Raw genomic sequence first — 114,565 nt, 5'->3', positions numbered from 1 at the left:
GTGACTTTTCAGTCATGCTTCAAAATATACACAGACTGAATTTGTTAGACTGTAGACACAAAGTCACATCTTTTCAGAGTGGCCAGGCTAAGTGACTCTGTGCTTCAAGTGAATGAAAGGAACATTAACCTAAATCACTGACCCATCTACCTATCTCCAAGGTGATTGTGCACAACGCTTTCAGAAGAGACAGGTTAAATGTGCTGTCATCTCCAAAAGTAGTTGTGTCTGTCAAACTTGTGCTGACCGCTTGCCGTTGCCCTGTTTGCATCAGTTTGCAGGCTGGGTCAACATGTTGCTGGGCTCTGTTTTGAATTCTCATTGACCTTTTGCAAAGAAGGCAAGGTGGAAAACAGTGCAGAAGCTGACAAGATCACTCATAACACAAGAAGGTTCCCGAACAGAAGTCCCTTCCTTCTAATTCCCACCTGTTATGGGCAAGAGGGGTCTTTTGGCTCCTGTTCCCATTCCATACAAGTGAATGAATACTGATGTGTGTGCTGCCAACCTTCTTCTGAGGGAAATAGATATCAGACATCCATCTGCATTGATAAATCCGTGGTAAAAAACATAGTGGATACAGAAGGGGAGCAGGGTAAAAGATATTGGGACACAGCATATTTTATCTAGGCTCCAGGACAAGTGTGTCTAATTTTAGTGCATAGCTATGCTAATAAATTGTCCAGATAAATGAAATTAATTCTGTGTTAAGAACTGAAGTCCCCAGTATATTTATCTTACGGTTGTTTAAAGGAAAAACTGGCACACAAAGGAAGGAGTTAACATGGTTTGGGGAATTATGAATAGTTCAATCGTTATTACAGCCAACAGGCCACCCATAAATGTGTATCAAATGTTGAGCTCAGCAGGAGTTAGTTACAAAACTAGAACACTTAATGAGTCATAAAGTGCCAGGAATAATGAGAGACGGCATTAAACAAACCATTTCTGCCTCTCCTGGGCTTGTCCAGAGACAGTGACAAGAAGCCCTCTGCTGTTTCAGCTTTTCCTGCTGAAATAGAATTTTTGACTCACACTAAATTATAGCTGTGGCCAAGCTGCCCGAGCAGCTTGGTGCCGCCTGGGAGGCTCCATTGGGAGAAGGAGAAGCTGGCACTGAGCATCTCTTCTCCACTCCTTTGCAGGGCATTGATTGTAGCATTTCGTAATATAATCTTAGCTCTCCCTCTGCTTCCAGCTCCTTGTGGGAGAGGCTATTAATAGTCACGTAACATCAAAGAGTGGGAGAGGAAGAGTTCTTAGAATAAAGTATGGTGGCAATTTAAAAGCTGAATATCTGAGGATAAGTACTGTTATTGTCTAAGGGTTAGAAGTGCTTAACCAGCCAAGGGGTAACATTATTCCTAGGCTTCCCCTTGTGATGGCTGTCACCAGCAAGCTGTCACTGCCCTGACCAGCCTCCTCTGGACCTTTCATCACCCGCAGGCCCAGGAGCAGCACTGAAGCTTGGTACCTTGACCTTAGCTCTTGCCTGAGCTATCTCAAGTGTGTGTTGCATCCAGCCTTGGACTGCAGTGACTCAAGTTCCCAGCTTGACCTCAGACCTTCCTTGTCACTTTGGCCTTGCCTGGACATCCCTGGACTGTGGCTGATCGTAGTTATTGCCACTGGACCTGCCCTGATCATGTTGTTTGGCTCACAGCTCACCTTCCCCCATGGAGCAGCCCAGTCTTGCAGTCCCTGGACTGCACTGTGACTCATGGAGCAGTGTTCAACCTCATGACTGTAGGGAGCATATGTAACACCAAGGGTGGACTCATAGTGATGCCAGTGAAAATTCAAAAAGTGGCTGCAGTAAGAGTCAGTGAGAGGAAACTCCAAGTGTTGCAGGAAATATCTCACGCAGGGTAAGGGGAGGCATCTTTTCTGGTTTGTTGCTCCTGACACAGATCACCGCCAGCAGCTGATGTTTCTTTTTTCCCCATTTCTCCCCAGGTGTTTTGCTTTGTCCATGAAAGAAAGGATACATCTTCCTTGTTCAGTCTGAGTATCAGAAAAGTAGTGATTCTCACTGTGAATGCTGTCTGCATCTCTCTGACATGATGGAGGAAGCTCTGGATGGTGAGTCCTCCTACCCTGAGACATGTCTGAGAGGCTGTGAGCCATCCTGTGCAGATCATGTGTTTCCCGTGGGCTGTGGAAAGAGTCTAGTTTAGCCCAGATATTTCCCAGACCGAGGAGTATCCAATGTGTGTCAGAATGCCAAATGTTACACAGCCTTTATTGTACCTGGAGGATGCTTCTGTAAGTTCTCCCCAGACCCATGGGGGAAACCCTGGACTTGCTGACAGCAAGGGAGAGCCCTATGAAAAGTGGCTCTGGCCCACAAAGTTTTCAGATTTCCTGCAACGCTTTACTTGAAGTTACTTCATGGGTTTAGCTGGATTTCCTTTCACAAACAAAATCAGAGTGTGAGGAAAAGGCTACTGTGCAAAGATCCATCCAAGAGAGGCCAGTGAGACTTTAATCCCCAACAGATATGGCCACCCCTGCTGCTCAAGACAGAAATACAGTGTCCCAAGGGCTGGTTTGGTGTCAGGGACTTTGCGTGTCCTGGTGGGGTCCACTCATGAACATGGTCTTGGAGGAAGCCTCACTTTGTGGGATCATCCAGTCTGAAACTTCTCCATGGCCCAAAATTCATTTTTAACTGGAAAAGGAACAGGACTTTATAGACAATAACTCTTTAAGAAGTCACAAATTTCTCCTTTGTACAGGAAAACATTCAAGCTCTGTGTGGGGAAAAAACCAGCCTGAAATCTGTGATAGGTCAGCCTTGAAGGAGAGGCAGCTCCATTGTACATCTACGTAGAAAAAGATACTGATTTTATTTTGCTTTATATTTTTTGGAAGTCTGGAGCTTAAATTTTAAAGCAAGTCTTTGGAAACATACTGTGAAGCAGACCATCAATATGAATAAAATATGTTAGCAGGGACATGATGAATTTAGTGTGACTGTTTGGCAATCTCTGTATCGCAGTTGGGAAGTACTTAGTTGTGGCAATGCAGAGTGGGGGCTTTTTTGCTCAAGTAAAAGACAGAATACAAATGAGGCTGTTGCTGCAGAATGTCAGCTAGTGGGAAAGAGACACAGTGTCCAGCCTGGGTATTTCAATGTTCAAAAAAAATAAAATGATGGTAATACAAAAAACTTAAACTTCTGACCTATAAAGATAGAATGGCAGAGCAGTGCTTTCCTTGGGCTCTTGTTATCATTGTATAAATCAGGAACATTAACTAAACAAGAAATATCCCTTAGCATTGCAGAACCCTATATCCATCAGGTTTCATCTGGCTTGTTGGTGAGAATGGGTAAGGCAGCTGCCAAAGTTAAAAATTGCCTCCTAAATTAATGTCTCCATACTTGTCTAGATAACCTCTTAGCAGAGAGGTTTGCTCTTTGGATAAAGCACTTCTGTTTACAGTGGCATGCCCCCATCATCCAGCCAGTGTAATTGTGATTTGCAACCCCTAAGGGAAAGATTTCTACCTCTGGGGGGACCCTTGCAGGGTTCTTTAGACACAGTGCTTTCCCCTCCTACTTGCCCCTCACTTCATCCCCTTATGTGCTTCTGTTTCCCCTCTACTCACCTGCAGATGTTTTTTTTCTACTCAGTCCTCTCCTCACACTCCAACCACTGTTGTGGGGCTCTGAAAATACTCTGACTTCCTCTGCCTCCTTCACTTGCTGCTCAGTCTTCTCTGGCTGCATCTGGCTGTATTCTTCTCTGGCTGTATCTCACTCACTTTCTTCCAAGCGTCTTCACAAGAAGCTCCAGTCATGGTAGCAACCACTTGCAAAATGCTTAGCAGATAGTAATTGCCAGCCTTGTGGTACTGTGCTCTCAGTTTCCTCTCATCAGCTCTGTGTCAAGCAACCTATACGCGACACATTTGGAGCAGGGGCATTCACGTTCTTCCTACTTTGCTTTCATTTACTTTAGAGTCTTCCTGTGGCCTGAAGCCAAGGGAATGCAAGCCGCCACCATGCTGCTTGCTGGTTTTCTCAGCACATGAGGGCAGATCGAACTCAGTTTCTGCAACTAGCCTTTTAGTTTTGCAGGCCAGTGACACGGTGAAGGCTATGGAGAAGGACCCGTCCATCTCTGTACAAACACCTTGCATGGTTAATTCTTCCTTTCTTCATGTGTCGTTGTACCACCAGGAGCGAGTTTGTCTTTGCTCAGGCACAGGCGTGGTATCCCCACCTTCTGTTGCTGCGTTGGTCTTGCTGCAAGCTGCTTCAGGGATGCAGCTCCCTCTTGCTCGTGGCACAGGCCACCAGTCCCTGCAGTGACCAGAGCTGCCCACAGCGCGTGGTCACAAACTGAATGAGTCCAAGGGAAATGTCAAAGCCTAGTGTTGTTATGTCTATATCAGCCTTTCACAGGTGGCTGGGATGCCTCTTCTGTTCGACCCACTAATATGGAGGTTGCATTTCTCTGTAATTTCCCTGGGGACGGAACACATCCCGTCAGCTGAAGGAACAAGGGCAGTGACTCACTGCTCAACCTGCCTAATTCTTTCCATGATAGTCCTCCCCACCAAAGAGTGAGAATGACTGGGATATACCCATGGGAGAAGCTAATACGCAAAAATCTGTTTGTCTCAAATCCAAATGAAAAATTGAAACATGATAAATCACTCAGTCTGCACAACAGTCACCAAAGTCAAAGTACTTTTTCTTTCTTATATGTTGTATAACTCCTCCCAAGCACAGGGCAGGACCCCATTTCCCATCCCTTTGCTTTGTCCTGTAGGACTACATCAGCTCCTTGACCGTTCCTTGTTCTACTTTGCTGTAGAAAGAGCTTGAGAAAAGCAGGAAAACTGACCCCCTAATCTTAAAAATCTCCTGCATATGTTTTAAGATCAGTGAAATTATGAATCTGAAACCTTTGATTTCCTTGTTCTTAGACATAGTTTTCACAGATGGGTCACAGGAGTGAGATCTGCTCCTGACAGCAATGCTGCTCTTTTGTCAGGCAATGATGGAAAAGGTCCTTCTGGCCTGCAGAGCAGTCTCAGAGTAGAGTTACCTCTGACTGTACCCTCCCACCTCTGATAGCAGTCAAGCAAATAGCTTCACTTGACAGCTTATGGATTTTTATCATATTTTCTCACAGTACAACCTCTTCCAAATACCAGCATCTCTGTCTTGTCTGAGTGAACCTGTATTGCATCTGGCACCAGCTTTATCAAACGTGTGGTGAACACATCCAGCATCTACATCTAGATTTGTGAAAAGATTCGGGACAAACTCTTCTGACCTGCTGCTCATGTAGCATACTGCTCATACAAACTTTTTAGATGCCCTGAGCATGATGCACAGGCACGCAATGCAAGATGTGATGCTGTGGTGGGACGTGTCTTCCCTGGGACCTGTTGGAGGGAGAGGCTGTCACAGCACATTATCTTGATCTTGCTCAGTAGCAAACTTGCATGAGTATTTCTTAGTCTTAGAGTCTAGACAGCCACAGCTTTGATCAGTACTGAGTTTAAGCAGTTTCCTACAGAGGGTACTGACTTTTGCCCATGGCCCTAAGGAGACCCTGGGGCACAGCACGCAGCCCAGCTTCCTGCAGGGGGATGTCCCTAGCAGTTTAGGCCTGACAGTGCTGTTAGCATTGGCTTGTCCTTGCCAGATGCCTTGTTCTTGGAGGAAAGGAAAAGTCAGGGACTGGATGAGATCTCCCTCGGTCAGAACATCAGAGAATTTCGAGGTGACTTCTTCTGGCAAAGGACTACTTTCTTGGTTGAGAGTTGCCTGTCGTTTGTGCTCTGTGGCAGTGAAAGATCAAGATGTGATGAGAAAAAGGTGGCCATTAGTCCAGGGACAGGAGCAGTGCATCACCAGCTCCACAGCTGGAATTGCCCTTGCGACACTGCTTGACACCCTCCTGCTTTTATGGCCTGACCTCGTCTCAGGAATTAGGTCTTTGGATCCGCTCCAGGACTTCTGAAGAAATCATCAGTCTTCCTAACAGTGTGAGGTAGCACTGAAAGCATAGTGTGTTAATGATGATGGTGATAAAAATACCAATAAAAATAGTCTGACAGAATCTCCCCCAACAACCACTTTCACAGATTTTTCTGTTTTGATGCAACGTTTCTGTTTTGTTTGGCAGAAATACAAGCACCCTCTCTCCCTTCTATTAAAAAAATATTGTTTGTTTATTTTTCACCTCCTTTTCTCCTCCTTATACCCATTGCTAAGTAAAACAGAAGAGTAAACAAGAGGGAAAAGTGAGAGGGATAAAGGAGAAGAAAATGATTCGGGTTTTGTTATTCTGAATATGCTTTTTCAACCACAACCAGAAATATCATCATGATAAAAATATGAGAAAAGTCCTTTCAGCAAAAGCTGTTGGTTCTCCTTGCTTCCTCAAATCAATTCCTGCTGTACTGTGTGCCCCTGAGTGTAGCAAAAGCAGACTAGCATGAGGCATCCAGAAAATGTTGGCTCCTGACAACATCCCCGTTTCAGTTTTAGAACTGCAGAAAAAGAATGGCAAAGAGCAAATCCCGTTTATTTTCTCAACAATTATCCATAACTGGTGCTTCACTTCACAAAGTAACTTTAGGTTGATCCTTTCTGCACTAGTGACCGAAGCCTCCTGAGAATCTACATACACTGATCTGGTAGGTGTGCTGCAGTCTGGCCAAGTTTGTTGGAGCGTGCTTGCGTCCTGCTCCAAGAGGATTATTATTGACAAGAAACTTCATCTGCCTTTCCTGAGATGAAATCGGTGAAGCTCTGCAGGAAGCAAGAGATGAAGAGCAGTGACGCAGCAAAACTGTTTTGTGCAAAAGATCTTTTCTATAAGGGTTCACGCTGCCCTGCGGAGACCAAAAAGAGAGCCAAAACAAGCTCTGTTGAGCTCTGTTGAGCTCTGTTGAGCTCTCAGAGCCAAACCCCCCCTCCTATAGGGGATATCAAACATCTCGTAGCAAAACTATTATTCTTCATTAAGCTCTGGAATACTTTTGCATTAGGTAGTCAATAATTATGCACGGCTGAATGGGGAAGGGGGCTTGAGCAATGCAGTCCCAAAATAGTAAAATAGTGGAAGAGTTCAAAAAGGAAGGGATCTCTGGTCTAATTCAAAACTTAATATAGTTTTCAAGATGTGCCTTGGCTTCAGCAGTAAAAGTAACAAGGATCAATAGTACTGCTGTCCAGCATGCTGGGTTTCAGCCCGAAGAAACATTCCTAGAGGGAAAAAATAAAGGTTTATAATAGAAGCACTGACCAGACTCGAGCTGTGATCAGTAATGCTTCTTCTACGCCTTCATTCTTAAGCCTGAGCTACTTTCTGCAGGTGAAAATAGCTGCTGCCAAAATACCAATTACTTTAAAGAAGATGCAGTGTCACCATTTCCAGAGGATCTTCCTATTGTTTCTATATACAGCATTAAAATAAGCATCTGGTTCAGAAAGTAATACTGGCGTTGCAATAGAGCTCTTCCAACCACTGTTTAACTTTCCCAAAGAAAGCAACATAGGGGGAAAATGAAAATACAAGAGCCTTACTTACACAAAGCCCTCTTTATGGATACATAAGATCTCGAGCTGACCTGAGGCAGAGCTCTGGGGATCCATCCAGAGGGGTCCCTGCCAGAGGACTCTGGTGGGTGTCAGTGACAAAGGCAGGCTGGTGCCTCATCAGAACTGCAGTGAAGGACCCTTCACCAGAAAGGACAAGCTGGTGCATTGGCCCTGCAAAAAGGCACAAAGGAAGAAGGACAAAAGCAATATCTCTCTGCTTGGTCTGGTAGCCAGGGCCTGACATAAAGATGCAATGCGTGGGAGGGCTGGCAAGAGAAGAAAATACACTGCCAGGCACCCAGCTTGGTGGATTACTAAATGTCAAAACATTTTGCCATCTGATGATGGGGTCAAAACTCGTTCTTAGGGGTGCTTTGAGAGGCCCATGCACAACACCCCATGCTATGAAAGGGTGAGTAGGAGCTCTGTACCATTTCTTCGAGGCAGAAGAGGTCTCAACAGGGCAGGGCTGTGCAGCCCTGCTGCCTGCTGGGGAATGCAAAGAGGCTTTGTGCTTGATGAGGGATTTACCATCAACCTGCACGATGGGCTTTGCCTGTGATATGCAGTCCAGCCCATGGCCCCCATTGCCATTATCAGTGGGACGGTCAGGTCTGTAGTTCTTACCCATTAAACCAGTGTGACTGATGAGCATTTACAGTGATGTCTGTCCATCTCCTTTGTGGGGAGTGTTCATTTATCCTTCACCACTACCAGCTGCAGCCTAGTGGGTTGTGTCTAACAGCAAGCAGTGGGAGACGTGATTTTGCTCTTGGCTCTTTTGCTGATCTTGGGAAATCTCTCCCCCTGCCTACTTCAGTTTCCCTACCTGTATAGTGGTAATAATATTTCTTATCCATTATTGTTGACGTTTGGGGAATTACAAGTACACCACTTCCCATATGCTGGAACTTCTTAATGGAGATTGCACGTTCGGTTTTCCAAGGAACCCAGGAGTACATCTGAAGTGTCATGGCTGCTACATAATCATCCTGAGGCTTGACCCTGCTGTCACAAGGGAGGCATAGCACAATGTCTAAGAGCTGAAGCAAAAATTTATCCATGGGAAGCTCAGTCAAGAATCCCCTCTGGTTACTGCAAAAGGACCATTACAGCAGATCCTCCCAGGCTAAAATTCTGTATAGAAAGAGAATTTGACATCTGAGTTATCTAGGTCCTTAGTGCACAAGGTCACAAGACAGTCCAGCTTTTTCTGAGCTCCAAATTCAGAAGTTTTGCCCAGGGACATTTCAGATTACTCACATCACCTAATATTTGGAAATACATGTAGAGGTATTTATAGCACCAGACATTTTCATCCAACATTAATGCAGTGGGACCACAATGCTGCCAGAACAAAGTCCCTCAGTACCATCTATATTGTGCTGTTGGCAGAGAAGACTAAGGGCCATTTGGCAACTGGAGGATATAGGTTTAAAAGGGGACAGAGCGAACGTTTTTAGTTGCCTCATGTTGGGCAGGAGATACCAAATGAAATCATGGGGCAAATCACAGGAGGTTTACTGTGATGATGATGGGTTCTTATTGCTACTGCTTCTGGTGGTGGAACCCAGAGCTGGGTGGAACCCAGGTGGAACTGGGAGCTGTACCCAACCTGGAGATCGAACATGGAGGAGGAGGAGTGGCTGTACTGCACCGTGGGCATCTGCCCACCACGTCCTCGGGGCCCTGACTTGGGCTTTTGCAGTGCTTTTGCAGTCCACAGCTTTAGTGCCCAAATTTTGTGTGTCCTTTGGGAGGAACTCCACCAGCCTCCTGGGAAGACACCCCTCAGTCATGTTATGTTCCTCTTTGCTGGTGATAATTGCCTTTCCCTTTCTGAGTCTCCAGGGCTAGCTGCCTGGCAGCTCCACAGCCTCAGAGTCATCTGGTGCATGTAGAGACACAACTTGTCAGTGAGAGGGTATGAAAACAGGTGTTTAGGACACCCATAAAAGACCTGCTGATGCCTGATGGTAAGCTTTCATGAAATGCTTATTTGTATACATTTCTGCTCATATAAAGCGGATCCTTTCAATAGCCTGGTGGTTTTAGTAGCCTGATCATTTGCATGGGAATACAGTTTTAGTTTCTTGTGAAAATTGTGTGTCCTAAGACACTGCTTGCAGACTCCTAACCTTTTTCAGCACAACAGGCTCTGATACCTGGCACTTGGACATAGCAATATCATAGTGTGTCGTTTATTTTTGCTTTTACAGCTGAATTGCTAAATTCCAATTCATATCCATTGTAACCGCAAAAAAATGAAAATAATGTTTACTATTGTTCCTTCTTATTATTAAGTGACTGCTTTGGTAAGATCATATTTGCCTATTTTGCATGGACTTTTACTTAACATCTGAGTTATCTAGGTCCTTAGTGCACTAGGACTCCTTCCTTCACATGGAAGGAAAATCACAGTTATTTATAACTCCGTACATATTTGTATCTGAACAATTGTATTCATCATGATCAAATTTAGTAGTAACTAAGGACAAATGAAATCTTAGTTGATCAAACTAAATCAGAAAGTTTCACTAATTCAGTTTTTGTTTCTTCTGACTTCTAATGTTTAAAAACAAGTTTTCGTAACTGTAATCAGCAAGCCAAAAAACCTGACAATGCCACTGTTGGAGACCAGTCATATGTGTCTTATCAGGAACAGCAGACAATTTGCCAGCACCTCACAACCTGAAATGCGTTTGCATAAATTCTTGGATGAACACTCATCAGTGAGAAATACATCTGGGAAAGTAGTCCTTAGTCCTCATACAGCATTAAAAGCCCGTGCTGGTTTGGAAATACATTTGCTAGAGAAACGGTGGCCAGCTTTGCTGCAAGCTAAAATTTTTTGCTTCCCAATGGCTGTTGGAAAGCCTCACTGTAAACTGAGTACGACTGAGCCTCAGGCTAGTGCAAATTACCATGCATACAGCGTTTCTTCTTTGTTTTACTGTCAGTGCTCCTGAGCTCACCTTACGCTGACTTCCCAAAGGCATCACTAACATCCTATATTTTTAGACTATATTTTATTTATGGTAAAAAAAAGGAATAAGATGAAAATGGTTCAAATCTGTGGCTGCTCTGGTTGGATTTCTGTTGTCACCTCAAAGCAGAGGATATGCTGGTTGTCACACTGTGCTGGCGGTGGCTGCTGAAGAAGAAACAAAATAAAATGTGTTGTTTACCAAATGGTCTTTGCAGAAAAAGGTCACTGTACTATCAGTCTCTGCCCTGCATGTCACGGTTCTGAAATGGCCGTGAAGGAGGAGTGAGCATCTGGTTCAGTACCCAGGTCCCTTCCCACAAGGTCAAGAGCTGCAGCAAGCCTCACCTACCCGTGCCCCGGTCTTTGCCGGATGGTGGGGTATTTGTCCTGGGGAATAAAGCAGAGGATTATGACTTCAAGCAGAAAATAAGCTGCAAAGTGCCCGGTGCTGTCTTCTTAGCACAAGCCCATTTCCAAGGGCTCTGAGGGACAAAAAGGGAGATTCACTACCTGGGACTCTTTATTCTTCATCCTGCTGTAAGAAGGCTTTTCAGGCATTGGGTCGCATTTCTCCCTTGCCTCAGAAGGGGACAGTCCCTGACATTGAAAACAGGGCAGTACAGGCTCGCACAGCTTGTCCTGCGGCACTGGGGTACATCACTGACACTGCTCTGAGTGCCACACAAACCATGGGCTCCATGTAGGATCGAGCCATATCGGATGCTCTCCCAAGCCACGTGAAGTGAGAGCTGTCTGTCTTCCCTTTTGCCTGGGCAAAAGTTCTCAGGTACTTTCTTCCTCTCAGACAGGGCTTTAGGTCCGGCCAAGAGGCTGAAAAGCAGGTATAGCGTAAGGTGGGAGAAAAAGGACATCAAACTCCTCCGGCAGGCAACTCCCTTGCCCTGGCTGGCTGTTACTTCCTCTGGCAGGGAAGGGAGCCGTGCCCTCTGGTGGCAGAACAGAGGAGAAGTAAGTTTAAAACCTTTCCAAATCTCCAGTCCAAGGGCACGGAGGCAGGATCTGATTAGGTTTGTACTGCCCTTGAAATTCAGGCGACTCCCGCATGCGGTGGGCTCCCCCGCTGCCGTCAGGGTTTCCTTGCTGCCGCCAGAGGCTCACCTGTCCTGGGCACTCCATCGTCCAGCCAGGACGGCAGATTTTGGAGGAGTCCTCCAGCAACTCATTGAGAACATGCCCAGCTCAGCTATTCCAGCTCCGAAGTATGCAGCCAAGGTTATCAGCATTTGAGGGCTTTAATAACAGCTCTGTCTCTCAGAGCTTTATAACATGTGTATCGTACGGCACCATTAGGAAGCTTTTAACAGTTCACGCAGAAAGATGAAGTTGACTCCGATGCAGATGCATGCGAAAAGCAAGCAGAAGAGTTTTGCTGCTTGCAAGGAGAGCCCAAACCAAATGGATTTCAGTAACAACGCCTGTGATTAGGGTGAGTGAGCAGTTTATCAAACTATGAAGCTTTTGTTTCCTGTGCATGGCGTCTTTATGCTTCCAGAGCAATCTTCTGCACAGTGGCCACATTGTTCTTGGCATTGGTGGTACCCGTCCTGCATGGGACCATGGCTTCACACCTTCCTGGGTGCTTTCCTTTCATCCTCTCTTGCTTCTTGGGTGTTAACTGCAAGTCACTGAAGAATGAGTTTCTTATGGTTGCTTTTCACGTAAAGGAAAATGACAAAAACATCATATATGTTACCTTAGTGTATCTGAATGTTGCTTGCGCAACAGACCATCCACTTCTGTTGTGCTACAGGTGCAGCATGGCACAGCACAGGCAGGAGCCACTGCTGTTGCATCCGCTCCTGCTGACATGACCTTGCAATGTAAGTTTGGAGATCCTCAGTTTGCAGACTGCTTGAATCCAAATGAAATGACATTGTTGATCCCAGGCACACAGAGCCTCCAAAAAGACCCTTCATTCCTATTAGCTTTGCCACTAGAGGAGGTCAGCAGCCCCCTTTCTGCTGCAAAGCCTTGGCTGCTGAGTGCTCCCCTCTGGCATCTTTCTTTGCACAGACAGCTGGGTGCAGACCACACAGGGTCATGCTGGGAGTCAGTGAGGTTAGGGATGACGATACGTCATGGATGCCCCATCCCTGGAAATATTCAAGGCCAGGCTGGATGAGGCTTTGAGCAACCTGGTCTAGTGGGAGGTGTCCCTGCCCATGGCAGGGGGGTTGGAACGAGATGATCTTTAAGGTCCCTTCCAACCCAAACCATTCTATGATGCTATGATTTCATGATATGGAGCGTTAGGAAGGGATATAGAGAGGGAAGTAATTCCTGAGGATCAGGTCCCCAGGTCTGTTTCCCCATCAGTACAGTGGTACATTATCACTAGCTGTATTTGAATACACTAGACCTGCTGACTTTAAAAGGACTTTCCAAGTGAAAACTCTACCTGGTCTCCCCCTTTCTGCCTAACCCTCAGCATTTCAGCAGTATGGAGCGGTAGAGCAAGGACAGCCTTCCTCACATGGGTCCTCTATATTTTGGTTCAATTTTCTACTCAAGCAAGCCCAGGGCTCGGTGCTTGGCGTAACTCCTGTTACCGACGCTGGAGGGACATGGAACATGTTTGTAGATATCTGAAAAGATTTGCGCATCACCATGGTTGCAAAGGTATCTCATCAAGTAGAGTTGTCTGTCCTTGGATATTATATTTCAGTGGTTAGGATATTCTGTTGTGGAGAGCTCAGGAGAGCTTAGGTATGGGTATAGCAATCTTTGAAATAATTAAAATAGCTCATGTGAGAAGACTATATGGTCACTCACACTTAGAATTAATTGCCAGGGAAGGCTGATGCAATAGTCTGTTAGCTGAGAATTATTTCTCTTGCTCCATGCATAGCGGGCTGCTCAGCTTGCTAAACCCAGTGGACCTGGGAAGATTGGTTTCAAATGATAAAACAGTAGATTGAGATTTATTTTTAAAGGTGTCCAACAGGAACAGAGCGCACAAACACGGGCTTTTTATTTCTTCACAAAATGTGTTAAGAGCCTAAAACTATTGGCTTGGTTTTTTAGTATTTTTCTGCTTAATTTTTATTTCCAAGTGGGAATGCAAAGCCTGAAATTTCATTAGCTTTATCGAGGTTTTGCTGAAGCTTCAGTAGTGAAATAGGGATCTTGTCAGATCTGAGCTGAAAGGCTAGAAAACATATCTATTCCCCTAATTGCTTGTTTGCCATTTGAGCTAAACATTTGTAGCATAAAGCAAACAAAAATCATTTTAGCAGATTAATAGCTACAGAAATTACTTCTCAATTAAAATTTGTGCTCACTAGTATATTATTTTTGTGATAATACTGCTAAGTTTTCTGTTGACCATAGAAAGTTCAAGGAAATAAAAAGCGGAAACTTCAGAATTCATAATGTGAGCAAACCAGCAGGACAAAAAGAATAACTGTTGTTTGGAAGAGGACTTTCACCTTCTCTCTTTGCCCAAGAAGCAAAAGCTATTCTTGCCATTTGGACGTAATTTTTAATGATTCTGATTTACTAGAAAGGAGTACTTTCAGTTTCTATTTGACTCTTCAATTTTATATAAAATGTTTTCTTGTTTGGGGACTGTTTTTTTTTGTCACATGCACTCGGTATGTTAATCCCTTCAACTATTTATGTATTTCATGATAGATTTAGAGACAGCCTTTTCCACCCAAATACACATCTGGCCTATGTAGTTTCAACTTGCAAAGGGATTTTTTATAACTAGATATTAAAATACTATCTCAGTTCACTGGTCCCCGTAGAATCATAGCAACAATGCAGTAGCAAAACCCATGGAAAGTCTGTGTCTCCTTGCAGCTGATGGGGAAACAGGATCTTGCAGAAGATGCTCCTTTTCTACGCAGTGGAGGACCGCCGGCAGCAGCCTGCTGCTGGGAGGGTTTTTCCGTCTGAGAGGTAACATGGCTGATGGTTCTGGTATCTTATAATTCATTTACTTGTAATGCCTGCTTCAGCCACACAAACACACCCCCTATAGTGCCAGTATAGTCACTCATGTGCAATCTGTTATATATGAGGCATTAGAAGGTGGGTTAATAAACAGTATCAGTCCTCCAGGAAAGACTCCTGTACTTCCTATAGTGTCCTACAGACTAGAGGCTCCTACAGGCGCCAGTTGTGTCCACATTACACCCAGATGGCAAGAACAAAATGCAAACGTCCTCATCTCAGGCAGGTTTAAATCCATGTTATTTAATCAATGTTGCGATGTTGACTCATGTTCTCACTCTCAAAGCACACCCTCAACTTTTGAAAGAAACTTCACACTTCTCTCTGGCCATTTTCACCTGCTTTAGCTGCAAAAAGGCAAAGATTAGACTAGAAACATCAGGTTTAGTCCCTTGCCTTGCTGTAAATTCCCTTCATAAAATTGTTTGCAAATTATTTGCTCTTGCGGTGACTTGATTGCTGATCTGTAATAGAGAAATAGCATGTTACTAACCACTCTCCTGGCGTGTGGGGAGCAAAACTACGTGGCTCAGTTACTATAGCAATGAGACCCTGAATTCAGATGCATATTTTCATACACACATTGCTAGTATCCAGAGCAGTCCTCGGTGGTCTGCAAAGCCCTGCACAGCCTCTGCTGCTGCCTTTCGCATCTCCCCCAGCCTCATCTCACCCCTCTCTCGTGGCAGTTGTGTGTGCAGTGCGGCCAGCCGCGTTTGAAGCATGTCATGTCCTGCAAGCGCAAGGTACCCAGGGTCCAGCTGAGCTCTTGATGCCCTGTACATGCAGGACAGGACCAGAGAGGGGGGAGGAGCCGGCAGGGAATGATTTTGTTCTATGGAAGAAAAAGAAGGCTTTTCTCAGTTTATCGTGTTTTTTAGCAAAAAGCTAAAAGGAGAGAGAACAGGAGGAGGTCAGAGGAGAAGAAGGTAACAAAAAACTGTACTAAAGAAGGTTTATTTTTAAAGCAAAGCCAGGCCACTGCACACACCCAGGTGTTGATTCCCATTACACCCATGCTGCAGTGGGGATGCCCCCAGGCAGAAGAAAGTCCCGATTGGGCTTGAATGTGAGATTAGTATTGGCCACCAGGCAGACCTCAGGAGGGGAAGGGAACCCACCTTGGCTTCTCTGCCACTTGCATCCTGAACATTTATTTCCCTTGTCTGCCTTGTCCCAGCTCCGGCCCAGGGACCTCAATCCAGCCAGCATCCATCTGGCTGGATTTTCACATCCACAGAGGCAGGCAGGCTTGCCTCTAAGACTAAAGCAACTCTTCTTCCAAGGCTCCCCTTTGTGATGTAACAGGATGATGATGAGAGATGTGTGATGCCTAGAGAGCCCCACCTGCAAGCGCCTCCGTTTCCCAGGCTGCTTGGCTGCAGGAAAGGTAAAAGATGCGGCTGCTCTGCTGGTGTGGGTCTCAGCAGTACCAGTGTGCTCCCGCCTCACGCCTGCCTCTGCACTGGAGGGGTGGGCTTATCAGAGGTGAGGGATGAAGCGCATCAGCAGAGATTGGTGTAGGAGTCTGCAAAAGGTTCGCTGCTCCTACGCCTCTGCATGAGCGGCTCTTCTGAGGGGTAGCAATGCTCCCCAGGATGACAGAAGCACTTCTTTTGTTTCAGCAGCCTGCACTGACTGGGAGAGAAAAGATAACATTTGAAGGACAAAGAAATGTTTTTGGAGCTGTTTCTTATTTCAAATGTGCCAGCCTGCTTCCAGTCTTAAACAATCCTTTTGATCACAAGGCTGGGACGTTTCCCTCGGCCAGGAGGGAGCTGAGACACTTCAATGTGCAGCTAGTGCTTGGCGTATTGTTTTGCTGTTGCACGCAGAAGAATGAATGAAATGAGCTTTGGGCTTCCAGGAGATCTCATGGCATCGCAGCCAGGGATATTTATTATGCCTTCCCTCTGCTACGTGATCCTGGTTGGCACGCACACAGCCCTATGTTTTACATTTTAAGATAAGTTAGTTTTCTTTTAAATATGTTGCAAGAAAAAAAATCTGTTTATTGTTATGGTCTGCTTTCAGAGGCATGGTTTGCCCTTGGCTGATTGCAGTGGGCTACCATTCAGTCAGAGCCTCTGCAGAAGTGCACCAGTTTTGAGCAGCTGTGTTAGCAGAGGCTTCGTCTATACTGGTAAATCTAAACATCTGTATGGCTTAATGGTTAGCATGCTCCCTGGCCATGTTTTGGCCTGTGATGACCATCTCCAGCCTAGAAAAGGCCAGGACACCATTTGAGTAAATGTTTGTGAGGGGACAGCTTCCATTTATTTCTTTATGAACCGATTAAGAGTGAGTCTGGTCCCAGTTTCTGTTCACATCAGAGATCCCCGGCCAGGTCCAGTACAAAGCCCAGGATTCATTTTTAAGGCTCTGAAGACTGTATTGTGTGAATATAGGTAGCACCTTTCCTGGTATTTGACAACATCTCTAGGTCTATGGAAATATCAGCAGGCAAGAGGGGCTTGGACACAGCCATTCTGGTTTGGTGGAGAACTTAAGTGGCTCGACATGACTCACGCCATGCCCCTCAGCCCTTGGACCTGTCATTTTGGTTTTTTATTTAATAATATAGATGCAACCAGACATGGAGTGGGCCATCACTTGGCTAGAGCAGTGGTGAGGACAACAGCTCCCAGGTAGTCCTGCTGCTGCCAGAGTCACAACCCTCATGTGCATGGAGGGATGGTGATGGCCTTTGTTCACCAACACAGTGACAACTCTCTGGCCAACGCAGGAGACTCATCTGCCTGCCACGCAGCAGCTTTCAGCAAGTCTCGTTTCACTCTGTAGTGCCAGGCTGGCAACTTTTGTGATGGTTTTTGGAAGATACTTCTTTTTCCAGTTCCCATTTGGCCTCCCCAGTGCAGATGCAAGTCTCTGTGAATGAGACTCTGCATGGCCTGGACAGAGATAAATTTACATGGGTGAGATTTTAACACAAACAAAATCTGCAGGAGGTTATAGGATTAACATTCACCCTGAAGGCAACAGGGTCTGCTGAGCCTCTTGAAGAGAAAAAGGAAAAAAAATGGGAAAATGAAGAAGATCAGGTTAAGAAAACCAGCTCTGCTTCACCCAACTAGAAAAATTAAGCTGCAAGCCTGCAAGAATGGCAGAGGGTTCTTCCTATTGACTGGCCCCAGCTCACTTACACCGTTAATAAACAGTGCAGCCTGGAGAAGAGGCTGGTGACAAGGAGCAGAGGCAGGTGCCAGCCCAAGTACCAAAGTTGGATGTCTCTGCCTGCGGTAGGAAAGCAGGCAGAAGGAGAGCTGGGGGTGAGCTGCCACCATAAGACGGCTCTCCCTATCTCCTGCCACTGTCTTTTTCAGACTCACTGTTGGTTGAGCAGAGCTGATGTTTGCTCTGGTCCCATCTGCTCTTCATAGAATCATAGAATCATAGCATCTTCATGGTTGGAAAGGACCTTTGAGATCATCGAGTCCAACCAAACAACCCACAATCTCTGCCACTAGAGCATGCCCTGAAGTGCCACATGTAGATGTTTCTTAAATACCTCTAGGGATGTGACTCAACCACCCCCCTGGGTAGCCTGTTCCAGTGCCTGACCACTCTTTCAGTAAAGTAATTCTTCCTAATATCTAATCTAAACCTCCCCTGCTGCAACTTCAGACCATTTCCTCTGGTCCTGTCATTATTCCCTTGGGAGAAGAGGCCAGCACCCACCTCTCTATGACCTCCTTTCAGGTAGTTGTAGAGGGCAATGAGGTCTCCCCTCAGCCTCCTCTTCTCCAAGCTAAACATGCCCAGTTCCCTCAACCTCTCCTCATATGACCTGGTCTCCAGACCCCTCACCAGCCTGGTAGCTCTCCTCTGGACACGCTCCAGCACTTCAATGTCCCTCTTGTACAGAGGGGCCCAGAACTGAACACAGCACTCAAGGTGAGGTCTCACCAGTGCCGAGTACAGAGGCACGATCACTTCCCTACTCCTGCTGGCCATGCTATTCCTGATACAAGCCAGAACGCTGTTGGCCGCCTTGGCCAGCTGGGCACACTGCTGGCTCATGCTAAGCTGGCCGTCCACCACCATCCTTTTCTGCTGGGCAGCTTTCCAGCCACTCTTCCCCAAGCCTGTAGCATTGCTTGGGGTTGTTGTGACCAAAATGCGGGACCCGGCACTTGGCCTTATTAAAACTCATACAGTTGGCCTTGGCCCATCGATCCAGCCTGTCCAGGTCACTCTGTAGAGTCTTCCTACCCTCAAGCAGATCAACACTCCCACCTAGTTTGGTGTCATCTGCAAACTTACTGCGGGTGCACTCAATCCCCTCATCCAGATCATTGATAAAGATATTAAACAAAACTGGCCCCAAAACTGAGCCCTGAGGGACACCACTGGTGACCGGCCGCCAAGAGGATTTCACCCCATTAATCACAACTCTCTGGGCACGGCCATTGAGCCATTTTTTTACCCAGTGATGAGTACACTTGTCTATGCCATGATTCGCCAGCTTCTCCAGGAGAATGCTAGAGGGTACGGTGTCAAAGGCCTTACCAAAGTCCAGACAGACAACGTCCACAGCCTTTCCCGCATCCAGAAGGCGGGTCACATGGTCATAGAAAGAGATCAGGTTGGTTAAACAGGACCTCCCTTTCCTGGGTTTCTGAAAGATTGGTGACATATAACCATAGCTTCCTTTATCTCTGTCTTCTATGAAATGAGCTGTTTCAAAGACTCCTCGCCACATGCAATAGACATTACTGGCCTCTCCGCTCACATCCTGTCAATGGCATAGTCCAGTGGTCTTATCTCCACCTGCATGATAGAAACACAGATGCGCGTAACTTTTCCATGAGTTTCAAGGTTGTAGTTACAACCACAATGTTATCTCCCTTGCCTTCAGCTGTTCCAGGCTGTCAGGATCAGATGTGGTGTCCTCCATAGGAGCACGGCACTCTGCCCATCCATACCTCCAGATGCTCCTCAATCAATGTAAACATTGCCTTAAAACCTGGGTGCCCCAAGACAGCTATTATCTGCCTGTTATTTCAGCAAACTCTTGAAGAGATGTTTTGTTTTCATTTTACAAGGGTACCTATACCAATCTGCTCCTCGTATGAGCCTTTTGGGATTTCAATGCACAACCTGTATTTCTCTCCTTCTGGATGCCTTTAGAGATAAAAAACATCTCCTTTCTTAGTCATATTTTGCCTTTATTAAATTTTGTAGCTGGATGTTGTGTCACCTTCCTTTTTGTTGAAATCTTCCTTACAATGAAAATGCTTTATTCTGCTTAATGCCCACACTTCTTCCAACACACCTTCTAAATTCTTACAGTTTCTGTGAGAGTGACATCCATTCCAGATGATGCCTTGTGACATCCATTGCAGATGATGCCCTCAGATGAGAGACAAACACTCCTCTGTTATTCACTCAATGCATAATAGATGCAGCAAATTCCCCACACGCTCCAGTTTCCTTCGTGGAGGCAAGGGCAGACGCAAGAAAACATCTCTTTGGGGGATGAAAAGATGCTTCGCAGAAGATCAGGATGGTGTAGCCAGGCTGTGAAGTACTTGTATGGCACCCAGCCCATATCGCAAAAGCCATCTCATGGAGCTCCTGCTCTGAAAGACAAGGAAGGGATCCCTGCATGACTCCTGGTATAGACCCACTGTCAACCCCTGTCTACAGTCTTATACTCAGCCCTAGGTCAGAGATACTTTCTGCCATCCCAGCCAGTCTCTGCAGTGCAGGATCTGTGCAGCAACAGTTCTCCCATCCCCCTGTGGCTCCTACAGCCCCAATGTCTTTTGGCAGTGGCTCTGTGATGGACACTGTGTGCTGCTGTCCATCCTGCCTCCACTCTGGACAGTTTTCATATGCTGCCAGGTGATTTCTACCCTTCTGCTCTACCTGCATAGAGGACTAGGAAATATCAATAAGCCAGCTTGTTTTCCAGGCTAGGAATAACTACCATTCCCAGAATTACGGGTGGGCAGACATTTTATTCTTTAACATAAACCTAGACGAAAGGTTTATGTTTGCTATGCCTCTGCGACAACCTACTGCAAGAACATCCCACCTCCATCTACTAGATCCTCTCTAAACCTCTTTTGTAAGTATTCCTTCAGTTCCTCCGAGCTAGAGATGAGGACTGAATTCAAGCAAGCAGACCATGTCGTCTCCCAATAAAGCCTTTGCTCATGAACGGCGTTGGATGTACAGCAAGCCGGCCAACCTTCACAGCCCACATAGTTTTCAGCCAGCTATTTGGCTTCCTACAGGTATCAAATGAATGCATTGAAGCAGTTGAGATTGTCCCAAATTTACACAGGTAAGAATGAAAACAACTTGCTTAGGATTTTCAGATGACTAAAGTGACTTTGTGTTTTCAGATCAATCTGCCAGAGAGTGACAGGTGCAGTAGAGAGAAGGCAAATTTCACACTGGGATGTCACTACACAAATCAACTGAACTCAGATTGTAAGAGCAAAGCAATAGAAAGGAGTTTGGGAAGGAGGAGAGAGGGTAAGTCATCTCTTCGCTCTGTGTACAGACTTTTATTAATGTGATGTTCAAGAGAAGTGCTATTCTCCCCCTCCCTTTGCAGTGTCCTTTGCACAAAACCTTAAGGAAAAATTCCTTTGGCTCTGTCAACAGAGAAATTGCTGCTACTTTTGCTCAGCATCAGCTCTGCTGGCACTGAGCACTCCAGATTCTTTGCCCCACATCTGTCCAGTCCCACTGGCTGTCTGAGTCCTCAATTCCCTGTCAAGACCCACAGGGAGACCTGCGGAAATACCCACAGTGATGTAGAGATGTAGGTGATAGTAGACGAACCTCCTGCTATTGTGGCCCTGCTATGGAAGAAGCTTCTCAGTGGACAAACAGGAGGCCATGAGCTGGTGGCAGAAGCTTGGTAGCACTTGTCTGCTGGGCCAGGACTCTGAGTGGTGGAAACTTCTCACCGCAGCCTTTGAATGCCACCTCCGTCTAGCTGTACCAGCCTGGCTTCCTCCTGGGGCACAATTCGGGCAGCAGGAGTGCTTTGGCCCATACGGGTTATGCCGCTTCCCCAAAGAGAGCACAGCTCTCCTGCCAAAAGGTTTTTCCAGCCAGCATAATCACATCTACATGAAGGCTTTTGCCAGCTTTGTTATATTGGTCGGGGGTAGAGAGCGAGCTGAGGGTAAATGACACTCTTAGACACAGAGCTTTGCCAGAAAAACTTTTAGTGTGGCTTAGTCTTAACAGCTGCCGTTCTGGTGCTATATCTCTGGTTATTTTTAGTTTGCCTTTGCAATAGATAGACCTGTACCTTTCTCATGAATAATGTGAAATTTGCCAAGTTCAGAGTGCACATTTTAATTAACTCAGTGTTTGCTCGAAAGAAAATGATATTGCTGCACTTTCATTTGGTAATTCAAGTAATACTCACTGGGTGTTCACTCCTGACCTGCAAGCCCTCATATTTAAAACAAGCCAGGGGGTGTGGGGGGGGAAGAAAGGCATTTTTTGGCAAGGAAACTGCTGCCCTCAGGCTATTAATGCATCTTAATCCTGAACAGAAAATGAAATCACTTTGGGCAGGTGCCAAGCAATACAATGACTTTCCTCTGATTTCAGGGAGTTCTTCTTGAACAGCATTTTGTGCATGAAGTAAGTAAGTGCCATACTCCTAGGGCTTCCTTCTGCTCTCACTTTATGCCCATTTTATACCCCTACCAAGGCCATGTCTCAGCAGAGTTTCCCCAAATTAACAAAAGAAAACCAGACCTCATTGGTGCTGTTATTTATTATTTGTATTATGGCTCAGGGTCTGTATTTACTGTTGCTGACATTGGACTTCATGCCTGCGGAGCCAGAGGGCACATTTTTTCTTCTGATTGTGCTTTTGAGCATAATTACTTCTAAACTGCATCATTTGCCAGTCCCCTGCTAGTGATACTCAGAAAGAAAGATGTCTGAACCTCTCCCTGCAAGGCAGAAGACCTGTGATAGTCATCGGGCTGCTAAAAGAAGACACATAGCATCCCCTTGTCACTGATTTGTCCCAAGGTGCCGTGTGTGGTCCTGTTTAGCTACCCTGATGCTGCAGTGCTAACAAAAAGGGCTGCCACACTTCTCTTCTCCTGCCCCCCTGGGGGCTTCTGGCCACCCCTAATCACCCCCGCGTGGACCTGGCACAAAAGGCTGCAGGGTGAATCAGATCATCTCACTTATTTGGCTGGAAATTAACCTGGGAAAATGTCTGCAGGGTAAGTGTGTTGGCCTGAGTGGCTGCACAGCTGCGCAATGCTGGGGAGAGGTGCAGGAGGAGGATGGTTCCAGTCGCTGGCGACCCACAGTTAAACATCCTTGAAGCATTAGTTGGTAAGATGTTGGCTTCCTCCTTGATGTAGGCAGAAATGTGGGCATCATGTGAGGGGGGAGCAGGAGGTGAGGGGATGGATCAGAGGGGAGCAGAGCAAGGGCATGGGGAATTTCTGGAAAGACAGCAGAAGAGATGGGCTGGAGCTGAATGTTTTGTGGGCAGTGGGGACTGGTGAGGAACTAAGGGCAAATGACAGGAGACAAAGTGAGCTCAGAGGGAAGGGACTGGAAGGGAGCAAAGCACAAATGGAGGGGTCTGGTGGGGGAAAAGAGCAAAAGAAGGTGTCTGAAGCATAGCAAAGTAGGAACAGAGGGTTGCAGAGTGGACTGGACGCTATTGCCCCCAGACTTGATCCTGACCCTGACTTGCTGACTCCCCTCCCCGGCTGCCCTCCCTGCTTCCTGCCATGGAGTGAATGATGTTGGGGTGGAGGAGGACTTGGATGGGTGCTCCTGAAGAGGGAAGAGCACAAACAGGGGGTATCTGCAAGGGCAGAGGGTGAGAGCAGGGTCCTGAGAGGGGTAGAGTGTGACCAGGGGTCTGGAGGGGAAGAACCCATGTACAGAGACTCTCTGAAGGAAAATGTTTCTGCACAAACACAAATTATCCAGGAGAAAAAAAAAACCTGGGCAGGATGAGCCTGGTGGTGAGTGGCTAGCTGAGGCTATAAGGAAAACTCTACTTTGACAGGTAGGAATGGTGTGCTGAAGGAGAAGGTCTTAAAACAGGGGTCAAACCAGAAAGGGGCACAAAGAAAATTGGTGATGATGAGCCATTTAGCGCTTGAACAGAGACAGCTCAGAGAGCACAGGCATCTAGAAGAAGAACATGGGGTGGTGGTACCTCATAAAACAGGGAGCCAAGGACAGCAGAGTGCCATAGGCATCGCTGAGAGAGGAGGGAGGAAGCGGCGGGCCTGAGCTACGTCCAGCATTTGGGGCAAAGCACACAGCAGAGGTACCTCAGCAGGACGTCAGTGTGATGCATTGCGCTGCGCAAAGCCACAAGTGGATGTGGCTCTCAGGAGTCCAGGTGAGAGCTTGTCCTTCGAGCAGATGGCAAGGTGCCCAATCCCTCCCCACACCTCAGAGCACCTCTGAGGACAGCAGTTCAGCAGCAGTGACATTGCACTCTCCCAGACACGGCACAGAGCAGGAGAAAAAACGGTGGGGCATCTCTAATTCTGGTAACGGGGCCTAGGAGGCACGCTGGTGACACTGGATCTTCTCATGGGGGCACAGGCCAGCCGCCACCCTGGGATGGAGTAAAGGAGAAGCACAGCCCGAGCCCCTCCGTGAACAGCACTGCGAGACTGGCAAGATGCGGAGACCTGTATTTGGCATAGCAGGGAAATGCAGTGTTTCATGCAGATATACATCAGTGTCAAAAGTCTACAGTTCTGTGCTGTACAAGTGCCAGCAAAACCGGTCCTGGGACCAAAAGCCTTCAGTCCCTGAAATCTGATTTAAAAAATCTTAAAGCCTGCCTCACAGTAGAGAAAATTAAAGGTTTTCTGGATTTTGAAGGCATGGGATGGAGTGGCAAACACAAACCTCGTGGACAGTTTGTCAGGACCTTAAGTGCACTCTCTAGGATTTTGGCCGGCAGCTCCAGACCAGCTGGTGGGTCACAGCTTCTGGAGAAAAAGGAGCTGGAAGAAGCTTCGTGGAGAATGCCCTGCACAGCTCTGCTGAGACGTTTTCATGGGGGCTTCTCCCCCCTTATCCAGGAACTGCTTTTAAGTCATGGCTCCTTCACACTTGGCCCCCGCCTGAGCTGCACCACGGCCGTGTTCACGCCAGGCCAGTACCTGCCGATGGGAGCCCTGGCCCTGCCTCGGGGTCTCAACTCCCCAGCTGAACCTCAGGCTTGCCTCGCTACTTTGGGCATTGCTGCTGCCCGCTGCTGCTGCTGCAAGGGAATTGAATTGGCAGGAATCGCTGAGGATGACATCCCAGGCTCCCTTGGGATTCCCTTACCAGCACAACCCCTCCCTTCAAAAAAGGAGTGGCTGCCTAAAATTATGAACCCAGCGGTACACACGTGGTGGCATCCACCACCAGCAAGACTCAGAAAGGGCTGGGGAGCAGAGCCTGCACCACAGCTAGAGACGGTGGAGTGAGCGGAGGAAGCACTGGAATGATTTTGCACAATAATCACAGGGAAAGAGAGAAACATCATTATAATCTATGGCTGCATAGACTACTGAGACACAAAGGAAGCAATAAAAGAAAACATTGCTCTTTACACACCCAAGATGAGATCGCCTATCTGCTCCCTACAGCAAATATAACTCCGTGTACTAAGCGCTCAATCTAGGCATGAGCAGCTCAGGCTGGGCCAAGAAAGGAGGATGTTAATGACTTTAAGAAGACAGCATTTCAAGTGGCTGCTTCTTAAAATACTGCCTGTCCTGGAGATATGCCCCAAAAGATTCATGAAAGAACACAAAGCTGGTGAAGAGCTGGAGTCACTCGTGATGACATTCTTATGCATGACAAACCCAGAGAAAAACATGACAAAAAAACCCTAATAGCATTAGCTACAAGCAGCAGAGAGTGCAGCCTAAAATTGAGTCACAGCAAAATGCAAATCCGCGCAGAGGCACTGAATTATTTTGTCCACGCTGCAGAAAGAGGAAGCATCAGATTTGGTTCAAAATAAAGCAAGCAGCTAATGAACAGCAACTTCCCTCTAGAAGTTAGCAACAGCACAAGTAATATTGACAAACCTATCAAGATTTATACCATGAGCAGCATAAATGCACAGCTTATGAACTGGGGAAGGGTATAAATGAGGAAGACTAAGCAGGGACAGTGGCAAGGAAACCTTGAACAAGACCTCCAAAGCAGTTGCTTCGAAATCAGGCTAAATCAGCAAAAGCAAGGAAATACCACATCAGACAGTTAAAGTAGGAGCTCTGGTAGGGTATGGATGAACTGAAGCCAATGCCACAAAACTATATTCCTAGAAAAGTACTTGTTTGCCATTGTCTGGATGTCAGAGTTTTCTCTGGCACAAACTGGACCACAGGCTAACAGTGCAAGCAATTCAAAAGCCCCCTAGGAGATGTTCTTCACAAGCCTCACACTCCTGTACCACCGAGTTATTAACATGTAATTCTAAAACTAGAAAGATTCAAATTGAAAGAGACAAAATATTCAGGGGGAGACAAGTTCTTCTACCATATCTTTTTTCTTGAAATTTCTTACAGAACACGAGAAAAAGAGAAGGAAGAGTTTGAGGAAGGGATCCACAGTGATAGTCCAACACTTAACAGTGTCTAAAAGTAAAGTTATCAGAAATGGCAAGAGAAGCAGAGTGTGGGATGTGCTGGATTTTAAAAAGAAGCAAAGAGAGCAGAGTGACCTGCGCAAGAATAACAAGCTCCCTTGGCTATCGCAGACTTTTGGAATGAGAAAAACGTTGTCTGCAGAGAAAAGACTAAGACTGAAAGATAAGGAAAAACAGTGGACCTGAAAAAAAAGATGGGTAAAGGGCATTTTGCTATAGTCCTTTTTTTAAAAAAAAGTAAAAGAAAACATGATTTTTTGACATAGTGTGAAAGCAGGGTAGAAGCAAATATCGAACATTGTTGCTCAAACAGAAACAGTCCTGCAAGGGATGAATCGTGGTTTGTGTTATTGGCAGCAGTTGACAACTGATGCACTCAGTAGAAGAGATACAGCATTATTGCGAGTTATTGTTAGAAGATAGGTTTTGTTCAGCTATGCCATTAGCTAGCAAATTTTTCCAGCGCTGTGGCGAATCCCATGAAGGTAATGTTCACACAGCATACAAGGATGCCTGCGGTTCTTCAGACAAAGACAGTGGGGTGAGGTGGTTCAGGAGAAGACCCTGGGATGTCAAGTGCCGTCTGCATGATTAATGTGTCAGGGGAGAAGGCAGTGAGGAGCTGGGAGCCAGCTATCGATGGAGACATGCACAGAGTTATTGCCCTGTTAATACTTGTTATCATTTACAGTTTCTGAGCTGGCCTTAGAAATGTTGTCACCAGCAGAGAGCCCATTTACTCCACAAGGGATGAGCCCACGAAATGACTCAGTAGACTCTAAATGCAATGGCAAGCTCTTCCTCTTCTGTCCACTACTCCCTCCAGCTGCCCCTTATTTGAATCAAATGGCAGTGTGTGTCATACTCTGAGCTTTTTTCCATTTGTAGACGGGATGTAAAGATGGGGAGGTGAGCTTTAAGAAAGACTCAGCAAGCGTTTCTGGGATCCTCTTGTGGATGCACATGTGTGTGTGTGGAGATGAACTGAGCCGTGGGGTGGGAGGGAAGCTTGAAATGTTGACTTAATTCAATGCTGATCACTGTTTGCTGAGGGCAACTGCAGCTAAGACAGTGCAAGACTTTGCGTGCTTGATACGGTATCAAAAGTGTCAGAGACCAACTGCTGCAATTTTTGACAGTCATTAATTCAAAGAAGAAACCTGTGGTTTCAGAACAAAAAATGGAGAACGTGACCCAGCTAGAACCAAAGACTAAAATACAAAAGTAAAACTTTGCCAACTCCTCTGTTTCTCTGAAGGCCCAACATGAAGCCCCCAACTTTCTCACACCTCCACAAGGGGACAAACAAGCACCGAAGCAAGAAAGGCTCTTCATCTGCAACAGGTGTCAGGAGAAAGAGGTAAAGGCTTTACCTTCCCTTTAAACACCACATGGTATTTTGCAAGGGGAGGGAGATGGCCAGGAGGACTGTGCTATCTTGGTCTCCAACCTGAGCATGGGGGAAAAGAGAGCCTACTTTACAACACATCTAATATGCTTTTGCAAAAGGCAAGTGGGTCCTGGCCCATCACAAAGTGCTGGGCTCACCAAAAATACCAGCACCTCATGGGGCTTTTGTTGTTTTCAAAAGCCTGTAATTTAAACATTTTAGGACATTGAGGAATGTAAACTGTTTAGTGAGATTAAGGAATTCCTCTGTGAAACTTGTGCTGCTTTCAGTCCTGCTGCACTGTCTTTGAAGGGTTTAGCCAACAGGTATCTACAGGCTGAGCTCCCAGAGAGTGAGGTTACTTGACTGGGAGGGCTCAGATGTCTCAGGTACTGGTTTTCAGGGACAGAGTTGGTGGGAATGAGGGTCCACATCCCCAGAATGCGTGTCAGACAAGGGGAATGAGTCTGGGAATATGCACTTACCTCTCCACATTATAAACTGTGAGGTGATTCTGTTCAGCTTCGTCTGGCAAGAACAGTTGTGAGACCCAGTGACCAGATCTTCTCACAGCAGACAGGTGACCATGCAGTGCAGCTCTGGCCCAGGATGCAGCACAAACTAGCAGCAGAAGGGATGAATGCTCCATATTTACTTTCTGCAAATCGAGGATAGCAGGAGCTGAGTGAAGTTTTGTGGCTTTGAGTTACGGGTTACCCAACAGTAGCCATGTGCCAGTCTCCCACCCTGGCCAAACCTCAGCTATAACTCTGGCTGCTTAAGCAAATCTCAGTCCTGTTGTTTGTGAGGTCCTACAGTTGCACATATTCACAGAATAAAAGAACAACATGGGTGGGAAGAGACCTCTGGAGTTCTCTAATCTAACCTCCAGTCCCAGCAGGGCTAATTCTGAAGTTAGAGAAGGTTGCTCAGGGCCAGATGAGTCCTAAAATCTCCAAGGGATGAGATTCTCCAGTCTCTCTAGGCACCAATATCAATGCTCAACCCCTCCACCCTGCCAAAAAAAATACATTAGCATTCTTTTGTTGTTAAATCTAGTTGGAATTTCGTTTGCTGCAACCTACATCCATTGCCTCTCATTCTTTCGGCTTGGACCTCTGTGAAGAGTCTGACTCTATCATAACCCTCCCTTTAGTCAGAGACAGCAAGTAGGTCCCCCACAACCTTCTCTTCTCCAGTATGAACAGACCCACGTCCCTCAGCTTCTCCTTATACATTAAGTGCTCTAGATCCCTACCTTCTTGGTGGACCCCGTTCAGTATATCAATATTGGTCATGCTCTGGGAAGACCAGAACTGGAAACAGTGCTCCAGATGCAGCCTCATAAGTGTTGAATAAAGGGAAATATTCACTTCCCTTGGCTTGCTCTCTTGCTTCTGCAGTCCAGTATGCATTTGGTCTACATGGCTGCTGAGGTGCACTTCTGAGACTTGTTCAACTAGTAGTCTTCTGGGAGCCTAAGGCCTTTTTCTGCAAAGATGTTTTCTAGACAGTCAGCAGCCAGCCTGCACTGGGACTGAGGGTTTTGCAAGCAGTGCAAAACTTTGCATTTGTCATTGTTGAACTTCATGAGGTTCCTGCTAGCCCATTTCTCCAGCTTATTTAGGTCCTTCTGGATGGCAGCGCTGCCATCCAGCATACTCATCACTTCTCTTTTTTTTTTCACTTTTTTTTTTTTTTTTTTTGTGGTTGGACTCAATGGTCTCAAAGGTCCCTTCCAACCACTAAGATTCTGTGATTCTGTGATTCTCCAAGTTCAGTATCATCTTTAAGATGTTCTCTGCTCCCTTTCCTCCTGTAGATGAAGATGTTAAATGATATTGGTCCCAGTAATGACCATCTGAGGAATGTTCCTCATAACTGGCTTCCTGATAGACTTTGAAATGTTGACCTCTACACTCCAAGCTCACCTGTCCAGCCCTCTTTTCACTGACTTTGTAGTCCGCTCATCCAGTCCATGCCACCTCCTTTTGGCTACAAGGATACTATGGACCAATGTCCTAGTAATCCAACACTTCATTTTGGTGGGGGAGAAATACACATGCACCTAGACATCAGCCATCAAAGAGTTTTCCTGTATCACATTTGGCCACATCTTCTCTGCTGGCAATAGATCAGCTGGACTAAAGCTCTCTGGAAAGTGGTAGAGTGGGACACAGGGCCAGGACTTGCACATGGCAGTAAAACTGTCGGGGAATTATGGCAAGTGGCCAGAACCGCAAGCTGTGCTATGCCAGTCACAGATGGGAAATGGAAATTTGTGACATTTTGTACTTCAACCCAAAATCTGAACAGACTTTCATGAGACCAGATTAAAAAAAAAAAAAAGTTGTCTTTCTCTCCCTGACTTAGGTACCCTGCCAAATATCATAGTCTTGCCACAACACTGCAAGTATCGCAAGAAAAAGGAAAGTCAGAACAGGGTGGGGGAGGAGCTTTTAAATTTTATCTTAAAGAATGTGTCAGACTGCCAAGACTTAGGAGTGTGAACTCCTCTGTAAAATCGAAGGAATCAGGATCCAAAGTTTTCAGCCAGGGTCCACTGGATATTTCCACCCGTTAGCCGCAGCAACCAGTTAGCTGTAGCCCCCCAAGACTGGCATTTGTGCTGATAAATCCAAACATATCTGACTGAGGGGTCTGATATGGTCAGTTGAGGATCTTAAAAAAAAAAAAAATGAAGGCGATGGCTCCTCTCATCTAAATTTCTTGCTTCAGCTGCCTGAATTTCTACTCCTTTCTGGAATGGTTGGAAAAACAAGTCTGCACTGTTAAAACTATTCTTTTCCCAAGCCCCTTTTCAGAAAGCAAGGATGCTATTTCTGTAAGAACTTAAAAGGAAATACATGTCTGAGACAGAGAGCAAGAATGGAAATTTTCAGTACAAACAAACGGTGAATGTTTGGCAGACAGGAACTGACAGGGTTTTGTAATATGCTGTAAGAGAGGGGTTGTATTGTTGGGTCTTCCAACAGATTTCTAAGGAGGAAAAAAACCATGCCTGTTGGAATGTATTTTCATTTGCAGAAGATGCTTCAAAAGGCTGTTACGGTGGATAAATAGCAGTTATTTTTTCGGATGGAGTCCAGTATGTTCCCCAAAAATGTCTGTCCCCTCCTTTTCTTCCTTTCCCTTGTCCCAGCCTTGGCTGAACTCTTTAGCCACAACTTTTTTTCTTCCTCCTGCTGTACTCAGCCTTCCCAGCTCCAGCCCACTTCCTTCTGCCTTTATTTTACTGAGATCAGCCTTGCCAGCAGTGTGGAAAGGGGAACAAATGGCTTTAGCTTGTGTTTTCTGCATTCTGAAGGACTGTGAAATGGTGGGAAGCTTTGATGCAACCTTACCTGTCCAACGGGAAGGTCACTTGATGTTAAGCACCGTCATTAGGAACGCAAGACTGCAGCCATCAGGTTTCACAGCCTTTCCCATCTCCCATCAGGCAATGACCCGAGGATGCACATTTCCCCACAGATAATCTATTGCTCTTCCCAAGGATACAAAGCTGGTTGTCTTAAGAGGATTTTGCTTTATTATCTTTCCATACAAAAACACTAATATGAGACATTTCCACTACAGAGCAATACGTTTGTTTGAAAGGTAATCAACCATGAGAAGGTAAAATGGAGCTGTATCTGAGGAGGACCCCAGTGTCCATATTTCTGTGTTGTCACATCAGTTGAAAGCCACTGATCTGGCCTGCACATCTCCCGCATGCTGGGTGGGTGCATGGGTACCAGCTCAGATCATCACAGGTTTGGGTGAGGGCAGCAGCAGTTTCTTCACAGGGTGGACAAGTTTGCCCATTTGATCCCCAGCTGGAGGCCGGGAGCCTGTTATTTCTGTGCTCTTCGGATGCCTTTTGCCAGTTGCCCAAGCAGCTTGAAGAAGGAAAGGCGTTTACCTGCAATGCAGAACAGAGTGGCAAGGACCAGATGGGAAGAAAAAGGGGTTGTACTGGGACAAGCTTCCTGGCACCGAAACAGGGAAAAGCAGTGACTGGGTGTCAAAGGAGGACCAAGGATATGTAGGACAGGAACGGTAGGATCTGGACTACTAGGGGAGATCAGACTGGGAATGTGAGGAGACACAGTCAGAAGCAACTGAGGTAGAGGGTCTGTGGAGAGCCTGAGGAAAGAGATAAGGACAAGGAGCTGGAGGAGGAAGGCTGGGAGTGGGAGATCGATGTTTGGAGGGTCGCGGAGGAGAAGAGGAAGGAGACTGAGCCTCAAAACTGAAGATAGGCAAGTGCTTTGGGGGCCAAATGGAGAAAGCAAGCAGGGAGCAATTCAGAGGAGTGGAAGCAGTGACTGGAAAGAAAAAGGGGACTGGGATGAGAAACCAGCCCTGGGTGCAAAAAGGACTGTGACAGGGCAGGAATGAAAGAATCAGACTGTGAAGACAGGGCTGGGTCACACTGTCACCAGGAGCGGCTGGGCTCTGTTCCCCGCAGCATCTGCAGGGGCAGCTGGTCCATTTACAGAGGCTGTCACTTATTCCCCTTTGGTAAAGGCTGTGGCCCCACTCTTGTTCTTGGTGGGTGTCTGTCTGATACCACAGCATGGGGGTTTGTTGTTGTTGCTGTTGGTTTGGGTTTTTCTTTTACTTTATTGTTCTGGAAGATGGGACAGATGAGAGTCTTGCCAAGTTGAAATGCTTTGAACCATCAGGAGATGGAAGGATATTTCAGATTGGCCCTTGCATTGCAGTGAAACCCCAAGTGACCCCCTCACCTCCGTTGCTCTTCAGGAGCTCCGTATGTGGCCACTGACAGCCTGTGTGCTGTAACCTCAGCTAGGACACCCCCGCTCCCCACTTCCCTTTCTCTTCCCTCCCCTTTTTTGTGGGCTGATGTCTGTCTCCTCTGGGTGACAGACTCTTCTTCTTCCCTGAACAGTAGGTTCATCAGGAGACATCTGCCTGTGCTTACTGTGTGCTCTAACCACGGGCTGCTACCCGGCCAACCGGTACCTGCCGTGATTGCAGTGTGCCCTCTGCTGTCTTGCTATCTGGTAGTCTGGCGTTTCTGAGATTTAGAGAAGCTGAGCCTCTGCCCGGAAACAAAAGCATCTGTGACCCCCTTGCCCTTGTGCCACCTCAGCAATGTGTTGTCAGAGGTATTCTCCCGAAATGAGGGAGGCAGTTCCTAGCCCAGAGCTGCCATGGAAGGTGTTCTGCAAACGGCTTTGCAAGGGCTGTACCTCCAGGCTACACCTTACGGAGCTCAGTGGACATCAGCGTGGCTCTCCAGCATGTGCGCTGTGCAACCTGAAAGGACAGCAAGAGCCCAACCCTGAGCTTTTGTACACGGACCCAGTGATTAAGACATCGAAACATAAAAAGACACAATTTTTTAAAAAGAAAAAGATCCTATGCAGGTGGTCATACGTGATCTAGTTATGTTAACTACCCTCTTACTTCATCCTCCTACTGAAATTCAGATAAAACTTTTTTTAATTCTTTTCTTTCTGTGGCTTTTACCACTTGTCCTGTCTTCACGCTCTGTGGTGCATCCCTCCAGATCTGAATTCTCCCAGTTTATCTGCCTCAGTTTTGTCATGGTTTTTTTTCAAACATCAGTATTTCTTTTTGGTTTTCCCCTTTTGTCCCTATTTCCTGTTCTTGCTTCTTGGTTGCAGTAGCTGATATCTCACCTTGGGCGTCCCGTATCTCTCCTTAAACATGTGTGAACTGACAAACGATCTATCACCTCCTTACCAGAGTGTCTCATCTGTTCAGAACAGATTTCGCTCGGGCAGCATTTCTTGGCAGCCAAGGAAAAATCACCATCGCTTTGAGGAAAATGTCTGATCTTTGCTCTGAGCAAACAATGTAACTAAGTTGTTTTTAATTTTGTTTACCTTACCATTGCAGTATAATGTTTGCAAGAAAAGAAAGAACAAGATATGACCTCCAAAGGGGAGAAAGAGCCAGCTAGGTGAGGCAGTACACCATTAGTCTTAGCTAAATTTGTCAGTGTTTCCTACTGCTGCTGTATCTGTGCTCAAAAAAAAAAAAAAAAAAAAAAAAAGAGGCCTTTAACAAACCTTATGCCTGATCAGAGCTGACCGGAGTCAGAGAACAGGAGCAGGAGGTGGCTCTGTGCATTCAAATGCCTACTTACCCACTATTAATGAAAGAAATGCGAGTGGAGGAATTTGTAGCAAAGAATTAATGTAATTAGGTATGCATTTTCAGTCAGCATTTTAGATTATTTTTACGTTTGTAGCAAGTTTATACTGTTTATGTCTGAATACAAAATTATATAATGACCATAACTCCTAATTTGGAGCCATAACCTAAATTCAAGCTAATTCCCGATGTCGAGCAGACTGTAGTTCCAGAGTCTTCAGCAGTGACTCAGGTCATCTATGGTCAAGATCTGTCCAGGTCCAGAAGTTTTCTCAGAACAGTCGACAGCTCCATTTCAGATCACTGATCTCCTACATATGGAGACCCCCAGAGATGTTGAGGACCCCCATGTCTGGGGACATAAGAAGGGGTGAGGTTAAGTTTAGGAATGGTGGGTAAACGTTAAAAGCTTCACTGGAGAGTGGTGAGGCACTGCAACAGGTGCCCAGGGAGGTGGGGGAGTCCCCATCTGCAGAAGTTTTCAAGACTTGGCTAGAGAGAGGTATGGCCAACCAAATGGCAATAGCCCTGCTTCAGGTAGGAGGCTGAACTACACGGCCACCAAGATCCCTTCCAAGCCAGCATTTCTGTGATTCTGTGGGACTGACCATGGAGGCCCAGCCTGGCAGAGGCGCTCAGAACACATCCCCTTCACTTTGATGGTCAGTTCAGCTCTGGCAAGGAAGTAGTTGCCCTCCATCTTTTACCATATAACCAGGTGCTTGGAGCATTTATCCGGACTTGGTGAGACATGCTGTTAAGCTTAGGGTGGCGAAAAGGGAGAGACAACGAATTTTCCAACACTTCTGTTGAAATCATGGGGCTTGCAAGTGAGAATAAGCCAAACTCATCAAGTCAGTTGAAATGAAGTCTGGTCCAGAAGGTAGGGGTCATGACCCTAGAAACCGGGCCTGCCTATGCCTCTTGCTTCACAGAATAGACTGGTAAAATGCAAAATATAGCATGGGGAATAGCATACCTCTGCCTACACCTCCCTTGTCCTAGGGCGGTCCTTGGTCATGGAGCAACAGAACCCCACTCCTTCCTGGTTAGGGTGCTGGCAGAGGGGTCCTGTCAAGCAATATAAGGTGTGCTTGTGACTATCTGTTTCACATCTCTGCTGTAGCTTTATTTCAGTTCCTAGAGCTGAGTTGGCTGGAAAGGAAGTTGTGCTGTAGGGAACCTAGTTTCATTTCTGGATGGTTCTCATCCTTAACTTTCCTTAATTTTCTTGCAAACATGAAATAAGATATTGCAGACTTTACTTCTCAAGGCAGATGAGATCATGATGTTTGGAGAAAATTCAGCAGAAGACTCCAAGGACCAGAATCGCAAACTTATGTGAGGATGCAGAAGCGATCTTTGTGGGTTCTTCAGATGCGCTGGCTTGGTGACCTCCTCTGCAGCTGAGCTTGGCGGGACGGGGGGCCTATGGAGCAGAGCCTGATGCCATTCCAGTAGCTGGTTTCCGTTTGCAGGAAAGGAGTTGCTTTGGTCTGTGCAGTAAGTAGGTGGCCCAGCTCTATACATAGGGTTCCCCCCAGCAAAAGATGATGCTTTGAGGGGGGGAAAAAGAATCCAAACAGAAATCATCACCTGAGTGTTCCTTCCCTTCCTCCAACCCCCTTCCGTAGTTTTCTACAGCAGCGGCAATTTGCCCCCCTAGACAGATGGGTCTCACAAAATATGAGTGGGTCTCACAAAATATGAGTAGGTCTCAAGGGTGGAACACAGAGGCCCTTTGTGCTGTATGCTGCAGAGTTAATCATCAGTCACAGTTGTCTACCACCAGTCTCTGTAGCCAATTCCACACAGTGTGATTATACCTCATCAAAGTTAATTTACCAAGCTGTTTAAATGGCTGTACAGTACAGTGAGCCTCCTCCCACCACTAGCATCATTTTCAGCTGTTCCCCTGCTGAGGATGCTTCAGGCTGGGTGGTCCCAGCAACACCCTGTAGCATTTTTCAGTCTTGTCAGCAGCCTGGAATAGGGTCCTTTCTTCTGAGCTCTTGGCTTCGTTTCCCAGCCTAAGTTACAGGAGTCCTGTGGAAAATGATTTGGAGGACAAGAGGCAGCTCTGATAATGGGAAACGTCTGTGAGGGATTGGAACATTGGCTTGTAATCCCTGGACAAAACTGCCTCATTCAGAAAAAGGAGGTGGGGGGGAGCATACAGAACAAAGATCTTATTTCACTTCATGAAACGAACACGTGATGTTTTCTCTGGAATGCCTCGCTGACAAACGGGCCCAAATTTTCCAGGGACCATGGCTTTTATTTAGGCTCAGACAAGGCCATAAATGGCTGAAAAGTATGTAAATTCACAGTTTATGTTAATTTGTCATTTCCAGGCTCAACACTAACTCATAGCCAGGCCATTGCCAGGTTTGCATTTCCTGGGTATTGGGATGGTGGAAGAGGCCTCTAACACCCTCGCCCCAGAGCTTCTGGCCAGATCTTGTGTACGTCATGCACAGCTTTGCACAGGGACAGAGTTATAAAACGTGGCTCCATCCAGACCTGCCTGCATCACCTGTCTGTTTTGCTTCTCCCACCAAACTGGGATAGGTACCCACAGGGACCAAAACTGCCAAGCCAGATGTTTTGTCTGGAGCAGGTGACATCATATCTTGCTAAATGGAGATAGATGTAAGCTTGTGAAAGATACTGGAGGCCTGGGTTCAGTGGAGAGATTTTATTCAGCATTTTGGGATCTACCAGAGCTATTGCTAAATGGCTGCACCTCTTGCTGTGGGAACTCATGGACACAGACATTTAAACGGAGTCAAAGGTTCAGATCCAGTGAACAGACTCCATTTCTAAAGGTGGTACTGCTCTAGTGTTAAAGTCAATAAACTTGCGAGCGTCGGTTGTCCAGCTGGGATTTGAGAAGGAGGTGCCACAGTTCCACCATGAATCTGTCCCCTCCCTCAGCCTCCCAGTACTGGACAGGCCCTTCCGAATCTGTGCCATACAGCTGGAACCTGCCCATCCCCCTTTCCAAGCCCTCTGATGGTGCTTTCATCCTTTCCTTTTGCTCATGGCTTGTTTTGCTCATCTTTTCCAGTCTGTTGTTCTGCCAGAAAGTTGTCTCTCAGCTCCTTTGCCTTGCCATCTAACGTAGTTCGGTGGTCTCTGCAGCACTGCACTGGCCCTGAGTAGCAAATAAGACACCCAAGCTTGCCTGCCCTGCTCTTCCAGTTTCTTTTCATTCTCCTGGGACAACTCATTCAGTTTGCAATCACAGCTTCTTATCCACTTTGCCTCCTGTCACTAACGTTTTCAATCCAAAAGCTTTCTCTCACACAGGTTGAAAGCAGTGACCTTTTCCTTTGAATTGGTTTTGTTTACAGCTATTTATCCTCTTCTCCCACGTAAAAGGTCTGGCATAAATCCTGACCCACCGGGGCAGGATTTGGCTGCAGCAATTAAAGGCCAACGTGTTCAAATATGGATGTCGAAGGTCAGACGCTTTCTCCATACTTATAACCTAACGCAACAGCCTGATTTGTGGGTGCTCAGCAACTGCACTTGCCAGCCTCTGTGGTGGAGCTGAGGGTGCTTAGCATCTCCTAGGGAACGATAGCTCTGGTTGAAGACAGGCATTGCACCTCTGTATGGAGGAAAACTAAAACCCCTTGGTTTCCACTGCCTAGCCCAGGGCCGGGAGGGGAATGTATGATTTCATAGCATTGCTAAGCAATGACAAGAGCTAGTCTCTAGGGTGAGCTGTGTTTACTAACACATTGCACATTTTCTTGCTTAACAGCGCAGTTTCTCATTTTATAAGAGTCCCTGAGCTAATGTTTGTGTCCTGGATCAGCTGTCCAAACTTACATTGCCAACTCCCAAGCTTTCTCATATAGACCACCAGAACAGCCATCCTGAGTTTGTGAACTGAACATCGCAACAGTCTGTAGCTAAGTAAGACTGTGTGAAGCTCTCCTCCTGGTCTCACAGACTCCTGGTGACTCACAGAGCTGCTGTTCCACACCCAGCCTCCATGGACCCCGGCATAATGCACACACAACTCAAACACATTTTGGGCATAAAAATTCTTGAACGCCTTCTAGCAAGCGTCCCAGGCTCTGCCAAGAGCTGGGACAAATAGCTAACTGTGTTTCATCATGTTCTATGCTATCGGGTTGCCCATCCTTGGAGGATGAGAAATAGCTAACAAAATTATTTAGAGTCTGGGTAGGAGGAACTTCTGTCTTCTAAACCATATGCCTGACCTGTACAGTCTGTGAGAGGTTTTTGTATATGTATAATGTAAGGGTAAGGAGTAGGTAGCTATGGGACCTGAGTTCGAGATGTACTCTGATAGTCCTCTAACAGTGTTGAGAGGCAGGATCTGCTGTGGCAATCATTTTAATGGATTGGTGGCATCTTGAGGTGCACTCAGTTTCCATCACTGCACGGCTGTGGACAGATTACACAGGTTAGGAGAAATCCCCAGAGAGAGCTGCTCTGCAGAGGGTCACTTCAGAGGTCTTTGAGCTCCCATCTGTCATAGATGGATTGCATGGTGCTGAAGCACACAAAAGCCTCTACACGAAATGCCCCACACCTCACCAGCCTCATTAGCTCTGTGTCCATGCCCTCCCTTCCGAAAAAAGGGGCTGGGTCCACATACCCCAGCATCTCTTGTGATGCTCCTATTAATCCAGGTAGAACCCAGCCTTGTTGCCTCATCTGTGGGAGATCTGCTAGACCTTTCTCACCAGCTTCCTTAGTTTGAAGAAGCTGATTTCCCTGACGAATCTGCTACCACCAGCAGTCACTTTTTCACCATGCTCTGAAGCATCCTCCTCCAAGGGCTCTTCCACAGCACCTCCTCTGCCCAGCGCTGGAACAGCTCTTCACCTTTGGCTGCAAGCAGTGCTTGAGGAGGGTTGAAATGCTGCAGGGTGGGGGAGAAGGGCACAGCTGAGAGAGTATGGGAAGGGGGCTGATCAACACAGCCCTTTGAAATACCCTCTGGCCTTTCTCGCACTTGGTTCTCTGACTTGGTAGTCAAGAGCTGTGGGTCCCACAGCCAAGCCACAAGTGATGACCTTTGGTTGGTGAAGAGAGAGCACCTGCTTCTTTACAGCAGGATGGCAGGCGTTAGCATGCCTCCGGGAAGTTTTGCTGGATATTTCATTTAAACGTTATGCTTGCCCCTGCCTGACAGCAGCGACTGAGAGGTGAGACAAGTGTGTGGCATGCGGAACACTTGTGTTTTGTTGCGATATAATTGATAGATTATAATGGTCTGTGCCTGAGCTCAAGACATCCTGGGTTGATTTCCTGCTACATTCATGAGCACAAACCCCCTACTGTTTCAGCTAATGGAGAAAGTGCTCTTAATTGTGTGAATTGAGATTTGCCGGTGGCGGACAACCGCTTGCTCTGCAGCAATAGCATGTTGGGGATGGGGTGCTGGGGCTCATTGCATGGAACATGGCAGAGCCAAGTACATCTTTGTGGCTCAATGATGCAGAAAGACAAAGTAGCTGAAATTTCGTCCTGCCACAGAAAAGTCCTGGGTTTGACTTTATGCTCCACCAGAGGTGACCTTAGCAACTTCTCAGTGAATGAGGGAGATAATGGGGAAGGAAATGGAAAGCAGTAATGATTGTTTCCTCACTTATGGAGAATAATGTCGTATTTAACAATACATGCTGGGAAGTGCATGTGACATTAGCATGTGTGGAGGCAAGTCAGGATTCTGCCTTGAAGCGTATCTTCATGGCAGTATGTGCCTGCATGCTGGTTTGTGATGTAGTGTTACACACCAGGAAATCCGTCTTAGGAATTGTAAGGGCCCATTCAGCTGCCTGTACAATGGACAACTCGTCTTACCTTCATGCCAGTCCCAAGGCTCATTTTGCCAGGCTCCTGCAGTTCCCTGTTGTATTATCAGATCTCTCTCTGAGGGACTTTCATAATCAGATCCAAAATGTTGTGGCAGTAGCATGTAGGCTAGGACACCACAAAATAACTGTGGGTGCAGATGTCTGGGTAGTGACTGCCTCATTTGGGTGGAATAAGGTTCTTGCTTGTCTAAGGAGTAAGCCACATCTCCTCTGCACCAGAGCAGATGTGCCAGGCAGTCTCTGAACCAATCTCTGTGACCAACCAGCACGTACACAATGGTGGAGGCACACATCTGGCAGCCGGGGTAGCTCTTATTCCACATGGGGGTGGAAAATGGCCTTGTTGGTTCCAGCAGGGGCCATGGGACTGCCGGGGAACCCTGTTTCCTTCATGCCAGCTATTGGTCCAGGTGCATGAGCCAAGTTCATTGTGGGTAAGGAATCACAGGCAGGACTATATCCCTAGAGCACAGCTAATGGGTTTGTCAGCTCTGAGCTGTTTGGCCACGGGCTAATAGCATCCTAAGAGGCTCTTTCAGGGCATGGTACCAATCTGCTTCTGGCTGGGTAGGACTTCTTTTGTGAGAGTGCTTTTAACTTGAAGGCTGTAGCAAGCTTCTAGGGTTGAACAAGTTCATTGGATTATTCAGGTTGGAAGGGACCTCAGGAAGTCTCTAGTCTACCCTCCTGCTCCAAACAGGGTCTCTTCTCCAGGCCGAACAAGCCCTGTGCCCTCAGCCTCTTTACGAAGGGCACATGTAGTAGTAGCAAAAGCAGGAGCATTTAACTTACCTCTGCTGCATCACGGCCTGGCAGCAGCTGGAGTGAACTGGCACAAGGAACATGCTGAGACAGAAGCATGTTACGCTATTCAGGATAGAGGGACTGTTTCCCCACTGAGGTTTTGAGACAGATTTTCCTTTTTTGCACCACGACTTGGATCTGAGTGTAGTTCGAGTCTATGAGGCACTGAGAACACCAACTTACCCTTGACCAGGCAAATGCAAAGTGGATATGTTTACACAGGCTGGACACGGGTGCAGTTCTGTGCCCACTGCTGGTGGGCACGGCTTACCTGGGTTATGGCACCTGGCTGCTGGGGCTGGCTGAAGTCTGTGAGGAAATGATGCCTTGGGAGCTTGTCTCAGGTTAGAAAACCTCACCTTGAATAAGGGATACCAAAAGTAAAGTTTAAGGGTAAAGTTGTCAAAGGTATTTAGGCATTTTACTGCTCTAGCTAATGGAATATCCAAACGCCCATCAAAGGCATTAACCATTAGAGAATGAATTTTATACAAACCACATCATAGGCTGCTGGTGCCAGACTTGTGCGCCCTTTGATTAGCAACATCCCCAGTAAAACCTGCAAAGTAAAAGCATGTGCTAGGGGGTAGAAGGGGGAAGGTACAGGACTTTACTACATCGGGTCTGAAATAGAGCTTTAAGCAATCATGTACAAATGCTGCAGCTGGAGCAGGAGCAAGGAAGGAGGAAACCACAGCGAGAAAGAGCAAGGAAATGAAGCAAAAAGCAAGGGTTAGAAGAATAGGGAAAACCAGCTGTATTTAACAAAGTGCAGGCGGGAAGGTGACCAAACTACAGGAAAGTGATACAGGCATGAGAAATAACTGCACTGTAAAAAAAGGAGATTTAACTTACTTAACTTGTGTCATGTGTGTATCCTCACGTCCCGGTTAACCACACTTACCTCTTACCTGAGTTTGAATTTTGGTTAGAAAACTATCTCCCTGAGTTACCCTCCCTGAACCAGAGAAGCGTTAGACCTGAGTTAGCTCACCCAGCTGCGTACGTACACTAGGGGCCCACCCTATTTCAACTTCAGAGCTTGGGTGGTGTGCTGCAGCTCGTAAGCTGGGATAATGAGAATCATCCAGCATCTTCCCAAAATTTAGGATAAAAAGCTGCCTCTTCACTTACACACCATTCACCTACCAGTGCACGTTTGGGCGTTCCCTCCTACCAACCCACTACTCCCCACTCACAGACTGGGAGCAAGGTCCTGGGGAAGCTCCCCAGGTGAGTGGGGACAGGGCACGCTCTGGGGGTGATGTGAAGTCACCACCGCCACTTCAGAGGGACACCGGGAGAAGGTTGCTGCATGCCTGAGTTCTTACCCAAGGCAGTGAGGTATCTGCATGATCCACATGTAACAGCCCTGGGGACTCACACCCACCTCACGGTCAACCTTGGTCCTTCCTCAGAGCCGTGGTCTGGTCCCTGAGGAGGCACTACTCACGTAGCTCGAGACGACGTGGATGCCTCCAGTCCCACACGAGCTGAGCCTTCTCAGCTACAACCTTACACACCTGCTACTCAAAAGTAAATACTACCCTGCTTTCTAATTCCACCAAATAATGCTCCTGCAAATTTCTTACTCTTCAGCAGGATAGGTTACTGCTGCATCATGAGGGCCACTTGCCAAACAACTTGGTTTCTTGAATTGTCACCTAAAATGCAGTGCAGGCAGAGCGGTCACTGACTTCAGCACAATGCTGCGACCACAACCCCATCCCTTGGGGCTGATGTTTCATACAGCAGGGGGGAAAGGAGGAGACATGAAGGATGGGGGTGGTGGATGGGAGTGAAGTAATGTGGAGAGGGTGATATCATGGTATAGCCACAAGGGCTGGGTGAGGGATTAAGAAGTAATTTACTGGCACAGGCTTAGCTTAGTTTCCCTGGGAAATGGGGCTTATACAATCACTTTGGGTGTATATGTGTGCACATGCTGTAATAAGGGAGAGGCTGCAGCATTAGTGTAACCCTCATGAGACACCAGAGAGTCCAGGAGAGTGATGTTGACAGTGCCCCAAGAACAGAGAAAGCTTCAGTTGGAGCCTGCACTTTATTAAACACAGGAGAATGTATCCACCCATGAGATGTACACTTGCATGAGTCCAGGCTTCGTTTGCTCCGCTTCTCAGGCAACAGCTTGTTACTGAATTTCAGTTGCATGGCCACTTGGGCATATATGTGTGTATGTATCTGAAAATTTGTGATCCCGTATGTTTGGTTTAGAAGTAGCAGGGACTGGAAAGTAAGCATCAGCAGAAATGAAATATTGATGTATGTAATAGAATAACATCTTCCCTGTAGAGCAATGATTCCCCATTTCTTTGGCCCACCAGAGCATTGCAACCTTCAAAATTTCAGGCAAGCATCGTTCACCCTTATAATGAAGCTTTTAGCTGAAAGCGTTTTTATGATACTACTTTGGTTGTGTAGCCAGCAATGATGAATTACCATATCCGTTATGGCCACAGCTTGCAACCACAACTGTAAATGCATTTGCTTTCCCCTTATTCTAGTGTTTCTAATTCAAGCTCTTTGTTATTGGGTCCATCATGAAAGAGCAAAGATTTCCTGGCAGGGTTATTTCTGATGCACTCAGGTAGTACACACTGCTCCTTTGCATTTTACAGTTTTAAATGCTGAAAGTTTGGAATAAAAGTGAACAGTTTGTCAGATACCATGTATTTTGTTATAAAATCTGTACACGGCATTAAGGTTCTGGTGTCTGTGCTGAGATTGCTTTGTGCTGTGTGTGATGGAAGAGATAACACACCTTTTGCCTGCCTTGGTAAGTTTCCTGACATGACAGACCTCCACGTTCCTGCAGACACCTTTGGCTCTATCACCATCGTCATCTTTGCAGCAAAGGGCTAAAGAGGGTCCCCGCCCCAGTCTAGCAGAGACACTCAGGCCTCGTCTGCACACAAAAGTTTTATCTGATTTAAGGGGGTGTACAAATGCCTGTCTCCCCCGTGGGCACCTGTTCTCCTGTGGTAACACTCTGATGCTAGCATTAGAGGTGCTTTTTGGTTCTCACCTCTACCCATTTCCACGTGATAAAAACTAACTTGAAAAAATGCGCTTTTGTGTACCTGAATGCCAACACAGAATGGAGGATGAATCCTTTACCTTGTGTTTCATATTCAGTCCTTCGATTACGCAGAAAAAAACCCATGCTCACGGTGACCTATATAATCCAGCACTGTGGCTAATCACACTTACATGAGGTGACTGCCCATGGTAACAGGGAGGGAGCGCAGGAGCTGGGATATTCCTCCTAGTGCTCTTTTCCCAAGAGTGATATGAGCCACTTTTACCCTCTGGAAATGTAGAGCCTCCTCATGTAGCACCGCTTGTGCACAGACAGGTGTCAAGAGGCCAAAAATCAATAAATCTTTTAAAATGTATTTATCACTTGCCACTCGTTTTTTTCTTAGCGTGGCACTCCCATCTGGGTGACTCAGGGTGAGCCTGATCCTATGATGCTTCTGCAAACTGGAGGCCAGCTGAGTTCAGCCATAACTCTGCCTGTGCTGTGTCATGAGGCAAGGCAATCAATGACTACAAAACAGAGGTACATTATGAAAGGTGAGGTTTTAAAAAAAAAAAAAAAAAAAGACAATGAAAATCACATTGCTCAGCATTAGTGGTGAAAGAATTAGACAACTCTTCAGGACACATTTATAGGCTAGTACCACTCACAGACAGAAGCAGAACTTGCTGGGGAGGATGCTTTACAAATGCAAAATTAGCAACAGTAGTCCTAAAAACAAAACAGAGTGAGGGAGCAGAGCCTGAGGAAGCACAGCTAAAGGGCACAGCTGCCATCAGCAGTCCAGATGTAAGGTGATCTGGGAGGACTCTTTTCCAGAGTTTACTCCTTCCAGCAGGATGCTATTATTATCTTTATTCTTGGTGAACGATGAGGGGACACATGCCAGCATCTCCCACGGCACCCACTTGTACTGAGGGCACAGAAGAAAGCAGAGCAAGAAGATGGATGGCTTATGGGAATGCTTGGTTATGGAGCAAAGCAGGATTTCAAAGCAAATGGTGTCCTTTTTGGTTACAACCAACCTCAAAACTCGAGGAAAAGTCCTTGACAACTGCTGTCATGGCATTGCTTGCTGTAACAGCAGAGATTTCTCTGTGTGTCTGGGACAGTCAGTCTCTTTGCATTGTCAAATCTGGCCTTCTAGCTACCCAGGCTTCTGAAATTCAGAGATGAAGAGATTAAACAGGAGGATCACAGCTATTTATATGCAAATGAGCATCACCAGGCATTTCGGGTGGGATTTCAGCCCCCAGTGCCTGGCACAAGACCCCTGATGCCTGTTCTGCTCAGCCAACGCCACTGGGATCCTAAGACATGCGGGCTTAAACCCTTAGTTTTAAACCTCGCTGCATCCCGACAAGGAATGGCAGGTGTAGCCGTGGCCGGGATTTCAGTGTGGCCTCAGGGCTGGAGCATGGGGGTTGAGGGGCACAGGGTTCTGCAGCACCATGCCATGTGGAGAAAGGCTTGGGGTGGAAGGGACCTTTAAAGGCCACCTAGTCCAGCCTTCCTTGAAACGAGCAGGGACATCTTCAACTAGATCAGGTTGCTCAAGAGCCCCATCCAACCTGACCTTGAATGCTTCCAGGACACCCACCACCTCTCTGGCCACCTGTTCCAGTGTCTCACCACCCTCAGCGTAAACAATTTCTTCCTTATATCTAGTCTAAATCTACGCTCTTCTAGTTTAAAACCCACCTCGTGCCTCAGTTTCCCTTTTTTTTGGTGTAAGAATGTGAGGGGGTGGATGCGACCCTCTCAGAGGGTTGCTCTGGGCCTGGCTGGCGGCCTGGCATGGCTGCCCCCGGCCCTCCCCGTTTCCCCCCCCCCAAAAATGCAGGGCTCGGGGGGTCCCCCCGCACCCTTCTTCAGCCCCGGCCGACGCTGTGAGGGCCGGCAACCCCCCCTTTGGCACTCGCTGGGCCGAGGAGGAAGGGGTCCGAGCCCCCCGATTCCCTGTACGCCCCTCAACCTTCATCAACCGAGGGGCCCGTCGGCGGCAGGGCCGGGGGCACCGCCGAGGGGGCAGCGGGAGGAGGGGGCCGCCCCCTCACGGCGGGCCGGGGAGGAGCCGGCTCCCGGGGCGGGAGGGGAGGGGGGTAAGGCGGTGGCGGGGGTCGGGCCGTGGGTGGAGCCGAGGGTTGGCGGGTCGGGGTGAGGGGGAGCCCTCCCCTTCCCTTCCACGAACGAGCAGGAGCCGGGGAAGGCGCCTCCGCAACTCCCTCTTTGCCCCGCCGCCAGCAGCATGGTGAGCCGGGGTGGCGGGGAGGGGGGGTGCCGCCCGGCGGGAACTTTGGTGGTGGCGGCCCCGGCCATCCTTCGCCCCGGCCCGGGCCGCTCTCACCGACCCTTTTCCCCCTCCCCTCTCCTTCTCTTGTAGATCTGGAAAACTCTCCCGCTGCTCTGCGCCCTCATGGCCGTCGCCCGCCTGCGAGCCGAGGTAGGCGGGGAGCGGGGGTGTGTGGGGGGGTGTCCCTTTCTGGTGTTTTCCACCGGGTCCCCCTCCCCGGTCCGAGGTGCCGCCCGCGGCCTCCGGCCGCGCTCGACACCCCGAACCGGGGAGGGGGAGCTGCCGGGACACGGGGGAAAGTAGCAGCCGGGCGCGGGAGGGAAGTTTGGGGGCCGCCGGTCCCCTCTGTGAGGGCGAAGGGGGCCGAGTCTCCGCCCGGGTCGGGCCTCCCCCTTCCCTCTCCCTTGGACAGACCCTTTCCCTCCCTCCCGCTCTTTCTTCCTTTCTTTCTCTCTCTATTTTCCTTCCCTTCTTTTATCGCAATGACATTGAAAACCATTAAAAGCCCCCCCAACTCTTAACGCGCACACACACACACACCCCCCCACACACACCCGCCCCAAGCTGTGTTGACACAAAATAAGCGGTGCCTGGATCCCCCGGTTGCGGCGGCCTCCGTTAGAAAAGTGAGGTCAGGAACAAAATATTTGATAATTACGGCAGGGGGAAATGTGGAAGTGATTTGAGGAAAATAAATGAACTCAAGCTGGGCTGGGGAGGGAGGCCGAGACGGCTTTCGGAGGGAAGCGGGTCCCGCTCGAAGCGGGGCGGGGGGGGGGGCTCGTTCCTCCCCGCCTGCATTTTTTCTCCCTACATATTTCTCCCAGATGGTGAGCCCCGCCCTAGAGCATCGCAGTTTGGCTCTGCACACACAAAAAGAAAATACAAAAAAATATGCATAAACATGTTAGATTTCCTACAGACGATTCCCTCTTTTTTTTTTTTTTACTTTTTTTTTTCTTTTCCTGCCTCCCACCCGTGGTCCACGCTGCCCGGGTTATGGCAAAGAAAAGGGGGTGGGTGGGTGTGTTTAGGTTGAAGCCCATCGCTGTGGCTCTGTGCCCCGTAAGCAAACCTCTTCTGCGAACTCCCCGTGACTGGCTTGAAGGGACGAACAATGCGAGCGCTGGGGCATGTGAGCAACGGAGGTGAGACAGGGCCGTCGTGAGCCGATGCTGTCAGGCGATAGCTCCGGTCACGATAGCGGCTGTTGTGAAAACCGAGGGGAGCTGGACTGAGCTGTAGCGCGAGGCAACGCTTCGCATCTGCCTGTACATGATAATATTGCAATACACTTTCTTCCCCAGGCATGACATAGTTATGTAGTCAGCGTTTCCACGCATCCTCTCCAACTCTGTCCTGAAAAAGCCAGAACGGTTTTATTTATTTTCACAGGAACCCTAAATAAACCTGAACCAGTTCTGGTCAATGTACAGCAAAACCTCGGTAGGAAGGAAGTGCACAGCAGTACGTCCATAAGATGAACGATAATAACAGCTAAATAGTGATGGCAGTGGTCTGAGTAAAGCCTCCTGGAGTCAGTAACCGGGAGAATCGTAGCCATGATGTATTTGGCCCTTGATTTCTGATTTCACTGGTGGCACTAATGTTATGTTGATGCAATCAAAGTGCTAAATCCTGGGTTTTGCTTAATGCACTCTAATTTGGAGTGCCTGGATGACTTCCCAAGTGTAAGTACTGTTGTGTCTCCGTGCCTCAGTGTCCCCATCTGCAAACTGCAAGAAAAATGTATAGCCACTGTGTTCAAAACTTGGTTTTAAAGGCCAGTTCATGCTCGAGTGGATAAATTAATTCTTTGACTGTTTTCAGGGGTAGTGGTCCAGGTGTCAAACCAGTGAACACTTCAGTTCAATTTCAGTCTCAGTTCAGCAAAACTCGAGAGTGATGACTAAGGTTTGTGTCTGGTTTCAGGGAAAATTGACACCTCAGACAACTTTTGTTTTGGGGTTTGGATTGATTCCTTGTTGCTGGTAGCTGCCGAGTGGTGAATATCCGTTCCCTCGCAGGTAGTATCCCACCCTCTGGGGTATCTAGACCTTGTTTTCTAGGGAGGGGGCTGTGCTTGAAGATGGGCTGCTTGCAATTCAGAGATGGCTTTGATGGTTACCCCCTTCTAAATGTTTCTTACTGTGTCTCTCCTGCATCACTGGCATTTAATAAGATCAGTATGGCATTTTCCTGTGTGGTTTTCCCTCTTCCAGATTTTGGAAGTGATAACCTCTCTATTTCTCCTGCTTCTGGTGCAGTTTGCACTTTGTGCCTTTCAGTATGTTCAGAATATTAACACTGAGCCTTAAGCTTCTAATCCTTTTGTCGGCAAAACTATATCTGAAATGTACTGGGGTTTTTGTACGACACTAATTTCTACAACATTGTTAGGTGCATAATTAGAGTCTTTAAAGAAAGAAAGAAAGAAATTGCTTCAGTAAATGTTCCTGGCATGACTTTGTGCAGACTGGAAAATCTGAGACGTGCCAAAACTTGGGAGCTTTTTTTGGCCGGGTTCAGTAATAGTCACAAGAGCAATAGACGGTGAACTGTACTCCTCGGATGGAAGCCAGCCACCAGCTTCACACAGCCTTTTTATCTCTCTCTTCCTGGGTCAGAGCCTCAATGAGGCAGCCATTCGCTAGTACTAACAGGGGTGCTACGGAGGTGAAGTTGCTTGTGTTCTCAGCTGGGGCTTTCTAAAGCAGATGAAGTGATTTTTGGGAAGCATCCATCGTGATAGAGGAAAAGGGAGAGGCTGGAAATGTCTGATGAATGTATTAAAGGTTAATCAGTTGTTCATATCCTGCTGGAGTAAGTTGCCTAGTTAACACTGGAGAGGAGTCCAGTTGCTGTTTAACTGTTTCGGTGAGGTCTGAAGGCTGGTGTGCAGGAGCAGTTCCACTGGTGGTACCACTGTAATTATACCAGGATCGTTATATGTCCCACTGGGATACTTATTTCAAAATAAGAGTGAGGGTTTTTCTTTTTTCATTTTGGATAAACCTGATTCAGAATCATCAAAAAAGTTATTTTCACCATGGATTTTAGATGTTACCAAAGAGGCTCATGCCAGCATGAGTATATTGGTGTGGGCTGGGGATAGAAGTCCTTTCCAGAATCCAGCCTTGCCAAAGGCAGAAGTCACTGCCCTGACCTGCCCTCTGCTCCTTGCCAGTTTGCTGGCCATTCAGATTAATCCCTGGGACCTGTAGCTGTTCTCTTGAACTATTCTTAACCCACTTCTGGCCAGATGAGCCAGCCTTTGGAAAGAGTTATGTGAACAGATTAAGCTGACTTGTCTCATTTTGTCTAAAAAGGGCTAGAGGAGGAGAGTTAAAGGCTCTCCTCTTGCGAGGGGATCTACTGACGGATCTGAGGGGGCTATAACCCCCAAGCAACATGGTGATGACAAGCATCTGGGGACAGATTTATAACCTGTTTTAATAGAACAGTGTATGCAGTGTCTACATCAGTTGTCACCCTGGGATTAATTTTATTTTTTTTTCACCCCACTTCCGTTTCCCCCAGTATGATTTTTCTGTGTGAAAAGCTGAAAAGAGATGGGGGAGGGAGAAAAGACAAAGGTTTTGGCCAAGTTCTGTTTGCTTAACTCACCTGAGCACTTCCTCTCAATCCAACTTGACTGCTTTTGCACGTAAGGGGAGGCAACACTCAACCCCTTCCAAGTCCTCTGCCCCTTGTGCCAGCAGAGTGCTCCTGTGCCCCGCGGCAGATGGAGCTGGGAGTTCAGCTGGTCTCCATAAAGCCTGGTGTACTTCCTCCCACTGGGCTGTTCACACAGCCTGGCCAGCATCGTCAGCTTGCTTTGGTTAAGCTTTTCCCATGTTTTTGCAGTGGTGAAGACTGAAAACTTCTGTCTTAAGAAATTAAACTGAATAAATAGGAATTGAGATCCTGATGTAATTGCATAACTGTATTTGGCCCTGAAGCTATCATTTTAAGATGGTTCCCTTTGCCTTTGAAATTTTTAGTGATAGAAGCTTTGTAGGTCTCCTCTCACTGATATTTTGTCCATGGCAGTGGAAAGAAATGATACCATGGTGCCAATCATGTGGGTAACTCGGGCTGTTTTTAATATGCGCTGACTTTCTGCAATAAAACCCAGCAGTCACATGCAATCCACTAATGTAATAAAACTAGCTTCCCAGGTCTAGTCTTGCAGACACATCTTCAGTCTTCAGTAGAAGGAAAAAATTGCATCCATTTTTCTCCTTGAGCTGGTTCTGGAGCGATAAGCATCTTTCTGCTTGAAATCCTGCCCTTGAGTGCCAGACCAGGTGTTGCTGGAGTTGCGTCTCAAGGCAATAAGCGTATTTTAAATGGGGAGGCAGAGGAAAAAGTGATGCTACGCTAGGCGCACAGCAAAGGCTCACCTGTGCAAAGCCTGGTTTTTAAGGTGTGTGCTGCGCCATTGGGGAGCTGCCGTTCTGCCGATGGTCCCAGGGAGCAGAGTCTGGGTGACAAACCAAGGGGTTCTGTCTGAGGCACCATGTCTTGTGGTGAAGTCGCTGGCCAAATGCCCCATCTGCAAGTGTTTAAACAACCTCCTCACCTGTTTTGAAGGGACCGTAACCTCCGAGCAGCAGCATGCATGGCGCAAGCTCTGAAGCGCATAGGTGTGCGTGGCACTTTGGTGTGGCCGCTCAGATGGAGCTGCTGTCAGGTCCGAGCTGCTTTGTGCAAATTCGCCACATAGCCGAGTGAATGACTTTATCTGCCAGAGTGCAAATTCCTTGTCGGTAATTAACAGGGGGCTGCTGCTGGGGGCTGCCTGGGAGGCAGCTTCGCTCCCAGCACAGGAGGAAGGGACTGGCTGAGAGTCTTCCGTTGCATTTTCCAGCTGCTGTTATTGGTACAGCTGCTTACCCATCAGGAGGCATTGGGGCACCTTTGATCTTTATTATGTGGTGTTGGATGAGCTGGGGAATGTTTCTCTTTGTATAGAAGACATTTCTGTCACAAATCTCAGCCAGATGTGGCTTCCCGGGCTCATGAGACTCCTATTAGCCAGGCTGTGTTTTTTGCCACATATCCTGTGAGCTAGATGAGATCGGTTCCCAAAAATGCCTTATTGAGCTGGGTTGCATCAGTCTTCACAGGGGGTTCAGCTTCTGCTGTACTACGATATCTAAGCTAATATGTGAATAACCAGCGTTTCTTCTGAGAGATTTATCCCTCACAGCATTGTCTCTGAATTTGGCAAAAGAAAAGAGCAGACTGCTGTTACACTGTGAAGCGTGCTTCCTTCCAGACCTGCGTCTGGGTGGCAGACATGGGGATATATAGTTCTTGACTTTCCCAGAGATTGTAGATCTTGCCACAGCTAGCGTACTGAGTTAGATGTGAGCTGGTTAGAGCAGGGGCTTATTTCTTCTTATGCTATGGGGCTCTGCTTGCAATTCCTAGGCATGGCAGCTGTAAATAAACAAATAACAGATAAGCAGGCCTGGAGACTGCAGTGCTATATTGAAGCACAGGTAACTGCAGCATGAGCAGCGACTGCGTGGCATTTTCATTCTTCTTGCTCTCAAGTGTGCTCCAGTTCTAATCTGGGCTGAAGACACCAGCCGGCAGTAATGAGTGACTATGTCCCTTCTCTGCCATGCAAACCAGCTACCCAGAAGTGAATTTCGTATAAGTTTCTATGAAATCTTACTACCTGCTCTATGCCTTAGCTCTCTCACTTAATACACTGTACCTCTCTGTTTTGACATTGGGCCTGTGGTTGCTTGGGGCAGTGGATTGGGTGTAGGCTGGATGGGGCTTTGAGCAGCCTGGTCTAGTGGGAGGTGTCCCTGCCCATGGCAGGGCGGTTGGAAATAGATGATCCTAAGGGCGCCTTCCAGCCCAGACCATTCTGTGAAAAGCATGCTTCAGTCTGCATATGTGTAATTCTTGAGACACCTGCACCTTGTTTGGAGCACGTCAAGGGGTCCATAACCTGTAAACAGTTTGGAGGCTCCTCTTGGACCAATACATTTGGAAATTACAAGGGGTTTGGGGTGGATGATCAGGGAGGGATTTTGTATCTCATTAGCTCAGCTGTAGGTGGATCCCACTTTTCCCCTGCTTGATGGCTAAGCAAATATTTTGGCAGAAGAAACTACTTAAAGACTGGAATCTGTTTTTTGTCTCACTGGGAAAAGGTCTCCTGTGCTTCTGAGGAAAATACCCAGTTCACCAGGAAAACGAGGAGGTTGAGAGAAAAGACTTGTTAGAGCCCATCTCATTCATCTCTGTATGGGCATTGCAGGATGGCTGGCTATACAGCGTTTCCCTTGGCTGTATCCTGTCAACTGCTGTCCCAGAGATGGACCTCTAACCACTTTCTCTAAGTAGTGTAACGCTATGTAATGGACCCCACAGTAACCAGCTTTTCTTGTTCCTTCTCCTTTATCCTTCCCTTGTTTCATTTTGCAGCACTGTTACAAAGCATTAAAGCTGTAAGCATATGTTTTTGGGTTTTTTTCTCATTAATCATATCTCTGTAGAGGGCCTTGCAATGCAAAAGCAACAAACCAGCTTGAGGGAACAATAGAGAGAAACAGATAAAAACACGAAGTTGGAGCAGCTGGGTTTCAGTGGTAGGAGGAGACAATTTGCTCACCTTATACTCCAAACCAGGATAGCGCTGGGCTTGTAAGAGCAGAAGGACCAGTTGGACAGCTATTTGTCACCCACTGCTGGTTGTCCCTAGCCAGTACATGTTCCTCCTGATGCCATCCCTGCTACTAGCTCAGTCCTGATACAGGATCAAGAGGCTTTGGGAATATGGATGCTGGTGGAGCTTTCCATGCTCAATCAGCTTTTCCCCACAATGAAAGTTTTCGACAAACAGTGATAACTTCAAAGATCATCTATAGCCAGAAACAACTTCTCTGTTTCTTTATCTGTGAGAAAACCTAGAAAGGAAGTGAATGGACTTGCTGCGGACGAGTGGCAGGAGTAAGACTCAAGCCTGAAACGGCCTTCTCAAGCCTTCGAAGTCAGGGGAGGGGAGAAGAGGGCATTAAAATCTTGGATAAGAAGGAAGCAAGAGTGGGGTGACAGGTGTGGGCTGGCAAAGGTACCTGCCCCTGATGGGGAGAACTACTGGTGAACCTTGTCCTAATGCAGGAGCCTCTGGGCTGGGTGCGCCTCCTGGACATCAAAAACGCTGCCCTTGGCTGCTCTTTCCTCATCACCCCGCTGCCAGGGTGAAGCATTTCAGGGCTTGAGCATTAAGGGGGCAGCACAGGGAGTTTCTGTCCATCTGCCGGGATGGACGGAGCAGGGACCGTTCAGGATGGAGGAGGGAGCATTCAGCCGCTGCTGGCAAGGTGCCAGGTTGGCCTCCGGTGGCACTCTGTCCAGGGATGGTTTTGATGGTGGAGCCTGTTGCTGTTTTCCCGACGATGAATCGATTTGGAGGACGGTGCCTGGGAGGGCTCCCCTCCTCTGTGCTAGAGTGGCCCCTGCCATTTAAGTGCTGGTAATTGTAGCCTGAAGCCAAGAGCTTTCCTTCTGCATGACGTAACTCTTTGCATATGTACTCCTTGCTGCTCTGGGACTTTCTTTCCCTCCTGCGTTTTGGCCACTTTTTCATGTTTATGTTTGAGGAGGGTTAAGTATGAGGGATTGGAATTGTCTCGTTTCCTATATGTAGGAGGAAGCGATTTCCTCAGGGAATTTTTGCTATGTCTGGATCGTTTCGTCGTCTGGGTGAGTAAAATTCCTCAGGGATAACCGAAAAGGTTGTGACCCAGCTCTGGTCTGCAGCTCGTGCATTCAAACGCAGGGCTCTGGAAGATTAAGGTGGCAGGGGACCAAGCATTCACGTCGAAGGCATCGCCTTCAACTTGGCAGAAAAGCTACGGTATTCCTGTCTGAGGACAGTGTGTTTGCTCCGCGTGATGCAAGCTCTGGGGTATTCCAGCCCCAAGATGATGAATGCCACGTGAGTATCAGCCTGATCTTCTTCGGGTGGCTCTCCCCTTCTCCAGTTGTCCTGTGTATGGTCAACAGAGAAGTCAGGTTGCAACAGAAGCTTTATTTCTCATGGAGCTCCATTTCTCATGTCTCCAGGACTGAAACCTAGGCCTGTTGGTAGACGATGATGTATAAGAGTAAGGAGGAGTAAGGTAAAAGGATTTTATTTTATTTTTTTTTTTTAGACTGCCTGATTTATACCCAGTCTGCAGTTAAAGAGCAAGCCTTGCAAAGCTTGCTCATGCGCTGGGCTTTGCTCAGCAAGCGGCGCATTGCCTTTCCCAAGACCAGGGCTGGGCAGGTGGCCTGTGCTCTCCCTGGCAAGGAGCATTCCCATGTTTGACCTGCTGCAGGGTCGGGGCCGCAGAGAGGCCAGCAGCATGCATCGGTGGCTACCTGCAGTGCCTCGTTGGTCATATTGGCTGCTGAGCTATGGATGGGGCAGCATGCCCTGCCTGGCTGAAAGGAGCACTTCCAGGAGGGTGAGAGGCGTATCCTCAGGCCTTTGTTCACCTGAGAGGTGTACGCAGGGAGATGTGGGCACACTTGCAGGATGATTCCCCTGTGTTTTGTCAAGCTTTTCAGAGGGGCTAGTGACAAACGTGGTAATGCTTTTCTAGATCATTCAAAGCATCCCTCTTTAGAAAAACAGACTGTTTCTTCTACAAGGTGTTGCTGCGTGCCCTGGGATTAGTAGCTGCTTGTACAAAGCATAGCCATTAGTGTCCGGTCAAATCCAGTTTTACACATCCCCGATAAGTGATGCCCCCTTCCTGTTCTGTGAAAAATGATACCATGCTCTGGAGTATCTCAAAGTCAGGAAGTTTATCTTCATGGTCCTCTTCTGTGAGTAAGTAGACCATTAATCTTTTTATTCTGTCCCAACGGTCCTAATTACACCCCTGTGTTCGATGATAATCAGTGCCTCCCCCATGCAGTTATCTCCACCTTGTATGTGTAGCTGGTTTATGGGGCCCCTCATCTTCATGCTTAGCCCACCTCTCTCTTAATCTCCTTGTAGCTCCCTTCCTCCTGTCAAAGCAGAACATTTTTCCTTGGCTGCTTAAAGAAACAGGGCTTTATGTGATCTTATTCTCTGTTGGTACCTTTGAACCTTCTCAAGTAACTTTTAAACCCAATGTCCAGTTTCATCCATGTTTAGCAAAGCATATTAATTTCCTACAAAATACTGTGTTCCTCTAAGTTTTGTAAAAATAGAGACTGTGGTACAGTAGTTACTGCCCTACCTGAGGGAGAACCTCCAGCATGAGATCAGCTTTTACTACAGACCAGAGAAGCGTTTTATGAGTATTCCCCTTTGATCGTAGTTTGTACCTTCATAGCCACCAAATGTGATCAGCCTTGAGACAGGAATCTGTGGGAAGCAGCTTGGGGAACAGCTTGTTGTTGCTCAGCTTTGCACTTCATGGTTTGTCCGCCCCTCTTTGGCACTCAGAGCCGCGTGCAGTGCCCCAGGAGGGTATTATGGAGGGAACTGAGACAAAACATGGTTAATCACAGGGCACAAAACATGGCTTGTTACACCTTTGTGCACGTACAAACGCACACAGAGACACCTTACTCAGCCCTGTTATGGAGTAACTTGCCAATAACGCCTGCAGCCCAGACCTGGAATGGGGGAGTGGAGGAGAATGCAGGAAAACTTGCAATCCATGTGGATTATTTGGGAATTTTGGATCCTACTGGGTGAGTGTTGAATCTCACTGTGGAATATGAATAGCCTGAAACCGCATGGTGTCAGTGTAGTGCCTGGGCCACTCCTAACTTTGTGCATGTGAAAACCGAAAGAGATGGGAGAACAGCTGGGCATTAATACCTCCTCACAAATCACTGCCACGCTCTTCTGCAGTGCAGCAGCACACATCCAGACACTGGGGTGAGTTAGGCTGTCCTGGCTGCAGATGCAAGGTCAGGAGTAAACCGGCATTAAACAGAGACAACTGTTGGGTTTCTGGGTTTTTTTTTTCAGGTTTATGTTTACTTGCTGTGGGGTTTTGGCAGGGTGGAGGGACTAAAGGGGACTCTGAGCGTATGTGGTTCAAACTACTTCAGAGCCTGTAGGCATCAAAAAAATGTAAACAGACTCTTCTCTCCGGACCTGTTTGTTTTCACTCTTAGCATCATGCCATGATTCGTATGTAGGCTTTGGGCAAGGTGACTAATTCCTCTGAGCTGTGGTGTTCACATCTGTAAAATAAGGATGATGGTGCTGTGACTCTTGGAAGGGTTTACAAAGCTGAATGCATTCCTGTTAAGAAAAGTTTAAAAGCTCTCATGTAGAAGGCAGGCATTGCAGAGGGTCGTTATCCTTATCAACAATGATAACAATAGTAAGAAAAACAGAGATAAAATGTGGAGCAAAATTGCTGTGTGATACAGCAGTTTCTTGCCAGGCAGTAAAGATGTGCAAAAAGAGCTTGTACGGGCCATGCTTAAGATGCAAGCCAATGGCCCACTGATGGGAAGGAAGAGATGGTTGAATGTTTTTATGGAGACAGAGAGAGAGAGGAAGGACGAAAAGGTGGGAAAGCTGGGGTGTCTTGCAGTGGGGATTGCGTTTCTGGAGTGTGTTTGCTCTCAGAGGGAAGCAACAAGCGTCTCTCCGGCCATTAGTATCTCAGAGGAGACAAACTGTAGATGTGCTGTAGGCGGAGCACGTGACATTATGGCAATGTAGATTTCCCTGTGAGCTATATGTTGCAGTTAAGTAGAGAATCTTACACAGGGCATAGTCGCTTACTTTCCCTGAAAGGTCTGCCAAAGGTTGACAAGGGAGACAAGATGGGTTAGCGATTTCCATTGGTTGTCATGGTAACTAATGGAAATGACTCTGGGTTTTTTTGTCTGTCTGTCATATATGAAGATGTTTGTTAAAACAACTATGAAGCGTTCTCTCGTTCTCTCTGGTTTTGTTTTTTTTTTTTTTTGGTTTGGTTTTTCCTCTAACATTTTAACTTCTGACTTTTGGTCTTAAAAATACATTGTTACCAGAATTTTTCTAGGGAGGCTATATGGAGTTTTTGAGTACTGTAAGGCATGTACTGGGGATGAGCATCTGGAGTAGGCAGCTGCTGGGCAGTTCTGTGCCCTAAGCTGCTTCCCACCCTGAGACCTCCTGCAAGGCACAAGGGTGCAAGTTTTCTCTCCAAGAGGCCTAAAAGTAGGTGCCCAAGATGACAGGTAGCCCAAGTGTACTGTTTCCCATGTAAATGGTAAGCAGATGATTAGCTGCTCTGAAAAAGTTCAGGCTGGACGAACGGGGGATGATAATGCCAATTTATCAGCCAGTGAGTTGTCAGGCTTACTGACATAGTGATGGTAAAGAGCTTGGAGAATTTCAGATTAGGATGTGGGTGAAACACAACGTGTTATTATTACTATTTCATGTAAACATCAGCACAGTCTTGTCACTGACACTTAAAGAGGCGATTTTCCCCATAGGTGAGTAGATGGTGAGACCAGGAGGAGCTATTGTGCTTTTACTTTTGCCCTCTTGTATAATACAGCCCGTATATCCAGCTTTTTTATTAATTCCATTTGCTCTGGACTCTTAAGCGTGTCTTAAAAAACATCTATTCTTGATTAAGTAATTACCACAAATGGAAAATACCACTGCGTTTGATATGTTGCTGCAGTGGTTAATTACCCACATGCTGTTACACCTCATTTCAGGCTTACATTTGTCTAGTTTTGATCTCTGGATGCTGAATCTTGCGTTTAATCTGCTAAACGGAAGAGGCCTTTAGTACTGCATGTCTGTTCCCCACCATTGTAACTGTGGTCTGCAACAAGGACTGCCACGAGTCTTGCCTTTGGCAAACTAAACAGTCTGAGCTCCTCAAGGCAACCCCTGGTAAGGTATGTCCCCTGATCCCTTGCGCAGTACTGGGTCTCCACACATTGCATCCCCTTTCCCAGTCTGTTAGTGCTCCCTCACCATGTGAGATGGGGCATCTCCATGTATTGTTACTGGGAATTCGTACAGCCTTGGGCAATATAAGTTGTAAAAAGAAGAAGGAGAAAACCAGTATGAGCCCTAATTTGATATTGGGAGTTCATATACATGAGCGCACACGCCATCAGGAAGCATAGCTGGTGAGGTTTTTATAACAGGAGTCTTCCCACAGTACACGAATGTGCTGCTGTCATTACCAGCTAAAGCCTTGGTTTTGAGTTTCCTATAATACACACTTCAGTTAAAGCCCAATATCCGAAGGCTTCTCGACCCTCTTTGTCCCACAGGTGAGATTTAGCTGGGCTGGGGGTGGGGGGGTGAGTGCTCAGCTCATGCCCTGTAGTAGGCAAAGGGCCATATTGGAGCTCTTTGGCCAGCTGGAGCCTGTCCTCTGGCAGGCAGCTTCATCTGAGCCCTGCTAGAGCTTGTAGCGTCCCCGACCAGTGCCCTAACGGCGGCGTCCCTGCCATTGCAGGGCCCTTTGCACCAGACCAGTTGGGTGATGGGCTTGTGGGCCAGTTGGAGTGCACAGGCTCCCGGGGAGAGCTGGTAACATAGCCTGCTAATGCGGTAGCGAGGAGATGCGTGGTCTCTTGCGTGCCCACACTTGAAGTATCTAAACCAAGCGGTGATGGTTTGCAGAACTGTTGAAGGCTGCACTGCTGGCATGGGTGCAGTGGAGTCCCATGGGAGCGCTGGCATATACTGCCGTTGCTCCGATTTCTATTGCTTATCTCACAGCAAAGACTGGTGGATGAACTAGGCTTTGACAGGAGGGAGACATCTCTCCGATATCAGAGGCTGAGCCTATTTCTAGGCGTGACTTCCATTTTGCACCCCGGCGTCCGTCCTGTGACTGAGGGGGGCACAAAGAGCATGCAGGCTGTTCCCCCTCTGAACATCTCAAGCCATCACCCACAAATCTGACCCGCATTGGATACAGTTAGAGAGGTGCAGGCAGAGCCAGATTTCATGCTGTTTACTCCACCCTTCTCAAACGACCCATTTCTAACCAAATAACAATACAGGAATTTTTTCCAAGAGCAAATCTTGCTTGCTTGCTGTGCCAGGGGCATGGACCCTCTTCTGAGATGTCTTTGTACAGAGTTTGTCACAGGCTGGGCTGGATCTCGACTTGGACCTTGGGAAGCTTCTGTACTAAAATTGCATAATAAAAATTCAGAGGTTATTAAAATACCCCTTTTTTGTTTCTCTTTTTATTTCCAACTTTATCTTCAAATATGGATGTCTGGGGGCTTTTCCTCCTCTCAGCAGAAGTCAAAGGCGCCCTGTATTTCTTGTTCTCAGGTCCCTTACAGTTCACACCTCGGAAGACGGAATGGGCTAGGCTGAAGGTCTGTGCTTTAACACATCTTCCTGCAAGGCAGCCTTAATTGGGTAGCAGAGGCATTCAAATAAAGAAAGCTCGTGCGCTTTTTCTGTGGGCAAGCTAGTTGAAAGTGGTTTTTTTTCGGTCTGTGATGAGAGGTGAGAGGAGGCGCTTCCTTCTCCTGAGGCGATGCTTTCACCCTGTGTTCTGCCATGAGCTCAAAACCCATTTTTTAATAAAATTCTGGCAAGAGGCAACAAAGTCCTGTGTTCCCTGGGGCTGTGATTTTTAAACTTGTAGCCAAACTTCCTTGCAACGTGCACCTAAAGGAGCAGTTTTGCAGTGGATGCGAGCTGCTCTGCCTGTCAGCAGCCCTGGAGAAAGGTGAGCACCTCCCGTGCTGCTTTCTCTTTGTGCTCCCTCTTCTTCCTCCTCTGCCCCTGTGCAGCTGAAGACAGAATTCTGCCCCCAGAAAAATCTGGTTGATGGGGAGGAGGGGGAACATAGCTTTTCATTTTTTATCTTTGCACGGGTGTGAGAGAAAACGTGGGAAAGCAGAGTGTGGGGAGGGGAAAGGCAGTGTCTCCCTCTCTCCCCATCACTTCCCCTGCCACTGACCACAGCCCCTGCGAGAGGTGCCCCTCTGCTGGCTGCTCGTTGTTCTTTGGATACAGGAGAGTGTTAATGCTTTCTCAGAGATGCTGTGGTGTCTGTCCCCATCATTCCTCTTGCGTAAAACTTGCAGGAGTCGCCGTGGGTCACCGGGACGAAGGAGCGTGGCCAGGCGAGCTTCTCTTCCAGCATCCACCCTGCTGGCAGGAGTGTCGGGAGCATGGTGGGCTCAGGGGAACAGGCTTGGGAAGGTTTCGGCAGCTCCGAGGACAGGGCCTGGCCGGCGGGAGCTGGGGTCCAGCAGGGGAGGCGAGGAGTACGGCTGGCATGGCATGGAGCTGTGCCACAGCTTCTGCTGGACACAGCCCAGGGATGGCCGCCTGTCCCTGCCACGCTTCCCCGTGGTCAGCAGAGCAAGAGCCTGGCAGAGTCCTTGGCGAGGCCTCTCCTTCACGGCCTCCAGCAATGTACAGCAGGCGGGGGTGGGTGTGTGATTTCCACCTCCCCGAGGGGCTGTCCATCCATGGGACACTTCCACTGCTGGGATGGGGAAGTCGTCAAGAGCTCATTTATTGCAGAGATGGACTCCAGAGAGCACTAGGTGATGTACTCAAGGACACAGGGTACCACAACTGAAGAAGGATGGATGCAGTGTGTTGCAGGGTAGCGTCATGGACCAACTGCAGTTGTTGTTGGAGGGGTGGGGATGTGCTTACCTGGATGGACTTGCAAGGCCCAGTTTTGCTTCCCACAGACTTCCTGTGTGGTACTCGAAAAGCCGCTGGAACCTAGGGCATTGAAGACAGATAATACATTTAAGGTTTACGGAGAACAACGAAGTTTGCCTCTTGAATGGTGATGTGGGTCTGGGCCCAAGTACTTCAAGGTGGATGCTTTGGGAGGACCCCTGGTCCTACATCAATACCTGAGATTCCTAAAGGAGAGCTTTGCACCTCATGACTGCATTTAGGTGATGTGATCATTCAGTGCAGTTTGTCCCTGCTCTCAGGAAGCAGTTATCTACAGCAGCTGAAGAGCGTGCGTACAGCTGTCTCTTCTTTCACACCTAGGACTGTTTGTGTAGCCAGCAGGTGTTCACACAATAAGTACCAGGAGTCCCAAATCTGTTCCATTCAGCCTCTGTCCCATCCAGTAGCTTTATGTGTTCCTAATGCTGAAAGCATTAGGATGTTTTGGGGAGGAGTACCTGTATTCGCATCATTATTTTTGATAGGATTTAGCTGTTAAAAGCCAGGCACACTGCATACTGCTGGCTGCTGTCCCAGTGTTAGTATAGTCTGGTCTCTCTGCAGTTGCATGGTTTCTGACAGGAAAGGGGGGAAATTACAATGTCTTGGCTCAGATGAAGAAACACAATAAAGTCCATGCATGAAGCATGCCCAAGTAAAGCATGTATCTCATGGATTGTTGCTTAGTGTGTTTGATGTCATGAGAAGGGGAAGAAATCACAATATTTAATGAGACATTGATGTGACTGGAGGAACAGGATCCCTGTTGGCAGGGCTGTGCTGACATCCTGGTGTTTTGGAGGATGTGAGGCTCATAAGTCAGTTGTGTTTTGCTGTAACAAAGGACTTGAAAGATTAAACTTGGGCAGTGCTTCATGATCATGGACATCTGCTCCAGCCTTTGGCTGAAATTGCCATCACGGAGCAGGGATGACTGGACAGGTCACACAGCGTGCACTGACAGCTGAACTCGGGTCAGCTTTGCTGTGGTGGATGAAGCAGTAAGCTGCAACATGTCAGGAACTGCTTCACAACAAGTTTTGGTACCTTTGCTGTAGAGTGAGCATTCATTCCTAGAGGGGAGAAGCAGGCAGCCACAAGCAGCGTCCCTTGTAGGCACTTGATTTTCATCTGCGCCCTGGACCCTGATGTTGCCGACTGCAACATTAAAGGCTTCTTGTGTAAATGATCACTGCTGGGACTAGGCTGTGTTTATATACAGATTTCACGGTGTCAAGGGTACCAAGCACTAGAGCAAGTAATATTTGCATGGGTAAGGGTTTTGCGGTTCATACGGTAAGTGAGAATTGGTGTCAAGTCCCTGTGAGTGAAAAGCTCTTAGAGATGAGCACAAATCTGGTAGAGACTCATGTTCACTGGAACATACTTAGTCTTTCTTTGGTCGGGGCTGTTTTCTTCTGAGTTTGCACACTGAAATGACTCAGGTCTTGGAAGTGCTAGAGCACTTACAATGCAAGGAGGGGCATGCAGCTAGCAGCTGGATTTGCATAGGCTGTGATAAAGATGTTACATGCTGTGATTCCAGTAAATCTTTCGTTGCAGGCTAAGATTATTTACCTTATCTTGCTTTTGCCATAGGCTAAAGGAGCACTCGCGTACCATTCCTTCAGCACGGTGAGATAACTGTCTAGAGCAGGTATCTTACGTGTGCATTCCTGACCTGAAATCTCTACACCCTTCACAGGGTCTGGGCGAGGGAAAGAGTGGGGCGAGCTTTGCAGGTTTTGTCCTAGGAGGGCTGTTAGACCTGCAACAAGGAGCTTTTCAGGCTTCTTTGGGTAGTGGGGGTTTTGGGGTTTTTTGATTGTTTTTAAGTTATTTCAAACGGAGCTAACCCAGATCATTGGGGAGCTGAAAAGTAAGGTTTGTTTTCCTTGAAAAACAAACCAAGAGATTTTAGTCAAAAACGTAAGTGCGGTGTTGTGTCACCGAACCTGTCCTTGCGTGATACTAGATTTTCAATAATTGCAACACCTCAAGGTGGCCTGCAGCACTCTGTATCTGTTTATTGTAGCTCAGTACCTTGCTATAGTATCACATGCTATTTCTAAAATCATGTGGGGTGAAACAGATGTGTTACGTATATTTCCTACTGCCTTTGTACTTGTAGTATAGCTTTGTTCAGCAAGGCAAGTGTGACATCCAGCACATGAGAATAATGTCTACACATACACAATGATATGTACTTAAGCAATTTGTTCTCAGTATTCAAAAGGCTACCACTGATTTCTTGGTATGCTTGACTCAAAGCCAGCTATAGGAACACATTTTAGTAAATGCTTTGGGTGTGTGAATTTCCTGGCTTTTCTTAAATCTTTGTTGAAAAATAAAACCTATTGTCCCCTCTGAGTTTCCTTTCTTAATTTCTTTCAACACACACCATTTTGCCACTGAAATCTCCCCTCTGCATGGGAGAGGAAGGTCTGTTTACGCTAGGAATTGTAAAAATAGACTGCTTATACATTCAGGAGATGTCATTCCTGGAGCTGAGCCCTGGAGAGGGGAGGGCAGTGTCAGAAGTGCAGGCCTTAGGGTCAGGAGAGCTCTTGGCTTCGTTATGCCGAGTTCTAGCTGGAGGCAATGGACGACGCTCCTGCTCTTTACAGTGAGCTCTGGGCTAGTCGGGGCATGAGCAGTGGTGATAACTCCTGCAGACCTTTATCTTCTGCATTTACAGGTCCCTTCCCCCTGGAGTGAGCAGTAGATAGCCACACCAGTCTTGCCAACAGCAAAGGATGCAGAAGAGAGATGCTGCGGCAATTTCTGTAGAATCAACATCTTTCATAAGTTGTTTAGCCCCTTTATTTGCCCATTTTCTTTCAAGTCTCTTCTGAGCTGTTCACAGCTAGGGAGACATTTTGTTCTGTTCTTGTCTGCTCTGTCTGTGTATCCCTCCTTGGATATACAGCTGTGAGTCTGCGATCTTACTGAAAGCCAATGATCGTCAGCAGTTCTGTCTAACACACTGGGTTGCGAACTGTAGTGGCTGAGGCACAAGCATGTATTTCTTTCTGCTGACTTTATTAGAGGAGCAATAAATTCTGGCTGGCCGACAAAGTGGACGGCCAAGGCTGGCAGACAGCTGTGCAAGCTAATGTCTTAAACTGCTGTGGCTGGATTTGCCAGAGGCTGCCTTCTGAAATCCTTAGTCTGCTTCAGTTTTATGTCTATCGGAGTTGATTTTTTTTCACCTCTGAAAGTAATTGCAAAAATCCGCTTGTCTTCACTGGGTGCTGCAGGAGAACCTACTGTCCCACCGGAGTATCTCCTCTCACCTCCCCAGCACAGTCTCGACTGCAAAAGAGCTGCTTAACTTCGCACACAGACTTTGCTAATGGTGCAGCAGAAGCTGGGGCTGTCCTGTGCTTAATTGAAACTGCAAAAATAGTGTGACCTTCTTTCCACATTCATTAAATGGGAAATTTTTGCTGTCGAATACCAAAATTGTTTATACTGCATTAAGTGAGGGAAACGTGCCAAATATTTTATGCTTGTTTAACTTAAAATAAGTCCAAACTCAGTGTGCTCCCCCTGTCTTTGATTTGATTTTGACATAAAGCATGTAATCCACCAAGTTTCAGCCTGCCACAGATGTCTCTGTGGCGTCTATACAGTTCCACAAACAAGGGCATTTGTAGAGAAACATTAACGCAGCCATTTCTACGTCCTTGCTAGCAAAGGGAGAGAGCATGGCCACAGCCTTCTCTTTGCGGAGCTGAGCGGCCCAGATCAGAGAAGATCCTTTCAGGCAAGTGTTAGGCTGGTGCCATGGGCTGGGTTTCCAGCGAGGCTGAAGGCTTTTGTTTCCCTTCCGTGTCACTAAGTGTTTTCAGCATCTGTGAATGTCAGGCTGTTTGGGGGAAAACTCTGCCCTGGGAGAAGAACTAAAGTAGTTCTGATAAATTTATTTTTTTTTCTTTTCAAGGAAGGAGGCTAGAGGGAGGCATGCATGGGTGGATACAAAAGGTAAATAGGAGAACACCCATCTGTAGCTACTGGGAGGCTGGGAAGCCAACCTCAGATCATCAGTGGGGTCACCTCCGATTTAAGGAGGAGTGGTACATGGGAACCCCAGTGGTTGAAAGCATTGGTAGGGTTGTGTTTGCAAGTTGCATCACAGATACCCGCTCTGGTTAAGGAGGCCTAGCAAAAACTCCTGGTGTCTGTCTTCCTGCTGTTATATGGGAAAACAGATACACACAGAAAGTGTAATCATTAAATGAGCAAGCAAAAAAACCCCATGGAAATAACCTGTCCTCAAGCCAACTGAACTGGCTTTGGTAACTGGAGATCTGTTGTCTGTGCAGAGATCTTGGCTTCTGCTGCTGCTATAAACTTTCAGGTTTCTGGGACGTTTCCCAAGGTCTGGCACAATCACCTTCACTGCTCAGGGAGGAATGGCTGCTGTGCAGGTACTGTTCACTTCTGTGTGAGCCACTGCCTTGTCATTTATCTTGCTCCACCACCTTTTTTTTTTTTTTTTTTTTTTTTTTGCCTAGGATGCCCCCCCATCCCATGTTTCCGAGCTCCAGAGTGTAAATCCACTGAGCTGTGGCTCCCAGCCATCATGTAAAATTCATTTCTGTTGAGACATACGTGCTGCTTGGGTGGCTGCTGCTTGTGTGATCAGGCAAATGGCACTTGGAGGCAGTGCCTTGCACTGGCAAGACCTGGCTGCCCAGAAGGACCCTGGCCCCTCTAGGAGTGAGTACTTCAGGGGGATGCTCTTCTGCTGTTGGGAAAGAAGAGACCTGGGACTGGCAGTGCTGAGCTCTGGCTGCACTTGGTTTGGCATTTCTCAGTGTTGTTTGCCTCTGTGGCACAGAGCATTTGTAATTACATTTTGCCATCTGCTGCATCATCTATGAGCCCATTAGAGCATTTGCTGGTCAATTACTTAAGCTGCCATCAAACTACTGTAAGGTTGGCTATTGCTACATCTCTCTTACTGCAGACAAAAGCAAATGAAGCCATCGCCTCTGGTGGTCTTCATGCTCTTTCTAGAGATACGGCAGCAACCACTGAGTCTATACCGCTAAGAGCACAGGGCTATGCTTCTTTTTCAAGAAAAAATAAAGAAAAAAACAAACAAAAAACCCAAAACAGTGGAAGGCCACCCATGTGCTTGGCTCCTGGAGGCACAGTGCTTGCTTACCGAGTGACTGAGAGGGATCGCAGTTTCATCAGTGGAGCAGCAGTAGCTCAACCACCTTCACAGCCAAAGAGTTTGTAGTACCTGCACATTCAGACTGGTGCTGGTGCTCATTCGGGCTCTGAGCTGGATCCCGCCACGTGGCTGGCTTGATGAGGGAACATAAGACACACACTGGGACCTGCTGTCACAGGATCCACGTGCCACATCGTGCTCTAGCTCCAAACGATGGTCATGTCCTACCTAGCCTGTCCTCTTTTCTCTAGTCTCAGTCATGTCCTGAGGTTGCCTCTTCTATGCAAAACATCTGCTGATTCAGTTCTCCACCCTTGTACTATTTGTCCTAAATTACTGTTTTCTTCTGGCATCAGCCCTGCTGGCTGTAATGACTGATGACCCTGCAAGGGAGCGTTTAGAAGGAGGTGTAGTCCCTCTGCTTTGCATTTCAGTGCTCCGTGCTGTACCCCAAGCAGCAGCTGCTGGTGAAATCCTGCAGTCCCAGAAGAGAGCTTGTTAGGTCATTGTGTTCAGCTAGTGTTTGGGCAACGTGATTGGGATCTGTAAGGGGAAGGATTGTTCTTAGCAGTGACTGGAGTTTCAGAAGTAGAGTCATCAGACGCTAGAAAGGTCACTGGCTGCGTTCAGACTGGTGATTTCCACAAACACACGCTCGCACACACTTGCTATAGACTTTGAGAGATGTGTATAGCTCCCTACAAGCAAGAGGCACCAAGGTGACTTTCCCACCAAACTCAGTCTCTTGCAGAGGTGCCGAGGACTGTTCTGCGTTCTGAGCAAAACAACTCTAACAATTCCTTGAACAGGGACAAAACAACTTAATCTTGTTCTCAGAAACCACTGACCTTTTTCTGTTGACACTTTAAAAAGGAAAAGTCAGCCTGAGGCAAACACCTGGTGTGGAAAATGTCAACCTGAGCAGTTCAATGCTGGCAAAGATCTCAGCAACAGAAAAGATGGTTTCGTAAGGGGAAGCGTCAGGCTGCTTTTAAACATTGGGTTGTTACCTGTTCCATCCGTACCATGGGGTGACGCTTTGACTTCTGTGAGTCAGCCAGTTCGACTGCTCTCTGTTCTTCTGGGGACTTCCAGAGGAGGTCAGACCATGAAATATAAACCCAAGCAAAGTTGAAGGTGGGTTGGTGCTGCTGTTTCAAAAACACAGCTCAGCATGTCTTGGTCTTTTCCAGCCACAAGGATGTCTTGTAAATACCAGATGCATGGAAAGTGATGCCGTTGTCTTGGCCGTTACTAGATTGCCAGTCATGGCGCTTGACTCCACGCAGGTTCTGGCTGAGATTCTGCCATGGCTTTGGCAATGTCTGCATTAATAAATTAAGCACTCACAGGGCTGTCTGCTGACTGTGAGGCCAAGTGGGACAGAATGGCCCACATCTGTGCTGTTAAATTGTCTTATTTCCTGATTAGGGTGGCTGCGTGTGAATTACCTCTTGGTTACCAGTGGTGTGTGTAACCGCTAAACCATGTCAGAGAATTTGGAGACCACAGCGTGGGCCATGCTCCCGCTTTGACAGTGCAGGCATTTAAGCTGAGGTGTCTGGGATTTTCCTGCTAGCGGCTGGTCCTGTTTAATTTCCCAGGGTAAGTGCAGGCTCTGAGCCTTGGCACTCTGTGCCCATCCCAGAACTGCCCAGTTCCCTCGGTTTTTTTTTCCGTTTCTGCATGGTGTTCAAGAGAGGGTTTCTCTTAATCAGGCATTCATGGCTTCTCCCACTGCCTGGAGGTATTCAAGTCACCAGCTGAACTTCAAGCAGCTTTGCTGGGATTAGCCAAAACATGGAGGATTATTGAAATATCTGTGATATCTGTTATGAATTCACTCCATTTACTACTCTAAACTCTCCATAGTCCCAGATTAGTATTCTTAATTACTGCTAATGAGTTTGTTAGAAACACCAGTATAGAGATGAACTGATGCTGATGAATTGGCATAGTTTGATGCATGCCATGGAGGAGTCTTCAGACAGTTATGATTTCTAGTTATGGGTGACACAACTACAAGTAAAGTAGAGGCAAAAGCTTGTGTAACTCAGTTATCCAGCATATGGGTTGTGTCCCTGCTAAAAAAATATAAAAATCTCTTCTGTATTTCTGAGCAGTGGAAATCTATGCAGTAAAATACATCTTCCCTGAAAGCTCTTGTCCTCATATCTCTTCATGTAAAATTCCTTCACCAACAGCTTTGAGGACAGCGCTGCATTGCTCAGATGTTTTAATACTGTAGAATTTGTCTTGGGAAAGAATATAATTGTATTTTTTTCATAACAAAGCCATTATACTGTCAAAAGCTTAACTTTCTGTTGCATTAGCTGACAGCACGCAGAGATTGCTGGGAAAAGAAAGTGCTTAGCATAACCTAAATTTTTTACTAGCAAGAAAAATGGAATGAAAACAAAATGAATTTATAATGAAATGGATTTATTTCTGGGCTTTCCTATTGTGCTGTTGTTTGCTTTCTTTGAGGGCATTTAGAGCTGATTAGCAGCCCTGGAGACAGAAGTCCATTATTTACCCAAAGAGCAGCCAAGAGTGGAGAGAAAACAATGTAGCCTCCCTCCCTCCCGTTCTGCTCCATCCTCTGCATCCCTCCTGCGTTCCCAAAGCAAGCCTCAAGTTTGTCTTGAAGGTATCATTATTCATTGGGGAGAGGACAACTAAGTCTGTGTGGTCTGCTGCCTTCTGTTGGAGGTGCCAGCAGAGATTTGCTGGAGGCCTCCGGCTTCTCTGTGTCAGGTCCCCGTGCTGGGGAGGAGTGCGGGATGCCTTCCCAGGCTGCAGGAGGCAAAGGGCTGGCGTGGGTGTCTGAACCCATCTGCGCTTAACTGGCCTTCTTGGAAGCTGGGTCACAAGGGCTGTTCAAGGAACGAGGAGGAGGATGAATGTGTGGTCCCACTGAAGAGATTTTGCGAAAGGCTGCACAAAAAGAACTGTTTGTTTCTGTGGGAGAACCAGATGTGAACCAGTCTGTGGCAGCCTCCCTACCCTCCTCCTCCTCCCTCTCTCCAAGGAATTGTTCCATAGCCCTCCAAATGCTTCATTTGTGGGGACACGGGCACTTAGGTATGTGAAGAGATCCCAGGCCTCTGTGGGAATTGTTGCCTGGAGTACGGTGGTTTTAATTGCAGAATACATAGTCATGGTTTATTAGAGAGGGTTTACAATGTGAGGAAAATGCTGCCTTTTTTTCTTTCAGGTGCTCATTGAGATAACAGCATGGCTAATAATGGCTATCAGCTCCAAAACAGTGGGGAACTTGGTCTGAGGGGGCTGCTCCCTCTCTGAAACACAACTAAAGCTGCCTCACGTTAGGACCTGTCATTCTGTTCTTTCCTAGGTTAAAGCGATCAAGAGCAAATCCTTTTTACTTTCTTTCTCTGTCCCTAATCTTGCGTGTCATGTCTTGCTGTACGGAGGATTCTTTTTCCCTGGAAGGAACAGGAATTTGGCGGTCATGACTTACTGTCCTGATTATAATATTGACTAAGCTTGCACTGTAGCAAAAAATACTAAATTCAGTTTTGAATCATAGAAAGGTTTGGGTTGGAAGGGACCTTAAAGATCATCTAGTTTTAACCCCCCTGCCATGGGCAGGGACACCTCCCACTAGACCAGGTAGCTCAAAGCCCCATCCAACCTGGCCTTGAACACCTCCAGGGAAGGGGCATCCACAACTTCCCTGGGCAACCCGTTCCAATGCCTCACCACCCTCACAGTAAAGAATTTCTTCCTAATGTCTTCATCTAAATCTACCCTCTTTCAGTTTAAAGTCATTACCCCTTGTCCTATTACAACATAGCCTTGTTTTCACTTTTTAGTCCCTCTCCAGCTTTCTTATAGGCCCCTTTCAAGTACTGGAAGGCCACTATAAGGTCTCCCCGGAGCCTTCTCTTCTCCAGGCTGAACAACCCCAACTCTCCCAGCCTGTCTTTGTAGGAGAGATGCTCCAGCCCTCTGATCATCTTTGTGGTCCTTCTTATGTTGGGGTCGTCGGAGCTGGATGCAGTGCTCCAGGTGGGATCTCACCAAGAGCACAGTGGAGGGGCAGAATCACCTCCCTCGACCTGCTGGCCACGCTTCTTTTGATGCAGCCCCGGATGCGGTTGGCTTTCTGAGGCTTATCAACCAATACTCACAAGTCCTTCTCCTCAGGGCTGCTCTCAATCCATTCTCAGCTCAGTCTGTATTTGTGTTTGGGATTGCCATGACCCACGTGCAGGACCTTGCACTTGATCTTGTTGAACTTCACGAGGTTCGCACAGGCCCATCTCTCAAGCCTGTCTGTGTCCCTCTGGATGGCATCCCTTCCCTCCAGCATGTTGACCGCAACACACATCTTGGTGTCGTCAGCAAACTTGCTAAGAGTGTATTCAGTCCCACTGTGCATGTCACCAACAAAGATGTTAAACAGCACCAGTCCCAATACCGAACCCTGCAGAACGCCATTCATCACTGGTCTCCACTTGGACATCAAGCCATTGGCCACAGCTCTTTGAGTGCAACCATCCAGACAGTTCCTTATCCACCAAGTGGTCCATCAGTCAAATCCATGTCTCTCCAATTTAGAGACAATGATGTTGTGTGTCACAAGTCCAGGTAAATGACATTTGTTGCTCTCCCCTTATCCGCCAACGCTGTAACACTGTTGCAGAAGGCCACCAAATTTGGCAGGCACAAGTTGCCCTTAGTGAAGCCATGTTGGCTGTCACCAATCACCTCCTTATTTTCCATGTGCCTTAGCAGAGTTTCCAGGAGGATCTGCTCCATGATCTCACTGGGCACAGAGGTGATGCTCACCGGCTTGTAGTTCCCCAGGTCTTCCTGTTTTCTCTTTTTAAAAATGGGGGTTATGTTTCCCCTTTTCCAGTCAGTGGGATCTTTACCAGACTGCCACGACTTCTCAAATATGATGGTTAGTGGCTTAGCAACTTCATCTGCCAGTTCCCTCGAACCCACAGATGCATCTCATTTCTTTGCCCTCTTCTGGCCATGAAATGGTGGTAAACTGCATATTTTCACCCGTGATTTGGCCTGTCCCCCAGATTTCCACTGTAATGCAAGATTTTTGGACTCCATGCTTCCTTAAAAGTGTTGTTGATAACAGTCAAAGCAGAGATTACCTGTATGAAAGAGCATTATTTATTAAGACAGACATCTGTTATTGCTGCTTTCCTCCCTTAATGCTGGGCAGGATGAGGGAATGAAATGCCGGGGAGGGAAATGTGCTGTTTAAGTTAACTTAAAGCATATGAATTCTATACTTTAAGGGCTTTACGTTAAGTTAAAGCATAGAATTCATTCATATGCCAATATGAATAAATAGTGTGGATCCGCCATGAATACAGTCAGCCTTGACATAAGGGGAAGGCTCAAACTGTAAGAGGGTTTTGAGACCAGGCTTTCAATGGGTGTGAGACAAGCAAAAAATAACATTCTTTCATCAGTATCATAGAGTTGTATGCAGAGGGGGTACTGGTAGCTCGGAGATGGGCTTGGTGACTCAAGAGGTGCCTCCCAGCCCTGTGTGCTTCCTACCTGTGTGTGATCCCATTGGGAGCTTTGCAGTGTCATTCAAAGGCAGGCGTTTGTGGTGGAGGGCGTTGCTGGAGGGCAGTGGGACCAGTGTGTTGGGAAGATGAGCAAGGGAAGTCATCTGGACAGGCAAGGTATGGAGAGACGGAGCTCAGCGGGGAGGCAGGACATGATGAGATCTGTCTCTGTGGCTTGTGCTTCACCAGCAAGTCCTGCCACTCAGGTCTCATGAATGTCTTTTCTCAGTCTCCAGGGAGACTCCTGAACAACAAACAAGATGTAAGCGTATTCCTGACGCCTTTGAGAGAACGCGGGCATGCTGTCCAAGTGATCATTGCTAAAAAACAAGGGAGATCCACTTTAAGCTTCCTTTTGACTAAAAGAGCCAAACCCCAAATTCTTACTTTGGAAGGATTAGGGACTTCATTAGCGAGGTTTCAAAGACCATGAGAAAACTGAAGGCTCCACCAGTACAAAGTTACAGGAGTAAAAATCAATCAAGGCAGGGGGAAAAGCAGGCTTCGTTTTGACAACACAGAGCAATGAGAGCTGCTGGCAGCTGGAGGAAGTTCAGCGCTAATGAACAGAAGGTCTGGCACTCAGGAGAGAAATTAAACAGCCAGTGGACAGCAGGAAAGGTTACGTAGCAGAGACACAGCCTAGAGCACTGAGTTTATTACCTGGAGTGTCTTTGCTGAAAACACCATGCCACAGTGGTGGTGTGAAGGGAACACAACAAATTTCCCCTCTGGGCCGGTGCTTTTGCTGCTCCTGCGTGGGACTCTGTCGTGTCCGGGCCAAGGCTGTGGCGGGAAAGGATGGTGCCAGGGAAACCTGAGGTTCTGCAGCGTGGGGATGCAGGGATGGAGCTGTGCCAGCCGCAGCTCCTACAGCAGCCGTGAGTTGTGTTGGTGATCAGGCGGGTGGCGCAAAGCCTTTTCTTGCACTGTGATTTCTGTAAGGTGGTGTGGAAGGGGGTCATTTTACTGCCCATGTGGTGTGAAATAAGAATGATAATTTTATCAGGGAGACATGGGGGAAAGGACCCATCTAAAAGAGGATACCCCAAAAGAGCCACTTCTTTACTCTGTCTTCTGTTACTGGCTGTGATCTGTCTTGTGTGCATGTGGCAGTGGTGCAGTTTATATACTTACAGAGGAAGTCCGTGCCATTAATTCAGCCCACCTCTGAGTCGCGACAGTGGAAGGAAATAGGGGAGTACTTGCCTCAGACCCTTTGATACATACAAACTGCAAGGACACTGCTTTTCAGAGCATGCACAACAGGAACAGGCCAGCCCCAGCAGCAAGGGCTCCCTCGCACAGAGAAACAGGCATATTGGCCAGCTAAGGGGGTCCCGTGGTTTCCTAAGTGGTCCCTGCTCTGAGTCCATTGGTGTGACTCTGGTTTGCTGGCATGAAGCGATGAGGGCATCAAGATCCCCCCAAGACAGGGGGAGTTTCACCTCTCATTTCAAGGAGGCCAAGATTTTTCCCTTTGGATCCAGCTGGTTTGGTGGTTTCTCTACCACACTCTCTGGTGGATTTTTCTATTTTTTTTTTTTTTTAGTGGGGAAGTGTTTGTAATTCCTTGTCTTGGTGTGTGAGGGAGTGAGGGCTGCAGCCGCCAGCCAAGCTCTGAGCTTATCTCTGCCACCAGCCTGTGCTGCAGGCCGGTGTGATCCTCCAGAGCCTCCTTTGGCTTTCCTGAGCTGTGCCAGCTTCACCCTGCAAGAGGGAAGGGAAATGGGGTGTCTGGAGGGACACAGGGAGCCCCCTTCTCTTGTTCGTTGTGAGGGTTAAGGCTGAGCTCCTGCACTGGTGCTAGAATTTAGGTGGGAACCATTGGCAGGGACAGTAAGTCGGGCTGAAATCCTGCCAGACCACTGGCAGACTCTCTCTTTAGTACTGTGATAGGGGCCGAGCTGCGCGCTGAGACTGCGAGCGAGCTTCCCTCCAGTGCTTTTCGGAATCTGGTTTGGCTTCTGGTAAAGCTGGGCAGAGGAGATGGGGTGCACACGGGTGTCTGCATTGCAGGCCCCCACACTCCTGCTGGCATCTCCAGCGTTGGACAATGCTGGAGCTTCTGCCCATGACCTCAAGTGCTCTTTGGCTTTCATCCCTATAGCACACGTTGCCCAGCAGTAGGCAGTGATGCTTCATGTACTCGGTCTGCGATGTGCTCTGGGAGCCGTTGGGGCAAAAGAGGTGAGAGAGCCATGTTGTTATTAAGCAGGTTTGTGTGCTGATAGATAGCATCATACCCTCTGCATTTTGCACTGTGTTTCTCAAGGCTGTCGCAGCCTGCAGGGGAAGGAGGGGGGCAGCTTTGTTTTCTGCTGGGCTGGTTGGTGGCCCTGGCGGGTTGCTGCTGGCCCCAAAGCAGAGGGTTTCGTGCCAGGACCTCACAGCATACCTGGCGGGTGCAGGTTCGCCGTCTGGCAGAGCAGCAGCCCTCTCTCCAGGCTGGGCGGCAGCTCCTCCTCCCCGGCGGTGTGCCCGCAGCTGTTTCGAGGAAAGCCTGCAAGCCAGGAACGCGTAAGGATGCCGGCGTCTGTGCGCACTCATGGCCTTTCATCTCTGAAACGCAGCCTGGCCAGGCCACAGGGCAGAAAGCAAAACATCCTGGGAAGAGCTCAAGAAGTATTAGAGAATAGTTCATGCTTTTGGAGGTGGTTCAAGCAGTGATCCTTCTTCTAGGAATGCGGGCTGCGGGAGGCGTGGAGAGCCTCAGGGTCAGTAGCTGGGCTTGGAGCCCTCTGCTGCTAGCCCAGGACAGTACTGAAGTTCGTAGCAAGTCCCTAATGCCTTGTCACTGTCTCCAGAGCAGTGAGAAACAAGAGATGGATAAGCGCTTGGGTCATCATCATTGCATCTGTGTGGCACTGGTTGCCTGCCCTTAACTGCGCTGCGCTCAGATAGGCTACCAAAGTTGAAAATCCCCATTTAAGGTGATGGCAGTGATGCAGTCCTTTACTTTTCTGCAAGTTGGGTCACCAACAGTGAGTCTCTTGAAATGACCCATCAGGGAACGAGAGAGCTGGGAAGAAGACCCGGGTGCCCTGCTCACCAGCCGCAGGCAGTGCCATGTTGTCTCTGTGTGAGTCCTGGGCACTCTCTGCTTCTCAAGGTGAGCCTGAGCACCTCTGTGCCACTCTGTAGTGTGGATATCGGCCTCCCATTTGAGCATCTGTGCACAAATATCCTGACGCCCATTAGCTCGCCAGCTGGCGTTGGCTGGTGCCAGCGGAAGGGTTGATGTTCTCCTCTGCTGAGAATGGTGCGTCTCAGCTGAGAAGCAGGCACAGTCTCCTTTGGGGTCTGAGGGATGGGAAGCGATGGGACAGGACTGAGCATTTCAGAGGGGATCAAAGCAGAGCAGGGATGGAGAATGGTGTTTGCAGCCCTGGTACAATTCAGACTGGGAGCTGCCTCATTAAATCAGTGCTGTTTGCTTTGCTGGAGTGACTCAGAGCAGAGGGTGCTTTCCCTGAAGGAACATCTATCTGGGTTATCGTAACCACCAAATGGAGCTGCGGCTTTATTTTTCTGTTTGTTTGTTTTTTAAAGTCAAGCCATGGGAGTCAGCATCAACAGTCTCCCCAACTAGACAGGAAAAAATGCCATGATTGCAGAGAGCGGGGGAGAGAGATGTCTGCAACAGTTCTTCGTTATTTCCAGACACGGTCACGAAGAGCCAGATGGAAGGAGATGAAAGAACGAGAAGAATAGGTTGCTTTAGACACAAAATAACGATGTTTTAGGAATAAAGCCATGGGAATAATTTTTTTTTTTTTTTCCAATTTGCCTAGCTGAATCAGAGAGTCAAACCAAAATTCCATTTCAGGTCAGCTGAAATTCATTTTTTATTCTCAACAGAAAAAAAGAACGGACCAAACAAAAAGTTGCAAAGTTTATCAAAACATGTTTTTATTTTGCTGTCTTTGACCTTTAAGTTTGCACACGACACTTCATGAAATATATTTCAAAATAAAAACCAGAAAATAGTTCGCTTCATCTTAGAAATAATTTGGAATCAAAGCTATTCCCTGAACTAGGCACAGATTTCCAAATAGTTTTGGTCAGCTTCAAATTGCATTTTCCAGTGAATTAGCTCTCTGTCTGAAAAATGTTACCCAGCCTTATTTAGGAATTATAGGCAATCAATAATCACTTCTCTCGTTTCTTAATCACAGAACTGCCTTCGGGCTGCAGGTGCTGGTGAGCGAGCGCTGTCAGCCTGTCGCAGAGGCCATGGGGTGATAAGGGGAGCTCTGCTCTGGGAGAAGCGGGGGTGACTGAGCCTGCTTCCCTGAGACTACACGCGTGGGTGTGGGGCGTGCCACTTCTCATGGGCACAGCAGAGGTTATTCACTGCTCAGTTGTGTTTACCTTTCATTTTATATACTGCTCCACTGCTGTGACGGGGAATTTAGTTGTAACGGATATGTCATGAGAACAACAGATTGTAAGCTAGCAGCTCGGGGAGGGGGTATTGGGGAAATACCATCCGTCTTCCTCAGTGATAGCCCATGCAGCATAGTTTATCTCCTGTTCCCCTTCTGTTTATGCTGGGTTAAATCAGGGATGAGATGGGGGGGACCCATGAGGACGCACCAGTGTAAGCACAAGCAGCTTGCCTAAAAAAAAGCCTCAGTGTTTGGCCAAGCATCTTGAGCGAGAGCGGGTTCAGCACGAGCTGTAGGGAGCAGTGCAGGGGCAAAGGGGCTGCGGGCAGCTGTGGCACCAATAGCCCAGGGTGATACCCATCGTTGGGACATCTATGGGAAGGCTGGAAAGCTTCTGAATAAGATAGTTTTCTTCTTTCCTTCCAGCTGTGGCGGTTACCATAGTGACTGGATTTTATAGCATATTTCATAGCGATGCTACCAATTTTCCCAGGGCCTTCTTGCCTTATCAGAGCTTCCTCTTGGCTGGCTCAGTAAAGAGGTCAGCCATTGAGGGCAAGTCAGACAAACTTAGAGCACTTTCCCTATCGCAGAGGGAAGCCTCTTCAGGATAGGTGTGAAATGGTGTTAACTCTGCACAGGGATGGTTTCAGGTGCTGGTGCCTGGGCTGGAGGCTTTCTGGGGTATAACAAGGGCAGGAGGAGTTGAAAAGAAGTACCTGGTTGTAACTCAGGGGTGACAGTTCTCCTTGCACTGGGTCCTGGATGGCCCAACACTGCTACTCTGTCGTCCTGGTGTGGGGCCGCGGGGTGACTGCCTTTGCAGTTTAATGGGATTTGCTTGTTGCTGATGCGATGTTTGTGAGAGCAGGGAGAAACACATGGACATCTCTCCCTGTAGTTTGTATGCTTGTGCAGCCCTCCCCATGTTCCTCTCACAGCAAGGATTTTCACTTAGTTTTTACAGCAGTGTTTTTCCTCTCCTCTTTCAATACAAATGAGTAGGTGCGCACACCCTTCTGCCAGTTGTCAGGTCTTCGATAGTAAAAGCTGAGGTTACAAGAACCTAGAGAGCTTTCTTTGCATCTGCCCACCTCCTGAAATCCTACTTTGCATTTTGAAGGTTGTAATGTGACAAAGCTTTGCCAGACTTGCCTTCAGCTCCCTCTGGCTACAGGGACATGGTTTAACCTTTGAGGTAGCTGTGCCTTTTTGGCAGATGTACCACTGATAAGCAGTCTCCAGGTTAGTTCCCTAGTCTTCCCAAACTTATCCCCTCTTGCAGATTTGTTTTATCTGGCTTGTGTTTTCAGGTTTTCCCATTAGTCTGATATTCCTGACTGTATGGTTTCAGGAAGGGGATGCTCTGTCAAGACCACTGGCCAAAAAAAGTTGTCTAGTCAAAATAATGCCCAATAATGGGGTTTATTCTGACCCTTCCTCACTGTTCCCACTGTGTAAAGGGGATCTCAGGACTTTCCATGTAGTAAAGAAGCTTCAAATGAGAGATCTGACTGTGTCAGAGAGCTCTGTCCCCTGGGGATTTGCTCTTGCAGGGCCATCTCCAGCAGAGCCACTGAGTGGAGCAGCCCTGAAGCTGCTCTGCATTAACGAGGAGCTGAGCAAGTCCTTGACCAAGGCTAGAAGATGGGAAGTGCAAAACCGGCTAATGTCCAATTCTGTTCTCCCTCTCCCTCCCACACTGGGGCTGATTCAGTGCTTCCCTCCAATCACACAGTGATTTCCATTGCTCTTTTGCAATGTGCTGTGGTACAAGGCGGGTAAAGAAGGACCAAGGCGCAGAGCTGGGAAGAGGGATGATCAAATCCATTGCATTAGTGATGGGAAGAAAACTGCTGAGGTCTCTTGTGCAAGAAGCCAGAGGCTGCTGGTAAACCTCAGCATTTCCTGCACTCCGTGTTCCTCCTGTGTATCCAGTTACTGGAAGTGCTGAGGAGATGCCATAGGGTTGTAAATCCTAACTTGCCTCCAACTGCTCAGCTTGCTCTCTTCCCTCTGTTGAAGCCAGGTGATGGCTGAGAAATTTGGATCCCATTCAGAAATAAATCATCCCAGCTGGCTGGAAAAAGAGGCAACAAAACTTACTGGCAGGACCAGTAAAATCTCCAGGGCTTCTGAGTGTGGGAAATTAGCAGGATGAAGGATGGAAAAAGAGGGACTGCCATGACCCAGAAAGATCTGTGGGTCACTGCAGAATTAGGGGCTGAAAGGGAACAGTTGAGGTTGTATATGGCACAAACAGCATCAAATTGGGTAGTGAGGCAGGGGACTGCTGCATGAGTGCACCCCAAAGTGGGGAAGATGATCTCAGGGCTCTGGTGCTGGACTCCACGGTGCTTGGAGAGGAAGAGGGGTGGTGGAGTCTGTGGTCCGTAGCTCTGCTCGGGTCTGGAGGCTGGGACGGTGCTCCACCTCTGCCTGCTTGACCCAAGGAGGAACTCTTCCTCATCCTCCTCCTTCACACCCTTCTATCAGCAAGGGCTTCCTCTGACTAAGGTGCTGTGACTTGTCTCATGTGCTGCCCACGTACAGAACAGCCCTGCCTGTTGAAATTCAGGAATCAGTGCTGGTCATGTTTTTATTTTTAAGTTTTAAACAAAACAGGATGGAGAATTGCGGTTCCCAGAAGTCCAACCATGGCAAAACAGAGCCTGGCTCAGGGCACTCGAGGGCTGGGAAGGGTGGTCATACCCCAACAGGGAGTATGACTTGTGTGTTAGACTGTGAAGTGGTCTGGCCCTGGACCAGGGAGCAAAGGGAGCTGAGCTGCTGCCTTCTGGCAGTTCTTGAGCAAATCCTCTCCCTTGGGCCTTTCTTTTTCAATCTGTCACATGAGGAGGATGATACCAATCTCATCCCGCAGGTCCCGTGGGACCAGCTTCATTTAGGACCTTTCAAGTGCACTGAAATCCTTTCCCTGTTGCACGAGGGTTATTTTCTTACGCAAATATGAAGTGATTAACTGGATTCCTCCCCTGAGAACCGAGGTGCAGCAGCAGCACCTCTCCTCCCGTGGGACTGACTCTGCCCTGCTCACAGCTGAAGCCTTTCTGGCTGGCTTGGCCTGTGCAAACCAGTCTCTGATCTCCTGCCTTTGCCGGGAGCCAGCGCTAACAAAAATGTTCCTGGTGGCTGCAGAGGAGCTGACAGTGATGCTGCAGGAGGGAATGCAGCCCCTTCCTTCCAGAAGCGCCGCAGGGATGGGTGGAGGGAAGAGAGCTAAGAGACAGCGCAGTTTTGGGCCATTACATTTTTGAGGCTGTGAGTGCGAGGAGGGTTTTAGGGTGAGCGGCAGAATCAGGCTGCAGCACGGAGAGTGCTGCCAGACGCGAGCTCCCTTCCTTCTAGCAGCCATTTTCCAGACTTGTTTGCGGTGGAGATTTCCTCTTCCCCAGACTCTCATGTCATTGTTCCCCTTATGGGGCCTCCCCGGTCATTGCCTTGTGGTGGAAAATATGAGGTTATGGGGGCCAAAGCACAGACATTCCTTCCAGTTTAAAAGGGAAAACGGAGTCCTCACAGAGTGGATCCCCGGGAGAGGTGCGCCTGGCACCGTAACTGTTAGCAGCATCGTGCTGTAAGAGAAATCATCTGTTCGGCAGATGCCTTTCTCTCTTGATGAGGTTGTGGGGAGAAAAGCCTCCTTCCTCCCAATTCCTGCTTCCCTTTCCTTGCAGGCACCAGCTCCTGCCTACTTGCTGTGGGACATGAGAAAGCCACGGCTGGTGTGTTATGGCTGCGGTCCCTCTCAAGGGGCCAGGCTATATACCCACTTGGGTCAATGGGGAGGTAGAGCTATCTATGTCTGCCCCACCAATCTCTGCTAGGCAGTACTGCCCAGGCAGTCTTGTTTGTAGCAGTAGTAGCATCGGACATCTTCATCTCCCTGACAGAGGCACGGACAACTACCCGCAGGCAGGCCACCATGGGCAATGTTGTTTTTCCACGGCCTCATGCAGAGGTCACCGACCTGATGGGCCCCCTCTCATCACAGAGGTCAGCCAGAGCCTCACTGCGCTCCCACTCAGCGCTCTGATATGATGGACACGGCCAGTTCATGGGTCCCAGACTGGGCAGACAGCAAGGCAGGAAAGGTTGCACGCAAATGGGTGCGGTACAGCTTTTGCAGAGAGGGAACCTCCTCTGAGCTCTGGGAGTTGCAGGTCCCTTCCTTTCTTGCCTGTTTGTCTCTGAATCCAGGTTTTCTGAGAACACACCCCGATTCCCAGCATGGGCAGAGATGTACGTTCTGGCTTGTTTCCTATTAGCAAAAACCATCTGCCATTAAATATTCATCTATAAAGAATTCAGAAGCCTTTAAGGGGTTGCATTTTTGTGTGTGATGTATTTAGTGAGCCAGTCCTGGATGTCAGCTGAGAAGAGGAAGAGATACAGGGGGAGATTTGGGAAGGGGGGTGGTGACTGGGAGCTGGAATGGGGCACGTGCTCCTCTGTGGCAGGCATCCCACTGGGAGAGCAGCAGCTCCCAGCACTGTGTCCGGGTGGTGGTTCGCAGCCCTGGATTGCAGCTGACTGAAATACCTCAGCGGTAGAAGCTCCAAGGGATGGACGAAAGCAGAAGAGAGGTGGGCTCTGTCCTGCGACGCATGGAAAATGTTGGGGAGGAGGGAGCACGAGGGTCAGCGTGGGGGAGACTGCAGAGGTCCGGGGTGAAGACGTGCCTCCAGGGCTGCGAGCAGCAGCGGTGCTGAGTCTGCTGGGACATGAGACTGAGCCATGGTGTTTCGTGGGGCTCTACAAAGGAGTTGCAGCCTGGTTCCCTAAGGAAGCAAAGCTATGTCAGCAGGCTGTCTGTGCCTGCCTGCCTGTCTCTCGCCTCCAGTGAGTCTTGAATCTATCAGCCTGTTTCCGCCACAGCTGATAAAGCGGTGGAGGCCTCTGAGATAATGGGATCCAGCTGGTTTTGTGACTCTAGGTGACTGGCTTAATGAGAGGGGCCTGCAAAGACCCCCCGCGAGGAAGGAGTCCATACGCTGCCCTGTAACTAGCTGACAGGCAGGCCTTGCAGAGAGAGCTGTTGGAAACTGGACTTCATTAGTTCTGCTGCTCTCAGGATGGCTTTAGGATTTGGGGGAGGAGGAATCGTGAAGTTTTAATGGCACCGGACCCCTTTGCATCCAGCGCAGACCTCATGCTGACACCCTTCAAGTAGGATATTGTTAGGATTGGAAACATTGTCAAATGTGTCTGGTCGCAGTGCCCTGGGGAATCAAGCAGTAGTCCAGACTTCACCTTACAAACATCTTTTCTTTTCCTTTTTAACTAAATAGCTTGAGGACAGCCTGGTTTTGAGCCTTCTGAGCTGCCTATCAGACACCTTTGCTGGTCTGAGCCTCGGGACGTGTAGTCTCCTTCTCTGGAGATATTCAAAATGCGCCTGGATGCATTCCTGTCCAGTCTGCTCCAGGTGAACCTGCTTTGGCAGGGGGGTTGGACTAGATGATCACCAAAGGTCCCTTCCAAACCCTACCATTCTGTGACATGTACCATGTGCCTCCCAGAGGCAAGGAGGCGGGGGGCGAGTGGCTCCAGAGGGTGCCACTTTGGGACTGGATAACACCAGACCTGAGGAATGGTGCAGCTCGGTCTTGATGTGACCCTGCACCAGCAGGTTCAGCAACCTCTGATGGCAGGTTTCCTTCCAGGATAGAGGATATGGGTCACTCCCCACAGCCTGCTGTGCCATCCTAATAGTGATGATGTCCTGGGAGGCAGGTTTTATCGGAGAGATGAACTGGAAATCAGATGTGGTTCAGTCTGCACACACTGGGCTTATCTCCATCTTATCTTTGACAACTGAAAATCAAACCTTCCAAGTTGGACTTAAAGGTAATTTGTGTGGGGTTTCTTTCAGAGTCTTCAGATGTCCCGAGGAAATAGCCCTAAGGAAGAAAATTGCAATGTTCGCCTTATCTATTTATGGCAAACCCACCGTCGGGGGTGCCAGCTTGTTTCACGCTAGTCTGCTCGGTTTATTGCGTTGCCAAATTTCCGCCCCGTCACACCAGCGTGGTAGAGGATCCAGGGAGCTGCCGCAGGAATTAGGTCAGGTTTGCGGGGAGGGACGGGCACTTTGCTTGTTGATCACAAACCGGAACAAGGGGAGAAACGTGCCTCCAGAGCCGGTGGCACAAATGGCTGGAGGTGACAGGCTGTCTGCCTGTGCCTGCCCTCCAGCCAACGTGGGATCCGCTCTCCCCGGACCTCTGCAGGAGGGCTCACTGCCCAGAGAGCTGTTTTTCCCGGAGGCGCACTTGGGTAATGGGATGAAAATGCACAAGCCAAATGTTTTTTCAGTGCCATCACTATACAGGAGTTGCTGAGTTTTCCTGACCCACCTGAGCTGCTTTGGTGCCCAGCTCTCTCTTTTTCCATGTCGCAGCACAACGCAGCGCTTCTCACAGCCCCACAGCAGGAGAGGAGGGAGATTTGGGAGTCAGGAGGCATGGTTTCTCGTCTCAACTTTCTGCATCCTTGACCCAGTGCCTTGCGTCTCCAAATCTTTCTGCGTTGAGAAGAAACCATTGCCAAGACAACAGCTGAACAAAGCGCTGGGTTTCATGGCTGGATGTTGAGTTGGTTTAGAAATTGTGCAGGCAGCACGGTTTACAGGTGGCACCTCGGCGCGTTTGGAGATCCCTTATATCCCTACTCCTGTGTCAGTTGTGGCAGGGAACAGGTAAAAGGGACGTGGATGGGAAGACATAGGGAGGACTGGCTGAAATATGTAGCTGCAAAGGTGGTTTCTCCCTGTCTGCGTGGAAGGAGCTTATTGTGAATTGTACTGTTTATATCTGAAAACCTCCTCCCAGCTTTTGCTGCTGCCTTTCCTGAGGTGTGAGAATCGGTGCAGGTCTTGCAACCCCAGACATTATTTTGGTGCCCTTTAGTTTTGCCTTATCCGTGTACTCAAGTTTGTGTGATACATGGGTTTGCCCCCGCAGAGGAGCTTTCAGTGCTACAGCTCTAGAGCACTTGAATTTCCTTGCACATCAGGCAGGGCAAAAATGCAAAGCCTTGATTTTACAGCAAACAGCACAGAGCATTATGTGAGCAGTCCGGTCATTTTATGGATTTCCACAAAGTGATGCCAAAAGAGGAAAAAGACCTGCAGTCGCTGCTGATGGCAGCGTGTCAGTAAGAGCAGGACGGCAGGTCGTATTTCTCCAGCGCAGCATGGGCTGCTGAGAAAAAGACTTTTGAGATCTCCAAGTGGAGATTTTGTATGGAAGGATGTGCAGAAAGCAAAAAACGATCTGAAGGGTTGTTTTCGAGCACGTTAGCTTCCCACCTTGTAGCAGGGTGATCTCTCTGCTCATTTCCCGGGGCATGCGTAATGGCAGAGGTCCCTGCTGCTCCCTTCGGGCAGTGGGGCACCATGGATGTGCAGCTGCTTGCACAGCTCTTCTCTGCAGGTGGAAGCTCATTCTTCCTTACAGAGGTGTTTTGTCACTGAACTCCTAATGGTTTCAGCGTTCACAGGCTGGCTGGGAAAGTCCCCATTTCCACCAGGTGACACCAGGCAATTGTGGCTCAGCAGGGGCCAGGGGAGGCAGCAGAGAAGGGAGAGCTGCAGTGAGCAGCACCCTTGCAAAGCCATGATGCCTCTTCTCCATGTGTGCGGTCACTCACATATCTTGCTGCAGACACCGTGCTGTTTTCATGCAGTCCCACCAGCGGGGAGCCAGCACGGCAGCTGGCAGGACCTTGGGACCCCCGTGCAGACCCGCTCGTGGCACCGTGTGTCGGTGCGTTGAGCCACGCTCAGTGCCGGACATCTGGGCGCAGGCAGGGGCTCGGAAATGCTCCCGACACCAGCGCATACACTGTGTTGGGGGTCCGACTCCTCAGCGCCGATTGCTGCTAGAGATGAGAAACAGCCCTTCCCGATGTCTAATTTTAGCTCTCCACCTTGAGGCCCCGCACTGCCGGTTGCCATGGTGATCCCTCACCGCCGGCGATGCCGCCGGCTTTCTCACCCGGGGGTGCTTTGGAAATGTCTCTTTCTTTCCTCCTTGCTGCCCAGGAAGCAACAGCCTGAGCAACAGGCTCACTACTGTCTTTTCAGGTCTTCTGCTCAGTGCTTGCCCCTTTGCATGCAAGAACCCTTTGTCCATGGGGTTATGCTTCTCAGCCCCCCAAAAGTAGCATGCATTCCCGTCCCCATTTGGCAGACAGTCTGGGCTGTGCATACATGACAATGATGCTGCCCAGACTTTCTGGCCCGTGAGCCGTGGTGAACAGCTTTCTCCATGGTCTTTGCCCAGGAAGGTGTCTGGGGAGGTTGTACCCCAGTGGAGGCTGCGGAGTAAGGAGCCAGGAGTGCCCCTGTGCCATGGCAGATGCTCCGGAGTCCAGGCAATCCTTCCCTGGCTTTGTGCTTGCAGCTTTTACACCTTCCCACTCCTGCTCTGGGCAGCAGAGGAGTAATTAAAGTCATTGCCTAAACAGAGAGAGTTTGAGCATCTCGCCCCAGGCAGAAGAGAGGAACTCGTGTGGCTTGCGGTGTAAATGCCACCGTGCAGCAATTAATAACGACTCTCTGCCCTTTCCCTTCCGCCTGCCCGAGCGCACTATGCACAGGGACAAGTGACACTTCCCAACCCCATGGTGACAGGAAAGGCAATGGCAGCTCGTAGGGAGGAAGTGGTGTAAAAACTACGATCCCAGCTCCCAAATCCTGAAATTAATTTAAGAGTGATGACATTGAAACACTGCGGAGTCTTTTTTGTGTATGACCTTGCATTTAAACCTTTGCAGTTCGTATTTTCAAGCTTTTACGTGGTAGGTGCGAGAATGAGCTATTTAATATTGAAGTGGCAGCTGCCATCCTCACTTATTCACATGACTCCAGCAGATGGAGCTTTATAAAGAGCAAACATGACAAGGTCCAAGGTAAGATCAGAATATCTGTTGCAAGAAACTAGTTTGGCTGGTGGCATCTGGGAGGTCACCAGAGAATCAGGAGTGAAGATTATAAAGCCTCATTCACAGATCCCCACCATACTCATCCATCCATCCTCCAGCGTCTCTGTTACACTCCCAGTTACGCACAGGAGACTCGGGTATTTGCCAGGAAGGCGGCCGGGAGCCGCTAGAGAGAGCTCCCACCCTGCGGTGTGCTGTGAACTACCTGAGAGCTCTGTGGCCGTACCACGCGGTGGTGGTGGCAGCTGCTAACTTCATCTGTGTGCAGGCTGACGGAGGAAAGTGTTTTCTGACTCTTGCAGGAGGTGAAGGCAGGATCTGCAGGTGCAGGAGTGGGGTAGATGTAGGGTAGGAGAGGTGATGTCTGATGCAGGAAGGAGGTGAGGGTCTCAGGCATTTTGGGAGGGGGGCATGCAACTGGAAGGGGCTATGGTTTGTAGGTTATAGAGGGAGAAAGTATGATTTGTGGGGTGAGCGTTGCAAGGATGGGGGGCACAGGGGACTGAGGGAACTGGGGTGGAAGCTGAGAGCTGCTTTCACTAAAGGTGGAGCAAGCACCCGGAGTGGTAGCTCCTGCTGTGGCCGCTGCTGCCGGGAGGGTGGATGAGCAAGCTGGGTCTGAGAAACCCTGTGCCAGAGTGAGAGAACAGGCAGGCAGGCAGAGCAGCTGATTCCTTTCTTTCTCTGGCAAACCCCTGGGGTGGAGACAGCCGTGCCGGCACATGGCAACCAGCTCTGACCCACTGCCAGCCTCGAACAGCTTAAAACAACAACAAAGAAGCAACCACTAAACTGTCTTGCTTTGATTAATAAGAAAAATCAGACAACGTGGCTCTCCAGCCTGGCAGGAGGCAGGTTGTCCTCAGAGGCTGTTCTGGCAGTGTCACCCTGACAGCATCCCCACCCTGGGTCCCAGTGGGAGAGCTGCAGGATGGCTCCTGGGCTCAGGCGCTACAGGGGAGGAAGCTGTGGCCAGGAAAGCCGCGTCGCGGGCCTGGTTTCCAGCAAGCTGGCGAGGGGAGAGGAGTCCTGCAACCCAAGCTTGGTCCCTGCGGACTCCTGCTGAGGCCGGCTGCGGTTGTAGCAGTGCCGTCTCAGCCCAGGAGGCAAGAGCCAGGTTTGGCATCGGTGGGCATGGCCGGGAGCTTGCTGCTGGCAGTCCTGCCTGGCCGTGGGTAAGGAGAGGCAGAGTGCTGCCATCTATTGCCAGGCACCTGGATTACAGACCTTGGTGGGTGGCATTTCAAAGCCGTGTCTAGCAATTTTTCGTTTTTTTCTGGTCTCTGGCTCAGTGAAGGGGTGGGCATGTTGTTTGAAACCCTTTAAATAGATCGGCTCTTAGGTGCCTACAGTGTGTTTTAGGTGAGCCTTAGCCATACTCCAGCCTGGGGAGAATTTGGCTTTTCTTTGTGCTTTTGCAAAATGAGTTATTCTTCCTTTCCTGCCTTAAGATGTGTGAGGTTGCTTTGTGCGGTGACGCACTCGTCTTGCTCCATCCCACCCCAGAAGTGCCTAGATCACTTACCCCAGCCTTTGACCAGAAGACAGCTAAGAAGAGGTGGATGCAGCAGGACGGGCAGAGTGACTTTCATAGTTCAGAAACCATATGTGAAAGGGGGATGAAGGGGCAGAGGGAGGATAACAGGCTGTCTTCATGGGGTGAGCAGGCCTGGGACACAGTGTGTGTTTCTGAGCTAAGACTGGTGTGTCTGAATACTGTATTTTTATTTCACAGGGTAAGCAGTGAGACAGGAATATTTGCAGAGACTAGGAAAGGTGTTTGTCGCTATGCGAACCTGGAGGGAATCCTGCAGTGCTTTGGAAAGACCTTCTTGGGCTTGATGACTGTGCAATAGGCCAGTAGAGAAAACATTTTGAGGACCAGGGCGAAGTCATTCAGAAAATGAGCTGGTTGTCACTGCGGGCTGTTCAGTAAAGACAACAACTCACTGTGGAATTGTGGTTTAAAAGCAAAACAAAAAAAAACAAAACAAAAACACAAATTAGGACAAAGAAGCAATAGGAGAAAAAATGTGCTCAGCATTTGTTATTAAATGTATCGATAATGCTTGCTCCTCAGGCAAATCCTGCTCCTTTTTGATCACCTACTTTCAGAAGTATATGATGGAGGTACAAAGATACCACAAATAGGCCGAGGTTAAGAATAATACTCAGATAAGAGGGTAAAAGAACCTTTGTGTATCAGAGAGAAGAGTCACAGCCGAAGTGATTGACCTATCCCACTGATTATTTTACATTCCTCAGTCTACTGTCTCTGATACAAAACGGTTGAGGAAGCCAGTTGGCTAGCCTGAACCAGATACTGAACTTCCAGGTGGAAAATATTAGATGAAATGAGAGTCACAAAGGAAATTAATGATAAAGCAGGGAATTAAACCAGGGTCTCCAAAGTCTGAACCCCTGGAACAGTCTTCTCTTCTAAAAGTCTAAAGAAAAAAAGACGTTAAACTGATAAAAGTAAATCGTGGTTTTATTGAAAACATTATTAACCTAGGGAAATCTTCCCTGCTAGGTGTCACCAGTTTGAGTACATAGTGGGACTCAAAGGATTTGACAGTTACATGAACAACAAGAATACTTGTGGTGACTTTGGCTAGGAGAAAACTGCAAAGCGTATAAATTGTGCTGCAGGGCATAAGTTAACTGCTGGCTGTCAGGGACAGGAAGAAATTTTCTCTGTGAGAAGGTTACTGTATAATTATCTATGACGGTGTCTCTTCCTTTGAAGTGTTTAATCTTGACCAGTGAAGGCAAGATAATGGGCCACATAGTTTTTTGAAGTTTTTTTGTGACAGGGGCATTATCTGGTGCCTGATGGCGATTTCTGCCTGTTTGGTATCCCACCTTTCTCCAGGGTTCTGCTCGACTTCTTAAATGTCTGAAGCAAAGCCATTTCTGCTCCCTACCCTCCATGGAAAACATTTTGAAGACAGCAGTCCTCGACATGAGTGAATTATTTTTGCCATTCATGCTAGACTTTCTTTTGTTCATCTTTGCTCCAGTTCTCCTAGGTGATTTTCTGGGGATGACCTCAGGGAAGCCCTCTGGTGCTGGGACTGTAGCCCTAGCTCTTGTGTCTGCTCCTGGTTATTGTCTGAGCTGTCCCATCTGTTGCAGTCATGTCTCTCTTGTTCTGTGATCTGTGCCTTACCGCCTCGGTGCTCTTTGGTTCAGTCTAGAAGTTAAATGTGTTATTTTTTAAAGCTGTGTTGCTGCTCTTCTGGGTATCTTGATGTATTTTGTGTCTTTTACTTTGTATCTTGCAGGAAGAGCCAAGGAGCAAATCCAAGATCTGCGCCAATGTTTTCTGCGGAGCTGGGCGGGAGTGTGCAGTGACAGAGAAGGGAGAGCCAACTTGTCTCTGCATTGAGGTAGGAGGGTGGCACAGCTTCTGCCTCTGGGATGGGCATCACCAATACCCTTCTGGGCTGTACTTCGGTCACTGGAAAGATCCTGTGATGGGATGAGGCTATGGCTGTTTTGGAGCAGCTGCAAATTCACAGTGGCTCTTTGAACAGCAGGGCCTTTCCCAGTGTGGTGCGGGGGAAGAGCCCTGCAGGATAGATATTGTCTGGGGCTTGCAGCTGTGCTACTCACACAACTGCCTGGGGTCTTTACAAGCACAGGAGACTTGGCTGGAGGTCTTTTGTTGGGAAAGCCCAGTAGGGTATTGATAGGCAGCTGGCTTTGGAGGGCACTCTAGGGAGTGGTCTGTGAGCTCCAAGACAACCTGCCCCCACTGGCATCTTGTTTGAGGAGGTTACAAGCACCCTACTAAAAATCAGCTTTTGTAAAATGGAAATAATTGCGGTGGAGTGCTGTGAGGATGAATAGCTCCGTCCAGCAGGGAGCCGGAGATGATTAGAAGAGCCTTTCCCAGCTGTAGAGACACAGTGTCTCCCTACTCCGCTCTGCCCTTCGCTTTCAAGCCATTCCTGCCTGGCTCCTGGGAATGGGCATGTGGCTCTTTGTTCCCACTTCCCTCAGAGCCTGCAACTCTCACACAGCCAGCCTGGGCACTGCAGAGTGAAATGCCCCGTTACCAGAGAGTCTGTCACTCTGGATAGGCTTGGCCAGACTGAAAGGGACATGAGAAAGAAGCCTGCAGCCTGAACAGTGGCACTGGTGAACTCGTCCTCTGCTGTAGGCTGTGCTCTTTGTTCATGGCTGTTGGCTTATTCTGCATTCAGTTGCAGAAAGGTGGAGCAGTCTACAAAGAGATGTAATGGAGCTCAACGAGCAGAGGTGCGCAGAAGAGAGTCACAGAAATGCCTCTGGCCAGGCACATCCAAGGCATATAGAGCAGCAGTTGCAGGATTACACATAGCATTTATGCTGGGCACTGATTTCTCTGACGGGCTCTGCTTTCAGGAAGGCTCTTGTCATGGTGGTGGTGAACGGGGGCTGGGATAAAGAGAAGCCTTTGAACCCACACCCACAGACTTCTCTGTGCAGGTTTTTCTGGGACAGTGGTGGTTGGGCTCAGCCTGTTGTAAACACCTTTTGGGCCATGGGGGCTTCTGTTGAGCCAGGCTGATGCTGGGACTCCCCTGCTTCCCTCTAGCTGTCCTAAAGAGGGAGGAAAAATGCTGTCTTCTCTGGCTCTCTCACAGCAATGCAAACCTCATAAGAGGCCTGTGTGCGGCAGCAATGGCAAGACGTATCTGAACCACTGTGAGCTGCACCGTGACGCCTGCCTCACTGGATCCAAGATCCAGGTGGATTACGATGGCCACTGTAAAGGTAACCCTGTGTCAGGGAGTGATGAGGGCTGGCTAGCTTCTAAGGGAGGGAGAGCGGGAAGCCAAGCGTGATGACGAGGCAAGGCAGAGGTGCGGAGGTCTTGCCAGCCAGGACCCTCTCCCACAGCTGCTGAGTGGGCTAACAGGGCAAGCCGGGGAACAACAGGCAGCTTCAACCCAGTGTCCAGATCACCAGGCCTGAAGTTGAGCTGTGAATTCAAGTCAGGATCAGGTCCGGTGGTGGTAACCAGGATCAGGCACAGGCCTGTAATTGCCAGACAAGTCCCTAGTGATGCAGTCTATAGCAGTCTGAGATACAGGTGGGAAGACAGTCACCAGGTTAGGGCCTAGATTGACAGGATCTATGGCAAGTGCAGGAATGGTCACAACAGATCTGGAGACAGGCATACCTACAACATAATCCCAGGCAAGGATTTAGGGGCTGAGGCGTCAGCTGAAATGGGCTGATGGGTAGAGAGTGTGGATGAAGGCCCTAGGTGAGGTTGGCAGGGCCAATTAAGGCCCTCATTAGTGCACTTGGGGCCCTGACACCTTGGCTGTGGTGGGATCTTGGAGCTATTGTCTCCCTGGACTGGGGGGAGGGGGCACTTAGGAGAACAGGGCAAGTTCTTCCTCCTGCCTGTCTCTCTCTGAGCTCGTGGATTCCGCCAGGCAGGTCTCTCAGTCTACCTGCTAAGGAAAGGTCAGACTCTCAGGATAAACTCCCAAAGCCCATACTACCATTCAAGTTCATGAAGGACCCTCAAGAACTTTAGGAGCAAGGATTTTGCCTCAATGGCAGGGCTGTTTAACTCACGCCCATATCTTGGGTCCCAGCCTTGCACATGCCCATCTCTCCTAAATGAGAGGTAAACTCTGAAAAGAACTGTTCCAAGAGCGATCAGATGGCATGGGAAAAATAGCACAGGCCCGAACTGCTTCACCTCCTTTGGTGCTTGAGCGAAACCTCTGCCAGAACCACATGTAGCCTGTTGCTAAGAAGTAACTCAGAGTCATGGGATCATTGAGGTAGCAAGGGAGTTCCTCTCCTGAGATCATCTACTCCAACCTCCTTGCTCAAGCAGGGTCACCTAGAACAGGTTGCCCAGGGCTGTGTCCAGTCCAGGGTTTTGAGTATCTCCAAGGATGGAGACTCCACAACCTCTTTTGCCAACCCGTTCCAGTGTTCAACCAGCCTCACAGTAAAAAAGTGTTCCCCTATGTTCAGATGGAATTCCCTGTGTTTAAATATGTGCCTGTTGCCTCTTGCCCTGTCAGTGGACACTACAGAGAAGAGTCTGACTCAGTCTTCTTCATTCCTTCCCATCAGATGCATAAACATTGATGGTATTGCCCCCGAGCATTCTCTTCTTCAGGTTGAACAGTCCTCAGCCTCCCCTCGGGTGACACATGTTCCAGTCCCTTAATCATACATGTGGCCCTCATGTTTCCAAAGGCTCCCAGCTTCCTCTGCTCTTGCCCAAGTGGCACCCAGGGTGGGAAGAGATTTGTATTGCTTCATGTTGTGTCAGAAATATGCTCTTCTGTCTTTCCAATCACAGAGAAGAAGTCTGAGAATCCAGCTGCAAGTCCAGGTGAGAAGCCGTCTCCTTGCGTGGCTGGGGCCTCTGTATGTGTTTGGGAAGAGAGGTGGGGAGGAAGGTCTGCTGGGGGAGTTGAACAGCTCTGTGTAAAAGTGATACCTCTGCACTGGCTGTTGCAGTCTGAGTTGGTAAATCGGCTGAAATATGATTGCCTGGCTCTCTACTCCTGGGTAACCTTTCAGAGCTCATATATCTCCTGTGCTCTTCACCATGCTGGGATGTCTCAGGGACTCAGAGTACGTACAAGGTGCGGTGACACCCAGTTTGCTCGTAGGGACACAAGCTGTGTTCACCACCCAGACTGAGGGAAGAGACACTCTTTTGAAAGGAGACTTTGCGAGATTTTGCTTCAGGAGTGATTAACTGATGGGCACAGGCGTAGCACTACGTAATGAAGGGGGCATTACCTGGGGAGTCAGGAGGTGTAGCTGAACTACCTCTCCCATCAACGAACAAGTCTCTTTGATTCCCTGTGCCTGGTTTCTCTGCTTATGCCTTGTGTACTTAGACTACGAATTTTGGGGCCATGGCCTGTTCTTCATCAGGGGACCCTTTTCCCATCCATGGCCTCTAAGTGCCGGAGCTGTATAATTGTCAACTTCAGCTTCCTAGCACAGATGAGAGCAAATCCAAGTACAAACTTAAGGGAAAGGACCATTTTCAGGGCACGGCCACCACCTCAAAGCAGTTTCAAGGAAGTTCAAAACTACACATGCAGAAACTGTCCATCCGGTTGTGATTGTAGTCACTGGATTCAGAAGGAGATCCTTAGTGTGTGTAAGCGACACAAATGCACACTGATTCCCCTTCTGGCTCCATTGGCCTCTGGGCAGGTGTGACAACTCACAGAAGCCAGAAGATCTAGGCTTTCAGTTTTGCTTCGAAATACATAGATCAGTATTAGCACACAAGGTGATATCCACTTAGTGAAACCTGTGACTCTGGAGAGCACTGCGAACAAGCCCATCTTGACCCCCTCTCATTTCCAATCAGGGTGGGCAAGTCAAGGCTTTGAAGAAACGAATTCTCCTGAGATGTTAGGCTCCAAAACTCAAGTCCTGGGGAAAGCATGGTGGAAAGGCTTGCTCAGTTTAGTCTTCGCCCTTGCAGAGGATATAGGTTTTGGTACTTGAGGGCTAACAGCTGAATGCCTGTTCTGCACAGTATAAGGAAGCCTGGGGACACTGTCAGTCACCTTTCTCCCTCGGTCCGGGGACTCTTCACACCAAGACGAGTCCACCCCGAGTTGCTCTTTCACAAACTTCGGGGACAGGAAGGCAAAAAGGGTTTGGGAGGAGCGTCGTTTTCTGGCCTTGCCGCATGGTGTCACCCACAGCCCATCCGCTGTTCAGCACATGGCACCTCTGCTTTGATGTGGCCGTGGCACATCTCCAAGGAGGGGGGGGCCTACAAACTGCCATCAGGGCTGTCTGGCTGGTTTTTATTTCCAGTCGTCTCTCTGCAGTCTCCCTGCTAACTTCCATTTCACTCATCCTTGCTTTTCTTCTACTACACCTTCTCCTGTGACAGTCGTCTGCTACCAGTCGGACAGAGATGAGCTTCGTCGCCGTGTCATCCAGTGGCTGGAAGCTGAAATTATCCCAGATGGATGGTTTTCCAAGGGCAGCAACTACAGCGAAGTCCTGGACAAGTATTTCAAGGCAAGTAGAGCAGCACCTGCCTTATAGGCCAGACTAGGTTTCCTGCCCTGGCGGGAAACGTTTTGCTGCCCTTTCCTGGCAGCAGAGCAGCTGCCATGCCCCCACCCAAGAGGCTCCAGTGTGTGATGGGCCTGTCAAGCTGGGTGCCTGGGAGGTCTGGTATGTCCTACAGCGTGATGTGTTACGGGCTGCCTGCAGCAGCTGCTGACAGAGCCACTGACACAGCTATGTGACAGCCCAGACCTGGAGCATCCCTGGGGATCTGACCTGCCCTGGGGAAAAGGAGGAGGGCAGGCCAAGCACACCTGTGGTGGGGGACAGAAGAACTGATCTCAGGGGACAAAAGAGAGCCAGAGGAGAAAAGGTGGGTGAAAGGGCTGGAAGTGCAGGTAAAAGGAGCAGGAAGCCAGGGCAGGGGCTGCTGATCCTTTGTTCTAGACAGTCCCAAGGCCATGTTGAGATGGTGATAGGGGATGCTTGGGGGCTTCAAGAGGAATATTTGCTTGCAAGGAGTATGGCTCAGTTGTGGCCGAGAGCTGGCAGTTCCCTAGTGCTCTGCAGAGAGAGAGGAGCCGCGCATGACTTTCGGGCACTGCGATAATTCCATTCCTCTTCCGTCTTCCCTTTTCCCTGCCAGTCTGTCCCTCAGTCCATCCCCACCCCCTTTTGTAATCAGTGGACACGCACTTTTCCCATGCTTCTGCCACATGCACTGCTGCATCCCTCCCCCTCACACCCGGCTCCTGATAAAGACTTCAAAGCATTCAGGATGGAGCTGGAGGAGCAGGTGGGGAAAGGGGGAGAGTGTTTAAATCATAAGCTGTTGACAGCGAGAGATTAATGGTGCCTGACAGGAGTTAGCGCTGCAAGCAAATTTGCCATGGCAATGGCACCCCCTGGTGAGACAGAAGAGCTGGTCCCCGTACTCCCGAGAGTATCTTCGCCTTTGTAGCCATTAATGCTGCTTTTTTTGTGGAAACCCACTTGTGTCCCACTGCCTTGGGCACCCCCGCTGGCACCTGCCAGCACCTGAAAGCTGCAGCATCCTGCAGAGCGGAGCTGCTCAGTCCCTCCCACTGCAAACGTGCTGTCCCCAGCCATTTTCACAGAGAGTCTCCTCAGGTCATTGCCTTTGAGACAGCCACCAGCTTGCTCCACTGCCGTAGCACAGCCTCGTCACCCCTGGCCTCATGCCTGTCGGGAAGGTGGTGAAATCCCATGGCCGCAGCTCAGAGGCAGACAGCCTCATGTTGTCTTTATTGTCCCCCCTTTTTCTGCAGCACTGCAGATCCCAGGCACAAGCGAGTGAAAGTTTCCATGACAAAGCCATACCTTCTCTCAGACCAAAAGGGGAATTTCCTTCTCAGTCAGGTGGTAACCCACCATATCAACAACTCTTCAAGCTTTGAAAGACTTCTAAAGCAGAATCCAGAGCTTGGAGCAACCTGGGACAAATCCAAGCAAAGGAAACTAAGTGGGTTCAGATACACACAAATTTACTTTACCAATGAGGGTCTGCTGTTGCTGGAAAAATTCTGCAGTGCCCAGCCCCAGGGCTCCGCACTCCCGCTCTTTGAATGGCCTGATTCCTGCCCTGCGGGTCATAAACACTGGAGGCAAAGATCAGATGAAGCATTTCCCTTTTCTCCTTGATGAGGAGGTTTGTAGATGTGGGATTAAGCTGTTTACCTCCTGGGAGCCCGACTTGTGTGGATCACTGGGATGTGGGTTGTTCATCAAGCAGGCCACAACCTTGAAGGATGTTATTTCAAGAGGAGTGAGTGAGGCCTGTAGTGGGAAGCTGCTGTTTTGGAGGGTCTCTGGGGGAACACATAAATGCAGACCATAGCATTGAAAGGCAAGAAAACTAGCTTAACTGAGTCAGGGTCGTTAAGGGAACTGCGGCCACTTTCACAAGAAACAGCGGGACGAGAGACTTCAAAGTCTCGTAGAAGTTGAAACATGTTAGTGGAGCACTTACACACAGGCTACAGCACACAGAGTAATTTTCCTAGCCCTACAGGTTTCTCCTGAGCCACACAGAGGTAACAACAGGCAACATCTCTTCCAGCATTCCTGGAAGCACTGCATGAGGAGACACAGTGACCTGCCCCAAGTCACGCAGAAAAAATTAGCCAACAGCAGTCTGTGTGCAGAATTCATTTTCCCCTCACTGCAATGCAGCTGTCTGAGGGGGCCTAGCAGTTCCTGCTGAGTTCCCAGCACTGTGATATGACATCTCCAAACAGGGAGGCAAAATGCAATTACTTCTTTGGGAGTACAGCCAGGATTTTGTGGCTAAAAGTCCTGCTCTTCAGTGCCAGGAGTCCTGTCGGGACCTTAAGAAGTTGGTGGCGAGGCGTTGTGCTGTTGCATTAAATTGTTCCTTCTTTGGGATCAGCAGCAAATTGCTTCCTGTGATTTCGCCTTTTGTCACTGTCACAGTCCAGGCACAGCTTTGGACTTACACGTGTTGGGAAGCTGACACCTCCTTGAATGCAACTGGTTTGCTCTAAGGCAGGAGGTATATAAGGCAGCTAAGAGCTGGCTGGAACAAAGAGAAGAAATGGGGTTAGAGCCATAAATCAAGCAGCAGGAGGTGAATGAGAGGCAGTGTAGCTTATCGGTGAGAACAAGGGTAGGATCCTGTCTGCCGGTTCTGATGCTAGTATGGATATCTTGCTGCTTTTCTCTGAGCTTCTCTTCTTTGTGCAAAACAGGGATGATGCAACCTGTTTCACTAAAGCTTCAGAAGCGCTAAGTACGTATGGAAGAGGGAGAAGGAAGGGGTACCCTGAACTGAAAAATCAGACCCTCTCACATCTTGCCATCTTTCCCTACAGAGCTTTGACGATGGCGATTCTCGCTTGGACTCCACTGAATTCCTGAAGTTTGTAGAGCAGAATGAGACTGCTGTCAACATCACCACCTACATGGACCAGGAGACCAACAAGCTGCTCAGGTGGGCGGTGAACAGGAGGGCCAGATGTGGTAGAAGGGGGCATGAAAATCCACTCATGGCAAATACCAGTTACAGCTTGCACTAACAAAGACAGCTGTGTATGAAGTGCGTTCTCACTTAATTAGGTGTGAATATCACCAAATGGAACAGTGCCCCACCTCTACCCTTCACGTTAGGCATGTATTCAACGCTCTTTTGCCTTAAATCTCATAGGGTTTCAGCCAGAAGGTGAGTTGGGTGATGGAAAATTTGTCATCTTTTTTATTTCCTAACAAATTAGCTTTCCAATGGACCTTACTCACCTTTTGCCTGATAGCTAGATCCAGTGCAAGGAAGATGGTGGGAGAACACAGCTCATGGGCAGCCTGCAGTTAGAGCTGGTACAAGCATCACATGAAAATGTAGTTTGAAAGGTTTCCCTTTTTCTGTGTGCATGCCACTGCGTGTGAGACAATGAGGACAACAGGCTACTTGTTGTTAGGCTGTGCTTGCATCTTCACTCGTGTGACAACATGTAGGTGTCAACAGGGTCTTATTCCTGATGTTCTGAATATCCCCCCACTTCCTAGCCCTTTGCCAGACAGGGAGTATTTTGTGACTGTTTTTCTTTTGTCTGTATTCAGTGAGGTTTCCTTACAGAAGCCACTTCTGCCAGGCGTCTCAGAGTCTTCGTAGTTATTACTGGTTTTACTCCTCTGTACTCTGAAGCCAGTAGAGCAGGAATTGGTCCAGTACAGCCCTGTGCAGAACATGCGTCTGTGTTTCCTTTCAGGGGACTCTGCGTAGATGCCCTCATCGAGTTGTCAGATGAAAATGCTGACTGGAAGCTCAGCTTCAGTGAATTTCTCAAGTGCCTCAGCCCGTCCTTCAACCCACCAGAGAAAAGTAGGAGCTCCTTACTTGTGCTGGGGAACCAGAGAGGGGTCCTGGGAAGGGAGGAAAGAAAAGAGACCAGCTTTGGGACAGACATCAGATGCTGTAACTCCACTCCCAGGGACAATGTTGATATACACCTACCTCCCATCCAACGACACCCTTTGTCCCTACATTGTCAAAAGTACTGTTTCTCCTGTCCCAGAGCTCCCACAGCTCTCGTGATGAAAAAGATTTGAATTTTAGAAGCAAGGGCATAGGTCAAATGGACACAGTATGCTTTGAAAGTCAAGGCATTTAACAGTACGGAGATAAATCATGTGAGTTCATGTCTGGATAACTTGGGAAAGTCAGGCCAGACCAAAGTCCTGCTATGCTTTGCCTTTCACACAGAGACCCTCCCTGATGAACATCTCAAAGTTCACTGTCTTTCCAAACCCCACTTAGTGCTACAGTTCACGTGGAAGCAGCTTAGTGTTCTGCTGACCAGGCATGCCTAGCCATTCTCCTCAGGGGGTACCTCAGCCATAATTGTCTCCTCAGGGGGTACCAATCCAAAGGTGCCGTATTTACGTCCCGCTGCGGTTGCACAGAGGAGCAGACAGAGACTGTGCTTCTTAGGGAATATTAAGTTGAAGTCTCTGTTGCTTGATTCGGTGGAAGCTAGGGATGCTGCACCTCCCCTTGAAAACATAATCAGCTGGTTTTCACCTAACACCATATGGGCCCTTGAATGCTTTGCGGGCCCCGACTTAAACATACAATCGAGCTGTGAGAAGAAATGTGAGCTGAAATAAGACATCTTTTTTTTTTTCCCCTTCCTTTCTCTGGGCAACAGCAAATACACATATCATTTCCCCAACTTCTCACCTGAAACAGGAATTGTTTCAGAGTAACCAAAACTTTCACATTGGGGGTTCTCTTCTATGTATAACAGATTAGGAAATTCAGACAAATCCAATAATGAGATTTCATTTGGAATTGACAAATTTAAATGTGTTCTTTTGAGGAAACAAAATGAAGTGTTCAACTTTCCCAAATTATTTTTTGGCTGATTTCACGCACCAAATTCAGCATGAATATTTTAGTCATTATGAAACTTTTGGTGGTTAGTGGAAGGAAGGCCTCCTCCAAAACCTTGTACCTCTTCTCTCTCAAGGTGTCTCCAAAGTATGTTGTCTTTAGCCTGCTCGCTCTCTCACAACCACTGCCCGTGTTTTGTGTCTCTCTAGAGTGTGCCTTGGAAGATGAAACCTATGAGGATGGAGCAGAGACCCAGGTGGAGTGCAATCGCTGCGTCTGTGCCTGTGGGAACTGGGTGTGCACTGCAATGACATGCGAGGGTCCGTATGCTCTCCAGACAATTTTTGTATTTGGTTTTGTACAAAAGGCATCTTTGCTTCTTATCTTTCTGAGAGCACCAGCTGTCCAGATTTCTTCTCTCTCCTGCTTTTCCTCAGCTTCTCTATGTGTGGCTTCTCTGTCACCCTCACATGCTCCATGTTGGCCAAACCCGAGCTAATAGGAGATTAGGAGAGAGGCAAAGAGCAGCAAGTATGTACAGAGTTTCTTTCGTGTTTATCTGCCTTCTGCAGCAGAGGCTTCGGGATCACCTCAGCTCAGAGTTGGCTGTGGCAGCAGGAACTCACCTCAGAAAAGATTACTGTAATACTAATAGAGCTGCCAGAGGAGCTGTGGGTAGGTGTCAGAGGTTAAGCAGCTGAATGAGAGACTTTTTGCTGCGTCCCCAGAAAAAAATTTCAGAGTTGCTATGCAACACCCAGTCTTGCTGCCTGTTTTGTTCCCTGCATCCATGGCAGAAGCATGCAGTGGGACTACAATTCCTTGACTTTCTGCCCATGTCAGAGCAGCAGAGGTGCCAGAGGCTATTGTTAGAGGGATAATGAAACCAAAGAATCAGATCAGATGCATCAGCAAGTTGCATCTTCACTGAGCAAAATTACCTCTTCATTAGGCATCAGTTATTATACTTGGATAGCACTGAGCTTCCATTTATTCCCTACAAGAGGCCAAGATGTTTGAAGTAATTATAGATGCATCTTTTAAATAATATGCAGCCTCTTCCTTGTGGTTTTATTTTTTATCACGTGGGAGGGAGAGATGGGGGCAGACTGGATGCCCAGGTCCTGAAGTCCCAGGCAGCCGCAAGGCCCATTCTCTTTCTAAGAAGCCAATTCATACTGTCTTCCAGCAAAGTCTTCCTAAGTTTGAGGTGTGCTGTGGCTGACCTGCCTCTTTTTGTTCTGCACGGTTCAGCCTCTGAAATTTGCATCCCCCATTTGTGATAACGCTGGATTCCGTTTCTGTTTGCAGGGAAGAACGAGAAGGTGCCTGCTCGGAGACAGCGACCTGATCAAGACTTGACTGAGGAGGAGCTGGCTAGATATGTTCAGGAACTGCAGAAGCATCAGGTTAGCACGAAGCTGGGAAGGTCTACTTGCGCTAAGTCTCTCCAGACTAGAGGAGTTCCCTCTGCTTCTGTCACTTGGAGACTTCTGGTAGAAGGGGGAGTGCAGTGAAGGGGGATCCCTGTTACCTGTGGGGACAAATACAGGCGTGGGTCTTTGAGGTGTAAGCCAATGTTGGCACTGCTTGTAGATAGACCAAAGGCTTCAGGGCACTGCTAGCTCCTGTGTCAGTGCAGAGCTTCACTTTTGTGCTGTCTTTCTCTAGGAGACGGCTGAGAAGACCAAGAGAATGCGCACCAAGGAGATGTAAGGGGCCTCCACACCGGAGGAGCCTAGGAGGATGGGCCCAACCTGCCACCCTGTCCTCCAGTGCTGATCTCAGTATGCACAAGTGTCTGCTACAGTTCTCCAGTCACAGATATTTACATTGTATAGCGATGGGTTATTTGTTTTGTAATACACAGAGAATGGGGCCAGGAAAGGGGAGCAGAGCCCACCTGTTCAGGGAGCTTCATTGCTGGGGCCTTGGAAGGCTGGGAGGGACTTACAGCAGCCTCTGGGACTCTTTCCCAGAGCAGACAGCAGCTCCCTCCAAGAGTTAATAGGGATTTCTTGTTCCCCTGGATCTGGGGAAAGGATGGAGGTCAGTGCTGGATAGAAAAGGGGGTCTTCAATCAATACAATTGTCAGCACCAGCCTTGGCTGCAGAAATACAGGCCCGGCAGTTTTGTGGCTGAGCATGTGTGCTGCAGGGCATCATTAGCCAAGGACCTTGCCCTGCTTACCCTCCCCTTTGGTTTTGAGCTCCTCAAAGCTGGTCAGCCTGGTGTGACACCTGGAAGTCATGGTGCCATGCTGCTGGCATGAGTCCAGCACATTCCTCCTTGCTTTCCACCAGACTGTCCCCAGCAGCTCCTCCAGTACATTGTGGGCTCCAACACAACATGGTTCCTTTTGACCTCATCTCACTCTTACTCTCCCTGCCCCTTCCTTAGAGGTGCTATTGTATTTTTTTCTTATCACGTTCACATGCTGACTCCCCCTTTTGGTTTTGGTTGGGTTTTTTTTATTACTTTATTTCCTATGGTAGTAATTCAGCTTTTGTATGTTTTGTAGCTCTAGATCTTTCAAGAAAACCCAGCCTGTGGGTTTTTGTTACTGACAGTGCTGTAATGCCTGTGCACAGTTTGTACCATACTGCGCTCAGCCACTGCAAACACCACAAGCAACTTGTGAGTCCTGCATTACAGGGTATTTCTCAATGGGGGGTAGCAATGTCCCTCATAGAAGACGAGACAGGGCTGGATGTAATTAGTTTCACCAGGCATGGATTGACGCTGCAGCTCTCTAGCTCTTGCTCCCTTACCTAGCATTGACCAAGTGCTCAAAGTCCGTGCTTATGCCTCTCTAAATTGCCCAGAGGGAAGTGCCAAGTAGTCCAGAGACAGAGGGACCAGGCAATCCCATTAGTAGGGTATTTTAAAAAGCTTAATTCCATAGAAAACTGTTTAGTCTGGACTGTTAGCCATCATCTTGGGCCTTCCATCTCCCTCTGGGGTGAGGCAGTACCATTATTCTTTGATTCCCAGTCTGAGTTTGGAGTCAGGGCTGGAAGCCTCGTTACTGACGCGTTTCACAGTGTCTTTGATCAGACCATCTTTCACCACCCTCACATCCCTTCGTGGGTCATTTTCATCTGACCTGTTTCTCAGAGCGTTGGTCCTCAATGTAAACAAAATGCTCTTTTGTTGACAATCATCTGTGTAGCCTCAAGCCCAGCTGATTTTCTCCTGCAGTTATCAAACATACTTCATTCACTCAACACACCTGAACGTCCTGTTTCCATGTTTGCTTCATGGCCCTGCTGTGTATCCCAAGCAGTTGCACGCACCATGAGTTGAGATGACTGCTTGTGATTTCCATCTTCCTGTTTCTGAGCAACTTCAGCAGTTGTTTCCAGGTGTCTTGCAGTCCTTAGTGCTTACTCAAGTGAAACTCCACTTGCATCTGCAAAAGCATGTTCTGCTTGAGTGAAGATCAGCAGGACTTTTGTCCCAAGTTTCCCCTTTTTGCACAGTGCTTTCCTCGGAGTGGAAGAATGAGCTGGTACCTAGCAAGCCTAGGAAAAGAAGAAAGCTTGGTCCCTCCTGTGGTCTTGCCCATGAGCCAGATTTGTTAAAGACTGGTCTTTGAGCTGTTTTCCTGATGTGAACCCAGAGGACTTCCGTTGACTTTGGCACAGTGCCACATTTCCACTGAGAATCGTAATCTACTCCACCATGCTCGGAGGTTTTGGCATAATAAATACAGAAGGGGGCTGGTTCTTTTCCCATGAGGGTCTGGATTGGAGAAGCTGTCACCTGTGAAGGTGAGGGGAATGAGGACAATGCTACACTGGGATGAAGTCATTGTTTCCTCATAAATGGTGGAAGTCATTGGTGGAACAGGAGCACCCATTAGACATACCCTCACTCCTCCCCAACACTATGAGCAGAACAGCTTCGTGTGCTGGATCTGGAGTCACAGGAACATTGTTCGTAAATATCTTGCTTTATTCCAGCCCTACTCTGAAAGGTAGTTTGTGTCTCCCAGCTCGCTTCCTTCCAGCTTGGATCATTAAAGTGCCTTAGAGAAAACACAACAGCTTGCCTTAAAGGCTTTCCCTGGATGGGGATAACATCTTAATGTCCAGTCAGGAGAATCTCCAACTGGGAAAAGCAGAGCATGTGCAGGAAGGGGAGGCCAACACACGGCTGAAGGGCTTCTGTAGGCTGCATTATGCGATATGTTCCCTAGTCCCCATCCTGTTTCCTGTGCACGTGGGGTCTACAAGGATGGGCGCTGGGGACAGCTGGAGAGGTGGGTGCTGGCAGTTGAGGTTTACAGAGCTGGCGCTTGCACGGAGGGCAGAGGGATGGGCTGCCGTCTCAGGCAAGGCAAGCCGAGCTCTCTGACAAGCCATACGACATACCCTCCGAGGACAGCCTGCAGCGACAGGGTAGGAATGCAGTGAACATGCCTCCATGGAAAGGGCTGCTGCCTGTGGAGCCTCTTCCTCCTCCTGCCCTCAAAGGGAAAGACAACTGTGGAGAGCGATGCTGGTTCTAAGGGCTACGGTACCCAGTGGGGACCGAAATGATCTCACCTCCCCGCACTGAGGGCAAGGGCAACCATTCGGTGAGCCATGCCCAGACTGCACCCCGCAGCAGCCTGGTCTGTCGCTTGCTTCTGCAGGGTGTCTTGGCTGCTGGGGAAGGAAGTGCTGAATTACAGCCATTGCCCTCTGGGACAATTGCTGTACAGACTGTAAGGGGCAGGGAAGGCTTCCTCCCCCCCCCAAAAAAAAGCCAAATTTAAGCAACAAACAAAAAAGTCCCAGTTCTCCCTCTATATTCCCTCCTGTACGTGTGTGAAATTTATCAGTATTCTGTAGGTTTCCTTAGTGCACTTATTTTACTTGATTTTGTAATTTTTTGAAGCAGGGGGGTTTGGATATTACTGCCAAATAAATGAAACAAAATTTAAAAAATAACAGGTGTTTTGTTCTATTTCTCACAAGCCACATTCCTCACTTTCCTCTTCCAAAAAGCAATCAGCTGTCTTTTTACACATTTATACACAGATCTCAATGCATTTGACAAATGTGAGATGCAACTATCTTTCTTTTATAGTTGGAGAAACTGAGGTACAGCAGAGAGAAGTGGAAAGTTGCAGTCACGTGGTGAGACAGCGGCAGAGATGCAGCCAGCAGCCACAACTCCTGCCTCCCAGCCACGCACTCTTAATGATGAGATTGCTCCACGATCCTTTCAGTATCCGCTGTTTGCTCTGCCTGTGCTACAAAAACCTATCAGCTCTCCATGTATGGATGTGGACAAGATGAACATGCGTTAGGATCTTGCAGCCGATAGAAAGGCAAACCATTGTAGAATGGGGAGAATACAGGGGGACACAGGCAGTGAAGTACAGGGCAGTTGCTGTCCTGTGTGGTGTTGGGGGAGCCTCAGCAGGAGCACCTTCTTGTTTGGGCAGTGCCTTTCACAGAACAGATGGATCAGGTGGAAAGAACTCAAAGGCAAGTAAAAATAGTAACTAAAGGCTTTAGAAACATGACTTACAAGGACAGAACAGAAACCTTAGGCACAGCTAAGAAGGGAAGCTCTAAACATTTGTCTTCAGGTGGAGACTGCTACCAAGACGAACATACCCATCTCGCTGTGGCAGATGGGACACTAGCTTCAGTTGCGGCAGTCAAGGCAGGTCGAGATGAGACTTCAGGGAATACTCTTGAATGTCAAGGTTAGCAAAGAACTGGAAGATGCGTCCTTGATACTTCACAGACTTCCTCCCTGTATGGATTTTAAGAATAGACTAGAGTAACAGCTATCAGGAATAGAGCAAGTCCTACCTCATGTCACCTCTGCTGAACTGAATGACGAAATGGCCTTTAATGGTGTCCTGTAACAGGAGAATGCCTTACCATTCACCTCCCCCATCTGTAATGGACTCGGCAGCTTCTACTCCTGTGAGCTCTTCTGTGCAAATGACAGTCCAACAGAAGAGGCTGGGTTACTTTGTTTCGCTTGGTATGCTCCTTCCAAAGCTGTTTTAAAAAAAAAAAATCAACATTGCCTCTTCCATGTTACTTTTCACACCTAATGGCCTCTTCAGCGTGTACCAACTGCTGAGTGAGCAGTCCTAACTGTGGCATTCCCTGCCCATTCACTGCTCAACTGTAAAGTGGCTCTGCTTTATTACCTTAATTTCTACTGCTGGAATTTCCCAGGGTTTTAAGAAGGAACGAAAGGAAGTGTCAGCCACGAATTTAGCTAGATGGCACTATAAATACTTTGCCTTGTGCATCATGCATGCTTACTGAAGGGAAATGATTGTGGGGTGGGAGAGAGGAAGAGGAGGAAGGCTGTTGCCCACTTCTGGCAGAGGCCTGGCAAAAACTCTGACCTGTCTGATTGTGGAGCTAAGCACAACTGAGTATTAACAAATTGCTGCACTGTGTAGCTACATGCACTTAATCACTTCCCAATTCTCCAGCACTGTTAAGCGTCAGACTGAGAAATACGCTATTTAAGTGCTTGCTCAAGTTGCTGAACTGCATTTGTAAGGCATTTATTAACTTTAATTCTGAAGATGGGAAAAAGTTAATCTACCAAGAGGCTAAATTCCTGAAAAAAATGAACCAGTTTACAGGGCACAGCTTTGGGAGAGCACAGGCTTAAAGCACTGCAGGAGACAAGAGCAAAATCCAAATGACCTTACTCTTGTGCTTACATAAAACCTCCCACAAACTATCATGATCCACATGAAACAGCACAAGCTTTATAGAGTGGGCAAAATTATACTGAAAAGAAATAACTATACTGGTACAGTGTCTGCTCTTATGCAGCCATCTTTGGGTTCACATCAGGGGTTGCACCTGTGAATCCATAGATAGAGACTTATAAGACAACTGAAATAAGTCCATTGGAAGGTGACTTGTTCGTTCCCCAACCCACTACAGCACTTTTCTTGAAGGTTGGGCACAGCGCTGACAACTCCCTGCACTTGGAACGGGAGCTGTCACTTCAAAATAGTTGTAGTGGTAAAATCCAGAGTTCATAGGAGCACCAAAGAAAGGACAAGTGGGCCGTGGATTTTGTCCACAGTATTCTGGACACACTCAAACCCAGCATTGTTACTGCTTCACGCATTGTTTTTAAACTCTTGGCTGGTAGAAGCCAACTATGGTTTCTTTGTGTTTCATCCACTCTGAGATGACAGAGGCTTGTGTATATGAAGTGTTTTAAGGGGGTGGGAGATTCCCCCTTCGTTCTTTTTGGTTCCTTTATGCATCACAAGGAAGCAAGACTGTTTCTAAAGCCCAGACCTAATGTCAGGGCAAAAGTTCCTTTGGGCTATGAATCTTCTCATTATCATCCCACATTGCTGCTGCTTCTTCCAGTGGGTGACTACTGCTTACACCGCTGTTAACCTGTGTCCAAAGGGCGACGAATTGAAATCATGCATCTCGAGTTGCCTGTTTGTATACAGTACAACCAGGGCCAACTCCATATCAATCTGTAACCTGCATCAGGCCTCTTTGCCTGACAGACTTTTGGTGTTGTGGAGGCTGGATGGGGCTTTGAGCAGCCTGGTCTAGTGGGACGTGTCCCGGCCCATGGCAGGGGGGTTGGAAATAGATGATCTTCAAGGTCCCTTCCAACTCTAACCATTCTATGATAACGCCTGCCAATGCCCTAGCTCAAGATTAAAGCTGTCGTCTCACATCCAGGCAAGGAGATCACACCAAGGTGATTCTGGGGCGGCATCTGTGCTGGTGCCCCACCAGCAGCAGCAGGTCTGCAAGGACCACAGCAGACAAACCCTGGACAAAACACCAGCCGACAGCAAGGCCAGGGATGCCACAGCCCACAACAGAGAGAGGCCTTGGGGCACCAGCGGGACAGACAGCACCTGTCCTCCGAGGTCTGAGGGTGACGGAAAAGGGCAGCAGGAAGGTTATTTTTTAATTTCCCAGTTAGAGGGACTCGGAGCTTTAGAGCCGAGCCCGCTGTGGAGGGGTTTGAAGGGGGCGGGAGCCATTTCTAGGCCCTCATCTGCCAGCACCCAGCGGTTCTCCAGCAGCCCGGCCGGCCCGACCCGTCGGGAGCGGGCTGTAACGACAACCCAGGGGATGTAACGGTAACCTGGGGGTGTAACGGTCCCACGGGGGCAGTAACGGTCACCTCCTCCGCCGGCCGCGGGGGGGAGGAGAGGGGTGCCAGCCCCCTCTCCACAGCCGCTGTCCCCCACTGCCCCGCCTCCCTCCTATGCTCGTTCCGGGGCCGCGGCGGGTCTCGCCCTCTCCCCGCCGCCAGTCCCGCGGGCTCCCCGCAACCTGCATAACGAGCGCTCGCCCCTCGGCGGCCGCGGGGGCCGCTCTCGCTTCGCCCGCCCGGGATCGAGCATGGGGCCGCGGATGGGGGCAGAGGGTGGGGGCGGTGGCGGGGGCTATTCAGATTCCGGGGCGGGGCGGGGCGGGGCGGGGCCAGGCCTGGGAGCCCCCGGGGTGACGCAAGGGCGGCGGCGGCGGCGCACGGCGACGTCGGTCGGTGCGAGCGGGATGGCGGCGGCGGGTGGCGCGGCCGCGGAGCTGGAGCCAGAGCCGGAGCTACCGTGGCGCGGTCCGGCGGCGGCGGAGGGCGAGGAGGAGGAGGAGGCGGAGGCGGAGCTGGCGGCGGAGCTGGCGGCGCGGCGCAGCGCGGAGGCTCGGCGGCTGGTGCTGCCGCCGCGGCGGCGGCTGTCGGGCCGGCTGCCCGCCGGGCTGTCGCAGTGGTTCCCGGCGCTGGAGGTGCTGGACGTGAGCGGGACGGGGCTGGCGGAGCTGGGCGCGGAGCTGCTGGCCCTGCCGCGCCTCCACACGCTCCTGGCCAAGAACAACCGGCTGGGCGGGCCCGGCTCGCTGCCCAAGGGGCTGGGGCAGGCCCCGCTCGGCCGCTCCCTCCGCGTCCTCAACCTCAGCGGCAACCGCTTCGCCGAGGTGCCGCCCGCCCTGCTGGGGCTGCGCGGGCTGCAGAGCCTCAGCCTCGGCGGCAACCGCCTCCACGGCATCCCGCCCGACATCCAGGAGCTCCGCAGGTGAGGGCAGGGCGCCGGGCGGGACGGGTCCGTCCCCCGCCCCGCACCCGCGGGGGCCGGGCCTTTGCCCCGGGGGGACGAGAAAGAGCCCCGGCGGCTGCCGGGCAAACCCGACCGGATTTTCTCGCCGCTAAGCCGGGCGCCGCCGGCAGCGCGCCTCTGTCTCGCTCCCAGCCTCGGATGTCGCGAAGCACTGCTGCCGCTGCTGCTAACCTGTCTCTGCCCCTTCGCCAGGTTGAGTTGCCAAAACTCAAAGCTGCTCATTGGGCAAGCGATGGGCCTTCTGTGCTCGCTAAGTGGGCGACTCTTTCAGGATTTCCTAGTCCTGGGGCTGCCTCGGTGGCGGGGAGGCTCTCCTAATGACAGTGTGGTTGGTATGAGCGTTGACATGCAGAAGGCGCTCCGTGGCTTTGCTTTAATAGAGATCTCTAGGCGAGAGCAAAGTAAAACCCCTGGTCTCATGCAGCTCATGGCCGCACGATGGACTGCACAGGAGAATAAAGATCTGGTTGTGACTTATGCAAACAATAGGGTCTTTCTGCTGATACAGCTCTAGTTGCGTCAGGGTGCTTGCTGGCATGGTTGGGTTTTTGTTGTATTTCTCTCCACCCATCCGGCTCATGTAGATCTGACAGATCAGCTGATATTCTGAAGCCTAGAGCCCCAGGCTGTGCTCAGGTGCAGTGGTACATCTGGCTCTGGGGCTGGATCAAACCACCACAAGCCAATGACACAGAAACCTATGGCTGAATCATGGCAGTTGGGAACACTGGTGAGGTGGGAACAGATCCGAGGTGGGACCAGGTATTGACTGCCCGCATTGACCTGGGATAGGTACTTCTGAAGCCTGTCATCCTCCTGGGTAAGCCGAAGGCCGTGTTCTGACTCGTAGATTACACACAGGCATCTCGGTGTGTTCAGCTGGTTTCTCAGGCCCCAGACTAGCCCCCGTGTGGCTCTGTGCTAAGACTTGGGGTCTGAAACTTCTTCACCCTACGTCTTCGCTAAGGGACTTGCCAGAGGCAGCCTCTCTTACGCAAATTCTTGAAACCCTGACCCTAAACAGCTGGATTCGCCCCAATGGCTCAGCAGAGTTGCATCCAGTGGAAGCACAGGATGTTTGCAGGGTGCTGTCTCCCACAGTCCTAGGTTGGAGGTACCAGGACTGCTTGAGTGCTGGCGGGAAATGGTTTTGTCCGCTGCAATATAATACAATTGGGTATGTGGCTTTTGCCCAGATGGTACAGCGTGCACCTGTTGAGGATCTGGAGCAATTCTGGGTTAAGCTAAGTATGAGCAATGCTGTGAGGCATTTTGAGTGCCTAGAGAATGCCCATGCCCTTCTTGTCAAAGTTGGGATGCATCCTAGGTTGAGGCTGTCATGAGGAGGAACATCAGCTTTCTCTCTGTTCAGGAGCAGTTGCTTCAGGGATAAAGAAGGAAAAGAGGACAATGGCACCACTTCATGGAAGACGAGGCCAATGGAAGAGGGCAGTTGTGTATGCGAGATGATCCACGTTGCCTCCATAACATGCCTGATGGCGTCCAGGATGTAGTTGGGATCTGATTGTTGTGTCCACCTCTAAGGCAGTGTTGTGTCCACTCACTGCTGCTGCTGCTTACATGCCCTCCTCTGTAGTTGTGGTTTCTCCCTCTCTCTTTTTTTCTTCTTTTCTTTTTTCTTTTTTTCTTCACCCCTCCCCCCAGCCCCCAAGAAAACAAACCTCAGCCTGGCTGCAGCCTGTGCTGCTGACCCTGGGAAGGTACCAGGCTGCATAGCACTGCATGTGATGCTGTGCTCCGTGCTGCACTGCTGTCAAACTGCTGCTGCATGGTTACTCTGCTTTGTTCCTCTGGCCTGGCCTGCCCTGGAGCAAGGCTCCTGTTTGTCCTGTCCTGCAGCTTTTCTTGGGCTGGTCATGCTTGAACCCCAGCATGACAATTCTGAGAGGGCAAATGCGGACAAGGCTATTGAACTGTCTGGTTATCGTTACAAAGTGACGTGTCAGGTAGAAAAACTAGACTAGACCCAGCTTGTGTCTGCCGCCCATGTAATCACTGCTAACTCGCTGCTAACGTGTCACCATAATATAATTGAACTTTAGCTCAAGATAGCAAATCTGTGCCCTACCAGAAGCGTCACCTTCTTTACCGCTATGCCATCAGTGACTCCTCTGGGAGTTTTGGGACTGCTTAAGTAACAAAAGGGAGGAGCACGCTTGCCAGAGCTGGGAAAAACCAATACTTTATAATCTAATATTCCTCCAGAGGGGATCTTAGATCTGCTTGTTGAAGCCAGATAGCCAATGACCTCACGCCCTTGCCAAAAAGATAATAAATATATACTGGAGAGAAACTGCTGCCAGACCCTCCTCCCACTGCCAATAACAGAGGTGTCTGCAACGTGAGCGTGCATAGTGTTGTAGTGCGTAAAATGAGCCTGAGCAAGGACAGAGCAGAGCCAGCTGTTGTGGCAAGGCAAAACAGAGGCATCCATTTGTTTCTGAACTCTGGGCCAGGAGCTGGGACCTGATGTAGGTGTTGAGGCTTCTGTTAACCTCATGGCTCAAGCTGTAAGTGTCTGTCTTGCTGTTGCTGGCAAGGCAAGACTTTGAGCCTTTTTCCACATGCAACTGCCCATAAAAGAAATTTTTCTCATGTCTTGTGGTCTCTGAGACCACAGAGGAATGCAGGCAGCACTTTGACCGGACACGTTCTTCCTGCTGGTACTAGAGTTCCTGAGGCCAGCAGTTCTCTTCTTCCCGTGACCCTGGCAGCTTCCCATTTGCTCCAGCCACTGATTATAAAGCTAAGCAGACTTGCAGAGATCTAGAAATACTGCTTATGTATCCAGGGAATGTCTGAGTTCTGATGAGATTTTTAAAAAAAAAAAAAACACAAAACATTCTTGATAACTAAGCCTTATGTCTGTCTTCTGCACCCCATACGGTTTCCTGTTGTGGTTTTTGAAGGGGTATCATGTCAGTTTTGGTGAAGGCCAGGAATACAGCAGGTAAGGATTCTACGTGGTGAAGTAGAAAGTATAAAAAGCTGATGGGTCTGATCTGCCAAAGGAGAAGGAATATGTTGGCAACTACAAACACAAAGGCCCTTGAATGAGAGATGTGTGCCATGTGTTGTTACTCACATGAAGATAATAAATCCACAGCTTTGCAGCAAGATGGGGTCAGGCATTTTGTGCAAAACTTTTCCGCTACTATGTTCCTGGTGATTTGGCAAGTTAGTGGACAACAATAAGAACCACAGCCAGTCCTGCTGCTGCCTTGTCTTACTCCTTCCAGCTTCAGCCATCTGCGCCATCCTTGGCCAGACAAATCTTTGCACGCAGTGCATAATCCTGCATGGAAAGTGAGTTCCTTTCACCTGATTATCAGTTACCACCTAGGCCATTGCAGAAGGACCAGCTGTAGATGTCCTGATGCTTGAAGCTTCCTTCACGTGGCTTTATAAGTGGATGATCACCATTGCTCTGGTGATGGCAGCAGGATGATGCTGATCATAGCATGCCAGCACCAAGGATGAATAGCCTTTGCTTCATGTTTTCCACTAGAAAAATGCAATGCTCTTTCCTCTGAATTCCACCATAAGTGTCTATGGTGACCTGCAACAGCCTCTTACATTTCTGAGAAAAGCAAGTCTGGGCCCTGCTGAGGGCTTTTTTCAATCATGTTGAGGCTGTGCCAGCTCTTTCTGTATACCCACCACCCCCAGTTACTGTCAGCTAGCAGTGTCAGTACAGCGCAAGACCTAAATTGCAACATTGACTGTTGCTGTGGATTTAGAGTAGACAATGCACCAGATGGGTGAGAGCAGCCCTCTTTGCATTGCTTTCCTGTTTGTTGCCAGATACAAGGTGAGCTTAGCATAGGTAGACATAAGCATGATCTTTTCTGTTCTCCCTCCAACATTGACCTTGCTGTGCTTTCAGTGTGAGATGTTATGGTCAGTCACTCTCAGACTCGATTCACAGCCCCCAGCAGCTCCTGAATTGTAATCTGCGTAGATGTCCCACCCCTGTACAGGTTGTGTATGTCCTTCCTCTGCCCATCCAGCTGGGGATGCACTAAGGGGCATCGTGTGTTGTAGCTGGTGAGCTAAAAATGCGGTCATCTACATGTGCTATTTTGGACAAAATTTGTTTGGCAAGTCTGGTAAAGTGCAGCTCCAATCTTCACTGTCCAACTGTGGCTTTTGGCTTAAGGGTGCATGAATTGCCCTCATCAGCCTGCACGCTTGGGGAAATGTCTTGCGAGCATCCCATAAAGGGAAGAATTCTCAAGAGCTTAGCGAAATGCAATCCATACCTTGAATCTCCAGATGTGAATTCTGAGTCTTACTCTTCTAGTTAATGCTCTTGCCCTCAGTAGAACACCAGGAGCAGGCGGAAAGAGCTTGGAAAAGAGACAGGTTCTTTCCAGGCATCTGCCATGCATGCTCCTTTCCTTCTTGCTTGGGTTCCTCTAGTAAAGCTCAGTTGTGCAAGGGCTGGGATCAAAGGCCTCGAACGCCTAACTGGATTCATCCAAGTTTTGTATGAAGGCTTAGATGCAATGAAAACCAGAGTATTTGCTTTTATTCGTGGGTAGTATTAAGCATGTTAGACAAGCATACACTTAAGCACGACTGTTACACAGTGTGGGAAAAACGGCAAGTGAAGCTTTGATAAAGATACGGCATTAGGAAATCTGCTTGCTGCCTCCTTTTTTCTTCCCCTCTTCAAACGTTTTGCAAATAGTTTTCAGACGACTGTTTGATCTTAAATTTGCGTGTCAGCAAAGGCTATGCAGTTCTCTCAGGAATTAGCAAATCGTAGAACAGGGCTAACAGGAGTGTATTGTGGGCGCTTTTAAATTCCTGCCTTGCATGAGCCTCAAAATTGCCCTGGAAATTTATTGCTAAAAAGTTTATCTTAAAAAGACCTGGAGCTATTTCAGGCTCGTTGTTTCTTTTTAGATTACCTATTTAGACGCATCTGTTTGATGTCAGCTGTTAAATTTTATCCATAGAAGCATCTGTGGGGAAACAGGGCGGATTGGAAATTTGAGTATCTTCAGTACCAGAAGACATTCTCCCCTTGAAACATGATAATGAAAGTGTCATGATAATTGATAGGGTATCAAAAATACCTCTAGTGCTCAGAGTGGGCTCTTCTTATTAACCAAGTGTTTTGGGGCTTTTTGATTTGTTTTGTGCGATATGACGATGACCTGGAAACCTCAAGGACATACTGCAGCAAGAATGTGCAGTCTCTTGGCATGTTAAATTTTGCTGCCACCACCTGAATCGGTTCATAGTTGTTTGAGCATTTCCCCGCTCCCTTCCCATATGTAAAGTGACTTACACAGCCACCCTACAGCCCGCTGGTGTGAAATCCCCTGCTAGAGAGGAGGGACACGCGATGGGCTTGGCGTGCCGTAGTTAGTACTGGCTGTGCTGAGCGAGGGGCCTGCTGGATATGAGGCTGAAAGGGACTCTGGCCTTTTATTAGTGTATTTGTAAACATTGCTAAAAGGCAGGAGAGAAAGTCTCAGCCCCTGTTAGTTACTCTGTCAAATGGAGGGGGTGGGGTTCATTTTTTGTTGAGATGGGTTTTGTTAGTGTTTGTCCCCTCTTGAAACTCGTTCAGCCAGAGCCTGTGTGGCAGGTTGGAAGCACATAATTTATTCTAGCTTCAAAAATAGGAACTGAGTTTATATTTGTTTGAGGCTGGTTGCTCTCTGGCTTTTCTAAGTTCCTGGACTGACTTTTGAAAGTACAGAAAAATTCCAGCTCCCCCTGTGTGTACACAGCGATGCATGAGACCTTAGCTGGCTGGTCCAAATGACTATGCAGATTAATGATTGTCAGAAAAACTGTGTCTCGGTGTGAAAGGTTAGTTAGAAGTATTCACTAAGCTCAGTCTCGTCTCTGCTATGGTCCTCCTGTGAAAAACTATGGTAAACATTGTGGATTGCTTCATTAGAGGTGCTCTCGCTCATCTTATGGAGCAGCAAACTGCCCCCTCCCAAGCAGGACAGCTCGAGAGCCAGCGTTGCCTTGGCCTCTAGATACAGGCTTAGTAAGGCACAAAAATCAGGGCAGGAGTAGATGAGCTAGGAACAAACTGTGGCCCCAGTGGTGTGGTCAGTGCTCACTGCAAAAAAAAATCCTTGCCTGTGTCATGATTAGCTTTGCTCCAACAATTCTTGGTACTTTAATTTGATGCAGAAATGATTGTTTTTAATTTCTCCATCTTGCTCAGCCATGGCTAGGCTAGATCCTTCTTTCTCGCAAATTGTGTTTTGGGCAACGGGAGTTACAGATTTCTTTTGGCTACTGATCAGTGTTTCAGTGGAAGCTGTAAGAATATCTTTGCTCTATTTAAATAAGTTTCTCTATTGTTTCAAAACCTCCTGCCTGTGTTCTTTTTTAATAAATTTACTATCTAATTCATATCATAAGTTCATGTTGGAAATTCTGAATTTGCTATACTGGACTGGGCTCAGGGAGTTGTTAGTCTACTGACCTCGAAAAGGTGATTCAGAAGAAAGGTAAAAAGAAAACAATTTTTAAGGAGTCCCTTGTTGCCACTAAAGGAGTTATCTTATTTAGTGGATTTCTGGTTAGAAACAGTTTGTGGTCTGATGTTGGGGCTTTATATCCTAGCTAGTATAACTGAGTGTTTTCATTATAGAGGCTTTACAAAGAATGAATTTGAAAGCTGTAAATAGTTTGTAGGCAGTGTTTTTGCATGCTTAGTTTGTGCAGTAAGCTAGTCTTGAAACTTAGGCATTTCAGGCCTTGAAAGGAATTTCAAAAACACTTTTTACTGTATATTTTGCACCCTTCTTCCCCTTCCCTGGTAGTATGTGTTTTTATGCAGTATGGCTTTATGGGCATTATTGTCTTCAAGCACAGAGGATGAAGAGTTAATTATTCACTTTTCCTAGGAAGTGGAAACTTGTACACATCTAAACCTTGATTAAACATTGAAATCCACATTACTAGAATTCCCTTGCCCAACAGTTTTCAGAGTGGGCTCCAACAATGGCATGGAGTTCAAATATGCCTAGGAATTCTATGGTCAGCAGTTAAGTCCCTAATGAGAGCCAAGCAGCCTAAATCCACCTTGGGAAACAATGGAGGTTGAAGGAGGAATTTTGGTTAAAACTCAGGGCTTTGTTAGGGGATCAAAATTTAATTAAAAATAATCTCCCCTCGAGGTGGTCTCTGTACAGCAGCCTTCCTCTTACCCCCACTCCTCACCTACAGGTTGTCTGTGTAGAAGGGAGGTTACTTTTGAGCAGTGGGGGTTTGGTAGTGTTTTTTTTCCAGTGTACTTTCTTCCGTGTTCAGAATAACCTCCAAATGTGTTGTTCTACTTGATCTCTTAGCTGAAGCAAGTATAGTTACTTCCTTTCATATAGTCAAATTAGGTTTAAGGCTTAATTTTGTGACCGCTTTGTCAAATTTCAGTTATTTATCTTGCCTCCGACATACTCCAGAAAGGTAAGCGAATCCAGGGGGAGGTAAGCTCTGAGAGCATCTCTTGGTGTGTTGCAGAGGCCTGTTCTGTTCTTCGCTGTTGTGCAGATGGACCTTTGTGTTGTGTTGGTGGCCCCTGTAACCCAAACAGCTGCTGTCATTGGATCTTTGGAGTTCAAGTTTCCTGTAAGAACTGAACAAAATATTCTCTTTCTACCGTTCTTTTTCTCCATCCCACAGGAAGCCTCAGGGAGGAGCTTTTCTGGTGCTCCACACCTGCTGTGGCACAGTTGCAGTGTTTGGACCTCTGGGTCGACCACCATATCCCTTGGGTGGTTTGGTTTCTTTGCCAGTTGTGTCCATAGCCTTTGTCAATTGCTGGGGTGAGATGAAGGTGTGTCCTATTCCAAGGAGGTTATAAGCTGTTCTTAAAGAAAGGCTGATGGAGCCTGGATGACTTCTCTGTCCCTGAGCTGCAGAGAATGCTTGGTGGGTCAGAGGGGGCCAGCGTACACTGTAGTTATGCAGCTAACCTGAGTATGTACTGGAGATCTTGAACCAGCACCTGCAGACAGGTCCATGGGATCCACCTGTTTCAGGCATGGGAAAAAGTATTGTCT

General features: G+C 48.4%; 2 protein-coding genes across 2 annotated transcripts in view; both read left to right on the top strand.

The window, feature by feature from the left end:
* Positions 1 to 45,574: 45,574 nt before the first annotated feature.
* Positions 45,575 to 102,357, top strand: FSTL1 (follistatin like 1). Its single transcript, XM_054187923.1, has 11 exons — positions 45,575 to 45,704; positions 45,837 to 45,896; positions 87,821 to 87,925; positions 89,168 to 89,297; positions 90,859 to 90,891; positions 92,431 to 92,561; positions 95,405 to 95,523; positions 96,296 to 96,408; positions 97,629 to 97,739; positions 98,731 to 98,828; positions 99,091 to 102,357. Exons 1-11 carry the CDS (start codon positions 45,702 to 45,704, stop codon positions 99,133 to 99,135), a joined length of 948 nt encoding a protein of 315 aa, XP_054043898.1. The 5' UTR covers positions 45,575 to 45,701; the 3' UTR covers positions 99,136 to 102,357.
* A 3,572-nt stretch (positions 102,358 to 105,929) lies between these two features.
* LRRC58 (leucine rich repeat containing 58) overlaps positions 105,930 to 114,565 on the top strand; it is a 17,027-nt gene continuing 8,391 nt past the window's right edge. Inside the window, exon 1 of the mRNA XM_054186358.1 lies at positions 105,930 to 106,460. Coding sequence (XP_054042333.1) covers positions 105,946 to 106,460 — 515 coding nt within the window. The 5' untranslated portion in view covers positions 105,930 to 105,945. The remainder of the gene's footprint in view (positions 106,461 to 114,565) is intronic.

This window comes from Rissa tridactyla, chromosome 1 (genome assembly GCF_028500815.1).
Source record: "Rissa tridactyla isolate bRisTri1 chromosome 1, bRisTri1.patW.cur.20221130, whole genome shotgun sequence".
NCBI classification, from domain to species: Eukaryota; Metazoa; Chordata; class Aves; order Charadriiformes; family Laridae; genus Rissa; species Rissa tridactyla.
The sequence above is the reverse complement of the archived record's forward strand: the minus strand, read 5'-3'. Positions and strand labels throughout refer to the sequence as shown.

What these genes read in the sequence shown, in the direction of transcription:
- FSTL1 (XM_054187923.1), top strand. An exon ending in TTACGATGGCCACTGTAAAG is followed by an intron (nt 89,298 to 90,858) that starts GTAACCCTGTGT and finishes TTCCAATCACAG; the next exon opens with AGAAGAAGTCTGAGAATCCA. An exon ending in GAATCCAGCTGCAAGTCCAG is followed by an intron (nt 90,892 to 92,430) that starts GTGAGAAGCCGT and finishes CTCCTGTGACAG; the next exon opens with TCGTCTGCTACCAGTCGGAC.